We start from the raw sequence: 136,148 nt of genomic DNA on the forward strand, positions 1-136,148 counted from the left end.
TGTAAGAAACCAATTTACTTATTTGGGTGTAACAATTACTTAAAATTATAAATACCTATTTAAGGAAAATTTGCTTATTTTATTAAAATATACAAAAAGAACATTATCAAATTGGTCGCCTCTTTCGTTATCATTGATTGGTCGAATTATTTCTATTAAAATGAGTGTTTTACCTAAATTTATATAGCTCTTTCAGGCTTTACCCGTTTTTATTCCTAAATCCTTTTTTGACTCTCTGGACTCTATTTTATCCTCCTATATATGGAAAAATAAACGTCCTTGATTGAATAAAGTCCATCTCCAGAAAGTTAAAAAGAATGGAGGTTTAGCTTTACCAAATCTTAGGTTTTATTACTGGGCAGCTAATATATGGAATCTTACATTTTGGTTATATTATATTAATCATGAGGACTGCCCAGGGTGGGTTTCTTTGGAAGCTAACTCTGTTAATAAATTTTCTATTATCTCTGTTTTGGGATCTTCACTTCATTTATCCTTAAGTAAAATAACTGAAAATGTGATAGTCAAACATACTTTGAGGATTTGGATACAATTTATAAAACACTTTGATCTATTGAGATTTTCTCTTTCTAGTCCCATTTTTTAAAATTATTTTTTAAGCCTTCTATGACTGATGTAGTTTTTAAACAATGAGATGGATTGGGCATTACATGTTTCCAGGATCTGTTTGAGGGGGAAAGCCTATCTTCATTCAAACAACTGTCAACTAAATATAATTTACCGAAAATCTATTTTTTCGGTACTTACAAATTAGAGACTTTCTGCGATCTCAATTATATACATTTCTTAATAGTCCTGATAAGAACTTATTAGATGAAATTCTTAATATGAAATCTTTTTATAATGATTCAATATCCAATATTTATGATTTGTTGATAAGAATGAGAAATGATTCTTTAGATAAAATCAAAAATCTTTGGGAACAAGATTTACAGACTTCAATTTCTGAAGAAACTTGGAATGAAATTTTTAAATTGGTTAATATTTCATCGTTATGTGCTCGTTATTCCCTCCTACAATTTAAACTAGTCCATAGGGCTTACATGACCAAGGATAAGTTATCTCAACAGCAGTACATCCTTTCTAAAATAAGGAGCCCAGAACTGCACACAATACTCCAAGTGTGGTCTCACGAGTGCCTTATAGAACCTCAACATCACATCCCTGCTCTTATATTCCATACCTCTAGAAATGAATGCCAACATTGCATTTGCCTTCTTCACCACCAACTCAACCTAGGGGTTAACTTTTAGGGTATCCTGCACAAGGGCTCCCAAGTCCCTTTGCATTTCTTCATTTTGAATTCTCTCCCCCTCTAACTAATCAGAATCAGGTTTATTATCACTGGCATGTGACGTGAAATTTGTTAAATTAGCAGCAGCAGTCCAATGTAATACATAATATAAAAGAAAAAAATAATAATAATTAATAAATAAATCACAATATACATATATTGAACAGATTAAAAATTGTGCAAAAAATAGAAATACTAAATATTTAAAAAGTGAAGTAGTGTCCAAGGGTTCAAGGTGCATTCAGGAATCGGATGGCAGAGGGGAAGAAGCTGGTCCTGAATCACTGAATGTGTGGCTTTAGGCTTCTGTACCTCCTACCTGATGGTAACAGTGAGAAAAGGGATGCCCTGGGTGCTGGAGGTCCTTAATAATGGACGCTGCCTTTCTGAGACACTGCTCCTTGAAGATGTCTTGGGTACTTTATAGGCTAGTACACAAGATGGAGCTGACTAAATTTACAACCTTCTGCAGCTTCTTTCAGTCCTGTGCAGTCGCCTCCCGCCATACCAGTTTATTAGTCTGCCTGTTTATTTCTTCCACCAAAGTGCATGACCATACACTTTCCAACATTGTATTTCATTTGCCACTTCTTTGCCCATTTCCCCAAAACTATCTAAATCTCTCTGCAGGCTCTGTTTCCTCAACACTACCCACTCCTCCACCTATCTTTTTATCATCAGCCAATTTAGCCACAAATCCATTAATCCTACAGGCCAAATCATTGACATACACCGTGAAAAGCAATGGTCCCAACACTGGCCCCCGTGGAACTCCACTAGTAACTGGCAGCCAGCCAGAATAGAATCCCTTTATTCCCACTCTGTTTTCTGCTGATCAGCCAATGCTCCACCAATGCTAGTAACTCCCCTGTGATTCCATGAGCTCTTATCTTGCTAAGCAGCCTCATGTGCAGCACTTTGTCAATATATCCTTGGACGTTCAGCTCCCAATGGCAGCCATCCCTTAGCCAAGTTTCAGAGATGGCCACAACATAATACTTGCCAATCTGTAGCTGAATTTCAAGATCGTACATTTTATTTCCTATGCTGCTTGCAAATGCAACACTTTCAGTCCAGTATTTGATGCTTTCTGTTTTAACTGCGCCAAGCCTTTATTGCCCCGCAACTCATCCCACTGGCTTGAACAAGCCTCATCTCCTGCCTGTCCTTTCTATTATCTCTGTTGCATGCCATCTTTGATTTATTTCTGTTTTTGACTACTCTCTAATAGGTTCTTCAGTGGCTGAAAACATCTTTTGGGACAACCTGATGTTGTGCTAATTGCCACACATGTCCTTCTCTCATTTTACCTTCCACACTTACATGAACAAGGTAACAGAAATATCCAGGTATCTGTTGCCTCTAAATTCAGGGGGGAAAAAATGAGTTGGAATCTCAGGGTAGCTTTGGGGGCAAATCTCTTTGGGATTTTCATACACTAAGATCACTCACCTTAACTGAATCACTTCTCTCATCTTTCGGTTCCTGCTGTGCCTCTGCTGCACCGAAAGCCTTCTGCCAGACATCCTTCTGTAGGCCATTCTTTATGGAGATTTTAATGTCTCCATTTTGGACTGGAACTTCACTCAGATCATTGTCTGATGTAAAGTGTTCAGTGAAACAATTCTCTGTCTGTGTCATGAACGCAACATCCATCCTTTCCTATAATAGAAACACAACTCTTCAGCTCTGTACCGATAGTCACTGATGTTTATTGATCATCAAGCAATTGTGTTATTCTTCATCCCATATTTTATCACAACTTTAAAGACAGAACATGAAACAGAGAACAGTACAGCACAGAGACAAGCACTTTAAGCCACAATGTCGTCAAACTAATTAAACTAGAAATTAAACAACTAACTAAGCTAATCCCTTCTGCTATACAATGTCCATATCCCATCCGTTCTCTGCACATTCAAGTGCCTATCGAAGGGCACCTTAAGTACATCTTTTGTATTTGCCTCCACCACCACCTCCGCACCGCATCCCAGGCACCCACCATACTTTGTCTAAGAAAATTGCCCCACACAACTCCTTCAAACGTACTCATCTCACCTTAAATACATGCCCTCTGGTGTTAGACATTTCAACCTTGGGAAAAAGCCATCTACTTCATCAACTGTACTCATGATCTCATAAACATCTGTCATGTTGCTCTTCAACCTTTGAATAAATTACATGTTTGGCACAACATTGTGGGCTGAAGGGCCTGTAATATGCTGTAGATTTCCATGTTCCATGTTCTTTGTCACTGCAGTGAAAAACAACCCAAGTTTGTCTAAACTCTCCTCAGATCATTTGCTCTCTAATCTAGGCATCATCCTGGTGAACCTAATCACAAACAAGAGAAAATCTGCAGATGCTGGAAATCCAGGCAACACAAAAAATGCTGGAGGAACTCAGCAGGCCAGGCAGCATCTAGGAAAAGAGTACAGTTGATGTTTTGGGCTGAAACCCTTCAGCGGGGCTGGGAAGTTTCATCCTGCTGAAGGGTTTTGGCCCGAAATGTCAACTGTGCTCTTTTCCCAGATGCTGCCTGGCCTGCTGAGATCCTCCAGCATCTTGTGTGTGATCCTGGTGAACCTCTTCTCATTTTTAAATCTTTTTTATTAATTACTATTGAGGATCAACAAACAAAATACATTAAAGTAATCAAGTCAACATGTCAATACGTACAATGAGGAATTCAATTACCAATTAACTGATTAACAAAGCTAAACAATATATCAATAATAAGAAGAAAAAAAAAGTCTTAAAACTACTTTTTTTGGAAAAAAGAAAGAAGGAAAAAAGAACCCCTACTAACTAAAACCAAAAAAAAAACACTGCTAACAAAAAAACCAAAAGAAAAACCATTGGGAACACAACCCCGGAGCTATACACCATACAAGCTTCCATAAAAGAAAAACATCAATTCGCCAAACAAATCCATTTAAACAAGAATCACAAGGAATCCATCTTAATTAACTCAAATCAGATGATAGTAGCAGGCAAAAGAACCCCACCTTTTCTCAAAGTCAAATCAAGGATCAAAAGTTTGGCTTCTGATTTTCTCCAAACTAAGACATAACATCACCTGAGTGAACCATTGTATCAAAGAGGGAGCAGAGGCATCTTTCCATTTCAATAAAATCGCCCTTCTGGCCAATAATGTAACAAATGCAATTACATGTTGGTCTGATATAGAAATACCTTGAATATATTGAGGGATTATACCAAACAAAACTGTCAATTTATTATGTTGTAAATTAATTTTTAAAGCTTTAGAAATTGTAGAGAAAATAGATTTTCAAAAATGTTTCAATACAGAACACAACCAAAACATATGTGTCAATGTAGCTGTCTCGGTTTTACATCTATCACACTGACTATCAACATTAGGAAATATTTTAGACAGTCTCTCCTTTGTCAAATAGTAACGATGTACCATTTTAAATTGAATTAAAATTGACTGGCACAAATCGAAGAAGAGTTAACCAACTTCAAAATTCGCAACCAATCCTCTGTTATCAAGGTCATGTTAAGCTCTTTCCCAATCTTGCTTAATCTTAAGTGAAGGATAATTGTACTGTTGTAATAATAAATTATAAGTTTTCCCAATAAAACCTTTCACTGAAGGATTCATTTTTAAAATAATGTCTAACAGGTCAGAATCCTGTATATACGGAAAATTACTTAAATATTCTTGTAAGAAATGTCTGATCTGAAGATACTGCAAGAAATGTGAGTACAAGAGAGTGCATTTAGTTACTAATTTCTCAAAAGACATCAATCAGCCTTCTTGGAACAGATCCATGAAGGAATAAATTCCTTTATTCCTCCAAAGAAAAAAGGTAGGATCACTTAGTGAAGGTTTAAATAAATAGTTTCGATAAATTAAACTAAGAAGGTTAAATTTTTTGAGATTAAAAAAAATACGAAACTGGTACCAAATTCGTAATGTCTGCTTAATCATAGGATATAAATTTAGATTAGAAATTTTCGCCAGTTATACAGGTAAAGAAGCTCCTAATAATGAAGTAAAGTAAAATTGTTTCACAGCTTTCAATTCCAAATCAGCCCAAGGTGGTCATTCATTTTTATCAGCCCAATACAACCAAGAACACATATAACGTATATTAACGGCCCAATAGTACATTCTTAAATTAGGCAGAGCAAAACCTCCATCCTTTTTTAATTTTTGTAAATGATATTTTCCAGTTCTTGGTCTTTTATTATTCCAAACAATAGATGAAATAATAGAATCAACCTGATCAAAAAACTTCTTAGTTAAAAAAATAGGAAAATTTTGGTAAAATCATTATTTTAACTGCATGAATGGGCCAGCTAACGAAAGTGTAAGTGGATTCCACCTACAAAATAAATGCTTCATAAAATCCACTAAAGGAACCGAATTAGCTCTATAAAGGTCTCTGTAATCTTTAGTGATAATAATACCTAAATATTTAAAAGAGCCGGTAACTTTAAAAGGAATGTCATCATCTATAGAAGCAGAATCATTTAGAGGAAATAATTCACTTTTATGAAGGTTTGGTTTATACCCCAAAAACTTTCCAACTTCATTTAATAATTTCAATAAACTAGGAATGGATTCTTCAGGATTCGAAACATAAATTAAGAGATTATCAGCATAAAGGGAGATCTTATGAATTGTCCCATTTGTGGAAATTCCATGTATATCTTTAGCTTCACAAAGTGCAATGAGAGACTTATGGAGAAGAGGAGTTCGGTGGGTAACAAAATGGTCGAGTTAACGGCGCTAGTCAGGAGTCAGAGAACATTTCAGGAGTGCAGTGTTATGTGTTTTACTGAAACGGGGCTGCACGAGGACATACCCATCAAAACTTTTCCATGGATGGCTTCCAGACCATTCGGGCTGACCGGAAGTGCACTGAGAGCGGTAAGTGTAAAGGAGTTGGGGCTTGCTGTTCTGGTTAACAATGGATGGTGCAATCCTGGTCATATTACAATCGAGGAACGTGTTTGTAGACCGGATATTGAACTTTTTGCTGTTGGACTCCGGCCATATTCCACCGAGATACAACACAGGGCATCACGAGAGGTTGCTCCTGCCTGTGGCCATCGAACTTTGCAGCTCCTCCCATGGAGGGTCAGACACCCTGAGCCAATAGGCTGGTCCTGGACTTATTTCCATCTGGGATAGTTTGCATATTGTTGTTTGATTGTTTGTGGTTTTTGTGTTGCTATATTTATGTTCTATTCTTGGTTGGTGCGGCTGTAACGAAATCCAGTTTCCCTCGGGATCAATAAAATATATCTATCTATCTATCTATCAATGGCCAAGGGTTCCAACACCAAATTAAATAACAGGGGACTTAACGGACATCCTTGTCTCTTGTCCCACGAAAGTCGAACAAAAGGAGATCTGCAGTTATTAGTAATAACAGTAGCAATGGGGCTTTTATATATCATTCTAATCCACTTATTAAAATTAGTACCAAAGTTGAATTTCTCTAAAACGTTAAATAAGTATTTCCATTCAACTCTATCAAATGCCTTTTCAGCATCAAGAGAAACAACACATTGGGGAGTCTTAGAAAAGGATGAGTATATAACATTTAACAGTCTCCGAGTATTAGAGAAGGAATAATGGCCCTTTACAAAACCTGTCTGGTCCTGAGAGATAATTTTAGCTAGAATATTCTCCAATCGATTAGCCATTATTTTTGAAAGAATTTTAGCATCCACATTTAATAATGAAATAGGTCTATATGAAGCACAGTCAGTACGATCTTTATTTTTCTTAAGAATTGAAGAAGTAGAAGCTTCATAAAATGTGGGAGGTAACTCTCCTAACAAAAAAGAATCTTTAAGCGTTTCCAACATATATGGAGAAAGCAATTGTTCAAACTTTTTATAAAATCCTACAAAAAAACCATCCAATCCAGGAGCTTTACCAGATTGCCTTGAAAGAATAGCTTTCTGAATTTCTTTTTCAGTAATAGGAGTATCAAGAGTTTGTTGATCTTCAGCAGATATTCTAGGAAAATCAATCTTTTGTAAAAAGGCATTAGAAGGATCAGCTGGAAACTGAGATTTATAAAGTTCAATGTAAAAGTATTGAAAAATTTTATTAATGTCTTCATAATGACAGGCTAAACTACTGTCTCCTTCACAAATTTTAAAAATTTGTCTTTTAGCTCTAGCTGCCTTTAAATGGGATGCTAATAGCTTATTATTTTTATCTCCAAACACATAAAATTTCTTTTCAATTTAAGCAAATTTCTTTCAATAGGATAAGTTAACAGTAAATTATATTGTGATTGAAGTTCAACCCTTTGTTTAAATAAATCAATATTAGGAGAGATTACATAAATATTATCCAAGTCTTTAATTTGTTTTGAAATCTTATCTAACTCTATTTTTGTCTGTTTCTTAAGCTTAGCTAAATAGGAGATTATCTGACCTCGCAAATATGCTTTAAATGTATCCCATATAATCAATTTCGACACATCTCCCGTATTGTTAAAAAGAAAAAAAATCTTTTATCTGAGTCTCAATAAGTTTGACAAAGTCCAAACTTTGTCAGAAATTTTCTGGAAAACACCAAGGCAAGTTTGCAATACCGAAATCATTCAATTCAAAAGCTAAGCTTAAAGGCGCATGGTCCGAAACAATGATAGCGTCATATTCTCATTTCTGGACTTTGTACAAAAATCGGAAATCAGCTATTAAATAATCGATTCTCGAATATTTTTGTGAACATGTGAATAAAAGGAATAATCTCTGTGATTGGGATGTAGATGTCTCCAGATTTCGATCAAACCATAATCGATTAAAAAAGAGTTAATAAGTGATAGAACATAGATCATAGAATAGTACAGCATAGTACAGGCCCTTTGGCCCACAATGTTGTGCCGACCCTCAAACCCTGCCTCCCATATAAGCCCCCACCTTAAATTCCTCCATATACCTGTCTAGTAGTCTCTTAAACTTCACTAGTGTATCTGCCTCCACTACTGACTCAGGCAGTGTATTCCATGCACCAACCACTCTCTGAGTAAAGAAAACTTCCTCTAATATCCCCTTGAACTTCCCACCCCTTACCTTAAAGCCATGTCCTCTTGTATTGAGCAGTGGTGCCCTGGGAAAGAGGTGCTGACTATCCACTCTATCTATTCCTCTTATTATCTTGTACACCTCTATCATGTCTCCTCTCATCCTCCTTCTCTCCAAAGAGTAAAGCCCTAGCTCCCTTAATCTCTGATCATAATGCATACTCTCTAATCCAGGCAGCATCCTGGTAAATCTCCTCTGTACCCTTTTCAATGCTTCCACATCCTTCCTATAGTGAAGTGACCAGAACTGGACACAGTACTCCAATTGTGGCCTAACCAGAGTTTTATAGAGCTGCATCATTACATCGCGACTCTTAAACTCTATCCCTCAACTTATGAAAGCTAACACTCCATAAGCTTTCTTAACTACCCTATCTACTTGTGAGGCAACTTTCAGGGATTTGTGGACATGTACCCCCCAGATCCCTCTGCTCCCCCACACTACCAAGTATCCTGCCATTTACTTTGTCCTCTGCCTTGGAGTTTGTCCTTCCAAAGTGTACCACCTCACACTTCTCCGGGTTGAACTCCATCTGCCACTTCTCAGCCCACTTCTGCATCCTATCAATGTCCCTCTGCAATCTTCGAGAATCCTGTACTCTATCTACAACACCACCAACCTTTGTGTCATCTGCAAACTTGCCAACCCACCCCTCTACCCCGATATCCAGGTCGTTAATAAAAATCACGAAAAGTAGAGGTCCCAGAACAGATCCTTGTGGGACACCACTAGTCACAATCCTCCAATCCGAATGTACTCCCTCCACCACCGCCCTCTGCCTTCTGCAGGCAAGCCAACTCTGAATCCATCTGGCCGAACTTCCCTGGCTCCCATGCCTTCTGACTTTCTGAATAAGCCTACCGTGTGGAACCTTGTCAAATGCCTTACTAAAATCCATATAGATCACATCCACTACACTACCCTCATCTATATGCCTGGTCACCTCCTCAAAGAACTCTATCAGGCTTGTTAGACACAATCTGCCCTTCACAAAGCCATGCTGACTGTCCCTGATCAGACCACGATTCTCTAAATGCCCATAGATTCTATCTCCAAGAATCTTTTCCAACAGCTTTCCCACCACAGACATAAGGCTCACTGGTCTATAATTACCCGGACTATCCCTACTACCTTTTTTGAACAAGGGGACAACATTCGCCTCCCTCCAATCCTCCGGTACTGTTCCCATAGACAAGGAGGTCATAAGGATCCTAGCCAGAGGCTCAGCAATCTCCTCCCTCGCCTCATGGAGCAGCCTGGAGAATATTCCGTCAGGCCCCAGGGACTTATCCGTCCTAATGCATTTTAACAACTCCAACACCTCCTCTCCCTTGATATCAACATGCTCCAGAACATCAACCTCACTCATATTGTCCTCACCATCACCAAGTTCAGCCCCAGCAGAAATTGCAATGGCACCAGTGTAACACCACCAAGAAATTAACTGCAGCTGCTTTGCTTTCTCTGTATAGTTTTGAACACAGCTTTTTTCTCCAGCTAGTCTAGTGAAACAACGCCCCCCAATTATCATAGCACCCACACAGCAATAAAGTTATAAACTCTGTGCTGGTCTAAGGTCAGATCCACTTCTGCTTATTCGTTCATTGTCAATGTCTCGCCGTTACTGTCCTCAGAGACCACTTAAGGTGGTGATGTCACTCACTCTCACTCACGCGAGAGATTGATAGTATACATCCTGGTGCAGATCCATGGTCTCGCGAGACTAATGAATGCCCCACACATACACACACATTGTGCTTTTACAAGCGAGCGTCGACCTGGCATGTGTATTATTTCGGCCGGTGTGAAAAATGGATCGATTTTTAGTCATAAAACGACCTCATCCAGAGGAATCAGTGGTGTCTCAACCTGAGCCTGTCTTAATTGAAAGTGACATGCAGAAAGAAGTAAGTGGGGATGAGGACGACAGCAGTTCATCGAAGGAGTGTGAGGGCGAAATAGAGGAACAAGAAATGGAGCGGGATTCGGAAGAGAATGTGGATGAAGCTGCTCTTAGTGCTAGTGGGACTACTGTTAGCGATGTTAGCCAGCAGCCTGAGGAAGGACCCCGTCGGCCAGCATTGAAAAAGTACCCTTTGCAACAGTTTGGCAAGCAGCAAAGGAGTTTTATTTGTGGCTGTTTTGACCTGTACTCCTGGATGGAATATTCAATCACAAAGGATACTACGTTCTGCTTCGCATGCAGGCATTTCCTGTGTGGAGGACATGGGTTCCATTCTGCGTCTACCTTCACTGTCACCGGTTACCGCAACTGGCGGAAAGCTACAACAGCTTTCAAAACCCACCATGTAAGTGCAGCTCATAAGTTTGCTATGGAGGCTCGGGCCGAATTCAGACTGAGGAAACAAGACAGTTCAAGATTGGGAAATATGCTTGATAAAGGACATGCAAAGATTATCCAAGAAAATCGTGAGTATATGAGAGCAGTAGTTGAGTCTCTACGCTATACTGTGTGCCAAGGCATTGCCCAGCGAGGACACCGGGAGAATGATGGATCTGGCAACAGGGGAAACATTGTTGAGCTGCTCAGTGTAATTGGGAAGTTTGATAAGACTGTAGCTAAAAAAAAATAGAGGACAATCTGGAAATGCAAAAAACATCCATCACGATATCCAAAATGAAATTATGGGTATTATGGCAGCTATGGTCAGACGTCAAATAAGTGCAGAAATCAAAGAGGCTGGACATTTTGCCATCATGTTGGATGAAAGTAAAGACGTGAGTAAAGAGGAGCAAATACTGTATCAGAGGTGGTGTGGTATTTGAGTAACGAAACGGTGCTTGAAGAATTCTTGCACTTCACTCCAGCAGAAGGGTTGGACACAGAGTCGCTTCTTAAAAGCATTGAACAGCCACTCACCCAGTGTGTTACTGATAAGAACGCGTGTATAGGTCAGTATTATGACGGGGCAGCAGTGATGTCCGGGTGCAATAACGGGGTACAAGAGAGGTTCAGGAAAGAGGTCCCGCAGGCATTATATACGCACTGCCATGCTCACAGACTTAATCTTGTTTTAGTGGATGTTGTGAGCAATGTACCACAAGCGGGTGAGTTTTTTGAAACTGTGCAGCTGCTTTACAACTTCTTTTCAAACTCTGTTGCCCACGATCTTTTCATGAAGAAACAGAGAGAACTGGAATCAACTGCACAGCCCGTGGAGTTGAAGAAATTGCCAGATACACGCTGGGCATGGCAGTATACAGCTTTGTGGGCTATAAGGACATCACTCCCTGCCATTCTAGCTACACTACAGGATATTATGGGTCAACCAAATGCACGGAGGAAAACGGAGGTCAGAGCTGTAAATGGACTGATTGACGAGCAGTTTGCTTTACTTCTCACTCTGTTTGAGGGTTTATTCTGAATCACCAAGTTCATGTCAGACCAGCTACAATCTCCCAGTTTGGAGCTTTCAACCACTGTGGACTTGGCTCAGTCTGTTATCGGTGCACTCTCAGCAAAACGGGGAGAGGAATCATGGAGTGAAATTCACACAAGAGCTGGGGACCTGTGCGTCAAGGCCGGTATACAGAGCAGAACACATGGAAGGAGACAGGCCCAGCCACCCCGCCGCCTACATGATTTTGTTGTTGAGGCCCAAACTGAACGCACACCTGTCACATCCTCTGATGACCTTCGCAACCACTGTTTCTGTCCAGTTATAGACAGACTTCAGACTGAAATGAAAAGACGGTTCTCAATTGAGACTGGGAGTGTTCTGACTGGAGTCTCAGCATTTAGTCCCAAACACAAGTTCTTCCTGGACAAGAATTGTCTTTGGCCAATGGCCCAATACTATGGAGTGACTGAAGTGAACCTGACTGCAGAGCTACATCAGGTTCGGCGTCTGCTGGAAATAAAACAAAAGCAAGGACAGACAGTGGTATCCAGAAAATCATTGATGCTTTCGCCACCAATCACAACAACAGACGGATTGTGCTTCTCTGAAAACATTAATGGTGAGTGCAGTTGATTCTTTAAAAATTTGGGCCAAGACTAATGCTGATTATTATTATTTTGTGGTGGATACCCCATAGTCCTTATGTTTCCTGCAAATCCTAAAATATTACATTTACTGCTATTAAGCCTATTGGTTTTGCTTAGACTTCCAAGCGTGATTCTGTTGATTTTTGTTTTAAATTCAATAGCCGAATTAATTGAGGTATTGCATGGTCAGAGTACGATTTGTCCAACTCTGGTAAAGCCTTGCATCTGTTGTTTGCCTTATTCGACTTTAATAATGCTGTATCTTTTGGCATTGCTGTCTATGTAATGCGAATAGCAGCGGGTTCGTTTTGTGTTTTTCAGTTGAAAAGCACTCATTTGACGCTGATTGCGAGATTGGTGCATGATTCACGTTGTCCGCTGTTGCTCGGATGCTCTGTTTGTTTTTTTTTTGTTTATGCTCCGTGTAGCCCAGGTTGTCTCCGATGCTGTTGACACTGTAATAGTTCACTTCTCTATTAGATCTATCAATTGCTGTTGCCTGTGAATCAACAGAGGCATTTATAGTAGGCACATAATGATTGAAATTGACTTTTTAATGCCACGCATCTGGCCTTGCGAATACATATTACAGTGCATCCCTCAGCACCATCACTGAATCATTCAGCCTCTCCGTAGCACCAGCAAGAAAAAAATCTCTGGCGCCGCCACTGATCAAGTTCCATCATCAAGTGATGCTGAACAACTCGGAAGCTACTGATTGGTTGAACTCTTGTCAAAGGATTTAAACAACAGGTAAAATCACCACCCATTAACAACATATATTCATTTAAATCTGGCAATAAACCAAATATGTTTTTTTTAAAAAAAGATCATCTACATTAGGTCCATATAGATTAACCAGGACAATTTTTCTATTACAAATTGTTCCTTTGACAATTAAAAATCTACCATTAGTATCTGACACAATGTCTTCTTGGATAAATAAAATATTAGATTTAATAAAAATAGATACTCCCTTTGTTTTATTTTGGCAAGTGGCATGATATTGAAGGCCCTTCCACATTTAAAAAGATCTATTTTGATCACCCGTACTGATATGGTTTCTTGAGCAAAAATTATATCAATTGGGAATCAATTAATAATTTTAAAAGTCTTCTTTTGCTTAATAGGATGATTCCAGCCACGCACGTTCCAACTAATAACGTTTATCTGTTTAGCTACCATAAAATATTTTTTAACACATAAATACACGCATACCAATGCGGGCTAATCAAAAATGGCGGTGATAATTATAACCATATAGAAAACACGCATGCTCCGGAACTCTAATGGGAAAAAATACAATAAGAAAAAACTGGAAAAAAAATTGAAATTAATCCTACAATGAAACCTATAGTTCAAAACTAACCCCAATCCTCCCACCATCCCAAAAGCTAGAAATCCGGCAAAGCAAAAGAAAAAGCTGGAATGCGTCCCCATAGAAAAAGAAAAACGAAACAGAACTCCGCGAGCTGCCCAATTTATAATAATGATTTTTAAAGTTTTCCTTAATCCCCACCCCCCACCCTCACATTTACAAAAAAAGACACATGGCCCTAAAATAAGAACGCCCAGCAGAGGTAAAAAAAAATGTTTATGCTTCATCATTAAAAATAAACTGGGGAATGCAAAAACAATCTCCAAAGACGTCAAAACAATAAAGTTAAGCCTAAACAAAAAGAAAAACTGTCTATGTAATCTCCATTATCCCTTTGACTTACTGCACAATAAAAAAACTGTTCTTAGAAGAAAAACTGAGACTAATTATCTATCTACTAAGCACTCCTCGCTATATATAAGAAAAAGTCCTTATAAACTATGAAAACTATCACTTAATTAATGAAGAAAACGAAGGATAAAAACAAATAATCAAAACAGTTAACTAGTCCACTGTGTTAATTCACTCAGTATACCAAACAGATTTCAGAAAAGTCATTCATCAGTCAAATCAAGAAGTTCACATCTTCTTTAAATGGCCCATCGATCAAAGGAGATCTTCAACATACCAGAAATCTTCAAAGCTTGTTTTCCTTCAGAAAATTATTCAGCAGACCTAATACCATTCAAACCTCAGGCACCTTCAAATTAGAATTAACGTAGTCCAGTGCCGATTTGGGATCCAAAAAACACGTGGAGTCGAATCTTTAGGAAATAATTTTAATCGGGCTAGATAGTGAACTGATGGGAATAATCCCCTATCATGGGCTATCTTCATAGCTGGAACAAATTTGAACTGCTGTTCCATAACTTCCGGTGGATAATCTTCATAAAAACGAATCTCGGAACCCTTGAATTTAAAAACTCTGTGTTTCCTTGCATATTTTATGATTTGGTCTTTAACTTTGAAACAAAGAAAGCTGACCAAAACTGACCTTGGTTTTTTCGGATCTTGAGATTTTGAAGTGAAAATTCTATGTGCTCTTTCAATATCGGGAGGCTGAGGTAAAATATCCGGAAACAGAGATTGAAACAAATTAGCAAAGTACTCTAATAAATCCCCGCTCTCAGATCCTTCCTTCAGTCCAACAATTCGGATGTTATTCCGATAAAATCTTGCTTCCAGATCGATAATCTTGAGTTGAGACTGTTCCAAGCGGGCTGAAATATCCGCTATCTGACGCCTCGATTCTAAGTTCAGAATTCAAGGAAGTAATATTTTCCTCTACGAACTGAAAACTCTGTCGAAACGACTTCATCTCAGAAGTGTTATATCTATTTTCCTGTCGAGAGCCATCAACGCATGTTCTAAACGCTCAGCCCAAACAGGCATATCTGCTGATTTTACTTTTGAAGTTTTTCCCTTTCCATTGCTGGATTCAGAAAGCTGCTTTCCACTTCTTAAAGATTGTGACATAGTGACAACTATTCCCCTCTAAGATCCGACAAATAAAAGTTAAAAATTCAGAGCTTAAACTGAGGAAAAGGAAGAATTAAACGTAGCCACACAAGTTTTGTGTTACTCCATTAAGCAGCAGGTGAAAGTCCCCCCGGTGAACCTCTTCTGCACCCTCTCCAAAGCCACATCCCTCCCACAATGAATTGAAGAGAATTAAATGCAAGGCTCCAGATGCAACCTAGCTGTAGTTTTATACAACTGCATGTAACCTCTCAACTCAAACTCATTGCCTTGATTAATAAAAGCAAGCGTGCTATACAACTTATTTGGTGCCCTATCAAACTATGCAGCTGCTTTCCAGGGACTTTGGATATGAACCCAAGATTCAACCCAAGTGGCACAGTGGCATAGTGGTTAACACAACACTTTACCAGTAATCCAAGTTCTGTTCCCGCTACAGTCCATAAGGAGTTTGTATGTTCTCCCCATGCATTTCCTCCAGGTGCTCCCGTTTTCTCACATAGTCCAAAGATATTCTGATTGGTAGGTGAACTGGTCATTGTAAATTATCCTGTGATCAGGCTAGGGTTAAACCAGGGGTTGCTGGGCAGCACAGCTAGAAGGGCTGGAAGGGCATATTCCGCACTCTAGCTCAATATAAAATAAATACTTCTGCGCATCAACACTACTAAAGGTCCTGCTACTAACAGTATATTGTCTTCCAGAACATTTCAGTGCAAGTGAGCAGGGCCAGTGGGAACATTCAGCAGGCCTGAGATCAAAAGGCCTGTTGGCTTGTGATGAATGAATGCAAGATTTTAAAAAAGAGCCTGGCCATTTGGGACATTCAGCATTGATTGAGATCGTTGGGTAATTAGACACTTGGCAAGGGCTAATAAAAGAAGAAGTTACTGTAAATTTAAAGCAGAATTGTGAGAGTTGGCCAGTGTTAGCATGGAGGGATTGAGGCTTTGGCTCAAGAGGCTTCAGTGAGAAGAGGCAAAGATAGAATACCCCTGTGGTCATCCCCCCAACAACTGGTTTGCCACTTTGGATACAGGTGGGGGTGGGGTGGGAAATGACCTAGCAGAGGAAAGTCAGAGCAATCAAGTGTCTGGTACTCGGTCTGGTTCCGTGGCTCAGAAGGGAAGTGGGAGGAAGAGGCATGCTATGGTGACAGGGGATTCGTTAGTTAGGGGAACAGACAGCAGGTACTGTGGACGAGAACAAGATTCCCAGATGGCCTCCCGGGTGTCAGGTCTGGGAAATCTCTGATTGAGTCCTCAGTATTCTTAATCGGGAGGGTGAGTAGCCAGAGGTTGTGGCCCATATAGGTACCAATGACATAGGTAGGAAGAGTGGCATGCTTCTACAAAGTGGGACTAATGTTCTGATTGAGTATATTTCAATACAAGTAATGTAGGAAAAGCAAGTGAGTTCAGGGCGTGGATCAACACCTCAAAATTATGATATTGTGGACATTAGTGAGACTTGGTTGGAAGAGCAGCAGGCTGGCAGCTCAATATTCTGGGGTTCCATTGTTTTAGAGGTGAAAGAACAGGAGGAATTAAAGGTGAGTGGTGGCAGTGCTCCATCAGGACAGACTGGAGAACTTGTCTAGTGAGGCTTTATGGATGGAACTGAAGAATAAGAAAGGTATGACCACGTTAATGGGGCTATATTATAGGACTTAGAGAAACAAATTTGTAGAGAGTTTGCAGACCGTTGCAAGAAACATAGTTTTGTGATAGCAGGGGATTTTAACTATCCACATATTGACTGAGACTCCCATACTGTAAAAGGACTGGATGGGATAGAGTTTGTCAAACATGTTCGGGAAACTTTCCTTAATCAGTACATAGAGGTCCCAATGAATGTGTGCACGATATTTGATCTGCTATTAGGGAATGAGACAGGGCAGATGACAGAATTTTGGGTAGAGGAACACTTTGCATCTTATGATCACAATACTATTAGTTTCAAAGTAAATATGCAAAAAGATAGGTCTGGTCTGTGGGTTGAGATTCTAAATTAGAGAAAAGCCAGTTTTAATGGTATCAGAAGGGATCTGGCAAGTGTAGATTGAGACAGGCTGTTTTCTGGCAGAAGTGTACTTGGTAAGTCGCAGGCCTTCAAAAGTGAAATTATGAGAGCAGGAAGTTTCTATGCACCTGTCAGAATAAAAGGCAAGGGTAACAGGTTTAGGGAACGTTGGTTTTCAAGAGGTATTGAGGCCCTGGGTTAAGAAATAAAAGGAGGTGCATTGCAGGTATAGGCAGGTAGGAACAAATGAGGTACTGATGGAGTACAATAAACGGAAGGGAACACTTAAGAAAGAAATCAGGAGGGTGAAAAGAAGGCATGAGGTTGCCCTAGCAGACAACGTGAAGGAGAGTCCAAAGGGTTTCTACAGATATGTTAAGAGCAAAAGGATTACAAAGGACAAAATTGGTCCTCTGGAAAATCAGTATGGGTGAAGCCAAAAGAGATGGGGGAGACTTGCATCTGTGTTTACTCAGGAGACAGATATAGAGTCTATAGCAGTGAGGCCATGGACCCTACACAGATTACAGAGGAGGTGTCTGCTGTTTTGAGACAAATCAGGGTGGACAACATCAATGTCCCTAAATTTACTTTCTTTTATAAGAAGCATGTTCAGATGTAGACAACGTGCATGGAATTTCTGGCAAAAATGAACGAGATTGAGATTGAGACATGACCACTCCTGCCCGGGATGCAGTTATGCCTTGCAGTGACCACCGATCCTGGAAAGGCTTAAGAAGGCCTGTGGGCACTCTGTGCTTCTTTAGGAAAACCCAGGTGTCATTCCTCAGAAGAAGGGCAGACACTCAGTAATGGTGGAGGTATCAGCGGCCTTCTTGGCCACACTCGGAGCAGGGTGATGAGGAGGTTACCTCAACTGACTTGCCTTCTCCTTCTCTCCTAAAAACCCTCCACAAATTTCGGGGGAGTGGGGCTGGCTGAAGTGCGAGCTGAACTTGAGGAGCTGCCCTTTCAAGTACGTCAGGAGGGACTGCAATTCTTCACGTAAATGGCAGGCAGCTTTTGAGTCTGCACCAACTTTAGCACAGGTCACTGGTCTGTACAACACTCTCCACCCCAGGTTTCAGATGTAAAGTGGGAGGACTTCAGTGTAGTTGGGACTCTAGTGGGGTCTCTCTTCACTGTCAGGGGGTAGAAATGTCTGTCACAGTGTGGCTGGGCATCAGCTGAGCACGATCAAGCAGAACAGGCAGGAAACAGATCCACAACTTGTGGAGGGGCAACAGAGGTCATTTCCTAGAGATGGCTCCTGTTGTGCAATCCCTCTGCCCAAGGAGGGTTTTGGGGTAATGAGTCATTCCGGCTGAGCCAAGATCATTCCACAGCTCCACCCTCGTGACGGGATGGCCAAAGGCCGCAGCCAAGAGCCCAAATGGAAGCAGCATACTTGTCCATCTTCCAATCCATTCCTTTGGCCTTCTGGTCTAGCAGTGGCATCAATCCCCTTTACTGGATGGGGGAGAACCTTTTTGACTAAAGATAAACAACATCCCAGACTCCGGAAAGGTCCCAGTAAAAGACAGACACCTCGTGCAGAACAGCGCAGCATTTATTCACAATAGTAAATGGATACAAAAGTATAAACATAGTACAAATTATACATTCATGGTCATTACATTTAGCAGTGTTCCTTTTCTTTTAAAGCCATGGCATCATTGCCACTCATATGCCCTCTCCCCCCCCCCCAGGGTGATACACTCTTTCAATATTTGAGGGGCTTCTCACACCCAACTCAGCCCCTCCAAGTCCTTGTAGTAGAAGGAGTCTTGCCGGTGGTCCTTGCCCATGGAGCCCTTGCATCTAAGTTTCAGTGCATCGATCAGCACCAGGTTCAGGAGCAGCTATTGCTCTTCAACCATCAGCGTGGATAACTTCACTCACCTCAACTCTGAACTGATTCCACAACCTATGGACTCATAGAACATAGGAACCTACAGCACATTACAAGCCCTTTGGCCCATGAAGTTGTGCCAACCATGTATTGTACTCTAGAAACTGTCTAGAATTTCCCTACCACAGAGCTCTCTATTTTGCTAAGCTCCATGTACCTATCGAAGAGTCTATTAAAAGGCTTTATTTCATCTGCCTCCACCACTATCGCTGGCAGTGCATTCCACGCACCCACCACTCTCTGTGTGAGAAAAACTTACCTCTGACATCCCCCTTGTACCTACTTCCAAACACCTTAAAACTATGTCCGCTTGTGTTAGCCATTTCAGCCCTAGGAAAAAAAGCACTGGCTATCCACACAATCAATGCCTCTCATCATCTGATACACATCTATCAGGTCACCTTTCATACTCTGTCACTCCAAGGAGAAAAGGCCAAGTTCACTCAACCTGTTCTCATCAGGCATGCTCTCCAATCCAGGCAACACCCTTGTACATTTCCTCTGCATTCTCTCTATATTATCCACATCCTTTCTGTAGTGAGGTGATCAGAACTGAACACAGTACTCCAAGTGTGGTCTAACTGGGGTCTTATATAGCTTTAACATTATCTCAAGGCTTTTAAACTCAATCCCATGGTTGATGAAGGCCATCACACCATACACCTTCTTAACAATGAGCAGCAGCTTTGAGTGTCCATGGACACAGTCCCCAGCATCCCGCTGGTGCTCCACACTGCCATGAGTGTTATCATTAATATTATATTCTGTCATCAAAATTTGACCGACCTACCAAAATGAACCACTTCACACTTCTCTGGATTGAACTTCATCTGCCACTTCTCAGCCTAGCTCTACATCCTATCAATATCCTGCTGTAACCTTTGACAACCCCCCAGACTACCCACAACACCCCCAACTTTTGTGTCATCAGCAGACTTACAAACCCACCCATTTACTCATCCACCCACCCACCCATCCACGTCATTTATAAAAATCACGAAGAGGAGGGGTCTCAGAACAGATTCCTACCGAACACCACTAGTCACCATACTACATGCAGAACACGAACCGTCTACAACCACCCTTTGCCTTCTGTGGGCAAGCCAATTCTGGATCCACAAAGCAAGGTCTCCTTGGATCCCATGCCTCATTACTTTCTGAATGAGCCTTGAATGGGGAACCTTATCAAATGCCTTACTGAAATCCATATACACTACATCCACTGCTCCTCCTTTGAACGGGGAACCTTATCAAATGCCTTACTGAAATCCATATACACTACATCCACTGCTCCTCCTTCATCAGTGCGTTTTGTTACATCCTCAAATAATTCAATCAGGTTCATAAGGCACGACCTGCCCTTGACAAATCCATGCGGACTATCCCTAATCAGATTATGTCTCTCCAAATGCGCATAAATCCTGCCAGTCAGGATCTTCTCCAACAACTTGCCCACCACTGAAGTCAGCCTCACTGGTCTATAATTTCCTGGGTTACCTCTACTCCCTTTCTTGAACAAGGGAACAACATTTACAACCTTCCAATCCTCTAGTACTTCTTCTGTCCCTATTAATGATGCAAAGGTCATTGTCAGGCACTCAGCAATCCCCTCCCTCACTTCCCATAGTAGCCTGGGATATACCTCATCCGGTCCTGGCGACTTATCTAACTTAATACCTTTCAACAGCTCCAGCACATCCTCTTTCTTAATGTCTATACACTCAAGCATTTCAGTCCATGGTAAGTGATCCCCACAATTGCCAAGGTCCTTTTGACTGGTGAATACTGAAAGCAAAGTATTCATTAAGTACCTCGGCTACCACCTCCATCTCCATTCACACGTTTCCACTGTCACACCTGATTGGTCCTATTCTCACATGGCTCATCCTCTTGCTCTTCGCATACAGGTTTCCCCCGCCATCCGAAGGTAGAGCGTTCCTATGAAACAGTTCGTAAGCCGAAATGTTGTAAAGTGAAGAAGCAATTACTATTTATTTACATGGGAAAATTTTGTGAGCGTCCGCAGACCCTAAAGTAACCTACCAAATCATGCCAAATAACACATAAAACCTAAAATAACATTAACATATAGTAAAAGCAGGAATGATATGATAAATACACAGCCTATATAAAGTAGGAATACTTTTCCACAATCATTACTAAACTGTTCTCCGGAGCGAAAATCTCACGCAAGCGCCATCGGCAGAAAATCACACGCAAGCGCTGTTGGCAAAAACACTCTCTCCAGTAACCTTTAAGCTATGAAGCTGCCAAATCATACCAAATAACATGTAAAAATACACAGCCGATATAAAGTAGAAATAATGTATGTACAGTGTAGTATCACTTACCGGAATAGGTTCAGCGCCGAGCACACTGATGATGGTGTGTTAGACTGAGTCGTGGCAGGCTGGGTGGTGCAGTGGCCCCCACCCCCCGGGCCGCTGAGCGATACATTGCCACGGAGAACGCAGGGGTCCAGCGGTAGCCGGGAGGTACACAGCACATCTTTAAGAAAAAAGCCGAAACAAACATGCTAATTAATTAGGTGCCGCCCATAATTGTCGGCCCAGACCAGTGCCGATTTCCAATTGTGTCGTCTCTGATCTGGGCCAACAATTACGTGTCGGCGGCACCTAATTAATTAGCATATTTATTTCAGCTTTTTTCTTAAAGATGTGCTGTGTGCTTCCCGGCTACCTTTGCATTCTCCGCGAATCGTTATCTGTCTGTGGCCTGGGGGCTGGGGTGGTGGGACACTGGGGTGTCATCTTGTCGCCTGTTTCCATTAGAGCAGGCAGCTCATCTTCTATCTCTGCCCGCCTCGATGTTGAAGGTCGAGGTTCGTCATCTGCTGTGGCTGATGTGGAAGGCTTGCTTGACTGCTGAGCCTCACGTATTTTTCTATCACACAGTTCTTTAATAAGGACTCAAACCATCCTGCAAATATCCCCTAAACCGACGTATCCTTTCAAAATTAAAGTCGTACTTTATCATTACTCATTCGATTTCAATTGTTATCCTTTTTTCTCCAATTGCATCAGCTCTTCATCTGTCAGTTCTTGGTGATGGGATGCCAAAACCTCTTCAACATCATCTTTGTCAGCTTCCACAAGCCAAACTCACATTGTCCTTATTTCGTTCACCACGATCAAAATGCTTAATTATGTCTAGTTTTAACGTAAGTGTGACACCCTTATGAGCTCTTTCAGGCTTTTCCGATACCATAGAACTCATCTTGCAAACGGCTGCTCACAGGCTCGTGTTTAAGCAATGCCGGTGAGAATCCGGGGGAGAGCGGCTGCTCAGGGACCGCTGCCTTTTACCGTGCGCTGATTTTTTCGCGGGCTGATTTTTCATCGCGCACTGAATTTTTTTTCATAACAGTGAAAACACCTTCTGAAAGTGAAAATAGGGTACTAATGTACGTCTTTCGTAACAGTGAGGTTTTGTAAAGGGAACATTAGAAAAGTGGGGGACACCTGTACTTGAAGAATACCTTGGGGTTTTTCCTTAATCCTACTCACCAAGGCCTTCTCATGGCCCCTTCTATCTCTCCTAATTTCATTCTTGAGCTCTTTCCTGGCACTTCCTTGTAATTTTCTAGAGCTCTAACAGTACCTAGTTTCTTGAATCTTCCATAAGCTTTTCTTCTTAACTAGATTTTCTACATCCTTTGAACACCATGGTTCTTTTATCCTACCCTGCCTCAATGGAACATACCTATGCAGAACACCACGCAAATGTTCCCTCAACATTTGCCAGATCTGTGCTGTGCAATTCCCTGAGAACATCTACCCCCAATTTATGTTCCCAAGTTCCTGCCTAAAAGCATCATTTGAACCCCTACCCCAATTAAATGTTTTCCCAAATTGTCTGCTCCTATCCTTCTCCAGCGCTATGGTAAAGGAAATAGATTTGTGATCACTACCTCCAAAATACTCTCCCACCAAGAGATCTGACACCTGACCAGGTTCATTTCCCAATACCAGATCAAGTACAGCGTCTCCTCTAGTTGGCCTAACAGACTCCGCCCCATCCAGGCCCCTTGCTCTAAGGAGGTGCCGGTCAATATTTGGAAAGTTAAAATCACTCATCACAACAACCCTATCATTGTACCATTCCAGAATCTGCCTCCCTATCTACTCCTCGTTGTTTCTGTTACTATTGGGGGGGGGGGTCTATAAAAACACCCAGTAAAGTTATTGCACCCTTCCTTTGTGTCTTTCAACTCCAAACCAGTTAAATGAGGTGGCCCAGATAGAGTCTAATGAGATTACAGATTGCTTCTTTGGTACGTCTGGCACTTGTCATAAGGAGGTGGCTGGGAACGGACCCAAGTGAAAGACACAGACACTGAAGTACTAGGGACAAGGACATGGACATGAAAACCGGGAACCCGGAACAGGACTGGACAAGAGAGCTAGGAGCCCAGGCTTGGACTCTGATCCAGAGACTGGATAAGGACCCAGAACCTGGGTCTTGCCTCTGGCTCGGACCCCAGAACTAGGCAAGGACGTGACTTGGCTGGCAGGCAGGACGAGACTGGAGTCTTCAGACTTGAGGCGAGGCTGGAGACCAGAGACTTGAGGCGAGGCTGGAGACCAGAGACTTGAGGCAAGGCTGGAGACCAGAGACTTGAGGCTAGAGACTTGAGGCAAGGCTTGAGACTAGAGGCTCGAGGCCTGGGGTCTTGAAGCTCCTCCTGGGCAGGGTGTGGTACTCCAGGGCAGGTCACGGTACTCCACCTGACAGAGGCAAAGGACAGGAAGGGACAGAACCAATTGCAGGGTATCGGCAAGACGGCCTGACTTACCCGGCAGAGGCAAGGGACAGGAAGGGAGCTAGGTACAGGGTGGCTCCAGGACAAGACTTCAGGCGAGAGATACCAGCAAGACAAGACAAGGCTTCAGGCAATGCAAGGCGAGACAAGAAGTTCAGGTGAGGCGAGAGTTACCGGCAAGACAAGGCAAGGTTTCAGACAATGCAAGGCGAGACAAGAACTTTAGGCAAGGCGAAAGTTACCGGCAAGACAAGGCAAGGCTTCAGGCGAGGAAACAGAAGGCAAGGGAAGGGATACAAGGAGTAAGGACAAGAACAATCCAGCAGCCACACCCTGGTCTCTGGAGGTATTTATGCAGCCAGTCCCAACAGGAATCAACTGCCTCAATTAGTGCTCAACAGGAACAGAAACAGGGTAGACAGGAAAACCTGGTGCAAGGGTCGATGGACCAGACCGTGAACCGGAATGTGGACTTCACGGACCGGACCATGACAGCATTTTATATAAGTAGCTACTCATCCGAGAATGGTCTCAGATTTTCAGCAGGCCATTACCTGAAGCTTCTTGTGTCCATATTCAATTGCCCTGATTAGACTATCCCAGAGCAAGGTCAGTTCATTGTCCACAAAATGGGGGGAAAAGTCAACTGTTTTGTCTGCTGATTCTACTATAGTTCCTTCTGCCCAACATCTCCCTCCTCTTGATCCAAAGATATTTATCTTAGGATCATTATCCTCCTCTCAATCAGTTGACTGTCCATACGACTGCCATGGAACCCCAGTAGGTGTGCAACACTTACATTCTATAACAAATATTAACATTTACAGTACTAACTAAATCCACCCACTTTATGCTGACATTGGTCTCTGCTGTTTCATGAGAGCATTATCCACGTTTTTTTTCCATTATTTCAGCTTCCATCTTCTCAGGTGATATACATTGAGCAATGCAATTATCAGGGTACATAAAAGTGGTATTACAGCAGCATGTGATACTATTCTTACCCATGGATGTACTTGAACGTTTGTCCCCCAATTCGAAAATTTACTCCAAACACCTGGGTCATTCAATATTTAATTTGCTTTACCAGCGTGTGTTTTCATTACTTTAGTGTGCTTAGTCCATTGATGGATGATCTCCCTTGCCTCCTCCACAACACGTATCCAGTCTGCAGTCAAGTGAGGAATTGGTGGCAACTCAGTAACAACATAGTCCCACAGATATTCATCTGTATCAGTGCATTGGATCTTGAAGTTCTCCTGCATTACTGTGTATCCTGCTAGCTGAGGCAAAGTTCATCCTCCAGTGGCCAGATCTAAAGTCACATTCCCTATGGCAACATTGTGACTTTCCAAAGGGCATTGTTTCATCCCTTAGGTATAACTTGTGGCTGCTGTTGCTACATAATATGCCTGTACTACCATACATATTGTAAGAAATACTGATTATTCACAGGCAAAATACACAAAGAGCGTTTTTCATAAGTACTGAAACCACAATTTGTAAGCTTTGTCATTTCTTCTGGACAAGATCAGTAGTCTGTCCCTTGATGGCATCTTGATAAATCTATCCCTTTCCCACAACCATTCATAACAATAGCATGTGTTGGTGGGTTACTTAAGGATATCCGTGCATTCTAATGATATTTACTAACATTGTGAACCCTTTTCAAAGGGTAGATTGAATAATTTCCATGCCAGGGAATGTGGAATACTGGACCAACATAAAACTTTCCTTTACCATCATCACAGGTACCCAGTACTCTGCTGATTATAGTATGGTTTCTAGTATGACACAATAGCACTCTTTCTCTGACCCATTCTTTTAGATGCTCATCTGAGACCCAGTGGATTATAGGCAACCAATTGCCCACCATTGAGAACATCTACCATAAACACTGCCAGGGCAGGGTGAAAATCATTATCAAGGATGCATCTCACCCTAACCATCGACTTTTTACTCTCCTCCCATCTGGTAGGTGCTACAGGAGCCTCTGCTCCCATACCAGCAGGCACAGGAAGTGCTTCTGCCCTGAGGCTGTGACCCTGCTGAACCTCACATCACAGCGCTAAGCAGTGTTGCACCCATATTGTACTGTCTCAGTACTTCTATATTTGTGTGCTGTAGCACTTACTTTTTATTCACAGTTATTTTGTAAATAATACTATTCTGTGCATTTCTGGTTAGATGCTAACTGAATTTCATTGGCTTTGTATCTGTACTCAGCACAATGACAATAAAGTTGAATCTAATCTAATCTAATTTGATACTTGATGTACATCAACTTATAATAAATCAGTGCCAATCATGGTAAGCAAACAACTACCATATATAGTACAGATCTCAGTTTTATGTATTTCCTTAGATAAGGTCTGGATGGTCAATAATCAGATCTGTTGTATCTTGAAGGGGTTTCTGAAATTTAACCACATCCAGAATTACCTGGGATACATCTCGACCAATCTGATTAGTTTCTCCTTGATCTTGATAATTTTCTCCAGTAATATTCTATATTTTTGGCTGGAGGGATTGTATCTGGTTTACTCATTCTGCTATATCTAGGGTGTTGACCATTGCTACCCCGATGCATAACCTGCTCCCAGTAATTCCCAATGACCTCTCGTTCTAGTCTCACCCAACCTCAGTGGAAAAAGCCTGCTTGCAATTACTCTATCTTTCTGCTCATTATTTTGTGTACTAGATGGTTTGCAATGGTGATGTAATTTGTCCCAAAAGAGACAATGCCTGAGGACAACATAGAACCCTTCACCAAATTCATCAGGAGAGACAAGGACAACAGTGGGGTGATGTTGCCGAGCAGTAGAGGCACCTGGGTCAAATCCTCCCTGTACGTGGATGATGTTGCTGTCTTTTGTTTATTTCCACAGTCAGATTGCAGACTGATCATCATCTACGACTAGTCTGAGTTGGCATCAGGGACCAGACTCATTGCAGTAAGAGTAGGGCCACGCTCTTTGACAACTAACCCAACCAATCCCACATCCCCTTCACCGTCAGGTCTGACTACCTGAAGATCCTGGGGATCTGGTTCAGAGGGGCTGAGGTATGTAATCAGAATTGGCTGAAGCAGATTGGAAATGTCAAAGGAAAGTTGGGTCTGTGAAAACAGTGGATTGTGTCAATAACTGTGAGTAACCTGATCATCAGGCCTGCTGTACTTGGCACAGATGTGGCCTGTTCCCTGATCCCCCATCTGCACCATCCTCTAGCATTTCTGCGCTTCCAAGATGCAGCAAGCCTGATGGTCTATGATGCAAAAGTCCCCAGGGAATGAGGACAAAAGAATACCCAATGCTGCCCTCATCCTGATGACCACTTTCATGTGTGGTTGCTTCAGACTGTGTAAACTCAAAGTACACAGGCACCAAATGCCATTACATGCTGCGGTTCTACCTGTCCCTTGTGTAACGGAGGATGGGCTCTGGCCCCATAGCCAGACAGGACAATGCCCCTGTCAGCTGGATGTTACTGCATTACCTTGTCTTTGTGGAAGAGTTCTTCCAACTACATCAGGCAGTGGTCAGCACAGAATATCCAGAACATCTGTGGACTCTATGGATACTGTGGTATTTTTTTCCAAACGAGCTGACAACATGACTCATCGCCAGAACTCAGCAACAAGCACGAAACCATCGCCAGCCCAGTGGTGAGAGGGACCCTCCTGGTCAGATCTGACCTGTAGGGATGAGATATCATCCCAACCCACACTGCTCTTGGGATGGCTGTGGTGGGGAAGTGACAGTCGCCCACGTCTTTGCAGAGGGACACTCACCAAGACTGATATCAACTCCTGCTAGAAGGTTATCAACGCGATGAAAGACACCCTTTGGTCTGCCCAAAACTTTGTGGTCTTCCAGGATAGCAAAGTTCAAAGTAAAATTTATGATCAGAGAGCATAATTTCACCACAAACAACCCTGAGGTTCTTTTTCCCGCAGGCATACTTAGCAAATCTATAGAACAGTAACTGTAAACAGGATCAATGAACAGCAAACTATGCAAATGCAAATATAAATATATAGCAATATGTAAGGAGTATGAAATAACATGAAATGAAAGAGCACAAAATAGCAAGATAAAGAGTCCTTCAAAGTGAGACCATTGGTTGTGGGAACACCAGAAGAAGAAAGAGTGCCGTTATCTCCCTTTGTTTAAGAGCCTGATGGTTGAGGGGTAGTAACTGTTCTTTAACCTGGTGGTGTGAGTCCTGAGACACTTGTACCTTCTACCTGATGGCAGCAGTGAGAAAAGAACATGGTCTGGGTGATGGTTGTCATGGTCCAGATCGGGGTCCCTTTAAATTTAGCTTGTTTATGTTTCGATCCGGACCATTGATTCCCTGTTTTTCCGTGTTCCTCGACTTTGGTGATTAGAGGCAATTAACACTCGGCTGAACCGGTAGTTTATAATCTCCGGCTTTCAGCCGTTCGGTGCAGAAGCGTCTGCAAAGTCATGGCGTGCCAATGTCATCTGGCCAGAGCAAGCCTTGTCTCCGCCCGAAGCAAGTGCTGGTAATTCGCCTTTCCTCACCGGAGCAACCCTGTCCAGTTCCCTCCCCGAAGCGAGCCTGCAAAGTTTCCTCATCAAGGTGGGTCCGTCAGTTAACCCGCCGGAGAGAATCAAGAGCCACTGTCTACTGTTCCCGGGCGGAGTCAAGAGATTGGCACTACCCGGAGGTTCCAAGCACCACATCCTGGCCCCGGCGGCGTCCAAGTTCCATGTCCACGTCCTGGCCCCGGCGGCGTCCAAGTTCCACGTCCAAATCCTGGCCCTGGCAGCGTTCAAGTACCATGTCAAGTCCTGGCCCTGGCGGCGTTCAAGTACCATGTCGAGTCCTAGGCCCTGGTGGCTTCCTAGTTCTGAGTCAAGTCCTGGCCCTGGCGGTCGGTGATTCCTGTCCTACCCCTTGTCTGAATCCCTTCTCTGCCCCTCTCGCCTCTAGCCCTCATCTGCAGCCCCCGCCTGCACTTCGGTCTAGTTCCATCGCCGGAGCTAGATAGGTACTGTCTGGTGTTCATTCGTGTTGGTTGTGAATTGTCTTGTCCTCGCCTCCGTGGGGTAAGTCAGGCCGTCTTGCCGTTGCCCCGCAGGGAGTCATGTCTTGTTTTGTCCTCGCCTCCGTGGGGTAGGTCAGGCCGTCCTGCCATTGCCCCGCAGGGAGTCATGTCTTGTCTTGTCCTCGCCTCCGTGGGGTAGGTCAGGCCGTCTTGCCGTTGCCCCGCAGGGAGTCATGTCTTGTCTTGTCCTCGCCTCCGTGGGGTAGGTCAGGCCGTCTTGCCGTTGCCCCGCAGGGAGTCATGTCTTGTCTTGTCCTCACCTCCGTGTGGTAGGTCAGGCCGTCTTGCCGTTGCCCTTCCGGGGGGTCATGTTCTGTCTTGCCCTGTCCTCGCCTCCGTGGGGTAAGTCAGGCCATCTTGCCATTGCCCCGCGGAGGGTCATGAGTCCCGGCCCTATGTCCTGTACCCAAGGAGGGGTCCTGGCTCTGTGTTCTGTGTATGTGTCTATGGTTCCATGTACCTGCTCTCCTGAGACCGAGGCTCTGTTTTCCATGTTCCTCCTCTCCCTAGCCCATGTCATGTCCATGCCTGGTTCTGGGGTCCGAGCCCGAGGCAAGACCCAGGTACTGGGTCCTTGCCCAGTCTCGGGCTCGGAGTCCATACCCTAGCCTCTTCATGCCTCCTGTAGTTCTGGGAGCCGATTCCGAGTCCTAGCCCAGACCCTTGGTCCCAGCCTAGTCGTAGTCCTCTGTCCTTGTCCAGTTCGCTACTCCTGCTCCTGCCTAGCTCTCCTGATATCGAACAATAAACTAAATTTAATTAACCTCACAAGATGTGTCTTGCATTTGGGTCCACCATTGCTCCCAAAGCCCCTGCCATTGTGACAGTGGTGAGGGTCTTTGATGATGGATGCTGCTTTTCTACAGCAATGCTTCATGTAGATGTGCTCAATGGTTGCGAGGGCTTTACCTATTCTTTACCTTTTGTCGGATTTTCCACTCAAAGGCATTGAAGCTCCCATACCAGGTTGTAATGCAGCCAGCAAGCACACTTTCCACCACACATCTATAGAAGGTTGTCAAAGTTTCTGATGACATGCTGAATCTCCGCAGACTCCTGAGGAAGTAGAAGCACTGTCAAGCTTTCTTTGCAATTATATTTATATGATGTGTCCAGGACAGATCCTCTGAGATAGTGACGCACAGGAATTTAAAGTTAACGTCCCTCACCACCTCTGATCCTTGGATGAGTACTGGCTCATGGACCTCTGCTTTCCCTCTCCAGAAGTCTTGAATATGTTCCTTGGTCTTATGGACTGTTGGCCAGAAGAAACTACAGTCTAATCAAGGACAGGGGAAGCAGACAAATCAGTTGTCTTTGTTCCCACCCTCCACCCCCCCCCCCCCAAAATGTTGTGGTCTCTGAACTGATTCCTGCTCTTGAATAATCTAACCAGAGCAATTGAATGTGGACACAGGAAGCTTCAGGTAATGACCTGCTAAAGATGAGACTATTCTCGGATGAGTATCTACTTATATACAATGCCAGACGTACCAAAGAAGCAATCTGTAATCTCATTAGACTCTGTCTGGGTCACCTCATTTAACTGGTTTAGACACAGTCAGAGCTGAAACTCACAAATACACAAGGCTGGGGTGGACAGAGCCATGAAACAGTGTTGTTTGTAGCCCTGTACAATGACCAGTAACACGGTGACCCAGATAGGTCAGGTGACCTTGAGCCAATGTGATGGAGATCCACCAGTTCAATTGATGAGGAACACGATAAGAGTCAGGATCTCCAAATATGTCGGGGTGATAACTCTCCAGCAACCAGAGACCAACCATCGCGGATAAGTAGGACCCCATGGACATGTGGAGATCGGGACCACAAGGACTGCCTAGCCAGCATAGACTCCTTTTCTGGGAATGCCTCCTCTTCATTGACTGGTCATGGAGGGTCAGGGATTCTAGCAGGGTGCACACAGATAGTTAGTTTATGAATGCACTTGCTTTTTAGTTGAGACAATAGCAGTTACTAGTTAACAAATACAGATTCTCGGTGATCAAATACAGATTCTCACTGATCATTATTACAAGGGGTGATTCCAGTAACAGAATTGGCGTCCCTGTTGGGGGCTCGAGGATAGCGGAAGACTCAAGTCCGACGACATGGGTGAGGTACAGAGAGATCTGTGGCTGGGTAGTTAACAGGATGAAGAATTCAGGAAATTCAAAGGACATGAATTGCTTTGATTGGAGGGGTACCTCCAGAATTACGTGTTGGGCAAGTGGCTGCAATATGAGGAGCTTGTCGGTCCTCCTGGCTGTGAAGAGAACAGCGCAGGGAACGTCCAGTAGAATTTCACCCAAGTGAAGCTGTCGCGCAGGAAGTTTAAACAATTATAAAAACCAGTAGCAGTTGGCTGTTTAATTGAGGATTTGATAAAATTACAACAAAATGCTAAGGTGGAACAGCACAGATTAGAAATGGAAAACGAATTCCGACAGAAAGCTGAAGCCGAGCAAGATCGGTTAGAAGGAGAACGCGAAAGGCTCCAGAAGGAGGTAGAAACATTAAGAGAAAGGGTTACTGATTCACGGGGTCAGAGGGTTATGGACTTGATACTGATGAACCAGTTTCAGTTGAAGTGTGAGAAATTACTTACAGAAAAAAAGTAATCAAGGTGAAGTGAAGGACGTGGTGGAAGGATTAATGAAACAGTGCTGGCGATAATGCAAAGTGTTTAAAACAGATTCAAAAGCTGCAGGACCAACTTGCCGCACAGCGAGGAATAATATTGTATGTGCTTTTGGATCTGAAAAAGGGAAGGAGGGTGAATATGGAGACATTGATTGGCATGATTTAGCAGATGAGGCTACTTGATATGGTTACGTCCAATTATACACTCAGCTTTGCCAGATAAATGACATGGTGGGGGAACAAGTCAGGAAACAAAGAGCACAATAATGTCTGTAATGGGTGTTAGCAGAGGGGACCTGGTAGACGGGCTAGCCAACTGTTACCAGAGGAGAGGTGAACATCCCACTGTATTTGCATCCGGTTTATGGACTGTGTTCCAAGGGGGTATGGAACAGCATCAGACCTGGACTATTTACCAATGAATCTACAAAGGCACTGGAATGTTTGATCCTTCTAATTCCACACACACTGGTGCATGAATACTGAGGAAAATGAGTAGAGCTTGGGAGAAGGAAATACAAAGACCAACTAAACCCTCTATTGAGAAGGCGATGTCTATTAAAAGTCAGGCTAGGGGACCCATGCCGAGGGCCTCCCTGCCATGCTATCTAGGGGCAAGGGAGGGCAGAGGAAACAGAACAGGGCCAGGAAGAGGGAGAACTGATGGTGGAGTGATTAAAAGCTATAACTGTGGTCAAAGAGGACACATTAAGAAAGAATGGCCAAACCTGAGACGAAGAAGTGTAGAGCAATGTGGTTTGCCCTTGGAGGGGCCAGAAAGACTGAGCCCACAAAATAAATAGAATCAGAATCAGGTTTATTATCACCGGCATGTGACGTGAAAATTGTTAACTTAGCAGCAGCAGTTCAATGAAATACATGACATGGAAGAGAAAAAAAATTAAAATAAATAATAAATAAATAAATTGCTGTATACGTATATTGAATAGATTAAAAAACTGCAAAAACAGAAAAAGTGTATATTAAAAAAAGTGAGGAGGTGTTCAAGGGTTCCATGTCCATTTAGGAATCGGATGGCAGAGGGGAAGAAGCTGTTTCTGAATCACTGAGTGTGTGCCTTCAGGCTTCTGTATCTACTACCTGATGGTAACAGTGAGAAAAGGGCATGCTCTGGGTGCTAGAGGTCCTTAATAATGGACGCTGCCTTTCTGAGACACCGCTCCCTAAAGATGTCCTGGGTACTTTGTAGACCAGTAACCAAGATGGAGCTGACTATATTTACAACCCTCTGCAGCGCCCCCCCCCCACCAATACCAGACGGTAATGCAGCCTGTCAGAATGCTCTCCATTGTTCATCTATAGAGGTTTTGAGGCTATTTGTTACCATGCCAAATCTCTTCAAAATCCTAATGAAGAGTATAGCTGCTCTCCTGCCTTCTTTATAACTACATCGATATGTTGGGACCAGTTTAGATCTTAAGAGATCTTGACACCCAGGAAATTGAAACTGCTCACTCTCTCCACTTCTGATCCCTCTATGAATATTGGTATGTGTTCCTTCGTCTTACCCCTCCTAAAGTCCACAATCAGCTCTTTCATCTTACTAATGTTGAGTGCCAGGTTGTTGCTGCAGCACCACTCCACTAGTTGGCATATCTCACTCCTGTACGCCCTCTCGTCACCACCTGAGATTCTGCCAACAATGGTTGTATCATCAGCAAGTTTATAGATGGTATTTGAGCTATGCCTAACCGCAATGTCATGTGTATGTAGAGAGTAAAGCAGTGGGCTAAGTGCACACCCCTGAGGTGTGCCAGTGTTGATCGTCAGTGAGGAGGGTGTGTTATCACCAATCTGCATAGATTGTGGTTTTCCAGTCGGGAAGTCAAGGATCAAATTGCAGAGGGAGGTACAGAGGCCCAGGTTCTACAACTTCTCAATCAGGATTGTGGGAATGATGGTATGAAATGCTGAGCTATAGTTGATGAATAGCATCCTGACATAGAGTGGCATGCAAAATTTTGGGCACCCCGGTCAAAATGTCTGTTACTGTGTATAGTTAAGTGAGTAGAAGATGAACTGATCTCCAAAAGTCATAAAGTTAAAGATGAAACATCCTTTTCAACATTTGAAGCAAAATTTGTGTATTATTTTTGTTTTGTACAATTTTAGAGTGAAAAACAAGCAAAGGAGCACCATGCAAATGTTTGGGCACCCCAAGAGATTTGAGCTCTCAGATAACTTTTACCAAGGTCTCCGACCTTAATTAGCTTGTTAGGGCTATGGCTTGTTCACAATCATCATTAGGAAAGATCAGGTGAAGCAAATTTCAAAGCTTTATAAATACCCTGACCCCTCAAACCTTGTCCCAGCAATCAGCAGCCATGGGCTCCTCTAAGCAGCTACCTAGCACTCTGAAAATTAGAACAAATAATGCACACAAAGCAGGAGAAGGCTGTAAGAAGATAGCAAAGTGTTTTCAGGTAGCTGTTTCCTCAGTTTGTAATCTAATTAAGAAATGGCAGTTAACAGGAACGGTGGAGGTCAAGCTGAAGTCTGGAAGACCGAGAGAACTGCTCGTAGGATTGCTAGAAACGCAAATCAAAACCCCCGTTTGACTGCAAATGACCTTCAGGAAGATTTAGCAGACTCTGGAGTGGTGGTGCACTGTTCTACTGTGCAGCGACACCTGCACAAGTATGTTCTTCATGGAAGAGTCATCAGAAGAAAACCTTTCCTGCGTCCTCACCACAAAACTCAGCATCAGAAGTTTGCAAAGGAGCATCTAAACAAGCCTGATGGATTTTGGAAACAAGTGCTGTGGACTGATGAAGTTAAAATAGAACTTTTTGGCCACAATGAGCAAAGGTATGTTTGGAGAAAAAAGATGCAGAATTTCATGAAAAGAACACCTCTTCAACTGTTAAGCACGGGGGTGGATCGATCATGCTTTGAGCTTGCGTTGCAGCCAGTGGCACTGGGAACATTTTGCTGGTAGAGGGAAGAATGAATTCAATTAAATACCAGCAAATTCTGGAAGCAAACAGCACACCATCTGTAAAAAAGCTGAAGATGAAAAGAGGATGGCTTCTACAACAGGATGATGATCCTAAACACACCTCAAAATCCACAATGGACTACCTCAAGAGGCGCAAGCTGAAGGTTTTGCCATGGCCCTCACAGTCCCCTGATCTAAACATCATCGAAAATCTGTGGATAGACCTCAAAGCAGCAGTGCATGCAAGATGGCTCAAGAATCTCATAGAACTAGAAGCCTTTTCCAAGGAAGAATGGGTGAAAACCCCCCAAACGAGAATTGAAAGACTCTTAGCTGGCTACAGAAAGCATTTACAAGCTGTGATACTTGCCAAAGGGGGTGTTACTAAATACATGCAGGGTGCCCAAACTTTTCCTTCGGGCTCTTTTCCTTTTTTGTCATTTTGAAACTGTAAAAGATGGAAATAAAACAAGTAATCTTGCTTAAAATATTAAAGAAATGTGTCATCTTTAACTTTATGCCTTTTGGAAATCAGGTCATCTTCTACTCACTTAGCTATTCACAGTAACAGAAATTTTGACCGAGGTGCCCAAACTTTTGCATGCCACTGTAGGTGTTTGTGTTGTCCAGGTGGTTTAAAGCCAAGTGGGGAACCATTGAGATTGTATCTGCCGTTGACCTATTGTGGCAATAGGCTAATTGCAATGGGTCCAGGTCCTTGCTGGGGCAGGAGTTCAGTCTAGTCATAAGCAACCTCTCAAAGCATTTCATCACTGTAGGTGTGAGTGCTACCGGACGATAGTCATTAAGGCAGCTCACATTATTCTCCTTAGGCACTGGTATAATTGTTCCCTTTTTGAAGCAAATGGGAACTTCCACCCTTAGCAATGGGTGGTTGAAAATGCCTTTGAATACTCCTGCTAGTTGGTTGGCACAGGTTTTCAGAGCCTTACCAAGTACTCCATCTGGACCTTCCACCTTGCGAGGGTTCGCTCTCTTTAAAGACAGCCTAACATTGGCCTCTGATACAGAGATCACAGGGTCATCAGGTGCAGCAGGGATCTTCACAGTTGTTGTTGTGTTCTCCCTTTCAAAATAGGCATAGAAGGCGTTGAGTTCATCTGGTAGTGAAGTATCACTGTCATTCATGCTATTGGGTTTCGTTTTGTAGGAAGTAATGTCTTGCAAAGCATGCCAGAGTTGCTGTGCATCCAATGTTGCCTCCAACCTCATTCAAAATTATCTCTTCACCCTTGAATCAGCCCTCTGCAAATCATACCTGGTTTTCTGGTACAGGCCTGGGTTGCCAGAATTGAATGCCACAGATCTAGCTGATGACGTACCTTCTGGTTCATCCATGGCTTTTGGTTTGGGAATGTACAGTAAGTGTTTGTAGGCACACATTTATCCACACAGGTTTTAATGAAGTCGGAAACAACTGCAACAAAATTCATCCAGGTTTGAAGATGGATCCTTGAATACAGTCCAGTCCACCGATTCAAAGCAGTCCTGTAGGCGCTCCTGTGCTTCCCTTGCCCATACCTTCTTGGTCCTCACTACTGGTGCTGCGGTCTTCAGTCTCTGCCTATACTCAGGGAGTAGAAGTACAGCCAGGTGATCAGACTTCCCGAAGTGAGGTAGTGGGATAGCACGGTAGGCATCCTTGATGGTGGTGTAGCAATGGTCCAGTGTGTTGTTTTCTCTGGTATTGTAAGTGATCTGTTGATGGTAATTTCTTAGTAATTTTTTCAGACTGGCCTTGTTAAATTCTCCCAAAACAATGGTGAAGGCGTTAGGATGCGTTGTTTCATGCATGTTCATCCCATTGCTCAGATCATCTAAAGCCTGATTGACATTGGCCTGAAGTAGAATGTATACTGCTACCAAAGTGACCCCGGAGAACTCCCTTGGTAGGTAAAAAGGATGGCACTTAACTGCTATATATTCCAGGTCTGGTGAGCAGAATTGGGACAGCACTGATATACTTGTGCATCAAGAGAGTTGATCATGAGGCATACTCCTTTACCTCTGCTTTTGAGAGACTCTATAGATCTATCCTGAAGGTGTATAGTAAACCCATCGACCTGAATTGCTGCATCTGATATGGAACGGGTTAACTAGGATTCCATGAAACAAAGGACACACGTGGTCGTAATGTCCCTCTAATTCAGCACCCTAGCTCTGAGATCATCGGCCTTTCTTCCTTGGAGCAACAGAGGATGAGAGGTAACCTGAAAGAGATTTGCAACTCTCGCTTCGGCTAGCAGCTTAATATAGGGCACGATAGCCCCTAGCCCAGCCAAACTTAAGAAATCTCGGCTGGGTGGATGCTGTGTGATGTGTCCTCTGTTACAAATCAGTACCACGAAATAACAAACAGTACACAATATGTGATTAAGCGATTAAGCTTTATAATTCTGAATTTGACTACATGGTTAGAAAAGAAAAAAAGAAAAAGGGCCCATTCTTATGAAACAAGTCTATAGCGCAAGGTTGGAGCTCACTGATAAGATCGTTCGTCCACCATCGACCTCCTCCGGTCGTCACTGACCGTCCAACGCTCTCCCCAGGTCCACTCTGTCCAGTGTCTACATTATCCATTTGCGTCTTCTCTCCTCATCTCTCCCCGGCCAAAAACCCCACAAATTCCCAGCTCCCAGACACACGAGGAAGAACAATATCCCACTCATTGGCTAGCATGCCCCGTTATCTCTAGTCATAACCCAAACATTGCTGCTACAGAGAAACCATTATCTCAGCAATGGAACATTACAAAGAAGCCATTACATTAGCAGTGAAACCTTACAGCGTGTTACAGGTGTATAAGATGATGAGAAGCATTGATAATGTGGATACTCGGAGGCTTTTTTTCCTAGGACTGAAAAGGCTAGCATGAGAGGGGCACAGTTTTAGGGTGCTTGGAAGTAGGTACAGAAGAGATATCGGGGTAAGTTTTTTTACGCAGAGAGTGGTGAGTCTGTGGAATGGGCTGCCAGCAACAGTGGTGGAGGCGGATATGATAGGGCCTTTTAAGAGACTCTTGGACAGGTACATGGAGCTTAGAAAAATCGAGGGCTATGGGTAACCCTAGGTAATTTCTAAGGTAAGGACATGTTCAACACAGCTTTGTGGGCCGAAGGGCCTGTATTGTTCTATAGGTTTTTCATGTTTCTATGATTTTATTCACCAGAGACTTCACGTTTGTCAGCAAGATAGTCAGTACAGGGAGCTTGAAACCACATTTCCTTAAAAGCACTTGTAACCCTGCTCTCTACCCACTCTTCCTCTGTGATATCTTATGTGTGCGCTTCCGACCACAGTCGGTGCTGTTTCCATCAGTTTTAAGCAACAATAGTTCATTTAAATGCATCAAGACATCTTTGTTGACTGTACTGACCTTGGAAGCAGTTGTGCTTGGTGCCCTAGAAGAATAACATGGCAGAGCCACCACCATCCAGGGAATCGTACCCTGAGCTTCAGTGACAGTGCCAGGCCTCACCAACATGGGTGTGTGACACAGGTGGGATGAAACTGCAAGAGCTCCAGTGAGTAGTAGGGTCAGAGGGACACTGGAGGATCCTGAACCACCATCAACACCACAAATGTGAATAGCGCAAATTGGGAGATACAAGGTGAAGTTATCTGAAGTGGGTTCACAGAACATTCAGAAGTGGGACATGTGAGTGGACCATTGGAAGTAAGGATAGGAGACATAGCATTGGGTCATTCAATAGTGTTGGTGGAATTACCCAGGAAGCAGAAACATATACTGGGAAGTGAATATACAGTGGCATGCAAAAGTTTGGGCACCCCGTCAAAATTTCTGTTACTGTGAATAGCTGAGTGTGTAAAAGATTGCCTGATTTCCAAAAGGCATAAAGTTAAAGATGACACATTTCTTTAATATGTTAAGCAAGATCACTTTTTTATTTCCATCTTTTACAGTTTCAAAGTAACAAAAAAGGAAAAGGTCCTGAAGCAAAAGTGTGGGCACCCTGCATGGCAGTACTTAGTAACACCCCCTTTGGCAAGTATCACAGCTTGTAAACGCTTTCTGTAGCCAGCTAAAAGTCTTTCAATTCTTGTTTGGGGGATTTTCATCCATTCTTCCTTGCAAAAGGCTTCTAGCTCTCTGAGATTCTTGGGCCGTCTTGCATGCACTACTCTTTTGAGGTCTATCCACAGATTTTCGATGATGTTTTGGTCAGGGGACTGTGAGGGCCAAGGCAAAACATTCAGCTTGCGCCTCTTGAGGTAGTCCATTGTGGATTTTGAGGTGTGTTTAGGATCATTATCCTGTTGTAGAAGCCATCCTCTTTTCATCTTCAGCTTTTTTACAGACGGTATGATGTAAGCTTCCAGAATTTGCGGATACTTAATTGAATTCATTCTTCCCTCTACCAGTGAAATGTTCCCCGTGCCACTGGCTTCAACACAAGCCCAAAGCATGATTGATCCACCCCCGTGCTTAACAGTTGGAGAGTTGTTCTTTTCATGAAATTCTGCACCCTTTTTTCTCCAAACATATCTTTGAACACTGCGGCCAAAAAGTTCTATTTTAACTTCATCAGTCCTTAGCACTTGTTTCCAAAATGCATCAGGCTTGATTAGGTGCTCCTTTGCAAACTTCTGATGCTGAATTTTGTGGTGAGAACGCAGGAAAGGTTTTCTTCTGATGACTCTTCCATGAAGGTCATATTTGTGCAGGTGTCACTGCACAGTAGAACAGTGCACCACCACTCCAGAGTCTGCTAAATCTTCCTGAAGGTCATTTGCAGTCAAACAGGGGTTTTGATTTGCCTTTCTAGCATCCTACGAGCAATTCTCTTGGAAAGTTTTCTTGGTGTTCCAGACTTCAACTTGACCTCCACCGTTCCTGTTAACTGCCATTTCTTAATTACATTACCAGCTGAGGAAATGGCTACCTGAAAATGCTTTGCTATCTTCCTATAGCCGCCTTCTGCTTTGTGAGCACCATTTATTTTAATTTTCAGAGTGCTAGGCAGCTGCTTAGAGGAGCCCATGGCTGCTGATTGCTGGGACAAAGTTTGAGGAGTCAGGGTATTTATAAAGCTTTGAAATTTGCATCACCTGGCCTTTCCTAATGATGACTATGAACAAGCCATAGCCCTAAAAAGCTAATTAAGGTCTGAGACCTTGGTAAAAGTTATCTGAGAGCTCAAATCTCTTGGGGTGCTCAAACATTTGCATGGTGCTCCTTTCCTTTTTTTCACTCTAAAATTGTACAAAGCAGAAATAATACACTAAGCTTGCTTAAAATGTTGAAAAGAATGTTTCATCTTTAACTTTATGACTTTTGGAGATCAGTTCATCTTCTACTCACTTAACTATTTACAGTAACAGAAATTTTGACCAAGGGTGCCCAAACTTTTGCATGGTGAAAGCGGGGCTTTGTTTCGACCCAGTTAATTGTATGATTTGGCAGGTGCTAACTGGCATGAATAACATACACCACATGCAGATCCCAGCAGAGTATCAGAACAGAATACGTGCGATGGGTGAAATATGGATAAAATCGGCGGAGATGACCAATGGTCAGAAGATCATAAGAACTTAAGAAATAGGAGCAGGAGTCGGCCATCTGGCCCGTCGACCCTGCTCCGCCATTCCATAAGATCATGGCTGATCGGACCATGGACTCATCTCCACCTGCCTGCCTTTCCCCATAACCCGTAATTCCTCTACTTGCAAAAATCTATCCAACCTTGTCTTAAATATACTTACTGAGGGGCTTGTATGGGAGGCAGGTTTTGAGGGTCGGCACAACATTATGGGCCGAAGGGCCTGTACTGTGCTGTACCATTCTATGTTCTATGAGGTAGCCTCCACTGCTTCATTGGGCAGAGCATTCCCAGATTCACCACTCTCTGGGAAAAGCAATTCCTCCTCATCTCCTTCCTAAATCTACTCCTCCAAATCTTGAGGCTCTGTCCCTTAGTTCTAGTCTCATCTACTAGTGGAAACAACCTTATCTATCCCTTTCATAATTTTATATTTTTCTGTAAGATCTCCACTTATTCTTCTGAATTCCAGTATGTACAGTCCTAAGCAACTCAATCCCTTCTCATAGACTAACCCCCTCATCTCTGGAATCTACCTGGTGAACCTCCTCTACACCACCTCCAAAGCCATTATATCCTTCCTCAAGTAAGGAGACCAGAACTTCACACAGTACTCCAGATGCCGCCTCACCAGTACCCTGTACGTTTGCAGCACAACCTCCCTGCTCTTAAATTCAATCCCTCTAGCAATGAAGGTCAACATTCCATTTGCCTTCCTGAAAGCCTGCTGTACCTGCAAACCAACATTTTGTGATTCATGCACAAGCACTCCCAAGTCCCTCTGCACAGCAGCATGCTGCACTTTTTACCATTTAAATAATAATCTGCTTTTCCATTTTTTCCTTCCAAAGTAGATGACCTCGCATTTACCAACATTGTAATCCATCTGCCAGACCCTTGCCCATTCAACTAATCTATCTATATCTCTCTCTGTAGACTCTCCGTATCGTCTGCACAAATTTGCTTTTTCACTCAATTTAGTATCATCAGCAGATTTAGATACACTACACTTGGTCCCCTCTTCCAGATTGTTAATGTATATTGTGAACAGTTACGGGCCCAGCACCAACCCCTGCGACACTCCACTCACCACTGATTGCCAACCAGAGTAATACACATGTATCCCAACTCTCTGCTTTCTATTAGTTAACCAATGTTCTATCCATGCTAAAATATCATCCTCTATACATCTTTATCTTATGGATAAGTCTTTCATGTGGCACCTTATCAAATGCCTTCTGGAAATCCAAGTAAATAACATTCACCTGTTCCCCTCTAGCCACTGTGCTCATTATATTCTCAAAGAACTCCAGTACGTTTGTCGAACAAGATCTGCCTTTGCTGAATCCATGCTGCATCTGCCTGGTGGATCCATTTCTTTCTAGATGCCTCGCTATTTCTTATTTAATGATAGCTTCAAGCATTTTCCTAACTACAGATGTTGAACTAACTGGCCTATAGTTATCTACCTTTTGCCTACATCCTTTTTTGAACAGTAGTGTGACATTCGCTGTCTTCTAATCTGCTGGGACCTGCCCAGAGTCCAGAGGATCTTGGTAAATTATCATTGAAGCCTCTACTATAACTTCTGCCAGTTCTTTCAGTACACTAGGATGTATTCAATCAGGACCAGGGGACTTGTCGATCTTCAGGCCCACAGTACTACGTCCTTAGTGATAGCTATTGTATCGAGGTCCTCACCTCCCATCACACCCATACATCTCTCTTTGGCATGTCATACATGTCATTCACTGTGAAGACCGACTCAAAATAGTCATTCCAAACCTCAGCCATTTCTTCATTACCCAATATCAATTCTCCTTTCTCCTCCTCCAAGGAACCTATGTTCACTTTAGCCACCCTTTTCCGCTTTATATAATTATAAAAACTTTGACTATCCATTTTTATATTTTGTGCAAGTTTATTTTCATAATCTAGCGTCCCTTTCATTATTGCTGGCTTAGTGGTTCTTTGTTGCTTTTTAAAGTTTTCCCAGTCTTCCAGTTTCTCACTATTCTTGGCAACTATGTATACACCAGCTTTTAGTTTGATGCCTTCTTTTATTTCCTTAGCGATCCAAGGCTGGCTCTCTCCACCCTTACTGTCCTTGCTTTTAGCTGGATATACTTTTGTTGAGCACCGTAAAAAATCTCTTTGTAAGTCTTCCACTGTTTTTCAACCATTCCATCATAAACCTGTGTTCCCAGTCTACACCACCCAAATCCCCCCTCATCCCATTGTAGACTCCATTGTTTAGGCTTAATGCACTGATTTTAGATCAAACTACTGCACCCTCCATTTGTATGAGAAACTCAATCATACTGTGATCACTCGTTCCAAGAGGATCCCTAACTACAAGATCACTAATTTTACCGGTCTCATTGCACAGGATCAGATCTAAGATAGCACATTTCCTTGTAGGTTCAGTAACATGCTGTTCAAGAAAGCCATCACAGATGTATTCCATGAAGTCCTTCTCAAGACTGCCTCAACCAACTTGTTTCACCCAATCTATATGCAAGTTACATTCCCTCGTGATAACTGCTGTTCCATTCTTACATGCCTCAGATATTTCTCTGCTTATTGCCTGTGCCTCTATAATGTTATTATTCGGTGGCTGATAGACAAGTGATTTTTTCCCTTTACTCTTCCTAATCCTTACCCAGATGAATTCAACATTCTGCTCCTTAGATCTTATACCGTCTCTCACTACCACCCTGATCTCATCTTTAATTAAGAGCACTATCCCACTTCCCTTACCTTCCTGCCTACCTGATATCCTTGGATATTTAATTCCCAATCCTCTCCACCTTGCAACCACGTATCTGTAATGGCCACTAACTCACACCCCTTTGTACTATGTTCACTGACCTTGTTTCGAATACGACAGGCATTCAGATAAAGTTCCCTTACACTCATTGTGCTTCTAAAACCTTGTAATCTTTTACTCTTTTGCACTTGACTTTTCTTCACTCCACTCTTACTTTTCTCTTTTTTAACTTTTGCTTTTACTTTATCTACGTATCCACACTTTTCTTTTTAAACTTTATCCATCTTCTCCAATCAGTTGAACCCACACCCATACTATTTAGTTTAAAGCCCTATTCACAGCCCTAGTTATGTGATCCGTGAGGAATCAGTCCCATCACAGTTCAGGTGCAGCCTGTCCCACTGGAACAGCTCCCTCCTTCCCCAATACTGGTGCCAATTTACCATGAATTCAAACATTCTTCTCCCACACCAATCCTTCACCCACACATTTAACTCTCTAATCTTCTTGACCCTAGTTTGTACATGGCTCAGGTAGTAATCCAGAGATTATCACCTTTTTGGTTCTGCTTTTGAATTTAGTCCCTAGCTGCTCAAATTTCCTCAGAAGAGCCTTTCTCCTTGTTCTGCCTATGTCGTTGGTACCCACATTGACCAGGACAACTGGATCTTTCCCCTCCCACTGCAAACTGCTCTGCATAAAATGTCCCAAACCCAGGCAGCACAGCCTTCAGGACATTCTATTCTCGCGACAGAGAACTCTGTCTATTCCCCTGACTATACTATCCCCAATTGCCACTATATTTCTCTTCTCTCCCCCCTCTTGAATGGCTCCCTGAAATACGGTGCCACAGTTAGGTTGCTCATCCTTCCTACAGCCCCCACTCTCACCCACACAAGGAGCAAGAATCTCAGACCTGTTGGACAAGCTCAAGGGCTGAGGCTCCTCCAGCACTGTCTCTTGGATCCCACTACCCACCTCGCTCGCAGTCACACCCTCTTGTCCCCGACCACAGACCCAATAGCTGATCTATTGGGTGTGACTACCTCCTGAAACAGAGAATCCAAGTAACTCTCCCCCTCCCCGATGTGCTGCAGTGTTTGAAGCTCAGATTCCAGGTCATCAACTTTGAGCCTGATTTCATTGAGCAGACAACACTTGTTGCAGATCTGGTCACCAGGAACCACAATGGGGTCCACCAGCTCCACCATCATGCAGCCACAGCACATCACCTGATCCTGCATCATCCCTACTTTATTTAATTAGCTGTAATTTTGTGATTTTTTTATTCAACCACTGCAAAAACCTTACCTGCTACTTACCTGTGCCTGCTTACCAAAGCCTCAAATTCCCACTCCTACACTGGCCCACTCACACAATGGCTGCTCTGCTTGACCCTGCTTTACTTTTTATTTGCTCCTGTTAATGAATCGCGAATCGAATAATCTGCTGCCAATGCGCCAGAGCCCTGTGAAATACTCCCTCTTCAAACTCCACTCCCCAACCTGTGCGAAACTCCCACTCTCTGCGAATGGATTGGTCCACCACTAATTATTGCACAGAACTCAGGGACACTTGCAAGGCACAAGCATGACTGCAGAAAGATGGCTGGCAGTGTGTGCATACGAGGTCCAGACCCCTAAACACAAAAGCAATATTGGTTTCCCAAGAATGCAGAGGAAGATATAGGTAATTAATACAGAGTTTGGAACAACAAGGGGTACTGAGACCAGTAGCCTCCACTAATAATTCACCCATATGGCCAGCGAGGAAACCAGATGGTAGTTGGAGATTGACAATACATTATCAAGAGATGAATAAAAGTAACCCTGTTAAGAGCCCAACTGTAGCAACTAACCCAGAGACAGTGGTCCAGCAGAATGAAAAAGCGCAATGGTTCACAGTTTTAGGCATAAGTAATGGATTTCGGTCTATCCCACTAGAACAAGACCGTCAATACAAGTTTGCATTTACCTTTCAGGTACATGGACTGCCCTACCGCAGGGGTTCCATGATTTCTCATCTATATTTCACCAGTGCTTAGGGAAAGGGTTGAAATGGTTTTCAAAACCCGAGTACTTGGTACAATTTGTAAATGATCAATTTCTGCAGACTGAAACCAAGCAAGAACATTATCAGCTATTGACAGAACTGTTGCATTTAATACTTGCATTGGGACTAAAGGTAAACCTTCAAAAAGCACAGGTGCTGAAACAAGAAGTTAGTTATTTGGGAGTGATCTTGAAAAGAGAAATCGATAGGCAAAGAGAAGAATCTTCGGCCATTTTTGGGAGTAGGCCAGTGGCAAGAGTAGAAGCATCAGGCTTTGGCTCAATGAAGGCTTCGACTCGAAGGAGGCATTGGCTCTGGGTAAGCTCCTGTTCAGGTTTTCTTCTTGTTTTTCTCTTACTGTACCTGGTACAGTAAATGGCAGTTGTGTGTTCTTCATGCCAGATGTTGGAATCCTGGGAGACCCAGAGTCTCCTGGGGAACTGCATCTGTGTGAAGTGCATCCGGCTGCAGCTCCTTGAAGACTGTGTTAGGGATCTGGAGCAGCAACTGGATGACCTTCAGCTTGTACGGAAGAGTGAGGAGATAATTGATCAGAGTTACGTGGAAGCAGTCACCCCACAGTTTCAGGAGGCGAGTAGCCGGGTGACTGCCAGGAGAAATGGAAATAGGCAGTTAGAGCAGAGCACCCCTGTAGCCATTCCCATCTGAAATAAGTATACCGCTTTGGATACTTTTGTGGGAATGACCTACCGGGGGAAAGCCACGGCAACCAGGTTACAGGCACTGAGCGTGGGTCCGCGGTGCAGAAAGGAAAGAGAGAGAAGAAAGGATTGTAGGGATGACTTATAGTGGATTGAAAAGCTTGAGCAGAAAGACATTAAGAAAAAGGATGTGCCAGAGCTTTTGGAAAGTATCAAGTTGGATAATTCTCCGGGACCGGACGAGATGTACCCCAGGCTACTCTGGGAGGTGAGGGAGGAGATTGCTGAGTCTCTGGCGAGATCTTTGTATCATCAATGGGGACACAGGAGGTTCCAGAGGATTGGAGGGTTGCGGATGTTGTTCCCTTATTCAAGAAAGGGAGTAGAAATGGCCCAGGAAATTAAAGACCAGTGAGTCTTACTTCAGTGGTTGGTAAGCTGATGGAAGAGATCCTGAGAGGCAGGATTTATGAACATTTAGAGAGGCATAATATGATTAGGAATAGTCAGCATGGCTTTGTCAAAGGAAGGTCATGCCTTACGAGCCTGGTTGAATTTTTTTGAGGATGTGACTAAACACAGTGATGAAGGTAGAGCAGTAGATGTAATGTATATGGATTCCAGCAAGGCATTTGATAAGGTACCCCATGCAAGGCTTATTGAGAAAGTAAGGAGGCATGGGATCCAAGGGGACATTGCTTTGTGGATTCAGAGCTGGCTTGCCCGCAGAAGGCAAAGAGTGGTTGTGGATGGGTCATATTCTGCATGGAGGTCGGTGACCAGTGATGTGCCTCAGGGATCTGTTCTGGGGCTCCTTCTCTTCATGATTTTCATAAATGACCTGGATGAGGAAGTGGAGGGATGGGTTAGTAAATATGGTGATGACAGAAAGGTTGGAGGTGTTGTGGGTAGTGTGGAGGGCTGTCAGAGGCTACAGTGGGACAACAATAGGATGCAAAACTGGGCTGAGAAGTGGCAGATGGAGTTCAACCCAGATAAGTGTGAAGTGTTTCATTTTAGTAGGTCAAATATGATGGCAGAATATAATATTGATGGTAAGACTCTTGGCAGTGTAGAGAATCAAAGGGATCTTGGGGTCTGAGTCCATAGGACACTCAAAGCTGCTATGTAGGTTGACTATGTGATTAAGAAGGCATATGGTGCATTGATCTTCATCAACCGTGGGATTGAGTTTAAGAGCTAAGAGGTAATGTTACAGCTATGACTTCCGCCCAGTTGCACTCACCCCCATCATTGCAAAATGCTTTGAGAGACTGGATCTACACATCTGAAATCCTGTCTGCCTACTACCCTGGACCCCCATCAATTTGCCTATCGCACCAACAGGTCAACAGAGGATGCCATCTCCACGGCACTTCACTCTGCCCTGACCCACCTGGGCAGCCCCAACTCTTACGTCGGAATGCTGTTCATTGACTTTATTTTGGTATTCAATAATGTGATCCCCTCCAAGCTGATCGCCAAATTTCACCAGCTTGGTATCAGCGTATCCCTCTGCAATTGGACCTTGAACTTTCTGACTAACAGGCCCCAATCAGTTAAGTTAGACAACCTCTCCTCCTCCACTCTCACCCTGAACACCGGTGTGCCTCAAGGATGTGTGCTGAGCCCTCTTCTGTACTCCCTTTTCACCTATGACTGCGTTCCTGTACATGGTTCTAACGCCATAATCAAGTTCGCAGACGACACCACGGTGGTTGGCCTGATCAGAGGGGATGACGAGACGGACTACAGGGACAAGGTCCAGCACCTGGCCACGTGGTGTGCCGACAACAACCTGGTCCTTAACACCCAGGAGACCAAGGAGATCATTGTGGACTTCAGGCATGCTAGGAGCCACACTTACATCCCCATCTACATCAACAGAGTTGTAGTGGAGTGTGTATCAAGCTTCAAATTCCTTGGTGCCTACACTTCCGAGGATCTCACCTGGTCCCTGAACTCCTCCATCCTCATCAAAAAGGCACAATAGCGCCTTTATTTCCTGCGGAGCATCAAGAAAGCTCACCTCTGTCCCAGGATACTGTCGGACTTTTACCGCTGTACCATTGAGAGCATACACATCTTTTGCATCTCAGTGTGGTATGGCAATTGTCCCATATCAGACCGCAAAGCACTCCAGTGTGTGTTGAAAACTGCCCAGCAGATTATCGGCACCCAATTGCCCACCACTGAGAACATCTACCATAAACGCTTCCTGGGTATTATCAAGCATTATCAAGGATGCATCTCACCCTAACCATGGACTTTTTACTCTCCTCCCATCCGGTAGGGGCTACAGGAGCCTCTGCTCCTGCACCAGCAGGCACAGGAAGAGCTTCTTCCCTGAGGCTGTGACCCTGCTGAACCTCACATCACAGCGCTAAGTAGTACTGCACCCATATTGTACTGTCTCAGTACTTTTATATTTGTCTGCTGTAGCACTTACTTTTTATTCACAGTTATTTTGTAAATAACACTATGCATTTCTGGTGAGATGGGACATTTCTTTTTATGCTGTATATAAATGATTTATAAGATGAAATAGATGGCTTTGTTGCCAAGTTTGCAGATGATACAAAGATTGGTGGAAAGGCAGGTAGTGTTGAGGAAACAGGTAGGATGCAGAAGGACTTAGACAGATTAGGAAAATGTGCAAGAAAGTGGCAAATATAATGTTGGAAAATGCATGGTTCTGCACTTTGGTAGTAGAAATAAATGTGAAGACTATTTTCTAAACAAAAAGAAAATCCAAACATCTGAGAAGCAAAGGGACTTGGGAGTCCTTGTGTAGAACACCCTAAAGGTTGACTTCCAGGTTGAGTCGGTGGCAACGAAGGTAAATGCAATGTTAGCATTCATTACAAGGTGTCTTGAATACAAGAGGAGGGATGTGAATCTGAGGTTTTATAAGGCACTAATGAGGCCTTATCTTGAGTATTGTGTACAGTTTTGGGCTCCTCATCTTAATAGAGATGTGCTGGCATTGGAGAGGGTCCAGAGGAGGTTCACAAGGATGATTTCAGGAATGAAAGGGTTATCATATGAGGAACGTTTTGATAGCTCTGTGTCTGCACTCGCTGGAATTTAGAAGGATGAGGGGGATCTCATTGAAACCTTTCAAATGTTGAAAGGACTAGACAGAGTAGAAGTGGAAAGGATGTTTCCCATGATGGCAGAATCTAGGACAAGAGGGCACAGCCTCAGGATAGAGGGGCATCTATTCAGACCAGAGATGCGGAGAAATTTCTTTAGCCAGAGGGTAAATTGTAGGCCGTATCTCGGGTAATGATGAGTTTGAGTACAGGGAAAAAATTAAGAACCTGGTGGCATGGGGCGAAGACAATAACCTATCCCTCAGCGTCAGCAAGACAAAGGAATTGGTTGTTGACTTCAGAAGGAGTAGAAGACCACACGACCGAATTTACATCGGTGGTGTGCAAGTGGAACAGGTCAAAAGCTTTAAGTTCCTCGGGTCCATATCACAAATGACCTGACTTGGTCCAACCAAGCAGAGTTCACTGCCAAGAAGGCCCACCAGCACCTTTACTTCCTGAGAAAACTAAAGAAATTTGGCCTGTCCCCTAAAACCCTCACTAATTTTTATAGATGCACCGTAGAAAGCATTCTTCTAGGGTGCATCACAACCTGGTATGGAAGTTGTCCTGTCCAAGACCAAAAGAAGCTGCAGAAGATCGTGAACACAGCCCAGCACATCACACAAACCAATCTTCCGTCCGTAGACTCACTTTACACCGCACGCTGTCGGAGCAGTGCTGCCGGGATAATCAAGGACACGACCCACCCAGCCAACACACTTTTCGTCCCTCTTCCCTCCGGGAGAAGGCTCAGGAGCTTCAAGAATCATATGGCCAGATTTGGGAACAGCTTGGTTTCCAACTGTGATAAGACTGCTGAACGGATCCTGACCCGGATCTGGGCTGTACCCTCCAAATATCCGGACCTGCCTCTCGGTTTTTTGCACTACCTTACTTCCCATTTTTCTATTTTCTATTTATGATTTATAATTTAAATTTTTAATATTTTCTAATTTGAACTATTTTTAATATTTAATATTTGTAATCCAGGGAATGGGAAGCGCAGAATCAAATATCGCTGTGATGATTGTACGTTCTAGTACCAATTGTTTGGCGACAATAAAGTATAAAATATAAAGTGAATTTGTGGAACTTGTTGCCACGTGCAGCTGTGGAGGCCAGGTCATTGGGTGTATTTAAGGCAGAGATTGATAGGTTCTTGATTGGACAAGGCATCAAAGCTTTCAGGGAGAAGGCCGGGAAATGGGGTTGAGGAGGAGAAGAAAAAGGATCAGCCATGATTAAATGGCGGAGCAGACTCAATGGGCCAAATGGCCTAAATTTGTTCCTATGTCTTATGGCTATGAAACAGCCTATTCACCAAAACCTGAAAGGGCTGCAGTCCTTTCCGGAACTGGTTGGCTACTGTAGGGATCACATTGATGGATTTTCCATCAAGGCAGCTCCTTTAATGGAGTTAATGGAAGAGAATGTGGCATGGGAATGGAAGTCAGAGCATACCCAGGCCATCACAGACCTGAAGCAAGCGTTGGCCACTGCGCCTGTTTTAAAAACTCCAAATCCGAATGAGCCATTTTCATTGGAAGTGGCTACAACTGATACCACCCTCTCAGCAGTGCTGTTACAGGAGACGCATGGAAAGTTAAGACCAGTAGCGTATGCACCACACATGCTCTCACCAGTAGAACAGGGGTACACTGTATGTGAAGAACACTTGTTAGCGGTTTTCTGGGCGGTACAACATTTTGCCTACATACTGGGACTTACAATACTGACAGAACACACCCCCATACAATTACTGTTAGATGGAAGGATTAAAGATGGTTCAGTAAGCCAAAACAGAATTGGTAGATGGACATTGCTGTTGCAAGGGAGAAATACTAGTGTTGAGCGAGTAAACACAACCTCAGTGTTAGCTGATAACCTGGTGTACCAAGGGAGTGATCATGAGTGTCACGTTATGATAGCAAATGATCCCAAGGGACCATTTGTATCAAAACAAAAAGGAGGGGGTCGAAGTAGAACAAAAACAGTAATGACTGAGAACAAAAACACAAAGGAAAAAGTAAAGCCCTTTTTTAAAATGTGTGTAGATGGTTGCTCGTCAGTGCAGAATGACAAGAGAACTGGGTGTGGTATATATATAGAGGATGAACATGGCCAGTGTGGTAAACCATACATATATATGCTGTAACTGGGTTACCTGTCTGGACACGCCACTCTGCTGACTGCCCCTGTGGCTCCTCCCACAGACCCGGGAATAAAGGTGATTTTGCCCTGCTCCTCCCCCTCAGTCCAGGGGCAGACATTCAGCATGCTGGAAGTCATATTTTACTGTGAATAAAAGTCTTTCAGTATTTACCCTACTTCAGTCTTTTGGAATAATTGAAGGTGCATCAATTTTATTCACAGTAAATTTTAAAGCATGGAACATGTCCTGAGACCCGACAAGTTAGAACTCGATCCGCAAACATCTGAAGCTGGAAACGCTTTCGAACTCTGGCTGGCCTGCTTCGAATCGTACCTAGAGGAGACTAAAGCAACCGACCCCGCAGCGAAGCACAGAGTTTTACTCTCCAGGGTCAGTCCACGGGTCTACTCGCTGATCAGAGACCAGCCGAGCTATGACGGCGCGATGAGCGCTCTCAAAGGACAATTCTAACGGCCGGTAAACAGCGTCTACGCACGACATCGTTTAGCGACTCGGCACCAGCAGCCCGGGGAATCAAGTGCTGAGTTTGTCCAGGCGCTACAGACGCTCGTGCAAGCCTGCAATTGCCAAGAACTGACGGCAGGACAGCATGCGGAGCTCCTAGTGAGAGACGCCTTCATCACGGGGACCAGGTCAGTGTACGTGCGCCAGCGGCTGTTGGAAAAAGCTGATCTTACCTTAAGTTCGGCGATCAAGCTGGCTGACACGCTGGAGGCCACTCTGCACAACTCTGAGGCTCTCCAGGCACGCGATCCCCCGATGGCCTCGTGGGCGCTGCAGACCCCGCAACCCGCCAGTGAATCGACCTCGGCTGCTGCCAGTCACAAGTCTACTTCTGCGGACTCGGGAAGCACCCCCGGAAACGCTGCCCGGCCCAACAAGCTACCTGCTCCAGCTGCGGAAAGAAGGGCCACTTCACCGAGGCCTGTAAGTCCAAACCGCAAGCGGGATCGAGCAGCGCCGCGTGCGAGACATGGGGGTCACCATCTTGCCTGCCGCCATCTTCCCTGCACGCCGCCACCACGTGCGAGACATGGGGGTCACCATCTTGCCTGCCGCCATCTTCCCTGCACGCCGCCACCATGTGCGAGACATGGGGGTGGCCATCTTGGCCGGCACCACCTCCCACTGCCTACGACCAACAGGTGCTCACGGCGCACCCCACCACGCTGCACCAAGACAGCGACCCAACCCTGGCTTCCGTGACCCTCGACCAAAGCGCTCCCCACCAGCTCACAAGGTCAATGATGGACATCCTGGTGGAGGGGTGCAGGACAAGCTGCCTGTTTGACACAGGCGGCACGGGGAGTTTTATCCACCCAGCCACAGTGCAGCACTGCGGACTCGCGATACAGCCAGTAAGTCAGAGGGTCACCATGGCCTCCGGGTTGCATACAAAAGACATCCGGGGGGGTTGTGTAGCGACGCTAGTGGTGCAGGGCACAGAATATCGAGACTTTACATTACTGGTCATGCCTCAACTGTGTGCCCCTGTGCTATTGGGGCTCGATTTCCAGAGCCACCTGAAAAGCGTGACAATGGAGAATGATGGGCCACTCCCACCAATCACTGTTGTAAATCCCCAGTTTTGTAGGAATACGTCACATACTCCGCTACTGACCACCCACACACACCGGCCTGCACATCCCACCCAACACCATGCCAACTAACGCACTACCGACACCACTTGCGGCCTCTCCACCCTCAGGATCCCTCCCCCACCGCTGATCGCCAACCCGACCCCTGACTGTAAACCTGTGGCAACTAAAAGCAGGAGGTACAGTGTGGGGGACAGAGCTTTCATTAAGTCGGAGGTGCAGCGGCTGCTCAGGGAGGGGGTCATTAAGGCAAGCACAAATCCTTGGAGGGCGCAGGTGGTCGTTGTTCGGAACGGGGAGAAGAATAGGATGGTCGTGGACTATAGCCAGACCATCAATAGGTTCACGCAGCTCGCGCGTACCCTCTACCCCGCATCACGGATATGGTCAATCAGATAGCACAGTACAAGGTGTACTCGACCATAGACCTAAAATCCGCTTACCATCAGCTCCCCGTCCATCGGGAGGACCGCCATTACACCGCCTTCGAGGCAGGCTTTATCACTTCCTGCGCATCCTCTTCGGTGTCACGAATGGTGTATCTGTCTTCCAGAGGGCAATGGACTGGATGGTGGACCAGTGCCAACTGAAGGCCACATTCCCATATCTGGATAACATCACCATCTGCGGTCACGACCGGCAGGATCACGACAACAACCTCCAAAATTTTTTCCAAGCAGCCAAAGCTTTCAATCTCACCTATAACAAGGACAAGTGTGTGCTCGGGACCACCCGACTTGCTATCCTTGGGTGTGTCGTGGAGAACGGAGTCATTGGCCCTGACCCCGACCGTATGTGCCCCCTGTTGGAACTCCCTCTTCCCAACACCCTCAAGAGCCCTCAAAAGGTGCCTGGGCTTCTTTTCATATTACACCCAATGGGTCTCTAACTATGCAGACAAGGCCCGCCCCCTGGTCAAGTCCACCACATTCCCCCTCTCAACCAAGGCCCACGCGGCCTTCAGCCGCATAAAAGGGGACATTGCCAAAGCAGCAATACATGCGGTGGATGAGGCTATTCCCTTCCAAGTGGAGAGTGACACCTCCGACTTCGCACTGGCTGCTACCCTCAACCAGGCAGGAAGACCGGTGCCGTTCTTCTCCCGTACCCTTCAAGGCCCTGAAATTCAGCACTCCGTGGTGGAGAAAGAGGCCCAGGCCATAGTGGAAGCTATTAGGCACTGGAGGCACTATTTTGCCAGCAAAAGGTTCACCCTGCTGACTGACCAGCGCTCAGTTGCATTCATGTTTAGTAACCAACAGCGGGGCAAAATCAAAAATGATAAAATTCTGAGGTGGAGAATCGAACTCTCCACCTTCAACTATGACATCATGTACAGGCCTGGGAAGCTCAACGAGCCCTCTAATGCCCTATCCCGGGGAACGTGCGCCAGCGTGCAGATCGACCGGCTATACGCCCTACATGTAGATCTTTGCCACCTGGGGATCACCCGGCTTTTGCACTTCGTGAAAGCCCGGAACCTGCCTTACTCCCTTGAGGAGATCAGGATGATAACCAGGGACTGCCAAGTCTGCGCAGAGTGCAAACCACACTTCTACCGACCCGAAAAGGCACCACTCATCAAGGCCACCCGCCCCTTTGAGCGACTGAGTGTTGACTTTAAGGGCCCCCTTCCCTCCACCGACCGCAATGTGTACTTTCTTAACATTATCAACGAGTACTCGCGGTTCCCCTTCGCCATCCCCTGCCCCGACACCACTACCACGTCAGTTATAAAAGCCCTGCGCAAGCTCTTCACTCTGTTCGGATACCCATGCTATATCCACAGTGACAGAGGGTCCTCGTTTGTGAGTGACGAGCTGCGCCAGTACCTGCTGGCTTAGGGGGATTGCAACTAGTAGGACCACGAGCTATAATCCCCGGGGGAATGGACAGGTGGAGAAGGAGAATGCCACGGTGTGGAAGGCCACACTCTTAGCCCTCAGGTCAAAGGGACTGCCGGTCTCCCGCTGGCAGGAGGTCCTTCCCGAGGCACTCCATTCCATCCGCTCCCTGTTATGCACGGCCACCAATGCCACCCCTCATGAGCGGCTCTTTTCATTTCCCAGAATGTCAACCACTGGAACCACCCTACCAACTTGGCTGATGTCCCTGGGGTCAGTGCTGCTCTGGAAACATGCGAGGAGCAATAAATACTCCCCAATGGTCGAGAGGGTTCACTTACTTCATGCGAACCCTCAGTATGCCTACGTGGTTTTACCTGATGGGCGGGAGGACACGGTCTTCATCCGTGACCTGGCGCCTGCAGGAGCACTGGGCCCCTACCCTGAACACTCCATGGTGACTATTAACCCCGTATCCACCGATATGTATACCCACCAGGCACCGCGCACTCCAAGCCCTGCACAGACACCACACGACACTCCCATATCGGGTGCGACACACACGCACGAGGGATTAACAACGCCTAATGTGCTGGCACCACAAATCAGGCCGGAGCCAGCACAACCGCCATCGCCGGTGCAATCACCACCGGTGCTACGTAGATTGCAGCGACGGACTTGACCGCCTGATAGACTTGACCTGTAAATATACTTGTTTTAAATATTGTCAGTCACTTCACCCCGCGGGACTCTTTTAAAAAAAAAGGAGGGGTGAATGTGGTAAACCATATATATGTTGTAACTCGGTTACCTGTCTGGACACACCCCTCTGCTGACTGCCCCTGTGGCTCCTCCCACAGACCCCTGAATAGAGGTGATTTCACCTTGCCCCTCCCCCTCAGTCCAGGGGCAGACATTCAGCATGCTGGAAGTCATATTTTACTGCGAATAAAAGCCTTTCAGTTTTTACCCTACTTCAGTCTTTTGGAATAATTGAAGGTGCATCAGCCAGGCAAGGTATAGTATACACAAAATAATCTGCAGATGCTGGGATCAAAGCAACACTCACAATACGCTGGAGGAACTCAGCAGGTTGGGCAGCATCAGTGGAAAGTATGAGTCGATGTTTCGGGCTGGAACCCTTCATCAGGACTGAAGAAAGAAGGTTTTTGGAGGGTTGGAAGAAGGCTGGTAGGTTCAGTTGAAAAACCAGTAATTTGAAAGACAAAGGGGTAGGGGAGAGGAAGCAAGGACGTCATAGGCAGGAAAACAATGGGTAGAAGAAGAAGGAGGCGGAACCATGAGGGAGGTGATAGGCAGCTGGGGGAAGTGGGGACAGAGTGAAATAGGGATAGAGGAAGGGAGGGGGAGGGAATTACCGGAAGTTGGAGAATTCTATGTTCATACCAAGGGGCTGGAGACTACCTGGACGGTATATGAGGTGTTGCTCCTCCAACCTGAGTTTAGCCTCATCATGGCAGTAGAGGAGGCCATGTATGGACATATCTGAATGGGAATGGGAAGCAGAGTTGAAGTGGGTGGCTACTGGGGGATCCTGTCTGTTTTGGCAGACGGAGTGGAGGTGCTCGACGAAGCAGTCCCCCAATCTGCGTCGGGTTTCACCGATGTAGAGGAGGCTGCACTGGGAGCACCGGATGTAATAGATGACCCCAACAGACTCACAAGTGAAGTGTTGCCTCACCTGGAAGGACTGTTTGGGGCCCTGAATACCATACATGGCCTCCTTCCGGTAATTCCCTCCCCCTCCCTTCCTCTACCCATTGTTTTCCTGCCTTTGATGTCCCTGTTTCCCCTCCGCCACCCCTTTGTCTTTCAAATTACTGGTTTTTCAACAAGCTACGAGCCTTCTTCTAACCCTCCCTCACCTTCTTTCTTCAGTCGACTCATTGTTTCCACTGATGCTGCCCGACCTGCTGAGTTCCTCCAGCGTATTGTGAAGGTATAGTATAGCTTTAAAGTTACCCAAAACCATGAGTGCACAGGCAGCAGAATTGGCAGCTGTGGCATATGTGGTTAGCCACCCAGAATGTTTTCCATCAGGGTGAGTCGTACACTCTGATAGTATGTATGTTTATAACAGCCTTACAGAATATTTGCCTCTGTGGGAAGCCAGGGGGTCTGTGGGAAGCCCCTCCAATCTGCTCCTTTATTACAATATATATTTGAGAAGACAAAGGGAAAGAATATGGAGTCATAAACATGAAAGCCCACTCTAAATTATCACCTGAGGGAAATAGAAAGGCTGATGAATTGGCGAAGCAAGGTGCTTTATTTGGGCAGGAATGACAGCCACAGATTGGGGAGATTGGGAGACAGAAGGAACAACAAATTAAGGTTATAGATTTAACAGGAGCAAAAGAAAGAAAAGGATTTTTTTTAAATGATAGGAGGCGCAGGGTCTGAAATATACAAAGAGCACAAGGGAGTGTTTGTCAAAGATGGGATGGAGTTGTCCTTCATGAAGGAAGGTTTGTGGTTCCAGAGGGAGGAACCAGATGATCCGTTGGTACCAGGATCTGTGGGGACACCAGGGATGCGAAAGCACCCTGGAAAAGATCAAGGTAGTGGGCTGGTGGCCTAAGTTGAAGGATGATGTGGAGCATATGTCAAAAATTGCTTGATTTGTGCACAGTTAAATCCTGACAGAAATGTAAAGAAAGGAGCCCTTCAACACAGACCAGTAGAAGGGCCTTGGACTAATTTGCAGATAGTTTATGTTGGTCCCTTAACCCCACCCCAGGAGGGTACAAATAGATTCTGGTAGTAATAGGTACTTCTATGAAGTGGGTGGAAGCTTTCTTGGCTAAGACAAACACAGCAAAGGCCACTGCAAATATCTTATTGAAAGGATATTCACTCAGACTATCGGAGTCTCGAATTGGATCAAGGCACACATTTCACAGCCCAGATAATGCAAGATGTCATGGCACTTTTAGGGATCAAGCAGAGATTTCATATACCCTATAGACCACAGTCTAGTGGAATTGTGGAAAGGATGAATCGAACACTGAAAAATATGATTGCAAAAATGGTGCAACAACATGGAACAACATAGCAAGTAGTTTTGCCTTATGCCTTGATGATAATAAGGAATACAGTGGCATCTTCAACAGCTTACACCCCTTTTAAACTCATAACCAGACGGGACGTGAGGGTATTAGAGGAGTTGTTAGGATTAGATTTGTTAGAACCCGAAATTGATGGGACTGTAATCGAAAAGTGGGCACAACAATTGGTAGAGACAGTGAAAGAGGCCAATTATGTGGCAGCCCACCAAACAGGAAAGAAGTAACAGAATAAAGCATACTTTGACTGAAAAGTCAGTCCCATAGAATTAAGCCCAGCACAAAGAGAGGTGATTGGAATACACCAACCCACCTCATTTTTAAATCTAAGGTTTGCAGGGCCCCATGAAATTACAGACAAAGCAAGTGTTTCAATGTACAAAGTACTGACTCTTCCAGGTAAAAGTAGGTGATTCCATATCAACCAGCTGAAATTAGTGGGGGAGAAACATGAATGTTATCACCATCAGCACATAACAATTGATCTACATGATATCCCTGATTTGGGAGACTTGAGGGTGGAACAACTGCCCCAAGAAGATGGGGACAGGTCCTATCAAGGGGCTGACTTTTAGTTCCCTCATACTGAGAATCAGGGGAGTTTTGTCAAAAAGCCAAAGGAAAAGGAAAATATACCAGTGCATGTCTCTCCTATCCCAGAACAAAACTGGGTGAGGAAAAATGGATACCTCGAGTCGAAGGACAATTGGAAGTTTGGAATGGATGGTCTTGGAAAACAAATAGATAATACGGATTTAAAATAATTTAAGGTTTAAATTGGAGATAAGAGCAGATATTACCTTTGTGTGTTACAGATTTAATTCAACATGAAGAGAATAATATATTTAGTTGCGATGGAATTAGCCATGGTCCGTATTGCTACAGAGCCATTACAGCAGACAAGCATTTCAACAGTGAGGTTGTTGCTTGGAGAACACTCCATGAACAAAAACAAATCTTCTCAATGCACACGGGTAATGTGGTCTAACAAAGGAGAAATAGAGGACTCAGAATTGTAGTATACTGCAGTAGATGGCTTGACACACGTGGACAAAACCTTAGGTATTCCAAAAGGTACGAAGGTACAATTCCTATCCGATAAACTTCTAGAGGTGACAATATTCAGTATCCCAGAGGGGATAATCGTGAGTCAGTCTGTAGGTCCAATTATTGAGCAGCCTTCAGGTAATGATGGACATGGTAAGATTACAGTTCTGTGTATATTGAGCAGGGCAGTGATCTCCACAAGAGGTATGTCAACTGGGGTCATCACCCCAAATATTTCTTGAAGGTTGCTTCCATCATTATAAACTGCCCACAGGGGAATGTGGTACACAGGGACAGTAGAATGGAGAAGGTGCTAAAGGACACAGAGAAGAGTTTTGTCAGGGCCCAGGCCCTTTCCAAGTTTTCAAAACTATTAGAACAATCACTACTCCACACCTACAAGTGAAGGAAACTACTCCAGAGCCCAAATGTACTTAGACCCAGCGTAACACAAACGGGATAGGATTAGTGTTAGAAGATACAGGGGAATTTGTCACTTTGGTACCAGGGTACCAGCATGTGGAGATAATCTTTAATCTAACTGAAATAACAGTGCCTGAATGGTGCTCACCTACAACAAAACGATTATTTACTCGTCTTCTGGGAAACAACTAAGCAGGAGTGAGTTTAAGCCAGTCAAAAATACAAGGAAAAGAGGACGATTGGAACTAGTGGGCGCAGGTTATGCATCAGGGGTAGCAACGGTCAACACCCGAGATATAGCAGAATTAGAAACCAGATACAATTGCTCCAGCCAAAAATACAGGGTATAACTGGAGAAAATTATCAAGATCAGGGAGAAACTAATCAGATTGGTCAAGATGCATCCCAGGTAATTCTGGATGTGGTTAAATTTCTGAAACCCCTTCAAGATACAACAGATCTGATTATTGACCATCCAGACCTCATCTAAGGAAATGCATAAAACTGAGATCTGTACTACATATGCTAGTTGTTTGCTTACCATGATTGGCACTGATTTATTATAACTTGATAACACATCAAGTACCAAATTGGATCTCAGATGAGCATCTAAAAGAATGGGTCAGAGAAGGGGTGCTATTGTGTCATACTAGAAACCATACGATAATCAACAGGGTACTGGGTACCTGTGATGATGGTAAAGGAAAGTTTTATGTTAGTGCAGTATTTCTCATTCCCTGGCATGGAAATTATTTAATCTACCCTTTGAAAAGGGTTCACAATGTTAGTAAATCTCATTAGAAAGCATGGATATCCTTAAGTAACCAGCCAACACATGCTGTTGTTATGAATGGTACTGGGAAAGGGATAGATTTATCAAGATGCCATCAAGGGACAGACTACTGATCTTGTCCAGAAGAAATGACAAAGCAGAAGCTTACAAATTGTGGTTTCAGTACTTATGAAAATTGCTGTGTAGGAAAAATGTTGTGCCACCCAGAAAACCGCTAACAAGTGTTCTTCACATACAGTGTACCCCTGTTCTACTGGTGAGAGCATGTGTGGTGCATACGCTACTGGTCTTAACTTTCCATGCGTCTCCTGTAACAGCACTGCTGAGAGGGTGGTATCAGTTGTAGCCACTTCCAATGAAAATGGCTCATTCGGATTTGGAGTTTTTAAAACAGGCGCAGTGGCCAACGCTTGCTTCAGGTCTGTGATGGCCTGGGTATGCTCTGACTTCCATTCCCATGCCACATTCTCTTCCATTAACTCCATTAAAGGAGCTGCCTTGATGGAAAATCCATCAATGTGATCCCTACAGTAGCCTACCAGTTCCGGAAAGGACTGCAGCCCTTTCAGGTTTTGGGGAATAGGCTGTTTCATAACCATAAGACCATATAGGAACAAATTTAGGCCATTTGGCCCATTGAGTCTGCTCCACCATTTAATCATGGCTGATCCTTTTTCTTCTCCTCCTCAACCCTATTTCCCAGCCTTTTTCCCCGTAAGCTTTGATGCCTTGCCCATTCAAGAACCTATCAATCTCTGCCTTAAATACGCACTTGGTTTTTAGTTGAGACAATAAAAGTTACTTGTCGGTAAATACAGATTCCCTGTGCCCCACTGATCATTATTACAAGGGGTGATTCTAGTAACATGACATTGAATGAGAGGTTGTTATTATTCCGCCCGGCTAAATTTTCAATCTCCCTCCTGTATGCTGATTCATCACCCCCTTTGATACAGCCCACAACAGTGGTGTCATCGGCAAACTTGTATTTGGTGTTGGAGCTGTACTTAGCCACACAGTCATAGGTATGAAGCAAGTAGAGCAGAGGGCTAAGCACACATCCTTAATGTGCTCCTGTGATGGCGGAGATTGTGCAGGAGATGTTTTTGCCAATCCAAATTGACTGGGGTCTGCAAGTGAGGAAATCCAGGAAGGGGTATTGAGCCCAAGTCTTGGAGATGTCTGTAAGGGAATGATATCGTCTGGCTCATTCCAGGCTCGGGAGAATACTTAAAGTTCAAAGTAAGTTTATTATCGAAGTATGCATACCGTATAGTATGTCACCATATGCTGCCTTGCAATTCACTTTCTTGCAGTAGAACAAAGATATACGATAGAACAAGTATAAAACGACACAAAAAGGCTGACAAACATCCGACATGCAAAAGAAGACAAGCTGTCCAAATGATAAATAAATAACTAAATAATGCTGAGAAATTGTACCATCTTTGAAAGTGAGTCCGGAAGCCCAGTCAGTGGCGCGAACAGAGCACTTTGAGGAGGCTACGCACAGATCGGCAAAGCTTGTATAAAAGGAGTTCTTCGTTGGTGTTCGGACATTCCGGGGGCCCAGTCAGCGGTGGAACAAAGCTCTGCACAGTATCTAAAAATACAGAAGGGGCAAGTGCGGCGACCATTGTTGGGAGTGGACCAACGGTGAGAGTGGGAGCATCAGGCTTTGACTCAAGAGACTTTGACGAGAAAGGTACTGAGGCCAATGAGACAGGTTAGAAGAGTTGGTCTTGGTTGCCCATTGTACAGTGCAGGCAGGGTGGCAGATATGGCACTGAAATGTTCCTCCTTCAGGATGTGGGAATTCATGGAACCTGATGGTCTCCCTGATGACTACATTTGCAGGAAGCCCCTCCATGGTGTACCCCTTTGGATACTGCTGAGGGGGATGACCTATCTGGGCAAAGCAGCAGCAACCAGACCAATAGCACTGTGCTCAGCTCTGAGCCTCAGAAGTGTAGAGTGAAGTCAGGTGGAGCAATAGTCATAGGGGACTCAATAGTAAGGGGGACAGCTAGGAGATTCTGTGGCAACAAAAGAGATGCCAGGATAGTGTGTTGCCTCCCGGGTACCAGGGCCCAGGATGTCTCTGAGCGGTTGCAGAATATTCTTGAAGGGGAGAGTGAGCAGCTGGAGGTCATGGTACATGTTGGTACCAATGACATAAGCAGGAGAGGGGTAGAGTTCCTGTGCAGTAAGCTTAGGGAGTTAGGAAGGAGGCTGAAGAGCAGGATCTCCAAGGTGGTAATCTCCAGATTACTCCCAGTACCATGAACTAATGAAGGTCAGAACAGGAAGATAGTGCAGATGAATGAGTGGATGAGGAGATGGGACAGGGGGCAGGGGCAGGATTTCAAGTTCTTGAATCACTGGAACCTTTTCTAGGGAAGGAGTGACCTGTACAAGTGGGACGAGTTGCACCCGAACTGGAGGGGAACCATTATCCTGGGGACGAGCAAGTTTGCTAATGCTGTTGGGGAAGGTTTAAACTAGATTTGCATGGGGGGGTGGGAACCGAAGTGAAGACGCAGAGGATGGGGCAGTTGGCACACAAGTATGAGGAAGGACGCGTTTATGAGGAAAGACAAGTACGAGTTTATGAGGAAGGATAAGCAGATGATAGAGCAAAGATGCACTCAGACAGGTGGTTTGAGATGTATCTATTTTAATGCAAGGATTATCATAAGTGAGGTGGATGAATTTAAAGCATGGATCAATACGTGGAACTATGACATTGTGGCTATTACAGAGACTCGGGGGCAGGAATGGCTGCTGAATGTGCTGGGCTTTAGATGTTTCAAAAAGGACAGGGATGGAGACAAAAAAAGTGGGACATTGCTAATCAGGGTTAGTATCACAGATGCGGAAAAGGAGGAAGTCATGGAGGGATTGTCTGCTGAGTCACTGTGGGTGGAAGTCAGAAATAGGAAAGGGGCAGTAACTTTACTGGGTGTTTTTATAGACCCCCCCTCCAATAGTAACAGAGACATCGAGGAGCAGATAGGGAGGCAGATTCTGGAACGGCGCAATAATAATAGGGTTGTTGTGATGGGTGATTTTAACTTTCCAAATATTGACCAGCATCTCCTTAGAGCAAGGGGTTTGGATGGGGCGGAGTTTGTTTGGTGTGTTCAGGAAGGTTTGCGGACGCAATATGTAGATACACCAACTAGAGGAGAGACTACTCGATCTGGCATTGGGAAATGAACCTGGTCAGGTGTCAGATCTCTGGGTGGGAGAGTATTTTGGAGGTAGTGATCACAAATCTATTTCCTTTACCATAGCGCTGGAGAGGAATAGGAGCAGACAATTTGGGAAAACATTGATGCTTTTAGGCAGGAACTTGGGAACTTAAATTGGGGGTAGATGTTCTCAGGGAATTGCACGGCACGGATCCGGCAAATGTTGAGGGAACATTTGCGTGGTGTTCTGCATGGGTATGTTCCATTGAGGCAGGGAACAATGGTAGGATAAAAGAACCATGGTGTTCAAAGGATGTAGAAAATCTAGCTAAGAAGAAGAACTTATGAAAGGTCCAAGAAACTAGGTAGAAGGGGCCATGAGAAGGCCTTGGTGAGCAGGATTAAAGAAAAATCCCAAGGCATTCTTCAAGTAGGAGAAGGAGAAGATGGCGGCGCGATGGCAGCGCACGCGGTCTCTCCGGTGAATGATATCTGTTATTTGTCAAGTACGGAACTGTGCACAATCCTGATTTGATGGAGAAAGACATGAGAGTACGGAGGAACATCTGGAGAAACTTCTGAAATGCCCGCTTCGCTGCCGCTGCTACTGTGTGGTAACTGGAATCTCTGGAGCAGAAGGCCCCGAATCCTCAGCTTTGCCTGTTTCGGCGGCCAGGGCTAGGTTGAAGGTGCTCGGCAGAGGATGGCACTCGGGAGGCTGTATCGGAGGGGCTGGTCGGAGGCTCGAAGTTTTCAGACGGACGGACCCAGTGTCAGCTGTGGTCGGCTGCTTCCAAGGTATCGGCAAGTTGACGGTGCCTGGAGGTTTATGGCAGGGAGTTTCTCCCTTTTGCCGCCGCTATCGGGGACTCGGGAGTCGTTCGGGACTTGAGACTTTTTTTTTACCATGCCCATGGTCTGTTCTTTATCAAATTATGGTATTGTTTTGCAGTGCTGTAACTATATGTTATAATTATGTGGTTCTGTCAGCGTTAGTGTTTGGTTTGTCCTGTTTTCTGTGATATCACTGTGGAAGAACATTGTACCATTTCTTAATGCACATATGTATTTCTAAATGACAATAAAAGAGGACTGAGTGTTCTCATTATGTAAAAAAAGTATGTGAAAGCAAGAGGATGAGCCATGTGAGAATAGGACCAATCAGGTGTGACAGCGGAAACGTGTGAATGGAGATGGAGGTGGTAGCCGAGGTACTTAATGAATACTTTGCTTTCAGTATTCACCAGTCAAAAGGACCTTGGCAATTGTGGGGATCACTTACCATGGACTGAAATGCTTGAGTGTATAGACATTAAGAAAGAGGATGTGCTAGAGCTGTTGAAAGGTATTAAGTTAGATAAGTCGCCATAAACAGACGAGATATATCCCAGGCTACTATGGGAAGTGAGGGAGGGGATTGCTGAGTGCCTGACAATGATCTTTGCCTCATCTATAGGGACAGAAGAAGTACCAGAGGATTGTAAGGTTGCAAATGTTGTTCCCTTGTTCAAGAAAGGAAGCAGAGATAACCCAGGAAATTATAGACCAGTGAGGCTGACTTCAGTGGTGGGCAAGTTGTTGGAGAAGATCCTGACTGGCAGGATTTATGAGCATTTGGAGAGACATAATAAGATTAGGTATAGTCAGCATGGCTTTGTCAAGTGCAGGTCGTGCCTTATGAACCTGATTGAATACTTTGAGGATGTAACAAAACGCACTGATGAAGGAGGAGCAGTGGATGTCATGTATATGGATTTCAGTAAGGCATTTGATAAGGTTCCTTACTCAAGGCTCATTCAGAAAATAATGAGGCATGGGATCCAAGGAGACCTTGCTTTGTTGTATCCAGAATTGGCTTGCCCACAGCAGGCAAAGGGTGGTTGTAGACGGTTCGTATTCTGCATGGAGGACGGTGACCAGTGGTGTTCGGCAAGAATCTGTTCTGGGACCCCTCCTCTTTGTGATTTTTATAAATGACCCAGATGAGGAAGTAGAAGGCTGGGTTAGTAAGTTTGCTGATGACACAAAAGTTGAGGGTGTTGTGGATAGACTGGAGGGTTGTCAGAGGCTACAGTGGGACATTGATAGGATGCAGAGCTGGGCTGAGAAGTGGTAGATGAAGTTCAATTCAGAGAAGCGTGAAGTGGTTCATTTTGGTATGTAGGTCAAAATTTGAAGACAGAATAAAATATTAATGATAACACTCATGGCAGTGTGGAGTATCAGTGAGATGCTGGGGTCTGTGTCCATAGGACACTCAGAGCTGCTGCTCATTGTTAAGAAGGTGTATGGTGTGATGGCCTTCATCAACTATGGGATTGAGTTCAAGAACCTTCAGGTAATGTCAAAGCTATATAAGACCTCAGTTAGACCACACTTGGAGTACTGTGTTCAGTTCTGATCACCTCACTACTGGAAGGATGTGGATACTATAGAGAGAATGCAGAGGAGATGTACAAAGGTGTTGCCTGGATTGGAGCGCATGCCTTATAAGAACAAGTTGAGTAAACTTGGGTCTTTTCTCCTTGGAGCGACTGAGTATGAGAGGTGACCTGACAGAGGTGTATCAGATGATGAGAGGCATTGATCGTGTGGATAGCCGGTGGCTTTTTTCCCAGGGCTGAAATGGCTAACACAAGCGGACATAGTGTTAAGGTGTTTGGAAGTAGGTGCAAGGGGGATGTCAGATGTAAGCTTTTTTACACAGAGAGTGGTGGGTGCGTGGAATGCACTGGCACCGATAGTGGTGGAGGCGGATGAAATAAAGCCTTTTCATAGACTCTTAGATAGGTACATGGAGCTTAACAAAATATAGAGAGCTATGTGGTAGGAAAATTCTAGGCAATTTCTAGAGTACGACACATGGTCGGCACAACTTTATGGGCCTAAAGGCCTGTAATGTGCTGTAGATTTCTATGTTCTATGAGTCCATAGGTTGTGGAATCAGTTCAGAGTTGAGGTGAGTGAAGTTATCCACGCTGATGGTTGAAGAGCAATAACTGCTCCTGAACCTGGTGCTGATCGATGCATTGAAACTTAGATGCAAGGGCTCCATGGGCAAGGACCACCGGCAAGACTCCTTCTACTACAAGGACTTGGAGGGGCTGAGTTGGGTGTGAGAAGCCCCTCAAATATTGAAAGAGTGTATCACCCTGTTGGGGGGGTGGGGGAGGGCATGTGAGTGGCAATGATGCCATGGCTTTAAAAGAAAAGGAACACTGCTAAATGTAATGACCATTGTAATGACCATGAATGTATAATTTGTACTATGTTTATACTTTTGTATCCATTTACTATTGTGAATAAATGCTGCGCTGTTCTGCAGGAGTTGTCTGTCTTTTACTGGGACCTTTCCGGAGTCTGGGATGTTGTTTATCTTTAGTCAGAAAGGTTCTCCCCCATCCAGCAAAGGGGATTGATGCCACTGCTAGGCCAGAAGGCCAAAGGAATGGATTAGAAGATGGACAAGTATGCTGCTTCCATTTGGGCTCTTGGCTGCGGCCTTTGGCCATCCCGTCACGAGGGCGGAGCTGTGAAATGATCTTGGCTCAGCTGGAATGACTCATTACCCCAAAACTCTCCTTGGGAAGAGGGATTGCACAACAGGAGCCATCTCTAAGAAATGACCTACGTGCCTCTCCACAAGTTGTGGATCTGTTTCCTGCCTGTTCTGATTCATCGTGCTCAGCTGATGCCCAGCCACACTGTGACAGACATTTCTACCCCCTGACAGTGAAGAGAGACCCCACTAGAGTCCCAACTACACTGAAGTCCTCCCACTTTACATCTGAAACCTGAGGTGGAGAGTGTTGCACAGACCAGTGACCTGTGCTAGAGTTGGTGCAGACTGAAAAGCTGCCTGCCATTTACGTGAAGAATTGCAGTCCCTCCTGACGTACTTGAAAAGGCAGCTGCTCAAGTTCAGCTCGCACTTCAGCCAGCCCCACTCCCCCGAAATTTGTGGAGAGTTTTTAGGAGAGAAGGAGAAGGTGAGTCAGTTGAGGTAACCTCCTCATCACCCTGTTCCGAGTGTGGCCAAGAAGGCCGCTGATACCTCCACCATTACTGAGTGCCTGCCCTTCTTCTGAGGAATGACACCTGGGTTTTCCTAAAGAAGCACAGAGTGCCCACAGGCCCTCTTAAGCCTTTCCAGGATCGGTGGTCACTGCAAGGCATAACTGCATCCTGGGCAGGAGTGGTCATGTCTCAATCTCAGTCTCGTTGAGGATGCCATCGTCTACCTGCTGAACCATGTCTACGCCCACCTGGACAAGCCAGCGAGCACTGTGAGGGTCATGTTTTTTTACTTCTCCAGTGCGTTCAACACCATCCGCCCTGCTCTGCTGAGGGAGAAGCTGACATCGATGCAGGTGGATGCTTCCCTGGTATCATGGATTCTTGATTACCTGACTGGCAGACCACAGTACGTGAGCTTGCAACATTGTGTGTCCGACAGAGTGATCAGCAGCACTGGGGCTCCACAGGGGACTGTCTTGTCTCCCTTTCTCTTCACCATTTACACCTTGGACTTCAACTACTGCACAGAGTCTTGTCATCTTCAGAAGTTTTCAGATGACTCTGCCATAGTTGGATGCATCAGCAAGGGAGATGAGGTTGAGTACAGGGCTACGGTAGGAAACTTTGTCACATGGTGTGAGCAGAATTATCTGCAGCTTAATGTGAAAAAGACTAAGGAGCTGGTGGTAGACCTGAGGAGAGCTAAGGTACCGGTGACCCCTGTTTCCATCCAGGGGATCAGTGTGGACATGGTGGAGGATTACAAATACGTGGGGATACGAATTGACAATAAACTGGACTGGTCAAAGAACACTGAGGCTGTCTACAAGAAGGGTCAGAGCCATCTCTATTTCCTGAGGAGACTGAGGTCCTTTAACATCTGCCAGACGATGCTGAGGATGTTCTACGAGTCTGTGGTGGCCAGTGCTATCATGTTTGCTGTTGTGTGCTGGGGCAGCAGGCTGAGGGTAGCAGACACCAACAGAATCAACAAACTCATTTGTAAGGCCAGTGATGTTGTGGGGATGGAACTGGACTCTCTCACAGTGGTGTCTGAAAAGAGGATGCTGTCTAAGTTGCATGCCATCTTGGTCAATGTCTCCCATCCACTACATAATGTACTGGGTGGGCACAGGAGTACATTCAGCCAGAGACTCATTCCTCCGAGATGCAGCACAGAGCGTCATAGGAAGTCATTCCTGCCTGTGGCCATCAAACTTTACAACTCCTCCGTTGGAGGGTCAGACACCCTGAGCCGATAGGCTGGTCCTGGACTTACTTCATAATTTACATATTACTATTTAACTATTTATGGTTCTAATACTATTTATTATTTATGGTGCAACTGTAACGAAAACCATTTTCCCCCGGGATCAATAAAGTATGACTATGACTATGTTCATTTTTGCCGGAAATTCCGTGCACGTTGTCTACATCTGAACACGCTTCTTTTAAAAGAAAGTCAATTTCGTCCTGCAGCAAGAAAACAACAAACTGCGGCAAGAATTCGGGATCCGTGGACGCGAAGGGATGGTCGACGCTTCATCTGGGCTGCTCTTTTGTTTCTGATTCTCCTGCGTCCAGAGTTTCTGTTTCGATTCATCAAGAACAGAATCTAGAAATCATTACTTTCGTGTTCCTGCGAATTACAATTTGGTGCTGTGGCTTGGCGGGGAATTCATTGGATCATTCTTGTACCCGGCGCCTGCACGTCTGAGTATTTAAAGACTCATCCGCGCAGGACGGGTTTTTCAGTGAGATGTGCGATTCCACGTCGGTGTGATACAGGTACGTCCTTATTGCAACTAAGCCGGTTCATTCAGGTTTTTGTGAAAGTTTCGTAATTATTTCAAAACCAATCCCCCACAAAAATAAGTATTTACTGTTGCGTACAATACTACATTGAGTTATATATTTAGATATATTTATTACCATCGTTTGCATCGACTTCCTGTTATTCCAGCTTGTTGGAACGGGGTGAAATTCCAGCCAATATTGACTCCGAAGGCAAGCTTTATTCTAGGAGGGGAGAAGTCTTTGATGTCATTTGATTTCGGCAATGTTCCTTAAGGATTTTTTCAAGTTCCAGTTTGGACTAGCAAACGCAGAGAAGGGAAATGGCTGGTATAATCGGACAGTACGGGTGGCAGATCTTAAACTGCTTATCTCTTGACAGCGTAGCAATCCCCCCTAGTACTGGACTGCAGTAACATCGGCCTCGCAGCCGGTACGGAAACCCTGGAACAGGATTCCGTGTTGAAACAGTGAGCCCATCATGCCCGTGCTAGTGGGTGACAGGATAGGGGGAGGGGGAGGGGGCAGACTTGGGACACGGACAGTGTTTGTGAAATAGGTAACAGAGACCATTCCTGGAGAACTGACGTGGGGTTGGTCTGTTGTTCAGAGGTGTGGACTAAGGTTAGTCGGGCTTTACTCCGGGGTCTTGAGGACATCTCCAGTGATGAGGGTGGAGGGTTTGGTAGCTGGTGGATGTTGGGACCCCTATAACTTCCTTCTTGTAAGGGGCGATGGTTCCGACTCAGCACCAGTCAGGGTCTGAGCCTTTCGTCGGTGGAAACACTTCTTCAAAGTGAAACGTGTGTTTCAGTTTTCTTGCAGATCTCGGATGCGTGATTTCTGTCGACCTGTGTCGCATACGCCCTTAAACCAAATCGAGTGCGTGAGTAGCCCACTGACGCTCAAATATTCTCAACAGTTTTAGTTCCGATCGGAAAATGGTTCTTTAGGCGCGAAATCTGAAGTCGCCCTCTTGTGCCGAAGATTGAACCATCGCTCTTTGGTATCAGGTTAGTTTACATTGATGAGGAGAGTCCGTTTGCCAGCCGCCAGCAGTACCAATGCCTTTTTAATTTCTGCGTTTCTTGTGTGTTTACTCACTGGGCTAATGCACTTTGTCTGTGTTGCTGTTCGGGGTCTCCTCACTACCATGTTGGTGCCGATATTTCCATGGGTGTATTATGTCCCGCTTGTACCATCTATTCTAAAGCTGTTGTATGTTTTCCAGGAGAGGTGTCGTCCAGACATGCCACGTTATTTTAAAACGTGTAGTCACTTTTCTGTGTGGTTAGGATTTGTTTTATTTTATACTGTCTACTTAAACGCTTGAAAATGAATACTGCTGCTCTTGTGGGTTTGTCCAGTTGGGTAGCTCAAAATCTGTTGAGCGTTTTGGATTTGGTCTTTTGTCATTGAGAAATGAAAATGGAATAGATATCTTTAATAATTTCCACAGATTTAACTGCAATATGCCCATGAATTCCAAATGCAAGAATTCAAACCATCACAAATCTCGAAAATCACATTCATCAAGAAGAAGCACAGCAGGGCTCAAGGTACTCAATATCCAAAACAAACAAAGCACATCAAATCAGCGGAGACCTAGCATAATATTGTAGGCAAATAATCTTCAGCAACCAAGTCCCTAGCATTTCAAAATAGCATGGCTGAGCAACTTCCTCCCCAGAGTATTCCTGGGCTCTTTGGGAAAAGGGGGAGGAGGGGCTTGATGCTTTGTTCTCCATATCAAGATGATTTTGACATTTCCAGGATTAATCAGGGATAGTGAGGTTAGAGTTAGGACAGCATGAATCCAGAGTTAGGGGAGGTCCTTCATGAATACTTCCTTTCAATATTCACCAGTGAGGGGGACATCGATGTTGTCCACCCTGATTTGTCTCAAAACAGCAGATACCTCCTCTGTAATCTGTGTAGGGTCCATGGCCTCACTGCTGCTTTGCCTCACTTCTATACACTCTGTACCTGTTTCCTGAGTAAACACAGATGCAAGTATCCCCTATCTCTTTTGGCTTCACTCAGACTGATTTTCCAGAGGACCAATTTTGTCCCTTGTAATCCTTTTGCTCTTAACGTATCTGTAGAAGCCCTTGGGATTCTCCTTCACGTTGTCTGCTAGAGCAACCTCATGCCTTCTTTTTGCCCTCCTGATTTCTTTCTTAAGTGTTCCCTTGCATTTCTTGTACTCCATCAGTACCTCATTTGTTCCTACCTGCCTATACCTGCAATGCACCTCCTTTTATTTCTTAACCCAGGGCCTCAATACCTCTTGAAAACCAAGGTTCTCAAAACCTGTTATCCTTGCCTTTTATTCTGACAGGTGCATAGAAACTTTCTACTCTCATAATTTCACTTTTGAAGGCCTGCGACTTACCAAGTACACTTCTGCCAGAAAACAGCCTGTCTCAATCTACACTTGCCAGATCCCTTCTGATACAATTAAAACTGGCTTTTCTCTAATTTAGAATCTCAACCCACAGACCAGACCTATCTTTTTGCATATTTACTTTGAAACTAATAGCATTGTGATCATAAGATGCAAAGTGTTCCTCTACACAAAATTCTGTCATTTGCCCCATCTCATTCCCTAATAGCAGATCAAATATCGCGCACACACTCATTAGGACCTCTATGTACTGATTAAGGAAACTTTCCTGAACACATTTGACAAACTCTGTCCTATCCAGTCCTTTTACAGTAGGGGAGTCCCAGTCAATATGTGGATAGTTAAAATCCCCTGCTATCACAAACTTATGTTTCTTGCAACAGTCTGCAACCTCCCTACAAATTTGTTTCTCTAAGTCCTGCAGACTATTCAGTGGTCTATAATATAGCCCCATTTACGTGGTCATACCTTTCTTATTCTTCAGTTCCATCCATAAAGCCTCACTGAACAAGTTCTCCAGTCTGTCCTGATGGAGCACTGCCATCACCCCCCTTTAATCCCTCCTGTTCTTTCACCTCTAAATCAATGGAACCCCAGAATATTGAGCTGCCAGCCTGCTGCTCTTGCAGCTCAAGTCTCACTAATGTCCACAATATCATAATTTTGAGGTATTGATCCATGCCCTGAACCACCTGCCTTTCCTACAATACTTCTTGTATTGAATTATAATCAATCAAAATATTAGTCGCACTTTGTAGAAGCATGCCACTCTTCCCACCTATGTCATTGGTACCTATATGGGCCACGACCTCTGGCTACTCACCCTCCCAATTAAGAATACTGAGAACTCGTTCAGAGATTTCCCAGACCCTGGCAACCGGGAAGCCATCTGGGAATCATCTTCTCATCCACAGTACCTCCTGCCTTTTCCCCTAACTGATGAATCCCCTGTCACCATAGCATGCCTCTTCTGATCACAATTTCAGGCCGAAACCCTTCAGCAGGATGAAACTTCCCAGCCCTGCTGAAGGGTTTCAGCCCAAAACATCAACTGTGCTCTTTTCCCAGATGCTGCCTGGCCTGCTGAGTTCCTCCAGCATTTTTTGTGTTGCCTGGATTTCCAGCATCTGTAGATTTTCTCTTGTTTGTGATTAGGTTCACCAGGATGATGCCTAGATTAGAGAGCAAATGCTCTGAGGAGAGTTTAGACAAACTTGGGTTGTTCTTCACTGCAGTGGCAAAGAACATCAAACATGGAAATCTACAGCACATTACAAGCCCTTCGGCCCACAATGTTGTGCCAAACATGTAACTTATTCAAAGGTTGAAGAGCAACATGACAGATGCTTATGAGATCATGAGTACGGTTGATGAAGTAGATGGCTTTTTCCCAAGGTTGAAATGTCTAACACCAGAGGGCATGTATTTAAGGTGAGATGAGTACATTTGAAGGAGTTGCGTGGGACAATTTTCTTAGACAAGGTATGGTGGGTGCCTGGGATGCGGTGCAGAGGTGGTGGTGGAGGCAAATACAAAAGATGTATTTAAGGTTCTCTTCGATAGGCACTTGAATGTGCAGAGAACGGATGGGATATGGACATTGTATAGCAGAAGGGATTAGCTTAGTTAGTTGTTTAATTTCTAGTTTAATTAGTTTGACGACATTGTGGCCCAAAGCGTTTGCCTGTGTGCTGTACTGTTCTCTGTTTCATGTTCTGTCTTTAAAGTTGTGGCAAAATATGGGGTGGACAATAAAGCGATTGCTTGATGATCAATAAACATCAGTGACTATCGGTACAGAGCTGAAGAGTTGTGTTTCTATTATAGGAAAGGATGGATGTTGCGTTCATGACACCGACAGGGAATTGTTCTACTGAATGTTTATCACTAGATGAATCAGATGATGATCTGAGTCAAGCTCCAGTCCAAAATGGAGACATTAAAATCTCCATAAAGAATGGCCTACAGAAAGATGTCTGGCAGAAGGCACTCGATGCAGCAGAGGCACAGCAGGAACCGAAAGATGAGAGAAGTGATTCAGTTAAGGTGAGTGACCTTAATTAGACACAACAGATAACTGGATGTTTCTGTTACCTTGTTCATGTAAGTGTGGAAGGTAAAATGAGAGAAGGACATGTGTGGCAATTAGCACAACATCAGGTTGTCCCAAAAGATGTTTTTAGCCACTGAAGAACCTATTAGAAAGTAGTCAAAAACAGAAATAAATCAAAGAGAGCATGCAACAGAGATAATAGAAAGGACAGACAGGAGGTGAGGCTTACAACAGGAATTCTGCAGATGCTGGAAATTCAAGCAATACACATCAAAGTTGCTGGTGAACGCAGCAGGCCAGGCAGCATCTGTAGGAAGAGGTGCAGTCAACGTTTCAGGCCGAGACCCTTCGTCAGGAGGTGAGGCTTAATCACTGCCAGCGGGATGAGTTACAGGGCAATAAAGTCTTGGTGCAGTTAAAACAGAAAGCATCAAATACTGGACTGAAAGTGTTGCATTTGCAAGCAGCATAGGAAATAAAATGTACGATCTTGAAATTCAGCTGCAGATTGACAAGTATGATGTTGTGGCCACCTCTGAAATTTGGCTAAGGGATGGCTGCCATTGGGAGCTGAACGTCCCAGGATATACGGTGTTCAGCTGTTCCCCTGCTTTTCGAACGTTCGCTTTACGAAACCACACTGTTACGAAAGACCTACATTAGTTACTGTTTTTGCTAACAGAAGGTGTTTACACTGTTACGAAAAAAGGCAGCACGTGATGAAAGGCAGCACGCAAAAAAAAAGCGCACGATAAAAGGCCGCTCTCCCCTGAATTCGGAACTACATTCTAGCCGGCATTGCTTAAACACGTGCCTGTGAGCATCCGTTAGCAAGATGAGTTCTAAGTTATCAGAAAAGCCTAAAAGAGCTCGGAAGGGTGTTACGCTTAGCGTAAAACTAGACATAATTAAGCGTTTTGATCGTGGTGAACGAAGTAAGGACAAAGTGAGTTTGGCTTGTGGAAGTTGAGGAAGATGATGTTGAAGACGTTTGGCATCCCATGACCAAGAACTGATAGAGGAAGAGCTGATGGAATTGGAAGAGGAAAGGATAACAATTGAAACCGAATGCAGTAGTGAACGGACCGAAAGTGAAGTTGTCCGGGAACTGAACGTGAAGCAACTGTGTGAGATTTCGCTGCGATGATTAAGTACGACTTTAATGTTGAAAGGGTACATCGGTTTAGGGCATATTTGCAAGATGGTTTGAGTCCTTACAAAGAACTGTATGATAGAAAAATGTGAGAGGCTAGCAGTCAAGCAAGCCTTCCACATCAGCCACGACGACGAACCTCAACCTTCGACATCAAAGCAGGCAGACATGGAAGATGACCTGCCTGCACTGATGGAAACAGACGACGCCCCAGTGTCCCACCACCCCAACCCCTGGACCGTGTACAGATACAGATCCGCGAAGAATGCAGCGGTAGCCGGGAGGCACCCAGCACATCTTTAAGAAAAAAGCCGAAATAAACAAGCTAATTAATTAGATGCCGCTCGGCATGTAAACGTCGGCCCATTTTTCATTGCAGCGATTGCTTATCTGGGCCTACATTTACATGCCGGGCGGCACCTAATTAGCTTGTTTATTTTGGCTTTTTTCTTAAAGATGTGCTGGGTGCGTCCGGGCTACCACTGGACCGCTGCATTCTTCGCGGATCGGTATCAGTTGGCAGCCTGGAGGGTGGGGGCTGTTGCACCACCCCAACCCCCGATGACTCAGCCTAACACACCATCATTAGTGTGCTCGGCGCTGACTTCTCGATTCCCGTAAGTGATACTACACTGTACATACATTATTTCTACTTTATATCAGCTGTGTATTTTTATGCGTTATTTGATATGATTTGGCAGCTTCATAGTTTAAAGGTTACTGGAGAGTGTTTCTGCAGAGAGTGCTTGCGTGAGATTTTCACTACGGAAAACAGTGCAGGTAATGATTGTAGAGAAGTATTTCTACTTTATATAGGCTGTGTATTTATCAAATCATTCCTACTTTTACTATATGTTACTGTTATTTTAGGTTTTATGTGTTATTTGGCATGATTTGGTAGGTTATTTTTGGGTCTGCGAACGCTCACAAATTTTTCCCATATAAGTTACTTCTTCCCTTTACAACATTCCGGCTTACGAACCGTTTCATAGGAACGCTGTACCTTTGGATGGCGGGGGAAACCTGTATCGGAAAAGTAGGTTAGTAGGCAGAGGGGATGGTGTGGCCCTGTGTATAAGAAATAATATTAAATCATTAGAGATGGATGGCTTAGGATCGGAAGGTGTAGAGTCTCTATGGGTTCAGTTAAGAAATGGCAAGGGTAAAAGTCGTCGTGTCGTGGCTATCCCTCGAGGTCGAGGATGACAGTCTTCGTTCTGAAGAAGTGGCCCACAAAGTGAAAACGCCTGTGTGTGTATTTGTTTAACGTGTACTTGATGTTGCACTCCCCAAGAAGCACACGATACTTCACAAATCAACCAACTGATTCCAATGGCATGGAAACCACGATGATTGGAGCTGATGGATTTGTTGCAGCCTTCATCCTCCTTCACAGCTGTTGAGTTCGAAGTAACTTCATCTGCCTGTTCCACCGTTGAGATCTTGGTTGGATTGTTCTTTGTCAGGGACCTCACCCTCGACCTTACCGCCATGGGTGACCCTACCAGGAGCATAGCTCCAGAAGGCATTGCTCTCAGAATCACAGGACCACACAGGCTTCTCCACTACGACAAGGTGACAATCCACGGAGAAGGGTAAAAGTACCCTAATGGCAGTTGTATACAGGCCTCCAAACAGCGGCAGGGATGTGGATTACAAATTATGGTAGGAGATAAAAAAGGCGTGTTAGAATAGCTATGTTGTGATAATCGTTGAAGATTTTAAAATGAAAGTGGATTGGGAAAACTAGGCCAGTACTGGACCTCTAGAGAGAGAACTTGTAGAATGTCTAAGGGATGGCTTTTTAGAGCAGCTTCTTGAGCCCACTAGTAGATCGGCTGTGCAGGACTGGGTGTTGTGCAATGATCCGAAAGTGATAAGAGAGTTTAAGGTTAATGAACCCTTAGGGAACAGTGATCACAATATGATTGAGTTCACTTTGAAGTTTGAGAAGGAGAAACTAAATTCCAGTATGTTGGTATTTCAGTGGAATAAAGGAAATTAAAATGGCATGAGGGGGAAACTGGCCAAAGTTGACTGGAAAGGGACATTAGCTGGAAGGACAGCAGAGCAACAATGGCTGGAGTTTCTGTGAAAAATGAGGGAAGTGTGAGACAAATATATCCCAAATAAGAAGAAATTTTCCAGTGGAAGGAGGACAATACCATGGCTGACAAGTGAAGCCAGAGGCAAAGTAAAAGCAAAAGAGAGGGCATACAAGGAAGCCAAAGCAAGTGGGAAGATAGAGGATTGGAAAGCCTCTAAAAACTTGAAGGTCATTAGGAAGGAAAAGGTGAATTATGACAGGAAGCTGGCGACTAATATCAAAGAAGATACTAAAAGCTTTTTTAAGTATATAAAGGGTAAAAGAGTTGAAGGTAGATATAGGACCAATAGAAAATGATGCTGGAGATATTGTAACGAGAGACGCAGAAACAGCAGAGGAACTGAATGCATACTGTGCATCAATCTTCCCAGTGCAGTATACCGGACGTTCAAGAGTGCCAGGGAAGTGAAGTAGGTGCAGTGAAAAGTACAGCTGAGAAGGTGCTCAGGAAGCTTAATGGTCTGAGGTGGATAAATCTCCTGGACGTGATGGAATGCACCCTTAGTTTCTGGAAGAATTAGCTGGAGAGATTGCAGAGGGATTAACAATGATCTTTCAAGAATTGATAGATTCTGGCATTGTACTGGTTGACTGGAAAATTGCAAATGTTATTCCACTATTTAAGAAGGGTGGGAGGTAGCAGAAAGGAAATTATGGGCCTGTTAGCCTGACATCAGTGGTTGGGAGGTTATTGTAATCAATTGTTAGGGATGAGATTACGGAGTACCTTGCGGCACATGACAACATAAGCCAAATACAGTATGGTTTCTGAAAGGAAAATCCTGCCTGATAACCTCCTGCAATTTTTTGGGGAAATTACAAGCAGGGTAGACAAAGGAGATGCAGTAGATATGGAGTACTTGGATTTTCAGAAGGCCTTTGACAAGGTGTCACACATGAGACTGCTTAGCAAAATAGGAGCTCATGGAATTACAGGGGAGTCACTGGCATGGGTGGAGCATTGCCTGATCAGAAAACAGAGTGGGAATAAAGGGATTCTTTTCTAGCTGGCTGCCGGTTACCAGTGGAGTTACACAGGGTCAGTGTTGGGACCACTGCTTTTCACGATGTATGTCAATGATTTGGCCTATGGGATTAATGGATTTGTGGCTAGAGTTGCTGATGATCCTAAGATAGGTGGAGGAGCGGGTAGTGTTGAGGAAACGGAGCCTGCGGAGAGATTTAGATAGTTTAGGGGAATGGGCAAAGAAGTGGCAAATCATGTTGGAAAGTGTATGGACATGCACTTTGGTGGAAGAAGTAAACAAGCAGACTGATAAACAGGTATGGCGGGAGGCTACTGCACAGGACTGAAAGAAGCTGCAGAAGATTGTAAATTTAGTCAGCTCCATCTTGTGTACTAGCCTGCAAATTACCCAGGACATCTTCAAGGAGCCATGTCTCAGAAAGGCAGCGTCCATTATTAAGGATCTCCAGCACCCAGGGCATGCCCTTTTCTCACTGTTACCATCAGGTAGGAGGTACAGAAGCCTGAAGGCACACACTCAGCGATTCAGCAACAGCTTCTTCCCCTCTGCCATCCAATTCCTAAATGGACATTGAACCCTTGGACACTACCTCACTTTTTAAATATATAATATTTCTGTTTTTTGCATGATTTTTAATCTATTCAATATATGTATATTGTGATTGATTTATTTTTTTTCTTCTTCTGTATTAAGTATTGCATGGAACTGCTGCTGCTAAGTTAACAAATTTCACGTCACGTGCCAGTGATAATAAACCTGATTCTGATTATTTAGATGGGGAGGGAATTCAAAATGCAGAAATGCAAAGGGACTTGGGAGTCCTTGTGCAGAGTATCCTAGAGGTTAACTTCTAGGTTGAGTCAGTGGTGAAGAAGGTGAATGCAATGTTGGCATTCATTTCTAGAGGTATGGAATATAAAAGCAGGGATGGGATGTTGAGGCTCTATAAGGCACTCGTGAGATCACACTTGGAGTATTGTGTGCAGTTTTGGGCTCCTTATTTCAGAAAGGATATACTGATGTTGGAGAGGGTTCAGAGGAGATTCATGAGTATGATTCCAGGAATGAAAGGGTTACTGTAAGATGAACATCTGGCAGCTCTTTGGCTGTATTCCCTGGAGTTCAGGAGAATGAGGGGCGATCTCATAGAAACATTCCGAATGTTAAAAGGCCTGAACAGATTAGATATGGCAAAGTTATTTCCTATGGTAAGTGAGTCTAGGACATGAGGGCACGACTTCAGGATTGAAGGATGTCCATTTAGAACAGAGATGTGGAGAAATTACTGTAGTCAGTGTGTGTTAAATATGTGGAATTTGTTGCCACGATAGGCTGTGGAGGCCAAGTCATTGGGTGTATTTAAGACAGATGGATAGGTTCTTGATTAGCCAGGGCATCACAGGGTATGGGGTGAAAGCAGGAGAGTGGGGATGACTGGAAGAATTGGATCAGCCCATAATTGAATGTCGGAGCAGATTCGATGGGCTGAATGGCCTGCTTCCACTCCTATATCATATGGTCTTATAGTCAATTGTTCCAATTATATAGCCCAATTAAAATTACCCTTAGCTTCTCTTGTTCCAAAAAAAAATTTGCTGCAATCTTCCCATCGTAAATATTATTTTCCAGACCTAGCATCCTCTGTAATATGTAAATACTCTGTTTCTTCTACCACAAATTTTGTATTCTTCTATCTTATTAATGCCATTATCAATGGCTTTTGCTGTGAAGACTGAACAAAGTGTCCACTTAGAATAATGGAGACACAAAGACTGCAGATGCTGTGTTACAGTGCAAAATAAAACAAACTGCTGAAGGAAATTCAGAGGTTAGGCAACTTTGGTGGGAGCAAAGGGAAGATTAAATAATGTCTAAATGACCTAGGTAATTACATTCAAAAAATGCTGCCTGGCCTGCTGCGTTCACCAGCATTTTTTTGTGTGCGTTGCTTGAATTTCCTTGTGTCTGCATAGGTAATTACATTTCTCGGCATGCCAGTTTATAAAAGCTCTGTTTCTATGATTGTAATGTGGAGTACTTGGAATAATTCGTCAGGATGAACAATTTCCTCTGAGTCCAATTGTCATCAGATCTGATACAAAATCTCAGCCTGAAACATCAACTGTTCCACTCCTCCACTGATGCTCCCTGACCCTTCGAGTTCCTCCATCAGTTTTCACTTAGAATTATATATTTTGTATCTGTGCACACATGCTGTAAATTTGGACTTCAAAGGCTGCTTTCTTTGTCTTTCATTTGTATAAATATAATTCCAGTTTCCCTTAATTTTATATGCTTACATTGTGCACCCACATTATGTTTCTAACTTTCTCATTAATTTCACTTGAACTATGTGCTGTGTGTCTGTCGCAGTGGTCTATTGGGATTCACACCCAGACTTCGGCACGATAGTTCTGGGTTCGAACCCGGCTGGCTCCTTGCCTGCTTTCCATCTGTGCTGGGTTGAGCATCGAGCCGGCAACTTGGCCTCATAAAAAAAACAAATGCTAAAGAAACGGTGAGGTTGCTACCCGATGCGCCAAATATAGTGTGGGGAGGAACTTTGTGACTGTGTTGCTGTTGCAAGTAAGCTTTTCCACTGAAACTGAATAAATGCTTTTGTGCATATGACAATAAACTTCTGTACTTTAATGCCTCTTCAGGAATTTTAGTCTGTTGACTTTGCAATATCTGTGTATTACCTTGTATTGCCTTGTACACTTGCCAATGTCCATGTTGGCTTAGTTTTGGAAGTACCTTTATTTTTCTCTTTGGCAATATACACTCTGTGGCCACTTTATTACATCTGCATATGTACACCTTGTTAATGCAAATATCTGATCAGTGACTGGATGCATAAAAGCATGCAGACATGGCCATGAGGTTCAGACCAAACATCGAGATAGATAGATAGATAGATAGATAGACTTTATTGATCCTGAGGGAAATCAGGTTTTGTTACAGCCGCACCAACCAAGAATAGAGCATAAATATAGCAATACAAAAACCACAAACAATCAAACAACAAAATGCAAACTATGCAAGATGGAAAAAAGTCCAGGACCAGCCTATTGGCTCAGGGTGTCTGACCCACCACGGGAGGAGCTGCGAAGTTCAATGGCCACAGGCAGGAACAATCTCCTGTGATGCCCGGTGTTGTATCTCAGTGGAATATGGCTGGGGTCCAACAACAAAATGTTCAATATCTGGTCTACAAACACGTTCCTCGATCGTAATATGACCCGGATTGCACCATCTGTTGTTAACCAGAACAGTAAGCACCCAACTCCTTTACGCTTACCGCTCTCAGTGCACTTCCGGTCAGCCCGAACGGTCTGGAAGCCGTCCATGCAAAAGATTTGATCGGGTATGTTCTCGTGCAGCCCCGTTCCAGTAAAACACATAACACCGCACTCCTGAAATGTTCTCTGACGCCTGGCTAGCGCCGTCAACTCGTCCATTTTATTACCCACCGAACTCCTCTTCTCCATAAGTCTCTGTTGTCTCGACCTGGTCCTCTTTCCTCACCTTTGTGATCCCCCTCTGCATCCTCTGTGTGTTTTCCTCCAGATTTCAGCAGGGGTGTCCGCCACTCTGCTCGCTAAACCGGCCAGCTCAATCAGCTGGTCCCTGGAATAAACAATGCAACCATGCTTCTGCCACTCTATTGAGCCATGTCGGAATGTAACTATTTCCAGCGCTAAAAACCCAAATAAAACACTCTCTACCAGCATGTTAGAGAGGGTGCAGTTTCAACGTGTTACTGCGAAAAAAAATACAAAAAATAACATAAGTTAAAAAGTAAGAGGAAAAAAGAAAGAATACTCATTGGAACGGCTATAACAGGCTGCATGCACGACCAGCGCATGTACAATGGGAAAGAAGTGGGTTCTAATTGACTTCGACTGTGGACTGGTTGTTGGTGCCAGAAGGGTTGGTTTGTTTATCTCAGAAACTGCTGATGTCCTGGGGTTTTCACGTACAACAGTCTCTAGAGTTTACAGGGAATGGTGAAAAATGTTTTTAAAAATCCAGTGAACTATAGTCCTCTGGCTGAAAACAACTTGTTAATGAGAAGAGTCGGAGGAGACCAGTTTTAGCTGACAGGAAGGCAATAGTAACTCAAGTAACCATACATTACAACTGTGGTGTGCAGAAGAGCATCTCTAAATGCATAATCTGTTGAACTTTGTATGGGCTTCAGCAACAGAAGTCCACAAACAAACACTCAGTGGCCACTTTATTAGGTGTAGTTGGAATTTGTTCTGAATCCACAGTTTCTCCTTGAAAATCTCCAGACTGCTCAAACATTCAGAAAGCTATTTAGTGTTGCAAAATCTTACATTTGCATGGTAACTTGGTCTTGTTTTACTTTAGAGATTTTATTCTTGTTCAGTTTTGGTCCATGGGTATAACTCTGCTAAGTTTTATGGAAGGGTGATCTTTATCACCAAGATAGTCTCCATTGCCATTTTTTCCAATGACCAGTTCAATCCTCAAACTGCTTTTTATCCTCCTCTGTTAAAACAATGTAAAATGCCATTTTTTTGTTCTATTCTAAAGGCAATTCTAAAAGATTACCTCCTTCTCTCCTCCTCTCTCTTTAGGCAATGGATACTCCATTGTCCAGTCAATATGAACAAGAGGTACGACCATGCATTGATCTCATTGACTCGCTGAGAGGATTTGGTGTGGATAAAGATCTGGGGCTTCCAGCCATCGCAGTCATTGGTGATCAGAGCTCTGGGAAGAGCTCAGTCTTGGAGGCCCTCTCTGGAGTGTCACTTCCCAGAGGAAGTGGTAAGAGACTGTTGGAGTCAATGGTTAACTGTTTGTAGATTTATTTGTTGTACATAGATGCCCTACTCATAGTCAGAAATCCTGTAACAGTTAAGGATGGTGCTGCAAATACATAGTGCATGCCTTTTCTTTCAACGACTTCCATGGCCTTTCTGTATTTCATGGCTAGCTGGAGAAGACAAATATCAGAGTTGTATTGTACATGCATACTTTGACAATAAAATGAACCTTTGAACCTTTTAAAACTTTCAAGGAATATCTCATCAAAACAGGCTTGGATGTCACAAGATGGGAGCAGCTGGCCTTCTCTCATCTTACTGGTGGCTAATCTTCCATCAAGTGGAAAGTGTCTTTGAAGAAAATCACCTTCCCCTCAAAAGCAAAGAGAAAGAGCAGAAAAACAAAAGAAGCCCTGGCCAAGTCTTTGACAATAAACACATGGTTCTAGGATCAGATTATAAGACATTAATAAATTATGGCAGAGATCATCATTTAAAGGAAGGATTGACAATCATTAATCTATTTTACCACCCATCACTGTGCTACCACTAGCTCAATAATAGCTAATGCCTTCCCATATAGATTTTCAAACTTAACCCAGAACTGAAGGTAAGTGGCTAGATGATTAGTGATGTAATCAAAACTGGAATTTAATTGGGTATAATTTGATTCTGTAAATGTTTCTAGGGAGAAACAATTTTTATGTGGTTGTTCTGACTTAGCAACCTTGCATCAGCACTCTCATTGTGTGCTCTACCCAATAACTTTAATGGAGCATGAAGCAGCAACCGTAGTATTTGCCCTGCTGTCCAAAACAAGTTTCTTCTTCCTGTGTTCCAGTCAATTGTCCTCTTAATAAACATTTAAAAGTAGTAATGCATAGAATTGCATTTTTTTTATTGACCTAACTCCTTTGTTGAAGCTGTTGCCATTGCTCTAAGGGGAAAAAGACTTCAGTTCTTCTGTCTACTACTCTTTTGTAGTACTAAGAATGTCAATAGAAGGAGATGGGGTTAAATGGAAGATTTTTAAGGTAATAGCTATAAATAATAGAAGTTCATATAATAAGCAAATGAAGAGTGTGTTTATAGGTTTTATCAGTTGAGTAGTAGGTAGATTTACAAAGGGCTTGTCTAAAGAGAACACTACGACTAGCCAGAGAAGGTCTGGTTGGCCAGTATCTCTGTCAATCAAGCTTTTTGTTGGTTCTGGGAACGTAGACCTCGATGGCAATCATGGCACTTGACTAGTTTATCAGGCATTTTCTGCTGATGGTGGAACAGTTTGGTGTATCTGGGGTCACAGACTGAGAAAGGATAGATGATTCCATTCCCAACTGTAAACATTCAGTAGTTTGATGGTCACCGTTTTGATTTCAGTCTTTAATTTTGTTAAAAAGCTCAACTGAATGACACTATCAATATCTTCTCATCTTAATTCATTTTTCAGTCAAGATAGTCTTTTAGAAGTAAATCATATTCTGTTGATTATTATTTGTTGCGCTGATTTATTTTCAACTCGTCTCAAAAACATTGCCTTCCAAAGTAAATTTTTGGTCCTAATTGATATCTGGCAATATTTTCCTTGTGACAGGAATTGTAACCAGATGCCCACTGGAACTGAAGCTAAAAAGAGTTAAAAATGAAAATGCTTGGAAGGGGAAAATCAGCTACAGGGATTATTCAAAGGATCTCAGCAGTGCATCTGAGGTGGAAGAAGAAATTGTCGAAGGTATGTTCCAAAATATTGCTGTGTAGGACCAGCTGTGGATTCAAAATGAATGATAAGTTGGGGTTTAACATTGTCATGATGTATGCTGACAATGTCAGAACCCAAGTGCAGAGGGAAGACAAGCTCTGATGTGGAGATGGCGACCAGTGTTTGTTTATAAGAATTCCAACAGAACGTTGGTGTCTCAACACTGTGAGGCATAATATTCTCAAAACTAGGACCCCACAATTAGTGCTCACCAGGCGTCCACTTAAGTAGTAGGGAATACGAGCCTATCAAAATAATCTTGACAAGCTTAAACAAAAAACAGTAGGAGACCGCATTACAAAAGAGAGGTTGCTTGAGAAAACGCAAGGAACCCTAAACAATTAATGACTCTTATTGAATAACAATTAACCATTTCAAGTACTCTTTTAAAAAAAAATTCAGAGCCCCTCACTCTCCTGCTCCCCACAAAGGTCTGAAGAGCTCAGTACAAATATATCATAACACTGTAAAAATTAATTTAAAATATTGTGAAAGCCAGCTACTTAAATTTTTCTAAGTTAAATATGGCATGTTCAAGTCCTGAACCTTTGGCAAAATCACCATTTTGCCTTGGTAATTATCAATAAAAAATCAGGAGAAAATGGTTTTGGGCTTTGATGTAAGTCTGTTTGATACAAATCATTCTATCAAATTTTTCTTCTGGCGAGTAATTCCCAACTTGATTGTCTCTCCATGACTAATGTCCACTTTAGTGTAAAGCTAATTGTTCTCTAAGAAAAGATACTGTTCTCAATTTAATGCTCAGGGATTTGTAAATTACAGGGTATCAATTGGTAGTCAAGTACTTAATATCAAACAGCAGCTGCAAAGGGTTAAGTTAAGGTGCCTGCTTGTGATTTTCTCTCATTTCACTCGCCCTAAATCTAACCAATTCTGATGAGCATCATACACAAGGGGTGAGAGCTTCTACCCTGGCAGTGGTAGCATTAAACTTGAACATAGGCAGCTGAACAGATTCGTCTGTTATCATATATACCGGGGTTGCAATGAGATTCCCTGCCCATGTGAAGTTCGTAAAGTAAGCTGTATGAGTGGCAATAATAAATACAATAACAAGTGTGAAATAATGGAATGCTTCAAAGATTGTAGTACAGTTGGAGGTAGTGAAATGCTAAAATGACAAAAACACGATAACTGAGAGAGGAAATCCCCAGAGTCTGAGAAAGTGGCAGCACCATTGGAAAGGGTTCAGAAGTCTGATAGCATTGGAGTAAAAAGCTATTCTTGGGTCTCATAAGTTCTTGAGTCCCAATAGATAGAAGAGGGAAAAGGGAAAAGGCCAGATTGGTGGGCACCCTTGATGAAACTATTAGCCTTTCTGAGGCAATGCACTGTGAAGGTGGACTGTTCGGTAGGAAATGATGAATCTGTGATAGACTGGGCAGTATTTTCCGCTCCCTGCAGTATTCAGTGTTCTAGCATTGAAATGGGCCCAAGCCAGTGACTACTGCACCAGTACTTTTGCTCTCATCCCATTCTAGGATGGCAGTGCAAGTTCCATCAGGCTTGCCAGCTCTCCAGCTGAGCAACCTTCCTGCTGTCCCTCAGCTAAGGTAAATCTGCCTTTCGTGTGGCAGTCCCATTCAAATGACAAGAAACAGTCAGCCCTGGGAGAGGGTCAAGTAGTAGTTTCAGCATTTTTCTTGTTAATGTGTGGTGCTAAACATTAATCAACAAGCGTTAGTGGCAGTGAATGGCAACATGAACAGAAGGTCAGTACAGTCACCTTTGACTGTCATCACTGGGCCTTGCTGCTCGTCAAAGGCATTCTGTAAGTCTTTGCTCTGAGACTGCCCCTGGAGTGGGCTCAGGCATGCTGAAGAAATGGGAGTCAGTGTCCCTGCAGATAATGACACCAGGGATCACGCTGGAATGAACAACCATTCCCCTGGTTTTTGCTGTCAATGTCAGGACAACACAAGTTTTGTCTTAATTTGTTTCCACTTGTTCCAAGTTTATTTACTATTTAGCTTACAAAGTGATGGATTATTGTCTTTAAATCTGCTAATTAAATATTCTGACTAATTAATGTAATTTGTAACTGTTTGCAGCCCAGAACAGTATTGCCGGGCAAGGAGTGGGAATCAGCAATGAGTTGATCAGTCTGGAAATTGAATCCAGCATTGTCCCTGACCTGACCTTGATAGACTTGCCAGGAATTGCCCGGGTAGCAGTTGGTGACCAGCCAGTTGATATTGGAGAGCAGGTAATGGGGCCTGATTTCTATCTGATGTTTTGAAGGTTTCTCAAGGTTGTAATGGCCGGGGGAGGAGGTGGGGATAAGCTCCCAGTACCTACTAAATGCACCCAATGGTGTGCATTTCAAGTATCCTCTGACAACCCGTCCAGCTCCTGACCTTCATGTGTGGCTTAGCTACTAAGCCTAGTGAAACCATTTCCCCTGAGAGCAAAAGAGGTTACTAGCCAGTCAATTTGGACAGATGGAACTGATCTAGGAGAAGCAAAACTGATCTCAAACCTCGGCTGCCTTGCAGCTATTCCCACTCATGGAGAAGGCTTTGGGAGTAATCTCCAAGGAAGTGCCCAGAGCTGGAGTCCTTACAGTGAGTTCATCGCTGACTGGCAAATCCTGCAATATCACTGCTGCCAAACTGTATTGGTCTCTGCTGTTCCTTTGGATTCATCAGCTGCGTGGAGAGGAGGAGCCTGCTTGCTCTCCATATTGGCTTGTGTACTGGCATGCTGATAAGACAGCTGGGATACCACATCCACAGTTGACCCCAACCAATGGAGGGTCTCAAGTTGTTCAGAATTCACAACTTGCAGGGAAAATTACCCCCAGGTTGTTCGTGGAACCTGCATCACATTTGTTTTCTGTATTTCCTACATTACAAATGAACTTTTTCCAAGAATATATTTAATTGCCTCTTGCACTTGTGATTGTCCTAAAGTTAATGAAATATTGGACTTCCTTTACATTTTGCACATTGAATGGCATTCTTAACATGAAACCATTTTCGAGACCAAATCAACTTAGCATGTATTGATATATTAACATAAATACATCCAATAGCATTGAAAATATCCCTGCACTGACCATGTATTTCTGTTTTACCAGAGAACTCCAATTTATGCTTTGCTCGTTGTTCTGTGTTCCATTGCACATTTACCTGAATGTGGTTATTTTACAATGTGTTGATGTCAACCTTTTTATGATTCTACAGTTTTGTGGTTTGTTTTATTCCAGATTAAGAGACTTATTAAAACATTTATTCAGAAACAAGAGACAATTAATCTTGTAGTCGTGCCATGTAATGTCGACATAGCAACCACAGAAGCATTGAAAATGGCTCAGGAAGTGGATCCTACTGGGGACAGAACTCTAGGTAATTACATATAAATATAGAAGGATTTTCTACATCCAACCATTGGAGAAAGTCTTAGCGTTGATGGTCCAGGTCCTCTGGTCTCAACCCACTCCTCCAATTCTCCACCCATATACTTCACAGAAGCATAAAAAAACTCCATTCTCCCATCACCTCATACTCGACTTGGGGATAATAACATGAAGCAAGCTGCCTTTGACTAGCTCTTAAGCAGTATATTCTGGGTCACTGTCCCTAATGTGACATGAAATAATACCTGCTACAGCAGGTTTTTAAAGGTTAAATTATTAAATAAAATTAAATGATGTTCTTCTTCCTCTGATGTTTGTGTCCAATGCCCTTCAATTTAAATGTATATTAACTTCAACTATATTTTGTGATAGTTGCTTCCAATCTTTTCTCTCCATTCCCTTTCTCCTCAGAGTCAATATTAAGACTCTCTCAAATACAGGGCAGCAAACTTATTTCATCACCTTTTCTTTATTGTCTTTTAAATCTGAAGGCATTTTAACTAAACCTGACCTGGTTGACAAAGGAACGGAGATGAATGTGGTGGACATTATGGAGAACTTGGTGGTGGAACTGAGTAAGGGTTACATGATTGTTAAGTGTCGAGGCCAGAAAGATATCAATGACCAAATAGCACTCAGTGATGCTATCATGAAGGAAAAAGCTTTTTTTGAAGACCATGAACAATTCAGGTAAACGATGGGAGACTCATTTTCAATTAATCTCTCAGTAGGTTTCTTACTAACTCCTCCCACAGTCCTTTTTCATATTCTGATTTTACTTATATTGGTGAATTTTTATGATGTCTTTCATCTCAGTAATATCAGGAGGCAATTTTAGTTTCACATTGGAATGGTCAGAGGGTTGGAGTCAAATGTACGTCATTCCCTGGATTTGAACCATTTTGCACTAAGGTGGATATTTGAGGCTCTGGCAATAACCTGAAGTGACTTGGAATAATATTAATATTTCTCCAACGTCTGACAAAAAAATCAGCCAATAACATTATTTCAAACCATATTTTAGAAAAAAAATACAAATGGCATAATTTATACACAGCAGCTGAGGACAGTGTGGGCTGATGTTGAGTAATGAATTTGCTTGTCATTCAAAAGGGGCATGGAAACGGTAGATAAACTCTCCGGGAAAACAAACAGTGGTTTTCAGGAATCAATCCCACTCAATCTTTTCCATGTTACATTAATTTTTACTTCCAAGTTCAGAGAAGTTTACAAACCAGAAACAGGCCCTTAAGACTAACTTGTCCATTCCGGCCTGAACTGGTCCCATTTTCCTGCATTGAACCCATGTCCCTCAACCTTCCCTATCCAGCCACTTGTCCAAATATCATTTAAATTTTATAACTGTACCTGTCTCTACCACTTCCTCTGGCAGCTTGTTCTGTACGCCCACCACTCCATGTGGGAAGAATTGGCTCCTCAGATCTCTTTTAAATATTCCCCCTTTCATCTTAAACCTCAATCCTCTGGCTTTAGATTCCCCCTACCACTAGAAAAAGACTGTGACTGTCTACCATATCCATGCCTCCCAATATTTTATAAACCTCTATAAAGATGCCCCTTAGCCTCTTTCACTCCATGGAATGCAATCCCAGCCTTTTGAGTCACTCATTATGAATCATTGTTAAATTTACTGTCAAAGTACGTACACGTTACCATATATCATGCTGAGATTCATTTTCTTGTGGGCATTCATGATAGATAAAAAGAATGGAATCAATGAAAACTTCACATAAAGACAGACAACCAACAAATGTGCAAAAGACAACAAATATAAAAAGAAAAAATCAATAATAATAGTAAATAAATAATACTGAGAACCTGTGTTGTAGCATCCACAGGTTGTGAAATCAGTTCAGTGTACATCTGAGTGAAGTTACCCACACTGGTTCAAGAGCCTGATGGTTGAAGGATAATTGCTTCTGAATCAGGTGGTATGGGTCCCAAGTCTTCTATACCTCCTTCCCAATGGCAGCAGTGAGAAGAGAGCATAGTCTGCATGTGGAGTCCTTGATTGAAAGTTTGTTACATGACATCCCCACTCCCATTGTCAGTGTCCTCACCATTGAAGGCAAGCTTGCCATGTGCCTCTTTCACTGCTCTGTCTATCAGACAATGCATGAGCTGGTTGACAGAACAACAAAGGTGAAAGTGTTTGACATGATGCAGAATGTGATGATGGAGCTGAGGAAGTGTCACTTAAAGGTGTGAGACTGGCAAAATGAAAGATGTAGATTGCCCAAGTTTGTCAGTTTTCATGCACAGAGAATCAGAAGGAATACACTGGACCTTCCCAGTTACTTACTGCTGGTGGACAATGGGGAGAAAGTGAGGCAAGAACAAAGCAGCAGATGTTGGAAATGTGAAAACAAAACAACAGATGATGGAAACACTCAGATGATCTGGTGATCTCTCATGCTAGGAAGAGAGAAAGAAACAGAGTATCCCCAGTAGTTTCTGATTTGTGTAAATGGATTGTGTTCAGCCATAAAGGTAGTGCTGACTCTTTCGTCTCCTCCTTTTCTGTTGGAGTTCTGTGTTCCAACAGCTTACCCTTAGAAACTAGGAATATTACATTACTGGTGCTGACTGATACAGAATGATAATATTGACTATTGTATCCCACATCCGTAATAAACATTCTTCAGTTCAGAGTTTATGAGCAGCATGCAGAGGACTCTAAAATCAGTGCTAGGATTGTCCAGAGTGGAGATGATCCAGTGTGAAGGAGATGCACAGATTTTTCCATGCCTTGTGGTATTACCCGGATCATGGGCGCCTGGCTTATGTTGCTAGTATATTATCATGAGGCTTGTTAGTACAGTCTCCACACTTTATATACATGCACTTTCCAGTTAAGGCAATACATGTTTAGAAGGTCATCACAAGAAACTTGCACCAAATCGCCATACTACAGCCTCCAAAAGATAGATCTCAGCGGATCAGTTTAATTTTTACATTACTGTAAGTAATGCAAAAAATGTTTTAATTATTTCGTTATTTTATAAAATATCTGTCTTGACTATGATATTCTTCTTTCAAATTTTAACGACTAGGCCACTTTTAGAAGAAGGAAAGGCTGGTATTCCAAATTTGGCTGTTCGACTGACAAAGGAACTTGTTAACCACATTAAAGTAAGTCTTATTCTGTAAAGAAATATCTATTTTCAATTACTTTAGTTTATTCTGTTTAATTGCATTTTAAAGTATTCCTGTATCATTACTGTGGGGACCATGAAAAGCCTAAAATCAGTTTTATTTAACTCAAGCATGTTCAGGGAATTTGGATATTCTGTGTATTGAGATTCTCTGAACTTCTGGATTTTTAGCATTCAGCTGGTGAAAGAAATTTTGCCGCAGGGATGTGTTATTACTTGAGGTAATGTGAGGAAACAAGTTAGAGAAAAATGTGAAATATTACTGGAGAAATTGGACCAAATGGACAATATTAATGGACAGAGCAAAGTTTGTTCCAACTCTTCAGTTATACTGTAGTAACAACAATAGAAAGGTTAAGAATTGAGTCCCATGATAGAGACTTCAGGATCTGCACTGATAGACTGGGGCTGTCTAGAGAAGTCAATATTCAGATGAGATCTCAGAACTTTACTGTTCTTTCAGTGGAGATAAAAGATCACAAAATGCGAATTCACAGATGATGTAAGGACTGCTGTCTGAAATCCTAGCCAATATTTATAACAATAGATCGTCAGTGTATGAAATTGTCTGCTTAATACCCAAGTTCAAAAAAACTACATTACATCTTACAAACGTATATCACTTTGGTGGCCATGAGCTCATACTACAAGCTTCCCTTCAGAGAAGGGGATTGTGGAGTAAGCTGGGAAGTAAAAGTGAGGAGTTAGCATTAGAACTGACAGGCTCACCTTTCCACTTCACACACATGGTGATCTTTGGGTAATCTGTCTTTCCAAGAAATCGCTGCCTCAGTTGCGAATGGAGGTGGAGAAGGAACTGAGCAAATCGTTGAAATCTATAAAGGGGTACCACTCTGCGGTCCCGTCTGCTTACAGTGAGAAAATGACATTCATAATCGAGGTAAGGCTCTCTTTATTTAATGGCTGAATTTAGTCTGTTGAACAGCTTTCAGAGGGCAATTGAGGCTGTAACCATGCACAGAATCCTGTTTTTTCACTGTGCTTGGAAAATCAAGTTCACTGTTAAAAAGAGGTGAAGTTCAGGATTCCATTTCTTTCACATTGATTGACTGAAACAGGGCTTTGAGCCATTCAGTAGAGGTAGGGAATCACTAGTACGGGCAAAGGCAGGGAATGAAATTAATTAGAGGGTTGTTTCATTCTCCACCTTTCATTTGTTATTATTCTCATTATTATAATGGAATAACGATTATTAGACCAACATCATTATAATCACTTACGTTAAAAGTCACCCTTTCTGGAAAATTGACAAATAATCAGCTCCTGATGGAATGGAATGGTCAGGATAGTGAAAGTGCAAGCAAAAATACAAAAAAACACACAGATAGGAAGGGGAGGGCCATTTTGACCACCTAGCCCCCCGCCCCCCACAGACCGAACTCAGGTTGGTTAGTGGATCACAACCTGATTCTTCTGGCTTTGATCCAGGCCATCTCCCACCCCATCCACCACCACCAGCCTTGCAAGCATTGTCTGTCATAAGAGGGAAAAGTAACAGAGAAAGTCTAAGTTCAATGAAGTTGAAATTACTAGGAGAAAGAAATTATTCTGTCTTTCTATTAGCCATAGTGATATTTCATTGGTTTATTATTGTCTCATGTGCCAAGGTACAGTGGAAAGCTTGTCTTGTTCACTGTTCATACAGATCAAATAATAACACCAGACTGCATTGAAATAAAACAATAATAGATACAGAATAAATTAACAGCTACAGAGAAAGTTCAGTCAGGTAGAGAATAAGGTGCAAGATCGTAACAAGGTAAACTAACTGTGAGGTAAGAGTCCATCCTGTTTTTTACAGAAACCATTCAATAGTCTTATAATAGCTGCCTTTAAACCTTGTGTATGAGTTTTCAGGCTTTTATATTTTCTGTTTGATGGAAGAGGTAAGAAGAGAGAATTTTAAGTAGCTAGATGCAAAGGTGGTATGAGTTTTAAGACAGTTTTATATTAAGACAGTATATAAACAAGGGAGTTGAAATTATTTCCACATAATTTAGGATGCCCCCACTCATCTCCCAGCATAATGGGATGATGAGGTAGACAGTAACTTAAGGTAAAAAGGCATTTGAAGAGGATGAAAGTTTGGGAAAGAAGAGATCTAGAATTGGGGTACGTGGCCTGGAAATTCCATCACCTAGCATGAAGCTTTCACTCAAATTGAAAGATTCAAGGTCGGTTTATTAAGAAGTCTTGATTACTTAATATAATGGTATCCTGCTTCCAGAAAGATGATCTGAATTGTCCATCTTTGTGGCTGTCTTCTGTAAGAAGAGTGCAGGCATGTGCAACATGCTTAAATGTCACTTGTACTCAAGTCTTGTGTGCATAAGATTGCCAGCAGCTTTAATCACAAACTGAGCCTGACCTAGTCTGTTGGTGGGGGACTACAAGGCATCCATTGTCTACTGGAATAATCTTATTCTCCTTGGTTTTCACTATCCAGCACACCTCTTTTGCTCTTATTTTATCAATTAACTAAGAGTTGATCAGTTTTCTAAATACTGAATTATTTATGTCAAAATAATGACGTGTTGATGGATTCCTGTTCTGCATGTTAGCCCTAGAATGCAGTGTTGTGGTGTGCATAAGCTACAAATTGGTGGAGTAAATTTTGCAAATGTTATCAATCCCACCTCGATCACTGCAGAGAGTGGAAAACTAATGAACGGCGGTTTTTGTGGTGTAGGCTTTCACATTTCACTTTGCTGTTTCCCAAATCGACCATCTTCAGGAACACAATCCCTCAACAAGTAATTTGCCATGTACCAATCACTTGTTCAATTAACTACTAATCACCAGCTACTGCTGTGGACAGAGCCCAGTCCATCTCGTAAAACACCTTCTCTTCCATGGATTATGTCTGCAATTCCTACTGCCTCAGGAAAGCAGCTAATTTAATCAAAGACCTCATTCACCCTGGCCATTCTCTCTTCCCCTTCTTGCAAAAGGCAAGCGATACAGAAGATTGAAAATGCACTACCAGGCTCCAAGACAGCTTCTTTACTACTGTTACAACTAATGAATGAATTCTTGACTCTACTGACAATCTCATTATGGTCTTTGGACCTGATGATACTTCCTTCTCTGTAACTGTAACTCCAGGTTCTCAGCATCTGCAGTCCCTTGTGTCTCCATTCTATGTTCAATTATTGCTTTTCCTTTGTACTGCTTCGATCTACTTCCATTTTAAAATGTTTTTTATGGATGGCATGATAAACGATTTACCCCAACCCAATCCTCTCCAGCATGTAGCAGCAGTGCCCGTTGTGCTGCTGGCGTTTAGGGTAGCAATGAAGGTTCTCCGTCTCTGGTAGTATTCAAAGTTCCGTCATCACGTCAGTACTGTCAGTCATCCAAGTCCCAGGTGGAGACTCGGGAATACTGTCAAACTCAGATGTAAAAGGATTCTTCATTGCTGTCTCTAACAATTTTACCATTCGCAGTTGTTAGGTTGTTGGCCCTGAGCTGAACCCCCTAGCTTGGAGGACCAGTGGACCATCTTAGTCTGGCCCTTAACCCTTGACCTGTTGGCATGGGTGACCCTACCAAGAGCCAAAGCATAAAGCCTTGACTCCAGGCAACATAGTTCTCCAGGTCATTGAGGCATGCAAGTCCCCAAACACAATGACAAAGTTGTCCTCTTAGAGATCTCTAGAACATACCTCTCTGAAATTCCCTCTCTACAAACCAAACTACCCTCTCCATCCCACTTTTCTCTACCCATCATGCACTATCAAACAAGTCACCCATTGTATTAGTCAGCCTGCAATCTTAAAGTCATTGTAAGGCTAACATCTTAACTCTTAAAAGTATCATTTAGTAATGGATTTCTGGACATTACACTGGTCAATTTTTTTTCTGTTTGATGCCTTCCTAAATGCTTCTGCCAGTAATTTTACAAAACTTGTGGTTTAATCGCAGATGATCAACAATTTCAGTAGCCATATAAGGAATTTGGCTTCAGGGGAGGAGCCACACGACAGGTCAAAAGGGGAGAGATACATCACCAAAGTGCGGAAGGAGTTTGAAGAATGGAATTCATTCCTGCAAGAGAGAGTATCAGACTGTGAGTAGAAAATCACTGGAGTTAGCTTGTTTAACTGATTGTTGTGCATTAGGCTGTATGATCTAGTTTTCTGACTGAATATAATCTAATAGGCTAATGTTGAAAGACACCTTCCTACTTCCGGATATTTGCATTATAAGGGTCATTTGGAGAAAGGTCAAAAGCAGGGACATTCTGTATCAATCATTAGGAGAAAGGGAGGCACCTTACCTATGCTTGTTTCTGTCTGGCTTGCCCTGCCCTGAGGTGCTACTTAGTACTCTGTTAACCAGGACAGTTTGTTCCATGCCCAAATCATCAGTGAGTAAATCAGTGCCCTCTCAGGTAAGGTAGGAATACACACAAGCAATTCTGCAGGTGCTGGAAACCTGGAGCAACGCAAACAAAAATGTTGGAGGAACTCAGCATCTCAGGAAGCAGATCAGGACTCCTGATAAAGGGTCTCGGCCTGAATCATCATCTATTCACTTCCATCCATAGATGCTGCCTTACCCGCTAAGTCCCTCGAGCGTTTTGTGTATTTATGTACACACACAGGTGTTAAAACCAAGTTAACCTTGTGTCAATGACATATATCGATGACACTGTCTTAAATACAGATTTATATAGCAAATTTTATACTTACAATATTGCAATGTGTTTTACAGCAAGTTGAATGTTTGATCTTTAATCACTAATGTGTAAATTCAAAAATGGATATACATACTTAAATAATAAATTTACTTTGAAATTTGAGCTTGAACATTGAAAAGTGGTTGCCAACTTACAGCCTGCAGGGTCCCACAAAAAAAAAGTTTCCCTCACTCCCTTTCAAGTCACTTGTGGCTTATTTTTCTCAATGTCCTTGTAACTTGTTAGTTACACAGTATGAAAACAAATCTTCTATTATACCATCTTTAAAATGGCGGACTCATAGAGTGAGGCATTAATTTAGATAAAACGTTCAGTGGTCCAGAAATTTGGCAATTCAGCACCATCAAAGACCCGAGTGTGATAGATTATTGGAGTTTTCTTTCTTTGGCCTTTCTTGTTCTCGGCCACATGCTCATTGAAAATGGAAAAAAAAGCTTAAAATGAAAACTTAATATCACTTGACAGTAGTCCTCGGTCAGTACATTGGAGACAGGGCAGCATATACGATTTGTAGTAAAAAGTCCATGTGACACATGCACAGAGTCAATTTATAAAGAGTGATTAGAATCAGAAGCAGGTTTAATTTCAATGGCATACATCATGAAATTTGTTCTTCAGCAGCAGCAATACATTTCAATACTTATTTTTTTAAAGAAAAGTGAATTACAATAAGAAATATAGATAATTAGGACAGTATGCAAAAAGAGAGCAAAATAAAAGTGAGGTAGTGTTCATAGGTTCATTGTCTATTCAGAAATCCAATGACGGAGGAGAAGAAGCTGTTCCTGAAATGTTGAGTATGTGCCTTCAGGCTCCTGTACCAGCTCCTTAATGGTAGCAATGAGAGGAGGGCTTATCCTTTGTGATGGGGTTCTTTATTGATGGTTGCCGCCTTCTTGAGGAATTGCCTTTTGAAGGTATCCTTGATAGTTGGGAGACTAGTGTTCATGGTGGAGGTGGATGAGTTTGCAACTTTCTGCCACTGTTTCCCATCCTACGCAGTTGCCCCTCCATACCAGACAGTGACTCAGGCAGTTAGAATGCTCTCCACTGTACGCCTGTAGAAATTTGTGAGTCTTTGTTGACATACCAAATCTATCACCCTCCTGATGAAATATAGCTGCTGCCATCCCTTCTTTGTAATTGCATCAGTATGTTAAGGCCAGGATAGATCTTCAGAGATATTGTCACCCAGGAACATAAAACTGCTCACCCTTTCCATTCTTCATCTCTCAATAAGGACTGATGCGTGGCCCCTTTCCTGAAGCCCACAATCAATTCTTTGGTCTCACTGATGCTATGCAACGTTATTACTGCAAAACCACTCAGCTAATCTATCTTGCTCCTGTACACCATCTTGACAGAAATTCTGCCCACAGTAGTTGTGTCATCAGCAAATTTAGAGATGGAATTTGAGTTGTGTGTAGGGAGTACACACTAGTGGGTGTAGGGAGAGTAGAGCAGTGGGCTAAGCATATATCCTTGAAGTACGCCACTGTTGATTGTCAGCAAGGAGGAGATGTTATTTCTAACTCTGGTTTCCCAGTGAAGAAGTGAAATATCCAGTTACAGAAGAAGGTGCAGATGCCCAAGATTTTGAGCAGCTGGATTAGAACTGAGGGTGTAATTGTGCTGAGCTGTAACTGATGAACAGCTGCTTGAGGTAGCTATTGCTATTGTCCAGGTGGTCCCAAAGCCAAGTGGAAAGCCAGTGAGATTGCATCTGCTGTAGGTCTACTGTGGCGGGAGGCAAATTGCTGTAGGTTGAGGTCCTTGCTTAGGCAAGAGTTGATCCTGGCCATGATCAAACTCAAAGCACTTCATCATAGGAGATGTGAGAGCAACTGGGGGATCGTCATTGACGCAGTTCACCCTGCTCTTTGTGGGCTTGTCACCCTTGTTAGAAACAGGTGGGAACCTCCAGCTGCAGCAGTGAGAGATTGAAAATGTCCTTGAACTCTCCTGCCAGTTGGTTGGCACAGATTTTCAATGACCTAGTAGGTACACTATAAGGGCCTGACACCTTGCGCGTATTCACCCTCTGGAGATATGTTCTGACGTTGGCCTCCAAGACAGATCACAGGGTCACCAGATGCTGCAGGGATTCACACATGTGTAGCTTTATTCTCCATTTCAAGGTGTGAATAAAAGATGTTGAGTTCATCTGGGAATGAAGCATCACAGCCCCCTTCATGATGTTAGGTTTTGCCTTGTAGGAAGTAATAGCCTGCAAACCTTACCAGAGCTGATGTGTATCCAATTCCGTTTCTTTCTTCAACCAAAATTAGTTTTTTTTTGCCCTTAAAATAGCCTTCTGTAGGTTGTTACTAGACATTTTGTGTACGTAATGTGTTAGTTCAAAGTACAAATAAAATAAAATTACAAAACACCTCCCAGTAAAACAAGATAAATTCACAAAAAAATTCAGTAAGTGGAACATAGGTGCATAGAAATTATACATAAAATCATTTTGGTTACTAATTCTGTTGTCACTGAGCTTGATTTGACAGGTGACTGATCCAATCGTCTACTCCAAATGCAGTATTGGAGAAGAACTGATGAGTCTTAAATCTTCTTTCATCTTCTTTCATTGTCAGTTGAAGTGTACGTCCGTGAGGAAGTTCTCCAGTATGAAGATCTTTACCGGGGAAGAGAGCTGCCTGGATTCGTCAACTACAAAACCTTTGAATCTCTTATAAAGAAAGAGATTGCTGAACTGGAAGATCCAGCGATTAAGAAAATGAGAAGAATTACAAGTATGTGTCTGCATGCATAATGTGTACCATTCTGATTTGCAAGAATACTGGTCATCCTAATGAGAATATTTCATCAAGGGTTCTGGTTTATTCTTGTCACCTGTACCAAGATACAGTGAAAAGCTGTTATTTATATGCATTCATGCAGATCAGTTGATGCATCAAGGATGTACAAGAGAGAAAAATGAATGTAGAATATAGTTTTACAGAGAAAAGCAGAGAAAGTGCAGTGCGGGTAGACAAAGTGCATGGACCATGACAAGGTAAGCTGATAGGCCGAGATCATATAAGAGGTTCATTCAACAGTCTTGTAACAGCAGAATAGAAGGCGTCCGTCAAGCTGAGGGTACATGTCCTCAAACTTCTGTATCTTTGATAGGAGATTCTGCTACAGATTACAGCATCTGTGGTCTCTTGTGCCTCCTCTCCACTACCCTGATGCAAGGTCTCAACCTGAAAATGTCTGCCTCCACAGATACAGTCTGGCCTGCTAATTCTCCAACAATTTTTTCAACAATTCAGATATTAGCACTTACACTCGACTTTTCATTAGAACCAACACTAACTATTCAACAAATTAATTATGTCATTCTAATTATCAAAAGGAAGTCAGGCTATAAAGGCACGAGCCAAACATTTCTTATTCACATCAGAATAAGAGATCCTTCATTCTCCACATCAGAATAAGAGATCCTTCATTCTCCAACTACTTCATAAACATTCAAGTCACAACTTTTGAATGGCAGATGGGTTATCAATGAAGCCAGTCTGAAAGAAAGTCTATATGGTATTAGTGAACTTGTGAAACCTTTTCATGAGAGGAAGAATGACTGGATCTAAATGAATTAATTGCCTTCCTGCAACTTGAGGAAGATATCAAAGTTGCTGGTGAACGCAGCAGGCCAGGCAGCATCTGTAGGAAGAGGTACAGTCGACGTTTCAGGCTGAGACCCTTCGTCCTGAAACGTCGACTGTACCTCTTCCTAGAGATGCTGCCTGGCCTGCTGCGTTCACCAGCAACTTTGATGTGTGTTGCTTGAATTTCCAGCATCTGCAGAATTCCTGTTGTTTGAGGAAGATATGTAAGGTTTCTGAGACGTGAGCAGTGAAAATGCTTAATGCGTTGGCAAGACATAGGTTACATAAACACTGCCCAAGTTCACCATCGGTAGCTGTTCCTGGGCTTATATTCACCTTTTCTTACAGTATTTTAACATCAATAGAAACACATGGGCTGACTACAACCAGTAGATGGCACTATTAAATGGCCACTTTTGGCATGCAGCTCCGATGGGAATAATCAAATATTCCAGCAACACACAGCAAATTTGCTGGTGAACGCAGCAGGCCAGGCAGCATCTCTAGGAAGAGGTACAGTCGACGTTTCAGGCCGAGACCCTTCGTCAGGACTAACTGAAGGAAGAGCAAGTAAGAGATTTGAAAGTGGGAGGGGGGAGGGGGAGATCCAAAATGATAGCAGGAGGGGGAGGGATGGAGCCAAGAGCTGAACAGGTGATTGGCAAAAGGGATGAGAGGATCATGGGACAGGAGGCCCAGGGAGAAAGAAAAGGGGGAGGGGGGGAAAAACCCAGAGGATGGGCAAGGGGTATAGTCAGAGGGACAGAGGGAGAAAAAGGAGAGAGAGAGAGAAAGAATATGTGTATATAAAAAAATAATGGAAGGGGTACGAGGGGGAGATGGGGCATTAGCGGAAGTTAGAGAAGTCAATGTTCATGCCATCAGGTTGGAGGCTACCCAGGCAGAATATAAGGTGGTGTTCCTCCAGCCTGAGTGTGGCTTCATCTTTACAGTAGAGGAGGCCGTGGATAGACATATCAGAATGGGAATGGGATGTGGAATTAAATGTGCGGCCACTGGGAGATCCTGCTTTCTCTGTATTCCTGTTTGGGACTGCTGCAGCTGTAATCCGCAGTCACAGCGTGGCTACTTCAGTAAGCAACATCATTATAAAATGTTCTTAAAAATTTATCAGCGCTCTGAATCAGTGAGCGTCAGACAGCAGACTTGGGTCGCAAGTGCAGTTCCCCTTTAAGAAAACAAAAGCTGCACCAGTCTACAGATACAATTGAAATGCAGAGGCTTTAGACTTCCTCTCCCAACTATCTTACTGGCAAATGTACAGTCTCTGGAAAATGAAATTGAAAACATCATGCTATACCAGAGGGACATCAGGGACTGGTATGTACTCTGCTTTATAGAAACTTGGCTCACTGCCACCATTTCAGGCACAGCTCTGCAGCTCTGTGGCTTCACCATTCTCTGCAAAAACAGGACAGCTCAGTCCTTTAAAGGCGGAAGAAGTAGAGTATACTTTATGATTAACTCCTCATGGTGCACAGACATCATGGTTCTGTCTCAGTCCTGCTCACCTAACCTGGAACATCTAGCAGTCAAATGCCAGGCAGCCACTGGAGGAGCTGAGCAACATAACCAGCAGGCCTTCCCTGTCATTGCAAGTGATTTCAATCAAGCCAACTTGAATTCTCTGAGCAACTACCACCAACGTAACACCTGTGGGACCAGAAGAGCCAACACATGTAACCACTTAACCATCATCAAGAATGCTTACTGTACCACCCCATGCCCACACATGAGTGTACTTCTACTCCCAGATTATAGGTGGAGACTAAAGACCACAGCATCAGTAAGGAGGACGAAGAAGGTATGGTCGGGGGGGGGTGGTGGGCGAAGGAGCGCTTACAGGACTGTTTTGAGTCAGTGGTTTGGAGAATATTCAGGGATTCATTTTTTGAGTCTGAATAAATACGCCACAGTTCTCAATGACTTCATGAAGATCTGTGTCGATGAGTGTGTGCCTTCAAAAACATACCGTGGTTGGACCAGGAGATTTGTAGTCTGCTCAGTGGCATTCAAGGGGAGTGATACAGAACTACGCATGAAATCCGGGTAATACCTATGGAAGGCTATTATAAAGGTGACAACAATATTGAGTGAAGTTAGAGATGGAATTGGATGCATGCCAGCTTTGGCAGTGTTTGCAGACCATTCCTTCCTGTGAGGGGTAGCCTAATATCGTGAATGGCTGTGATGCTTCACTCCCAAATGAACTTAACGCCTTTTAAAGCTTGCTTTCAAAGAGAAAATAAAACTACTGAAGTGAATCCTTGCAACATCCAGTGACAGTGATTTCCGTTTTGGAATCCCAACATCAGAACATCCTTCAAGAGGGCAAAACCTCATAAGGCGTCAGATGCTGACGGTGAAGTTAGGGCTATGAAAACCTGTGGCAACCAAATGGTGGGAGTGTTCAAGAACATCCTATTCTCTCACTGCTGCAGTCGGAGGTTCCCACCAGCTTCATAAGACAACAATCATACTGGTGCCCAAGAAAAGCAGGGTGACCTGCCTCAATGTCTATCACCCAGTGGCACTAGTGTCTACTGTGACAAAGTGTTTCAAGTGGTTGATCATAGCTAGGATCATCTGCCGAAGCGAGGGCTTGGACCGCTGCAGATTGATAATTGCCATAATAAGTCCACAGCAGATTCAACCTGTCCGGCTCTGCACCAAGTGTTGGATCACCTGGCCATTAGCGGGCTGCTGTTTATTTAATACAGCTTAGCATTCCCCACAATCATACTCTTCAATGCAGATCAACAAGCTCCAAAACGTGGGCCTCTGTACCTCCCTCTGCAACAGGATCCTTCACTTTTTCACTGGGAGGATCACCGTCTGTGTAGATTGGAAATAACATCATGTCCTTGCTGACAGTCAACACTGGCTCACCTCAGGGATGTGTGCTTATCCCACTGCTCTACTCTTCTACATCCTTGACTGTATGTGTAGGCACAGCTCAAACACCATCTATAAATTCGTTGACACAGCTATTGTTGGAAGAATTTCAAGGAGGCGTGTTGAAATTCTTCCAACAATAGCTGTGAAGAATTTATAGATGGTGTTTGAGCTGTGCCATCGTACAGCGTACAGATAGATCAGCTGGTTGAGTGTTGTCGCAGCAACAACCTTGCACTCAATATCAGTAAGGTTCAGGAATTAATCAGGAAGGGGAAATCAAGGGAACACACACCAGTCCTTATTGAGGGATCGGAAGTGAAAAGGATGAGCAGTTTAAAATTACCGGTTGTCAATATTTCTGAGGTTCTATCGTGGGTTCAACATATTGATACAATTACAAAGAAGGCATCACAGCAGAAATGCAATAATTTTCAATTTCAAGTCTTTATTTGCATTATTTGCCAAAGCAAATTATACAAAACAGTGACATTTACATTTGGTTGATTAAGGATAACTTGGGGTTGAGGTGGAAAAGTGATTTTTGTTCTCTTTTCTGTTGTAGAGATCACAAGGGAAGCATTTCTGGATATCGCTGAGCAACATTTCAGTACTTTTTTCAACCTTTACAAAGCTGCCAAGGTACAGTATTTATGTACACAAATCTTCTGCTTTCTTTTTAGCCAGAGCACAGGGTAGTATTTGAGGAAGGAGTAGGAGGGAGATTCCTGCCAATTGCAAACCATTTCTTGCCCAATTACATTTCAGCTGTTTTCTCATAGTAACATTGGAGTGCAAACAGGCCATTCATCCCGTTGTTGATGGTTCCCTATTCCAATGCTCCAATTTAGTCAATAACAAAATAGGATGAATGATCTCCCACATGTCATAAATTTCTATGATCTGATGGTTGGGCTCTATCTTTCTTTATTCTATATTTATCAATAGCTCCACCCAGCAAATTTCAATCCTCCTTCATAATCTGGTCTCCTCATGTAATGTCCGTGTACATGATGACGTCTGTCTCTCACTGTCTTGCTCCACATGCTCACCTCGCCCTGCTCCCACCACGCATGTTGCAGGAAATGCTAGGTTTTCCTATTGCACGTATGATTCCATGGAGATGCTGGGGTGGATTTTCATTTTGGCACTTTCAGCATGTGCATGAAGACCTCAAGCAACACAACAGGATATCTGCCTTCTGATCCTCAACCAAAACACTGAAAAGATAAAGGCACCAGTATAGGTCCCTGGAGATCACCAGTATCACCCTGTATCCCACTTCCACCCTCAATCATAGTGTATAGTTCCTTAATTGCCAAATCAAGTACGTACTCACTTTCAACATTGAGTGTGTTTTGGAAAATGGGCTGAGGTCCAATATAAGACAAAATTAATTTCATAATGATGTAATAGACCTTTTATCCCTTGTAATCCATTCCATCCTGGAGAGCATCTTCAAGGGGCGCTGCCCAAGGAAGAAGGTATCCAACACTAAGGACCCTCACCATTGGGGCATGCCCTCTTGAGATTCAAGTTCAAATTTATATTATCACATGTACATCAAGATGTACAGTGTTATTTGTGTTAACAACTAATACAACCAGCAAGTGTCGCCAAATGTTCCCGTGCCAACATAGCATGCCCACCATGCTCGCAGAACAACCCAAAACACATCAAAACAGCACAACAGTCAACAAAGCAACACCAGCAAAACAAGCCTCGTTCCTCCTTCCCTCCATCTTCTACCTGTCCTGTTCTTAAATATTTTCTCTTTCTTGGACACAAGATTTTTAGGATTTGTTTATTACTAAATGCAATCTGCATTTATTGCTCAAGGGGGTGGAGAACCATCTTCTTAAACTGTGCAGTATTACTGGTGAAAGTCCACCAGTGTTTTTGTGACAGGAGTGCTAGAATTTGACCTAGCATCAATGGAGGTCTGACAATATATTTTCAAGTTAGAATGGGACTGCAAGCAGCAGTATTCCCCTGCGTCCATGATCCTTGTTCCCCTTGGTGATCGAGATGGTGGGAATAGGAAGGGGCTGTTGGAGTGGGCTGGACAGGTAGCTGTGGTACATGTCGTAGATGATGGTTTTCACAGTTGCACAGAACATAAAGCCATTTTAGATTTGAACTTTTCCTACTAGAAAGCAAGCCTTGATCTGACTACATTTGCTATTTTTTTTGTGTACAGGTCAATATCGCAGCTCTCAGCTGTGAGCAAGAACAGGAAGCAGAGAAGCTGCTGCAAGCCCAGTTTAAGATCGAAAGTACGGTGTACTCTCAGGATAGTCTCTATAGTGGCAGCCTGAGCAAACAGAAAGAAGGTCAAGGAAGAAACTTTGGAAATGCCAGCATCCAGGAAATGTCTTATCATTTACGAGCATATTACAAGGTAAACATACTCTGAATAATACTGAAGCACATTAGCTAACAGTCCCAGTGTGCTCTGGTTGCTGGTGGACTCATTCCTTGGTGCTCCCAGCAATACGATTGGCGAAAGAGCTAGAGGCAACATGAAGAATTACTTCTACACATGGAGCTGAAGTTTACTGGATTAAATTGCTGAAAATTTAATAGCAGAGTCACAGGAACATAGGAAGTGAAGTAGGTTGTTAGCTCCCAATCCTGTTCCAACTGTGGTTCGCCTCTTTCTACTCACCTCTGACCCATATACCTTAACACTTTTCTTTGTAAAGAACTATCAATGCCATCCGCCAAAGAAAGCTCCAAATTGTTACCTGTGTGTGGTGCAAGAACGACAACGGGGCTGTAGGATTACACGTTTTTACTGAGTTGTGTTAGCCACTATACACACTAGGCAACTTACAGAGCAGGAGCTAGGAACTGGACCCAGGCAGTCAGATCCCCTGCACGCTCAAAAGCCAGCACCAAAAGAAAGTGCCCAGTCAATTCACCACATCATCAATCAGCCGCATACTGTACACACTTGCAACATTCTCACAATCTGATATGGTTCACTAGTTATAATAGCTCCTTGTTTAGAATAGTTGCTTAAATTCACTCTTAAAAAATTTTAGCTCTGAATTTCGGATTCATGTCCTAATTCTAGACTTGCCAATCTGCAAGTTTTGCCTCATTTTCATTTTTCCATTATTTTTATTCTCAAACTCCCTAGATTGCCTCTAATCGACTGTCTGACCAGATTCCCATGGTCATACGTTACTACGTTTTAAGTGAATTGTCTGAAAAGCTACGGATCCAGATGCTACAGCTCATCCAAGAGAAGGATCGCATCAATGAATATCTGATGGAAGATCAAGATGTACAGAGAAAGAGAGACGAGCTTAAATGCAGAATAGAGCGATTGAGAAAAGCCCAGAAGATATTGCTTGAATTTGGTTAAATGCTATGAAAATGCATATATACTGTTGCTCTTACTACTTTTTTCTATTTGGTTTTGGTATCAAAAGTCACGCTACATTACAGGTGGTCTTTAACCCTGCAAATGTTAGCAGCCTATTCATACAAATTAGAGAAATATAAGGGATATCCTCACCCAATTTCTATATGTCTTGCCTTCCTCTGGACAATTTCCTTTTCCCTATTCTGACTGAAATTAGGTAACTCAAAAAGAAATGGATTGAATTCCATCATAAGGATACTGACCAGTACAATATATAAACTGGTTTAAGCTGACAAGAAATTTGTAGTTATTTTTAATGTACCTGATGTAATATCACAGAGTATTCCAAGTACTTATATTCTGTGTAATATTTCAGATGTTACATTGAAATAAAGGCAATTTAAAAGCAGATAATTATCGGCTATGTTTACAAAGATACATAGATGGGGAGTGGGAATTAGTGTTTCACTTCATTTCCTTTGTTGTGCTTTTAGGGTTACAGTGTTGTGATCCATACCCATGGGATGATAAACTGTTTCTCTAGACTGTGATTCAATGTTACACAAAATATATTACACTGTTGCTAAGTTATAAATGTCTCCTATTTGTACATAATAATTCTATTTGATTATTATTGAAGTTAGTAACAAATTCTTAATACTTAATGATCAAAAGAAATCAATGTACAAGAGGGACAAAATGTCTTTAATCATCAATTTAAAATGTGTCTGGGATAGTGGTCATTAATTCGTTAATTACACTCACTTCTGCGCTTTTAATTAGACGAACAAAATGTACATCACTGAATCATGGCTGAAAGATTATAGCTGGGAGTTTAATGTCCAAGGATACACATTGTATCAAAAGGATAGGCAGGAAGTCAGAGGGTTTGGCATTGCTCTGTTGGTAAAAAATGAAATCAAATCACGAGAAAGAAGTGACATAGGGTTGGAAAGTGTTGAATTATTGTGGATAGAGCTAAGGAACAGCAAGAGTAAAACAACCCTAATGGGAGTTGTATACAGACCCCCCCCCCCAAATAGTAGTAAAGATGTGGCCTACAAATTACAATGGGTGATAGAAAAGCATGCTGAAAGGGCAATGTTATAATAGTCATGAGGCGCTTCAATATGAAGGTAGATTGGGAAAATCAGGTTGGTGTGGGATTACAGAAGGGAGAATTTCTAGAGTGCCTATGAGATGGCTTTTTAGAGCAGCTCGTGGTTAAGTCCACTGCAGGATCAGTTATTCTGGATTGGATGTTGTGCAATGAACCAGAATTGATTGGAAAGCTTAAGGTAAAAGAACCCTTAGGAGAAAGTGTTCATAAAATGATTGAATTCACCCTAAAATTTGAGAAGGAGAAACTAAAGTCAGGTATTTCAGTTTTACAGTGGAGTAAGGGGAATTTCAGAGTTATAAGGGAGGAGTTGGCCAGAATTGATTGGAAAAGAACAGTATCAGGGATGATGGCAGAACAGCAATGACTGGAAATTCTGGAAGCAATTAAGAAAGCACAGGATATATACAGTACATCCCAAAGAGGAGGAAGTATTCTAAAGTAAAGATGACACAACCGTGGCTAACGAGTAAATCAAAGCCAACATAAAAACCAAAGAGAGAAAAACTCAGTGGAAAGTTAGAGGATTGGGAAGCTTTCAAATAGCAACAGAAGGCAACTAAAAAGATAAAACTGGAATACAAAAGTAAGCTGCCAATAATAATAATGAAGAGGACACCAAAAATTTCTTCAAATACATAAAGTGTAAAAGAGAGGCAAAAGTTGATATCGCTCCACTGGAAAAATAATGCTGGAAAGGCAGTATTGGGGGACAACAAAATGGTAGGCAAACTAATTAAGTATTTTGCATCTGTTGTCACTATGGAAGACACTAGCATTATGGTGGAAATTCCAGGTGTCAGGAGCCATGAGGTTTCTGAAGTTACTGTAACTAGAGAGAAGGTTCTTGGGAAACTCAAAGGTTTGAAGGTAGATAAGTCACCTGGACCAGAACCTGGGGTTCTGAAAGAGGTGGCTGAAGAAATTCTGGAGGCACTAGTAATGATCTTTCAAGAATCACTAGTTTCTGGAATGGTTCTGGAAGACTGGAAAATTGCAAATGTCACTCCAACCTTCAAGAAGGGAGAGAGGCAGAAGAAAGGAAACTATAGGCCAGTTAGTTTGACCTCAGTGGTTGGGAAGGTGTTGGAGTTGATTATTAAGGATGAGGACCCAGAATACTTGAAGGCACATGATTAAATAGGCCATAGTCAGCATGGTTTGCTCAAGGGAAAATCTTGCCTGACAAATCTGTGGTAATTCTTTGAAGAAATAACAAGCAGAATGGACAAGAGAATGGGTTAATGTGTACTTGGATTTTCAGAAGGCCTTTGACAAGGTACCGTACATGAGGCTGCTTAACAAGCTACGAGCCCAGGGTATTACAGGAAAGATTCTAGCATGGATAAAGCAGTGGCTGATTGGCAGGAGGCAAACAGTGGGAATAAGGGGAAACTCTTCTGGCTGGCTGCCAATGACTAGTGGAGTTTCACACTGGTCTGTGTTGGGACCAATTCTTTTTACATTACATTATCCTAAAGGTTAATTTGAAGGTAGAGTCTATGGTGGGGAAGGTAAATGCGATGTTAGCATTCATTTCAAGAGGACTAGAATATAAAAGCAAGGATGTAATGTTACAACTTTATAATGCGTTGGTGAGGCCTCACTTGGAGTATTGTGAGCAAGTTTGGGTCCCTCATCTTAAAAAGGTTGTCCTGACACTGGAGAGGGTTCAAGGGAGATTCACAAAAATGATTCCAGAATTGAATGGCTTGTCATATGAAGAGCCTGTATTCACTAGAATTCAGAAGAAAGAGGGATGACCTCATTAAAACCTATCGACTGCTGAAAGGCTTTGATAGAGTGGATGTGTTGAGGATGTTTCCTATGATGGAACAGTCTAAGACCAGAGGACACAGCCTCAGATAGAGGGACATTCTTTTAGAATAGAGCTGAGGAGGAATTTCTTCAGCCAGAGAGTGGGGAATCTGTGGAATTCATTGCCACAAACAGCTGTGGAGGTCAGGTCTTTATGTATATTTAAGGCAGAGGCTGATAGATTCTTGATTAGTCAGGGTATGAAAGGATATTGGGGGAGAAGGCAGGAGATTGGTGCTGCGTGGAATATTGGATCAGCCATGATGAAATGGTGGAACTGGCTCGATGAGCCAAAGAACCTAACTCTGCAGCTATATCTTATGGTCTTATGGACTTGAGGTTGTATTGGTGATCAGGCTGTCTGTGGTTTTGAGGAGAGTGAGATTATGATTGGCCTGCCCTTGAAGCAGGAGGATGAAGAAGAGGCCAGAAGAGGGAAAGGCTATGCCCAGGGCACATAATTTGGAGGACAGTTTTTTTTCATCTGGCCCCTGTGGAGAAATCTTTCAGGTTTTTGGCACAGAAGTTTATGAATGAGTTGTGTTACCTGTGCCAGTCACAATTCTAGCAAGAAAGGCACAGCCTGTGCCTGGCAAGGTCATGTTGACCTTTAATAGAGTCTACAGCATAGAAATAGGCCCTTCAACCCATCTAGTCTATGCTGACCTGTTTTTCTACCTAGTTCCACTTACCCACATCTGGACCATAGTCCTCCACACTCTTTCCATTGTGTACCTACTGACCCCGTGTCTAACACTTCCACTGGCAGCTTGTTCCGCTCTTGCACCACCCTCTGAGTGAAGAAGCTCCACCTCAAGTTCCTGTTAAATACCTCACCTTTCACTGTGAACCCATGACTTTGAGTTCTCACTTCACCCACCCTGAAGGGAAAAGCTTGCATGTATTTACCCCATATCACAAGACAAGACAAAGGAGCAGAAGTAGGCCATTCGGCCCATCAAGTCTGCTCCTCCACTCCACCATAAGCTAAACTATTCTCCCATCTAGTTCCAATTTCCGGCTTTTTCCCCATATCCCTTGATACCCTGACTAATTAGATACCTATCAATCTATTCCTGAAACACCCTCAATGATCGGGCCTCCACAGCTGTATGTGGCAACGAATTCCATAAATCCATGACCCTCTGGCTAAAAAAAATTTCTCCTCATCTCTGTTTTAACTGGGTACCCTCTAATTCTAAGACTGTGGCCTCTTGTCCTGGACTCACCCACCAAGGGAAACAGCCTTTCCACATCTACTCTGTCCAACCCTTTCAACATTCGAAATGTTTCTATGAGATCCCCTCTTATTCTTCTATACTCTAATGAATGCAGTCCAAGAGCCAACAAACGCTCCTCATATGTTAACCCCTGCATTCTAGGAATCATCCTCGTAAATCTTCTCTGAACTCTCTCCAACATCAGTACATCCTTTCTAAGATAGGGGGCCCAAAACTGCACACAGTATTCCAAATGAGGTCTCACCAGTGCCCCATAGAGCCTCATCAACACCTCCTTACTCTTATACACTATTCCTCTTGAAATGAATGCCAACATAGCATTCGCTTTCCTTACCGCCAATCCAACTTGGTGGTTAATCTTTAGGGTATCCTGCACAAGGACCCCCAAGTCCCTTCGCACTTCTGATTTTTGAATTTTCTCTCCATCTAAATAATCTGCCCGATTATTTCTTCTTCCAAAATGTACAACTGTACATTTCTCAACATTGTATCTCATCTGCCATTTCTTTGCCCACTCTCCTAACTGACCAAGTCTCTCTGCAGCCTTTCCATTTCTTCACCACTTCCTGCTCCTCCATCTATCTTGGTGTCATCTACAAACTTAGCCACAAAACCATTTAATCCATAATCTAAATCATCGATATACATTGTAAAAAGAAGTGGCCCCAACACCAACCCCTGCGGAACACCACTAGTAACCAGCACCAATCAGAATAGGATTCCTTTATTCCCACCCTTTGCTTTCTGCCTATCAGCCAATGCTCCACCCATTCCAATATCTTTCCTGTAATTCCATGGGCTCTCATCTTATTAAGCAGCCTCATATGCGGCACCTCATCGAAGGCCTTTTTAAGATCCAAATACACAAAATCCACAGCCTTTCCCTTGTCATAATCTTATTTGAGATTACCTCAAAAAATTCCAATAGGTTGGTGAGGCAGGATCTTCCCTTCATGAAACCATGCTGGCTTGGGCCTATCTTGTCATGCACCTCAAGGTATTTCATAACCTCGTCCTCGAAGATCAACTCCAATAGCTTTCCAACTACTGATGTCAGACTAATAGGTCTGTAATTTTCTTTTTGCTGCCTCCCTCCTTTCTTCAACAGTGGAACTACATTTACAACCTTACAGTCCTCCGGAACCATGCCAGAGTCTATTGATTCCTGGAAGATCATTTCCAATGCCTCCACAATCTCCAAAGCCACCTCCTTCAGAACCCATGGGTGCACCTTATCTGGTCCGGGAGACTTATCTATTTTTAGCCCATTTAGCTTCCCAAGCACTTTCTCTCTGGTAATCTTGACAGTACCTAATTCTATTCCCTAAGACCTCTGGCTATCAGGTATATTGCTAATGTCTTCCACTGTGAAGACTGATGTAAAATACTCAAGCAACACACACAAAAAATGCTCGTCAATGCAGCAGGCCAGGCAGCATCTATAGGAAGAGGTACAGTCGACGTTTCGGGCCGAGACCCTTCACATCAGGACTAACTAAAAGAAGAGATAGTAAGAGTAGTAAGAGATTTGAAAGTGAGAAGGGGAGGGGGAGATCCGAAATGATAGGAGAAGACAGGAGGGGGAGGGATGTAGCTAAGAGCCGGCAGTTGATTGGCAAAAGGGATACGAGGCTGGCGAAGGGAGAGGATCATGGGACAGGAGGCTTAGGGAGAAAGAAAGGGGGAGGGGAGCCCACCATAGTGAGAGGGACAAAGCGAGAAAAAAGAGAGAGAGAAAAAAAAGGGGTGGGGGGGGAATAATAAATAAATAAATAAATAGATAAGGGATGGGATACAAAGGGGAGGAGGGGCATTAACGGAAGTTAGAGAAGTCAATGTTCATGCCATCAGGTTGGAGGCTACCCAGACTAGTGGTGTGCCACAGGGATCAGTGCTGGGTCCATTGTTATTTGTCATCTATATCAATGATCTGGATGATAATGTGGTAAATTGGATCAGCAAGTTTGCTGATGATACAAAGATTGGAGGTGTAGTAGACAGTGAGGAAGGTTTTCAGAGCCTGCAGAGGGACTTGGACCAGCTGAAAAAATGGGCTGAAAAATGGCAGATGGAGTTTAATACTGACAAGTGTGAGGTATTGCACGTTGGAAGGACAAACCAAGGTAGAACATACAGGGTTAATGGTAAGGCACTGAGGATTGCAGTGGAACAGAGGGATCTGGGAATACAGATACAAAATTCCCTAAAAGTGTCGTCACAGGTAGATAGGGTCATAAAGAGAGCTTTTGGTACATTGGCCTTTATTAATCGAAGTATTGAGTATAAGAGCTGTAATGTTATGATGAGGTTGTATAAGGCATTGGTGAGGCCGAATCTGGAGTATTGTGTTCAGTTTTGGTCACCAAATTACAGGAAGGATATAAATAAGGTTGAAAGAGTGCAGAGAAGGTTTACAAGGATGTTGCCGGGACTTGAGAAACTCAGTTACAGAGGAAGGTTGAATAGGTTAGGACTTTATTCCCTGGAGCGTAGAAGAATGAGGGGAGATTTGATAGAGGTATATAAAATTATGATGGGTATAGATAGAGTGAATGCAAGCAGGCTTTTTCCACTGAGGCAAGGGGAGAAAAAAACCAGAGGACATGGGTTAAGGGTGAGGGGGGAAAAGTTTAAAGGGAACATTAGGGGGGCTTCTTCACACAGAGAGTGGTGGGAGTATGGAATGAGCTGCCAGACGAGGTGGTAAATGCGGGTTCTTTTTTAACATTTAAGAATAAGTTGGACAGATACATGGATGGGAGGTGTATGGAGGGATATGGTCCGAGTGCAGGTCAGTGGGACTAGGCAGAAAATGGTTCGGCACAGCCAAGAAGGGCCAAAGGGCCTGTTTCTGTGCTGTAGTTTCTATGGTTCTATGGTTCTATAAGGTGTTGTTCCTCCAACCTGAGTGTGGCTTCATCTTGACAGTGGAGGAGGCCGTGGGTGGACATATCAGAATGGGAATGGGACGGCCATGGAATCTCCCTTCTCCAGCCTCGTATCCCTTTTGCCAATCAACTTTCCAGCTCTTGGCTCCATCCCTCCCCCTCCTGTCTTCTCTATCATTTCGGATCTCCCCCTCCCCCTCCCACTTTCAAATCTCTTACTATCTCTTCTTTCAGTTAGTCCTGACGAATGGTCTCCGCCTGAAACGTCTACTGTGTCTCTTCCTAGAGGTGCTGCCTGGCCTGCTGCGTTCACCAGCATTTTTTGTGTGTGTTGCTTGAATTTCCAGCATCTACAGATTTCCTCGTGTTTGCGATGCAAAACGCTCATTTAGTTCCTCTGCCATCTATTTGTTACCCATTATAATTTCTCCAGCATCATTTTCAATCGGCCCTATATCTACCCGTCCCTCTTCGACTCTTCATATATTTAAAAAAACTCATAGTATCCTTTTTTATGTTAATTGCAAACTTCCTTTCATAATTCATCTTTTCTTTCCTAATGACCTTCTTAGTTTCCTTCTGTAAGTTTTTAAAAGTCATCCAGGTCCTCAGTTTTCCCACTAATTTTTGCTTCCTTGTATGCCGTCTCTTTTGCTTTTATTTTAGCCTTAATCTCTCTCGTTAGCCACATTTGTGCTATTTTTCCATTCATGATTTTCTTTTTTCTTGGAATATATTTTTCCTGCACTTGCCTTATTTCTTGTAGGAATTTCATCCAATTCTGCTCTACCGTCCCTCCATCTAGCTTACTTTTCTAATCGACTTGGGCCAATTCCTCTCTCATACGACTGTAATTTCCTTTGTTCCACTGAAATATCGATACACCTGATACTAGCTTCTCCTTTTCAAATTTGAAACTGCACTCAGTCATATTATGATCTCTACCTCCAAGGGGTTCCATTACCTCCAGCTCCCTAATCGCCTCAGGTTCATTACACAACACCCAATCCAAAACAGCCGATCCCCTGGTGGGCTCATGGACAAGCTGCTCAAAAAAATCATCCCGTAGGCATTCTACAAACTCCCTCTCCTGAGATCCAGTACCTTCCTGACTTTCTCAATCCACTTTCATATTAAAATTCCCCATAATTATCTTGACATTTTCCTTCTGACACGCTTTTTCTATTTCCAGCTGCAACTTGTAGTCTACATCCCGACTGCTGTTTGGAGGCCTGTATATAACTGCTATTAGTGTCTTTTTACCCTTGCCATTTCTTAACTCTACCCATAAGGATTCTACCTCTTCTGATCCTATGTCCCTTCTTTCTAGTGATTTGATATCGTTACTTACCATCAGGGCCACGCCACCCCCTTTACCTACCTTCCTATCATATATATACCCTCATAATTTTGTACACTTCTGTAAGATCTTCCCTGGTGTGAACACACCAATGCTCAGGTAGAGAACAGACTACAGAAAGTGGTGGACACAGCCCAGTTCATCACAGGCAAAGCCCTTCCTACCATTGAATACTTTTACATGGAGCACTGCACAAGAATTCAGCCTCCACCATCAACAATCCCTGCAATCCAGGCCATCCCCTTTTCTCACCGCTACCATCGGGCAACAACAACAGATGGAGCAAATGAAGATATAGTTAAGTTCAATGAAGAGCTTCTACAAGCAAAGAATGGGTCCAAATCTCAAGATATTGTTATTGTCATGGGAGATCTAAATGCTAAAGTAGGACAAAGTGTTGATGGAAATACCATAGGAAAATTTGGACTGGGGAAAGAAATGAAAGAGGAGAGAAATGGAATAGAGTCGAAACGTCGACTGTACCTCTTCCTAGAGATGCTGCCTGGCCTGCTGCATTTACCAGCAACTTTGATGTGTGTTGCTTGAATTTCCAGCATCTGCAGATTTCCTTGTGTTTGAGGTGAGAAATGGGTAGAATGGTGCAAGGAGAATAATCAGGTCATTATGAATACCTTCTTTAAAAACCATCCAAGATACTTGTGGACCTGGAAAAGTCCAGGTGATAACACTAGAAATCAAATTGACTTTATTACTATAAACCAAAGATTTAGAAACTCAGTGACTCAATGCACATATTCTGCACATATCCTACACGTATCCAGGTGCAGACGGTAATAGTGACCATAACCCAGTAGTATGTCATGTAAAAGTAAAACTTAAAAAACTAAAGAAGAAAATATCTGAACAATCCCTTGACTACTTGCAATTAATTAAAGAAGAAAACTTAAGACAAACATTTACAATTGAAGTAAGGAATAGATTTCAAAGTCTAGAAATAGAATCTATTGAAGGTGATAGCAATCATGTAGAAAATGAAATTTAACTCTCTAAAGGATGCCTTGGTAGAATCAGCAAAGTCAGTGATTCCTAAAAAAGAAAAAAGCACAAAAAATAAATGGATGACAAATGAAATCAAAAATCTAATGGAAGAAAGGAGATGGAAGAAAGCAAATCCTATAGAATATAAGTCCTTACATAAAAAAGTTAAAAGCTTATGTCAAAAAGCCAAAGAAGAATGCTTAAACCAGGAATGTGAGCAAATAGAAAGAATCCCTATTACTGATCCAAAAAGGTTACTTCAACAAATCAAGAATATCACTGGTAAAAAGCTCCTCTGTTCTTCAGGTGGATGTTTGAAAGCAAAGGACGGTACCATTATCATGAAAAAAGATGAGATTATGAACAGATGGACTGAGTATATTCAGGAATTGTTTGAAGACGATCAAGGTGAAAAACCAGAAATTAAGAAGAGCATTGAAGGTCCAAGTATTTTAAAATCTGAAGTTCGTAATGCAATAAATAAGATGAAGAAAGGAAAGGCAACAGGTCCTGATAAATTAGTAATAGAACGAATTATTGCCCTTGAAGATTATGGAATTGAAAAACTTAGTGATTTAATCAATGACATTTATGAGACTGGAATAATACCAGAAGAGATGAAAAATCAGTATTTATCACTCTTCCTAAGAAAGCTGGGGCAATAGAATGTGAATTACAAAGGACCATAAGTTTAATGAGTCATATCACCAAGATACTTCTAAGAATTTTAATGACAAGAACTAAAAGTAAGATACAAGCTGAAATAGGCAAGGAACAATGTGGCTTTGTGAAAGACAAAGGTACAAGAAACGCGATATTGATGTTAAGGATACTATCAGAACGAGCTATTCAAGTGCAAACAGATTTGTTCGTTTGTTTTATCGACTACACAAAAGCATTTGATAAAGTGAAGCACAATAAGTTACTTGAAATATTGCAGAATACTCAAGATCTAGGTTCGAAAGACCTCCGCCTAATCAGAAATCTGTACTGGAAACAAACTGCCGCTGTAAGAATAGATGGAGAGGTGAGTCAGTTTACGAAAATCAAGAGAAGCATTAGACAAGAGTGTGTTTCCTCCCCTGATTTATTTAATGTGTACATTGAAACAATATTACAAAAAATAAGAGACATCTTAGGAATCAAAGTTGGCGGTGAAAACATCAGTAATTTCAGATATGCAGATGACACAGTGTTAATTGCAAGTACGGAGGAAGAACTATAAAACTTAATTGATACAACTGTTGAAGAAAGTGCAAAAATGGGTCTATCTATCAATTGCAAAAAGACGGAAAGTATGGTGATATTCAAAAAGAAGGAGAATCCTATCTGCCGGCTAAGAATAAATGAGGAAGACATAAAACAAGTGAAGAATTTTTGCTACTTAGGAAGCTGGGTGACATCGGATGGCAGGTGCAACTTGGACGACAAAAGAAGAATAGGGATGGCAAAAGACACCTTTACGAGAATGAGGAGTATACTGACCAATATTAGAGTACTGAAACGTTATGTTTATCCAGTTATGTTATATGGCTCAGAATGTTGGACAATATCTAGTAACATGAGGAAACGAATTGTAGCAGCAGAAACGTGGTTTTTGAGGAGGATGCAAAGAATATCATGGACAAAATGAATATCTAATGAGGATGTCATGAACAGAGCAAACACAAAAAGAGAAATAATGTATGAGATCATGAAAAGGCAACATAACTTCATTGGACATGTGATTAGGAAAGAGGAGTTAGAATGCACGGTAACTATGGGAAAGATGGAAGGGAAGAAAGCAAGAGGAGAAGACAAAGACAAATGATGATGGAGACAGCAGCCAGAGAACTGGAAATGAATACCAATGAACTGATCCACTTGACCCGAAACAGGAGTGTGTGGGCCATGGCAGTCGAAGCTCAAACTAGGCATGGCACCTGATGATGATGACAACCATCGGGCAGAAGGTACAGGAGCCTTGGTTCGAAGTTCAAAGTAAGTTTGTTATTGAAGTATCTATACCATATACAACCTTGAGATTCATTTTCTCGCAGGCACCCACAGGACAATAAGGAAATATAATAGAATCACTGAAAAACCATACTTAACAAATGCAGAGTCGATCAGTTCAAGACTGAGGCGAGTGAAGCCACCCACAGGGCTCAAGGAGCCTAATAGTCGCGGGGCAACAATGGATCCGAAATCTGGTGGTGTCGGAGCCCAGACTTTCGCACCTCCCGCCTAACAGTAGTAGTGAGAAGAGAGGGAGACTGGTGAAATTCAGACAGACAGGACAGACTCAGGTGGACATAGAGTAGTGGGGCTGAACACCAGTTCACTTTCCACTCTCAGGCCTCAGCACTTTAACCTGGCTTGAAGTCCACCCCTGTGCTTTCTCTATTGGCTGTGGCCAAAGTTAAAATGCTTCAAGGTGCCATACCTGCATTCCAGAGAACCAAGTTCGCCAAATACCTCTGGAGTTCTTAAATCGCTAGTTTATTTAGCTGGCTGAAAAGAACATTCCTTAAAGAGAAATTACAGGCTGCGGACAGGGCCGGATAAAGCTAGTGCAGGGCCTGTAGCATATGTTATAAAGGGGCTGTAAATTTTAAAAATGCACATAAGTATTAAAACATAAATTATTTACTTGCATAGTAAAGTAATTCAATTTTGTCATTTGCTATTCTGCCAGATAATACAACAGATGTCTGACTCTTCAGTAATAGTATTACTTACATGTAGGTATCAATTTCAAATGTCAGAAGTAACGAAACTACAATCCATATTCCAAGCCTGTACTGGTATCTGTCCCCCACTTTTCCTTCGCTACATCGACGACTGCATTGGTGCTGCTTCCTGCACACATGCTGAGCTAGTTGACTTCATTAACTTTGTCTCCAACTTTCACCCTGCCCTCAAGTTTACCTGGTCCATTTCCGACACCTCCCTCCCCTTTCTAGATCTTTCTGTCTCTGTCTCTGGAGACAGCTTATCTACTGATGTCTACTATAAGCCTACTGACTCTCACAGCTATCTGGACTATTCCTCTTCTCACCCTGTCTCTTGCAAAAATGCCATCCCCTTCTCGCAATTCCTCCGTCTCCGCCGCATCTGCTCTCAGGATGAGGCTTTTCATTCTAGGACGAGGGAGATGTCTTCCTTTTTTAAAGAAAGGGGCTTCCCTTCCTCCACTATCAACTCTGCTCTTAAATGCATCTCCCCCATTTCACGCGCATCTGCTCTCACCCCATCCTCCCGCCACCCCACTAGGAATAGGGTTCCCCATGTCCTCACCTACCACCCCACCAGCCTCCGGGTCCAACATATAATTCTCCATAATTTCCACCACCTCCAACAGGATCCCACCACCAAGCACATCTTTCCCTCCCCAGCTCTTTCTGCTTTCTGCAGGAATCGCTCCATATGCAACTCCCTTGTCCATTCGTCCCCCCATCCCTTCCCACTGATCTCCCTCCCAGCACTTATCCTTGTAAGCGGAACAAGTGCTACACATGCCCTTACACTTCCTCCCTCACCACTATTCAGGGTCCCAAACAGTCCTTCTAGGTGAGGCGACACTTCACCTGTGAGTCAGCTTGGGTGATATACTGCGTCCGGTGCTCCCGATGTGGCCTTCTATATATTGGCGCAACCGGACGCAGACTGGGAGATCGTTTCGCTGAACACCTATGCCCTGTCTGCTAGAGAAAGCAGGATCTCCCAGTGGCCACACATTTTAATTCCATGTCCCATTCCCACTCTGACATGTCTATCCACGGCCTCCTCTACTGTAAAGATGAAGCCACACTCAGGTTGGAGGAACAACACTTTATATTCCGTCTGGGTAGCCTCCAACCTGATGGCATGAACATCGACTTCTCTAACTTCCGTTAATGCCCCTCCTCCCTTCACACTCCATCTCTTATTTATTTATTTAATATATTATATTTTTTATTTTTCCCTTTTTCTTCTCTCTCTTTCCTCCCTCTGTCCCTCTCACTATAACTCCTTGCCTGCTCTCCACCCTCCGGGCTCCACTCCCCACTTCTCTTTCTCCCCAGGCTTCCCGTCCCATGATCCTCTTTCTTCTCCAGCTCTTGGCTCCATCCCTCCCCCTCCTGTCTTCTCCTATCATTTCAGATCTCCCCCTCCCCCTCCCACTTTCTAATTTCTTACTATCTCTTCGTTAGTCCTGATGAAGGGTCCCGGCCTGAAACGTCGACTGTACCTCTTCCTATAGATGCTGCCTGGCCTGCTGTGTTCACCAGCATTTTTTGTGTGTGTTGCTACAATTTAGAAGTTACATTTTCTAGCATGAGCAAATTTGTTGATGATACTGGAGATGTCTATTTCACGCAGAAGTTCATGTTCAATGCTCATTAGAGTGAGATTGTTCAATCTGTTTTGATCCATGGTGCTCCTTAGTTCATTTTTAATCCTTTTCAGTTTTGAAAATGAGCATCCTCTACTGCAGTTGGTAACCATGAGTGACAAATAGATGCACAAGGCATTTTCTACGTCTGGAAAACATGACCCTAAAGAATTGTCAGTTAGCAAACGGTACAACTGCAACTCTACAAGGTCTTGTTTCGCACCAGTATGAGAAGCAAGATCAGTTTTCAACAGTTCAGTAAACTGCACAAATTCTTCATCAAGACTTTCTTCCAGATTTCCGGATATGATTTAATAAGATTTGATGACCTCTTTACGATCTCTTCAGGTGTAAACGACTGTAACTGATGAAGGAATCCAAAAACACCATTCACCTTTCCAACCTCACTCCTTCGGAACGCTCTGCTCTCCACTCCCTCCGCACTAATCCTAACCTTATTATTAAACCCACCGATAAGGGGGGTGCTGTTGTAGTCTGGCGTACTGACCTCTACCTTGCCGAGGCACAGCGACAACTCGCGGATACCTCCTCTTATTTACCCCTCGATCGTGACCCCACTAAGGAGCACCAGGCCATTGTCTCCCACACCATCACCGACTTTATCCGCTCAGGGGATCTCCCATCCACTGCTACCAACCTTATAGTTCCCACACCCCGCACTTCCCGTTTCTACCTCCTACCCAAGATCCTGGCCGACCTATTGTCTCAGCTTGCTCCTGCCCCACCGAACTCGTTTCTGCATACCTCGACACGGTTTTATCACCCCTTGTTCAATCCTTTCCGACCTATGTTCGTGACACTTCTCACGCTCTTAAACTTTTCGATGATTTTAAGTTCCTTGGCCCCCACCGCTTTATTTTCACCATGGATGTCCAGTCCTTATATGCTTCCATCCCCCATCAGGAAGGTCTCAAAGCTCTACGCTTCTTTCTGGATTCCAGACCTAATCAGTTCCCCTCTACCACCACTCTGCTCCGTCTAGTGGAACTAGTGCTTACTCTTAATAATTTCTCCTTTGGCTCCTCCCACTTCCTCCAAACTAAAGGTGTAGCTATGGGCGCCCGTATGGGTCCTAGCTATGCCTGCCTTTTTGTTGGGTTTGTGGAACAATCTATGTTCCGTGCCTATTCTGGTATCTGTCCGGAGTTTACACAGTTCCCTCTGCTCCTGCCTTGCTTTCTGGATACCCTTGCGAATGAAGAACCTCCTAATGTTCTCCTTGGTAGCTTCCCACCAGTGAACCGGGGAATCAAAGAAGGCTTTCAAGGTTCTCCAACCTGTGTACTCCTTCTCTAGTTCCTCGATATTCTCTGGGGTCAGCAGCTTAACATTCAGCTTCCACGTCCCCCTGCCTGCCTGGTCCTCCCGTAAGCGACTGGTGGCTCTCAGAAGGCAGTGGTCAGAGAAGAACACCGGCGTGACGTCGGTGAACCTGACCGTGAGGGACTGAGACAGGAAGAGGAAGTCGATCCGGGATCGGGCTGAGTCGTCCGATCGTGTCCAGGTGGCCTGCGGCTGTGCTCCGCTTGTGGGGGTGCCACAGGCGTCGCGCAACTTGGCTGTCTTCACCGTTTCCCTCAGGAGTCTAGAGGTACTGTCCAGCCTGCCGGGTCCTCCAGCCGCATCAATGGTGCAGTTGAAGTCTCCGGCCAGAACGACCGGCTGGGGCGTCACCAGCAGCTTTGGGAGCTGCTCTAAGACGGCCAGCCGCTCGCTCCGCACGGGGGTGGCGTACACATTGACCAGCCCAGACAGAGTTGCAGCAACTTCTCCTTCTGCAGTCGAAGGGGGTGGATGTCAGGGAGGAACTGCGAGCGGTGAAGGGCCGGCAAGCCCAGCACCTCGCCGCCGAATCCTCCAAGATCATCTTCCGATCAAGGGTCCGAACCGTGGAGCAGGACGAGACGTGCTCACGTTTCTTCTTCCAAAAGGTGCACAGGGGGAGCTCTGTGATCCACAACCTTAAGGAAGAGGACGGCTCAGTCGCGACCTCGCAGACCGACATACTGAGGATCTGCAAGTCCTTCTATGCCGGTCTGTACGACGAAAAGGCCACAGAATCCACAGCCTCCCGCAACTTCCTGTCGTCTATCACGCAGGTCTTAGACGACGGTAAGCGGGAGAGTCTGGATCAGCCACTGACCCTGGACGAGCAGACAGATTCCTTTGGGTCGGGTAAGACTCCCGGAAGCGACGGCTTACCGGCTGAGTTGTACTCGGCTCTGTGGAACTGGATGGACCCAGACCTGCTGGAAGTGTACAACGCTATGCTTCTGGCGGGTAGCATGTCTGAGTCCATGAGGAAGGGCATCATCACCCTCATCTACAAGCAGAAGGGGGAAAGGGAGGACATTAGGAATTGGAGACCCATCTCTCTCCTGAATGTGGATTACAAGATCCTGTCCAAGGCTATCGCCAACAGGGTCAGGTCTGCTCTGGGACAGGTGATCCACCCAGACCAAACCTGTGCTGTACCGGGCAGGAAGATCTCAGACAGCCTCGCGCTGCTGAGGGACACCATCGCCTACGTGCAGGACAGGGGGGTGGACACCTGCCTGGTCAGCTTGGACCAGGAGAAAGCCTTCGACAGGATATCGCACACGTACATGGCGGACGTGCTCTCCAAAATGGGATTTGGGGAGGGAATCCGGAATTGGATCAGACTGCTCTACGCAGACATCCGTAGTGCAGCCCAGGTCAACGGGTGGGAAACAGACAGCTTCCCCATCAGGTCTGGAGTCAGGCAGGGCTGTCCCCTCTCCCCTGTCTTGTTTGTCTGCTGTATAGAGCCCTTTGCCGAGGCCATCAGGAGGGGTGAGGGCATAAGAGGGGTGACGCTGCCAGGCAGTGGAGGGACCCAAGTGAAAACCTCCCTGTACATGGACGACGTCACCGTCTTCTGCTCTGATCCGAGGTCAGTTCGCAGGCTGATCAGCATCTGCGAACAGTTCGAGCTAGCGACGGGGGCCAGGCTCAACCGCACGAAGAGCGAAGCCATGCTCTTCGGCAACTGGCCAGACCGATCCAGCGTCCCCTTCACCATCAGGTCTGACCACATGAAGGTGTTGGGGATCTGGTTCGGAGGGGCCGAGGCGTGCAACAAGAACTGGCGGGAGCGGACTGCCAAGGTGAAACAGAAACTGGGACTGTGGGGAGCGCGCTCCCTGTCGATAACGGGCAAGAACCTGGTCATCAGGTGTGAGGTGCTCTCAGGGCTGCCGTACTTGGCGCAGGTCTGGCCCGTCCCCCGCTCCTACAGCTCGGAAATCACCCGGGCTGTCTTCAGATTCGTCTGGGGATCCAAGATGGAGCGGGTGAGATGGACCGCCATGCACAAGTCCCTGGACAATGGGGGCAAGAACGTCCCCAATGTCGCCCTCACCCTGATGGCCAGCTTCGTGTGTGGCTGCATCAGGTTGTGCGTGGATCCCAGATACGTGGGCACAAAGTACTACTATGTGCCCAGGTTCTACCTGTCGCCCTGGCTACGAAGGATGGGTCTGGCCCCACTCCCGCGCAACGCCCCCATCAGCTGGTCGTTGCCCCCTTACCTGTCCTTCGTAGAAAAATTCTTCAAGACCAACGCATTTGACCACAGGGCCATCAGGCAGTGGTCGGCACGTAGTGTCCTGCAGGCACTGCAGGAGAAGGACGTGATGGACACAGTGGCGTGGTTCCCTGAGCAGACCGTCCAGTTCATCTGGCAAAATGCCTCATCGCCAGATCTCACCAACAGGCACAAAGACCTCGCCTGGCTGGCGGTGAGAGGGGCCCTCCCAGTCAGATCCCTCCTGTACGCCCGGAATGGTTCCTCCACACCCCACTGCCCACGGGAGGACTGTAATGGGGTGGAGTCGGTGGTTCACCTCTTTGCACACTGTGGGTTCGCAAAGAAGGTGTGGAAGAGAATGGAAGGGACAGTACTAAGATTCATGCCCAGCAGCTGCATTACCGAGGACTCCGTGATCTACGGGCTGTTCCCGGGGACGCACACGGAGACCAACATCCGGTGCTGCTGGCAGATCATCAATTCGGTGAAAGACGCTCTTTGGTCGGCCTGAAACTTGATGGTCTGCCAGCTGACGGAGATGTCCGTGACTGAATGCTACCGACTGGCACACTCTCGTCTGCAGGAATACGTTCTGAGGGATGCACTCAAACTTGGTGCAGCCACCGCGAAGGCCCGGTGGGGAAGGACCACAGTTTAACGTTCATCACCCGTAGGAGGGGGAGAGGTTGGGTGGGGAGGAGACCGACCCTCATCAGCGGTGTGGACAGATAATCAACATGGTGCCCAAGGAGTGGGTGGAATTGTTAATTTGGGAAAGTATTAGAGCCATTGCCTGCCTTTATTGTTGAAAATTTTGATTGTTAATAAGTCTTAACTCTTGACCAAGGGTTGAAAGTAAACGCATGATTTACTGTAAACATCTTTCATTTGTAAATGAACAGAGAGTCAACGCAAAATTTTTATTGTTAATAACTGTATTGAATAAGGACTCACAGTCAACGAATGGTTTTCTTTTCTTGTATGTAAATATTTTTATTTTGTAATATTTCTGAATAAAGTATTTTTGGAAAAAAAAAAGAATTCTGGTATCTGTCCCCCACTTTCCCTTCGCTACATCGACGACTGCATTGGCGTTGCTTCCTGCACGCATGCAGAACTCGTTGACTTTATTAACTTTGCCTCCAACTTTCACCCTGCCCTCAGGTTTACCTGGTCCATTTCCGACACCTCACTCCCCTTTATAGATCTTTCTGTCTCTGTCTCTGGAGACAGCTTATCCACTGATGTCTACTATAAGCCTATTGACTCTCACAGCTATCTGGACTATTCCTCTTCTCACCCTGTCTCTTGCAAAAACGCCGTCCCCTTCTCGCAATTCCTCCGTCTCCACCGCATCTGCTCTCAGGATGAGGCTTTTCATTCTAGGACGAAGGAGATGTCTTCCTTTTTTAAAGAAAGGGGCTTCCATTCCTCCACTATCAACTCTGCTCTTAAACACATCTCCCCCATTTCATGTACGTCTGCTCTCACTCCATCCTCCCGCCACCCCACTAGGAATAGGGTTCCCCTGGTCCTTACCTACCACCCCACCAGCCTCCGGGTCCAACATATTATTCTCCGTAACTTCCGCCACCTCCAACAGGATCCCACCACTAAGCACATCTTTCCCTCCCCCCCCCTCTGCATTCCGCAGGGATCGCTCCCTACGCAGCTCCCTTGTCCATTCGTCCCCCCCATCCCTCCCCACTGATCTCCCTCCTGGCACTTATCCATGTAAGTGGAGCAAGTGCTACACATGCCCTTACACTTCCTCCCTCACCACCATTCAGGGCCCCAAACAGTCCTTCCAGGTGAGGCAACACTTCACCTGTGAGTCGGCTGGGGTGATATACTGCGTCCGGTGCTCCCAATGTGGCCTTGTATATATTGGCGAGACCCGACGCAGACTGGGAGACCACTTTGCTGAACATCTACGTTCTGTCCGCCAGAGAAAGCAGGATCTCCCAGCGGCCACACATTTTAATTCCACATCCCATTCCCATTCTGACATGTCTATCCACGGCCTCCTCTACTGAAAAGATGAAGCCACACTCAGGTTGGAGGAACAACACCTTATATTCCGTCTGGGTAGCCTCCAACCTGATGGCATGAACATCGACTTCTCTAACTTCCGCTAAGGCCCCACCTCCCCCTCGTACCCCGTCTGTTACTTATTTTTATGCACACATTCTTCCTCTCACTCTCCTTTTTCTCCCTCTGTCCCTCTGAATATACCTCTTGCCCATCCTCCGGGTTCCCCCCCCCCACCCTTGTCTTTCTTCCCGGACCTCCTGTCCCATAATCCTCTCGTATCCCCTTTTGCCTATCACCTGTCCAGCTCTTGGCTCTATCCCTCTCCCTCCTGTCTCCTCCTATCATTTTGGATCTCCCCCTCCCCCCCCAACTTTCAAATCCCTTACTCACTCTTCCTTCAGTTAGTACTGATGAAGGGTCTCGGCCTGAAACATCGACTGCACCTCTTCCTACAGATGCTGCCTGGCCTGCTGCGTTCACCAGCAACTTTGATGTGTGTTGCTTGAATTTCCAGCATCTGCAGAATTCCTGTTATTCACCTTTAGATAAGCTTTCTGCCTTTTTGACAGGGCAGAAAGCAAGCTGTCAATAATGGCAAGAAATATTCGACTTTTAGGCTTCTGAGAAGGCGTTTGAGATTCAACAAGTGGATCAAGAGTATTGGAACCACTGAAATTATCATACGTGCAATTTTGCTTGTGTTTTCTTCGAGTTTGCTGTTCATAATCTTCACACTTGGTCAGATCCTTGGCTTTTTGCTCAATGTCTGAAAAAGTAGACTGCATAATTTGAATATATCCATGCAAGGATTCATAGAGCTCACAAGCTATGTTCAAGTCTTGGCCAGAAGATTGCAAAGAAGCACTGATCATTTGAAAGTGCTGTAATACTTGATCCCACAATATGACCATTATTCCTGTTTCCAACTTCATCATGCCTGTTGTCGACACTCTGCCTTCTGATCATTATTTGAAATGTCATCTAAGACTTGTTTTATTGCAGAAAAGCTGTGTAAAAGTGCTTTTGTTGCATCTGCACGAGCTGACCACCTGGTATCTGACATTCTTTTCACAATGGGCAAATGAGCACCACCATCAGAAAATGCAGCAGAAAGGAGATCCCACCGATAAGCAGAAGCAGAAAAAAATGTGTACAGGCTTTCTACAAATTGAAAGAAAATTTATGCTTCTTGACAACATTCAGCAGCACATTTTCCAAACAAACTTAGCGAATGTGCAAAACATGGAATGTAATCCGCAAACTCATTCCGCTCTTTAATTCGTGCTTGTAAGCCACTATACTTGCCACTCATGTTGCTGGCATTGTCATTACTTTGACTACGGCTGTCTTACATATCAATGTTATTTTCCTTTTAAAAAGTCAAGTAAACTTTGAGTGAGCTATTCAGCACTATGACCTTCCATATCCAAAAACTTCACAAATCTTTCAACTGGTCCAGACGGCAAAATATAGCGCACAGTCAAAGTCAACGGCGCACCTTCCTGCGGCGTAACAGCGCACATTGCAGCGGCTTGGGAGTGTGAGAGATAGCACAAAGGTCACCACGACACAGCAAGGAGCCAACACATGCTTGCACACACATACCATGCAGCTCTCCCCACATGAAAACAACAGCGTTGCCAGATCGTCGTGAGAACACGCTGAGATGCCGATTTCACCAGACTGCAGCTTGCAAGCACTTAGTGAGGGACCCTCGAAAATGTGGGGCCCGTAGCATATGCTTCTTCTGCTACCAGGTTAATCCGGCCCTGGCTGCGGATTGCAGCGAGTGTAGTTCAGAAGTATATGCAATAGAAAAGATCTGAATACTTTCGTGGGCTGCCTGAAAAATGTCGCCATATATCAGCAGTGCACTCTTGGGGCCACATCAGCAGGCTCGAGAGCAGTTATGTTGGAGCAAACTGAAAGGCTAGATGAAGTTGGTGTTTTATTAAAAACTGGTGCGCACTGGGAGACAAATCAAAGTTAATCTACCTGAGCTTGAATTTGGGACAGCTTTTACAATATTAGTTGATAAGATTACCAGTGAAAGTACATTTTCATAACAGAATAGTGGCCACAGGAAGACAACACCACTGTTGTAGGTCGAATCAAAGGTGGTGACGACTCAGCATTTGGGTGGGAGATTGAAAATCCAGCTGAGTCGTGCCATAACAATAACAACCTACTCAATGTCAGCCAGACCAAGAAACTGATTATCAGCTTCAGGTAGAGGAAGCCAGAGGTCCATGAGGCAGTCCTCATCAAAGGATCAGAGGTGGAGAGGGCTAGTAAATTTAACAGACCAGGTTCTGCTTAAGAATACTGTGATTATTCACAGGTTTAACAGCAAATACAGTTTTCTATTATAAAAATGGCTGCATGCTATAACTTAATGAATCAAGCTCCTGGAAGTTGTTGCTTTCCATGGCCTAATGCCTTCCTGTCAGCTTGAATGAGCCTGGCCATTCTCCGCTAACCTCTCTCATCTGGCCCACAAAACCATCGCTCACTGAATGTTTTTTGGTTTTTCACACCATTCTCTGTAAACTCTAGAGACTGGTGTGCATGAAAATCCCAGGAGATCAGCAACTTCTGAGATAGTCAACCCATCCTGTCTGGCACCAGCATTCCACAGTCAGAGTCACTCAGATTATATTTCTTCCCCATTCTGAAGTTTGGGCTGAACAACAACTGAACCTCTGGACCACATTATGCCATGGACTATTACCATTAAGTAAAGGGTCTATGGACACCAGGTTTGGAACCCTGCTCTTGACCATGTCTGCATAGCTTTATGCATTGAGTTTCTGCCATATGATTGACAGATTCAATATTTGCATTAACGAGCAGGTATACAGGTGTACCTAATAAAATAGCTACTGAGTGTTTTCTGCACTCCCAATATTTCATTTTAGAAGGCCTCCTAGCATCCCTTTGCCAGAAAGGTTTACTAATCCTTAATAAAGGGCCATTATCCAGTTGCCCCAACTGTCATCACCTCTATCTTGCACCAATAATAAAAGATGCCAACTCAAGAGAGCAGCAAAATTCCCTCCTGCATTCCAGCCCCACACTGGCTGAAAAGTACAATCATACTTAGTTGTTTTGGGTAGATGGAGCCCATCAGCCTGGGAAGGCAGTCCATCTAAGAGAGGGAAAGCTCTGATTTCAAACCTCTACTGCCTTGCAGCCATACCCACTGATGGGAAAGGTTATGGGAGTAAACCCTGAGGACAAATCTGGAGCTGGAGTCCCTAAGGCAGTCGGACGTTGCCTTCACCCTTGTTCTGGCAACTCCTGTGATGACACTGGTGCCAAGCTGTATCGGCCCTTGTCCTTCCCTTAGACAACATCGGTGTCGTGGAGAGGGGAGACTTGCAGCATGGGCAACTGCCGGTCTTCCACGCAACCTTGCCCAGGTCTGCGTTCTGGAGAGGACACTCCTGAAGCAAGACTTTCCAGGTGCAAGATCCATGGTCTCGCGAGACTAATGGATGCCACCACCACCACCACTTAGTTGTTACTCCCCTGACTTAAAGGTGATCAGTTATAATCTTGAAGATGGTGGCCTCAATGTAAATTTATTATCAAAGTACCTATGTCACCAAATACAACCCTGAGATTTGTTTTCTTCTAGGCTGTTCTATAAGTACACAATAGAATAATAACCATAATAGTATCAAAGAAAGACCACACCATCTTGGGTGTTGAACCAAGACAACAAACTGTGCAAATACAAAAAGAAAGAAATAACAACAATAATAAATAAATAAGCAATAAATACCAAGAACATGAGATGCAGAGTCCTTAAAATTGAGTCCATAAGTTGTGGGAACACTTCAATATCGGGGCAAGTGAAGTTGAGTGAAGTTATCTCCTTTAGCTCAAGAGTGTGATGGTTAAGAGGAAATAACTGTTCCCGAACCTGGTGGTGTGTCTCCTGAAGCTCCCATAGCTTCTTCCCAATGGCAGTATGACCTGGGTAGTAGGGGACCCTGATGATGGATTCTGCTTTCCTGCTGTTCTCCACTGCTTTCTGTAGGATTTTCCATTCAAGGGCATTGGTGTTTCCGTTACAGGCTCTGAGGCAGCCAGTCAATATACTCACCGCTATACATCTATAGAAATCTGTCAAGAGTTATAGATGTCTTGCCAAATCTTCGCAAACTCCGAAGAAAGTAGAGGTACTGTCGTGCTTTCTTCAAAATTGCCCTTACATACTGGGCCCAGGACAGGTCCTCTGAAACGATATCACTGAGGAGTTAAAGTTACTGGCCCTCTCCACCTCTGATCGTCTGATGAGAACTGGCTCATGGACCTCCGGTTTCCTCTACCTGAAGCTGATAATCGGTTCCTTGGTCTTGCTGACATTGAGTAGGAGGTTGTTGCTATGGCACGACTCAGCCGGATTTTCAGTCTCCCTCCCAAATGCTGAGTCATCACCACCTTTGGTTCTACCTACGACAGTGGTGTTGTCAGCAAACTTGAACGTGGCATTGGAACTGTACTTAGCCTCACAGTCATAAGTGTTGATGAGACCATCACTGAATGCTTCCAAATAGGAACCACCGACTGTCATTGAACTGATTGGCCATTTCAGAGAGCAGTTTGCATCCCATGGGAAGGACATGTTTAAGGTAGGTTGTGATGTTAGCCTCCAAGTTCAAGTTATGAGCAACATTTCCCTCACAGAGTGATGATATTGGTTTCCCTGCCCACAGAGCCGTAGACTCTAATGGAGAGTTTAAGCCCTAGCTGATATCGGTATCTATGGGTATGCTCACAGTAAGGAAGTTATACAGTTTCAACCTACTCTTCAAGAACAAACTTACTTCCTTGTCCAGCCTCTGCCGTGAAATTTACTGCCAATATCCACAGCTTGAATGATGGTTCCCCTGCCTAACAAGGAGGAGATACTTCCAGCTCACAGATTGTTTTATTTTTAATGATACACATTTAGTTAAGTAAATTTTAACACAGATTTAACACTCACTGAGGATTTCTGATTTGTAAAAGATTTCCAAACTATAAAACTTTTGCAAACTACAAAGAATTTCCAAACACAGCTACAACTCTTACGAACTAGAACAATACACTAATAAGTCGCAGACGAGCAAGTCATCCATCACAGACACTGGAAATTGAGGAATGACTTCTAGTTCTTCTTTCTGTAATCCCATCTTTCTGTCCTTACTAACAATCCCCAATGCGTTGGATATTTATACTATTTTCTACTAGATGACATCTGCATGTGATACTTTCCAGATACCTTTGCTGGGACAAAGTAACTCATACAGATGATGTTCAAACCTTCTGGCAACAGAGATCCCACGCATCCACAGGATGTTTGGGCTGACTTTCTGAGTACACAGACATCCTAGTTCATAACTATGTTTAGATAGATAGATACTTTATTGTCCCCAAAAGACATTATAGTGTCAGAGTAGCATTACAAGTGCATAAATATACAAATATTAGAAGAGAAGAAAGAATAAAAAAAGTACTTCGAACAGTCTAACAGGACGGGGTCATCACTTCCCTGGCTATAGGGTGACTCATTATAGAGCCTAATAGACAAAGGTAAGAAACACCTCATATAGCAAGAAGCGCAGTTGTCTTAGTCTATTACTAAAAGTGCTCCTCTGTTCAGCCAGGGTGGCATGCAGAGGGTGAGAGATATTGTGCTAAGTAGTACAACCTCGTTGTCTTGCGCTTGACTAATGCAGACAAGGAGATTCCTGATCAATTCACCTTGCAAATCTGTACTTCCAACTACAAACTGATTACTGCTTGCAACTTACATGAAGAACTGGTGACTGGTTCTTGTTTACAACAAAAAGCTGAGCAAACAATGTTTGTTAAAAGTTTAACTTTATCACCAATGACTCTGACCCTTTGGAAAGGCCATGCCATTAGGCTAGAAAGCTGAGTTTGGCATTAAGCCTCTCAAGCCCTGGAAAGTGAATATCCATCATAACGGTAAAGGAGATGGCATGTTGATAACAAATTTGTGAGAAATACACCTTGTGTAAAATTGAGTGATACCGGAGTGATAGGGCTGTTAGTTTACAAGTAGAGGCAGTGTGTAGTGAGACTATCAGGAAGGACAGGTAGATGATAGGACAAAATTCACTCTCCCCTAAGGGTTCCTTTACCTTAAGCTCTCTAATCAATTCTGGCTCATTGCACAACATGTAATCTAGAATAGCTGATCCCCAAGTGAGCTCAACAACAAGCTGCCCTAAAAAGCCATCTTGCAGACATTCTACAAATTCTCTTCTCTTGGGATCCAGCACCAACCATTGTTCAGTCTGTTACGTGACCGCGATTCCGTTTACTGTGAGTGTCACTTTAAAATGCCTGAATGAGGCGGGACTATGACGTCAGTATAACAAGCTGCAACAGACCGCTGGGACTTTCAGAGTAGAGAAGAGAGAGAGAGAGAGTGGAAGCTTTGAACTGCGGCCAGGAACAGCTCGCTAGGAATGGGTAAAGTCTGATACTTTCCCATGCCCAAAGGATGGGGTTGATTAACGGCACTCCGTGCACATTGGATGTGTAACTGTCACTTTGTATGATCCATATGTGGATTTTGTTGGAGTGTCCTGTGGCGACCACTCTTGTTAACCCTTACCCGGATTTGGGTGTGTTAAGTGGTAACCACTTGTGCGAAGGGATATTCTGTGAGTGTCACCTTGGGATATTTCTACATGGATTTGGGAACAACTTGACGGATAAGATCTTCAGCAACTGTTACTTCATTTTCCCAGTGTGGAACCTGTGGAATTGTTCATGATCGCCTTCTCTCTACATTTTAACATTGATTTACAAATCTCTCCCCTCATTTACTCCGTGGATTACTGGACTTTTCTAGTTTGCCATTTAAGACTTTAAGAACTGTTCCTAAGCTTGATAGTTTGGGAGACACACACATGCGTAACACTGTTAACTTCTGTTTATTTCATTTAAATTTCTATATTTGGAGTAGATACTAATAAAGATAGTGGTTTAACATTGAAATCTGACTCAGTTTGTGCTCCATTGCTGCTGGTACGTAACAAGTCTAATTTGTAATGACCAGCGTGCATTAAAATCTTGTGCTGTGCAATTTTTTTCTTAGTGACAACAACACGTGTGCACTGAATTTTTCAGTGAAAGTAAACCTGAAGCTATTCCTGAAGGATATTAAACTACCACGGCCAGTTTGTTGTTCATCGTTTAAAATAAATAAGATAATATACATCACTGAGTCTTATTTCTCATAGGCCACATGACAGCATGCAATAATGTCAATCTTTTCATGTGTTATAAAGTTGTTTGAAATTGTCACTAAGCCATTCCACTTTAAATGAACTAGCAGTTTGTTTGTAATTCATGCCCTTTGCCTCTTTGGAATTCAACATAGTCAATAATTATTTCAAAAACCAGTGTAAATAAGCTCATTCTAAAATCTGCAGAAAAGTCATTGCAAACTCCATGTTGTCAACTCCATCGCATCAGAAACAGGAAAAGGAAATGTGATTGTGTATAATCATGAAATATACTTAATATGCCAATGAGATAGAAGGTGCATAGTTTACGTTCATTTGCATGCTAGTGGCAAAAGATGTGTACACGCACACATTAGAGGGAACATTGGCACCAACCTGATTTTCCCAATCTACCTGCATATTGAAATCCCTCATGACATTGCCCTTTTTACACAGTCCTGTTGTAATTTGTAGCCCACATCCAGCTACTGTTCAGAGGCCTGTATATAACTACCAGCAGGATCTTTTTACCCTTGCAGTTACTTAACTCTATCTACAAGAATTCTGCATCTTTCAATCTGATGTCATCTCTTTCTAAGGATTTGATTTCATTTTTTACCAACGGAGCTACGCCATCCCCCTCTGTCTACCTGCCTGTCCTTTTGATACAACATGTATTCTTGAATGTTAAGTTCCCAACTATAATCTTCTTCCAGCCATGACTCAGATGCCCACAATGTTATATGTGCTAAACCCTAACTGTCTTACAAGATCAACTGCCATACTCCATGGTAAGGAGAGGAGAAGATGGTGGCGCGACGCAGCTCGCAGTGGCCACTGCGGTGGTGATGTCTGTTATTTGTCAAGTAAGGTGCCGTGCACAATCCTGATTTGATGGAGACAGACATGAGAGCACAGAGGAATATCTGAAATGTCTGCTTCACTGCTGCTGCTACTGTGTGGTCTGAAACCTCCGGAGGGGAAGGCCCCGAGTCCTCAGCTTTGCTTGTTGCTCGGCGGCCGGGGCGGGGTTGAAGCGCTCGGCAGAGATGGTGCTCGGTGCTCGGTGTCGAAGGGCTGGTCGGAGGCTCGAAGTTTTCAAACGGACTCAAGTGTCCGCTGCGGTCGGGTGCTTCCAATGGTGCTGCATCGACAAGCTTGCGGCGCTTGGAGGTTCACGGCAGGGAGAGTTTCTCCCTTCTACTGTCTGCATGAGATGATGAGGCTATCGGGACTTTGAGACTTTTTTTACCGTGCCCACGGTCTGCTCTTTATCAAATTACAGTGTTGCTTTGCACTGTTGTAACTCGATGTTATAATTATGTGGTTTTGTCAGTTTTAGTCTTGGTTTGTCCTGTGTTTCTGTGATATCATTCTGGAGGAACATTGTATCATTTTTTAATGCATGCATTTCTAAATGACAATAAACGAGAACTGAGTGTCCTCAAAATCTAATGTACTGTGTGTATTCGGCCCTGTATCAGTCACCCTTTTCTACTTTGTCTCCTTTTACACTGCAACTCATCCCGCTGACTGCAATTTTGCCCTATCACCTGCCTGTCCTTCCTGACAGTCTCACTACACACTGTCTCTACTTGTAAACCAACAGCCCTATTGCTCTGATTCCCATCCCCCGACCAGGTTAGTTTAAACCCTCTCCAACAACTCTAGAAAACCTGCCCACAAGAATACTGGACGTCCTCGGGTTCAGGTGTAACCAGTCCCTTTTGCACAGATCATACCTTTCCCAGAAGAGATTCCAACGATCCAGAAATCTGAACCCCCGCCCCCTGACCCAGTTCCTCAACCACGTATTCACCTACCAAATCATCCTAGATCCAGCATATCATTCTCTGTAGATTCCGCTATCTTCAATGGGATCCCACCACGAAACACGTCTTCCCCAGCACCCTACCCATTCTGTGCTTTCCGCCAGGGATCACTCTGCACATGATTCCCTTGGCCATGCGTCCCTTCATTACGTTTGATTGGAGATCTGCTGGTGAGAGAAATCAGAGGATGCCCAATAACTTTAAAGCGCTAGCCAATTTATTCAGTACTCAAGGGAACAGAAGCAATATCTAAAGGAATGGCCATGGGCCCCAAATCCACTGCAGAGTGCCTTTGCTCCCTGTTCTGTCCCTGACGCCACTCACAACTCAGTCTTCTGTAAATGTGGAGTGCTTGAGTTTATACCCTTAGGTGGGAAGTGATACCTCACTTCTTACACCAACAAGTTCTCCTTCCTCCCAGGTTGTCACCGCAGCTGCGCCCAGGCAGAGTTCAGCGAGACAATCGATATGGTACATTTAGCATACCATGCCTAGCTGTGTTCTGAAGTGTTCCAACGAGCTCAGCTATCCCTCACTCAAGTCACTCTTCTTATTGTGTAGCTACTGAACCCGTATCTACCACTTCCGTTGGCAGCTTGTTCTGCACTCCCGCCATCCTCTGAGTGAAGAAGCTCCCCTACTCCTCAAGTTTCTCTTAAACATTTCACCTTTCACCCTAAACCTGTGACCTCAAGTTCTAACCTCACCCACCCTGAAGGGAAAAACCTGCATGTATTTACCCCTCGTAATTTTGTCCACCTCTGTAAGACCTTCCCTGGTATGAAACTTTCAATGCTTAGGTACACAAAAGACTGCAGTAAGTGTTGGAGGCGTCTGATCTACCACAGGCAAAACCCTCCCCACCGCTGAACACGTTTACATGGAGCACTGCACAACCAACAATCCCCAATGCATCAGAATCAGAATCACGTTTATTGTCACCGGCATGTGTCGTGAAATTTGTTAACTTAGCAGCAGCAGTTCAATGCAATACATAATATAGAAGAAGAAGAAAAAAATATATAAATGAAATAAGATAAAATAATAATAATAATTAAATAAGTAAATCAATTACAGTAGAAGTATAACAAATAGATTTAAAATGATGCAAAAAACAGAAATAAAATACATTTTAACAGTTCAAGGGTTCGATGTCCATTTATGAATCAAATGGCAGGGGGGAAGAAGCTGTTCCTGAATCGCTGAGTGTGTGCCTTCAGGCTGCTGTACCTCCTACCTGATGGTAACAGTAAGAAAAGGGTGCTGGAGGCCCTTAATAATGGACGCTGCCTTTCTGAGACACAGCTGCTTGAAGATGTCCTGGGTACTTTGTAGGTTAGTACCCAAGATGAAGCCGACTAAGTTTACAACCGTCTGCAGCTTCTTTCGGTCCTGTCCTCTCCCCATATCAGACATGAGGATGCATTGTAAATGTGGAATTGTCCTTTGATGTCTAGTACATAAAATGTTGGGTAGCGTTGGGCCAGACAGACCTTATGATGTCTACTGTATCTTGTCGAATAAAGAGGCTGCTTCATGACTACCAGTACTTTTCTCCTGTGACACTATTCATGCAACAAAAGGATCGACCCCCAAAGGCGTCTCCCATGTATCTCCCAGTTCTGCCCATGCCACTGAGGCATCAACACCACTATGCCATTTGTAACAGCCCAGGAGTGGATACATGCTGCCTCTGGTATCCCAGGGGCCCCACAAGTGCTGGTCTCTTCCTTGCTAGTGGACCGCACAACTCCAAGTATTTTCCTTCTGCCTGGTGACTTGAATGCCACTGTATATCCAGGAACAGTACGATATGGCCAGGCCCCTGTATTATTTAATTTAACTTCATTTTATTTTATTGTATATGGAGATACAGCTTTTCCTATGATGGTCTGGGCTGTATCCACTACTTTTTTTGGTAGGCGTTTCCCTCTATGAACTTCGATGGTTCTATATCAGGCTGTGAAACAACCAGTCAGGATGCTCCACACTGTGCATATATAAAAGTGTGTCAAAGTTTTAGGTGATATGCCAAATCTTTTCAAAGTTCAAATTTTAAAGCACACTTATTACTCATACATCCTTGAGCGTGTATGCAGAGACGTGTAAATCAAACAGAACAGCAAGCTGAAGTTCAGTGCAGAGAAGGGTAAGCTTTGCCGAGCAGAGACCTGAAAACCAACCTGACAGTTGGCCCCATCCCTGACACCCTGATCTTCTCAATCTGCTCCTGCGCTTACACTGTCCAAACCTTGGGCCTTTCCTCGCTCTCGGGCCCAGGGTCTACCCCGATTCTGTTTCGCCTTGCTTCTGCCGCATTGAACTGCTTTCAAATCTGCTCCAGCAAGGCCAATCATTGGCTTATTCCCCACTCTCCAGCGGGCCCCACTGTCTCGATTCCATGTCAACACACTTCACTGTAACCGTCCTGCAC

The 136,148-nt window shown here is 43.7% G+C and overlaps 1 protein-coding gene across 6 annotated transcripts; it reads left to right on the forward strand.

Annotated features, from left to right (window-relative positions):
• Positions 1-10,134: 10,134 nt before the first annotated feature.
• Positions 10,135-105,782, forward strand: LOC140198860 (interferon-induced GTP-binding protein Mx1-like). Of its 6 annotated transcripts, none has more exons than XM_072260017.1 (17): positions 10,135-12,379; positions 68,479-68,787; positions 69,608-69,806; positions 70,253-70,352; positions 73,028-73,246; positions 82,110-82,302; positions 83,896-84,033; positions 86,133-86,287; positions 87,290-87,428; positions 87,931-88,129; positions 90,514-90,592; positions 91,394-91,516; positions 94,561-94,705; positions 97,936-98,094; positions 102,434-102,510; positions 104,069-104,269; positions 105,014-105,782. In XM_072260017.1, exons 4-17 carry the CDS (start codon positions 70,266-70,268, stop codon positions 105,239-105,241), a joined length of 2,142 nt encoding a protein of 713 aa, XP_072116118.1. In that variant the 5' UTR covers positions 10,135-12,379; positions 68,479-68,787; positions 69,608-69,806; positions 70,253-70,265; the 3' UTR covers positions 105,242-105,782. The 6 variants fall into 6 exon arrangements, with proteins under 6 accessions (XP_072116118.1, XP_072116121.1, XP_072116122.1 ...); XM_072260020.1 differs by having other exon boundaries at positions 69,619-69,806; XM_072260021.1 differs by having other exon boundaries at positions 69,716-69,806.
• The last annotated feature ends 30,366 nt before the right edge of the window (positions 105,783-136,148 follow it).

This window comes from Mobula birostris, chromosome 6, assembly GCF_030028105.1.
Source record: "Mobula birostris isolate sMobBir1 chromosome 6, sMobBir1.hap1, whole genome shotgun sequence".
NCBI classification, from domain to species: Eukaryota; Metazoa; Chordata; class Chondrichthyes; order Myliobatiformes; family Myliobatidae; genus Mobula; species Mobula birostris.

Excerpts from the sequence above, each read along its gene's own strand:
- LOC140198860 (XM_072260017.1), top strand. The coding sequence starts at position 70,266 with ATGCCCATGAATTCCAAATGCAAGAATTCAAACCATCACAAATCTCGA. Across the intron at positions 70,353-73,027 it reads GAAGCACAGCAGGGCTCAAG|GAAAGGATGGATGTTGCGTT; the intron begins GTACTCAATATC and ends TTTCTATTATAG. Across the intron at positions 102,511-104,068 it reads ACCTTTACAAAGCTGCCAAG|GTCAATATCGCAGCTCTCAG; the intron begins GTACAGTATTTA and ends TTTTGTGTACAG.